The 144179-nt window shown below is 40.2% G+C and overlaps 2 protein-coding genes and 3 long non-coding RNA genes across 6 annotated transcripts; 4 read left to right on the forward strand and 1 right to left on the reverse strand.

Moving 5' to 3' along the window:
• Nucleotides 1-32739: 32739 nt before the first annotated feature.
• On the reverse strand, nucleotides 32740-37762 carry LOC119877426 (serine/arginine repetitive matrix protein 1-like). The gene is made up of 5 exons (XM_038570205.1): nucleotides 37581-37762; nucleotides 36916-37204; nucleotides 36463-36737; nucleotides 35540-35767; nucleotides 32740-34872 (listed from the first exon to the last, which is right to left on the reverse strand). The coding sequence occupies exons 1-5, from the start codon at nucleotides 37760-37762 to the stop codon at nucleotides 34743-34745; spliced, it is 1104 nt and encodes a 367-aa protein (XP_038426133.1). The 3' UTR covers nucleotides 32740-34742.
• A 204-nt stretch (nucleotides 37763-37966) lies between these two features.
• RAP2B (RAP2B, member of RAS oncogene family) lies at nucleotides 37967-38659 on the forward strand. Its single transcript, XM_038570198.1, has 2 exons — nucleotides 37967-38572; nucleotides 38608-38659. The coding sequence occupies exon 1, from the start codon at nucleotides 38017-38019 to the stop codon at nucleotides 38566-38568; it is 552 nt and encodes a 183-aa protein (XP_038426126.1). The 5' UTR covers nucleotides 37967-38016; the 3' UTR covers nucleotides 38569-38572; nucleotides 38608-38659.
• A 68-nt stretch (nucleotides 38660-38727) lies between these two features.
• On the forward strand, nucleotides 38728-84614 carry LOC119865433. The gene is made up of 3 exons (XR_005377227.1): nucleotides 38728-48017; nucleotides 71864-71972; nucleotides 83988-84614. It is a non-coding gene; the product is annotated as an uncharacterized LOC119865433 (long non-coding RNA).
• An 11101-nt stretch (nucleotides 84615-95715) lies between these two features.
• Nucleotides 95716-98892, forward strand: LOC102151713. Its single transcript, XR_005376744.1, has 3 exons — nucleotides 95716-95775; nucleotides 98243-98307; nucleotides 98467-98892. It is a non-coding gene; the product is annotated as an uncharacterized LOC102151713 (long non-coding RNA).
• A 27437-nt stretch (nucleotides 98893-126329) lies between these two features.
• LOC119865316 lies at nucleotides 126330-134188 on the forward strand. 2 transcript variants are annotated; one of them, XR_005376746.1, is made up of 3 exons: nucleotides 126330-126489; nucleotides 132163-133507; nucleotides 133642-134188. It is a non-coding gene; the product is annotated as an uncharacterized LOC119865316 (long non-coding RNA). The 2 variants fall into 2 exon arrangements; XR_005376745.1 differs by having other exon boundaries at nucleotides 132163-134188.
• Nucleotides 134189-144179: the final 9991 nt, after the last annotated feature.

The raw sequence follows: 144179 nt of genomic DNA on the forward strand, positions 1-144179 counted from the left end.
CCAGAGCCAGACTCTCAACCACTGAGCCACCCAGGTGCCCCTTGGCTCTGTCTTTATACCACAAGCAGTCTGGAGAGAAATCTCATCTTCCCATTCATTGGTTGCTGTTGTTGTTTCTTCATTCAGTAGAAAATTTTAAGCTTTTTTAGCATGATTATCATATATAATTTTATGATATTGAGGGATTCTTTTTGCTTATTTTATTTTCTCTCACTGCCACAGACATCTGAATATGGAAACTCTAATACTATTGCCTCTGCTGTTTATAGACTGGTGCGTGAAAATTCAGTTTTGTTTCTGAACTAAGAATAAGACTTTCCTGTGGGTGACTAAAGGCAACTCGAGTGTATAAAGGAATCGGGTTCTAATAGCTTACTCTAAGTTAGCTCTCCAAATCAGAACACATTTCCCTGGGGGTGCTATATTGAGGGCTTAGTTAGACTCTTCAACCAGTTTTAAAACCTACTTAACCCACAGGGTAGTTCAAATCCATGAGTAACAGCACAGGCATGAGTCTTGACTCCTGCAAGTAGGAAGTCATTTGGAATAGAAGAAGGAAGCTTAGCATTTCCTGACTTTCCTAGTCATAGACACTCCTTTCGGTCTCTGCATTTAGGTTCTGTATTTCTAACAAGCTTCTGGGTGACACCACAGTGGGGTCCTCAGACGGCACTTCTAGTGACAAGATCATAGATTACTTAACTAGTCATATAACGTCTGTACTCTCAATCCCTCTACCCAGCCCCCCCCCCCGTTGATTGTTTTCCTAATTTACTGTGACATCCCACTATCTCTCCTCTTAAAATATTTCCTATTCCCAAACTAACAAAAAATTCCCCATCTTTACAAATAAAGGTGATTTCAGCTAATGGATAGGAGAAAGCTACCTAATTTCAATCATTCTACTTTGTCCAACTGTCACCCCTAAAAGGGTAGATTGATTATTTTTTTAAGGAGGGTGGGGGTGCCCTAACCAAATGGAGGCCCCAGGTCGGGGAATCTGGAATGTTGTATAAAAACGAAAACCAAAAAGCTTGCACAGAGGGCTGAAGGAGGGATATCTTTGAGACAAGTCCTGCCATGGAGCCGTGCACAGAGGTGGGCCTCAGGGCCCACTGCCCCAAAGTTGTCCCTGCACCTTAAATGTACTTCCCAGCCTCTATTCTCAGGCTGAGAAGGCCTTTGCGACAGCAAGCTGACTGCTTATTATTATTCGGTTTCAAACCACTAATGTTTGCCAAGCATCTCCTTTGTACAAGGCACTGTAATAAAGTTGCTGAATGTACATAGATAAGCTCTCAGGCGACTTAGGGTTTAATCGGGCTGCACTTTTACCTAATTCTTTCCTTAGAGGAAACTAAATTCTGCATCTGCCCTGGGTGACTCTCCTCTTGCCTGGCTGTGAACTTGGAAAAGTCACTATCTTCGGGGGATTTTGTTTGCAGACCGATAGAACCTTCCAACTCAAGCACCGAGGTTCTAATAATATCACTTCCGTGTAACCTTCTCTGCATCTCTCTCACTCCTTCTCATCTTTCTAATGCCTCCGCCCTCACAGACCCAATCTACAACGCTATTCAGTCTGCCTTCTATTAAACTTGTTACTTTTCAACAAAGTACATCCTTACATCGTCTTGTATCAGTCCTATATCAATATCTGTGAGATCAAGCTCCTTTGGAATTTCAGGCTCAAATTATTTGGGGTCAAATGTAATAACCTGATGTGTTTTTACAAATGTCTTTTTTTTTTTCTTTTGTATTTTACCAGCATAGTATTAACTTATGAAGAATAAGAATAACAAAAATGGGAATGAGGAGGAGGAGGAAGAAGAAGAGGGAAACTACATTAGCTCCAACAATCCTTGTTGACCACACACACCACAGGCCGCACAATTGTCTAGAGTGGTAATTTCCTACCTGCTATGTGCTGGCAACACTACCTGATGATGTTTATGTCTCCCAGCCTCTATACTAACTGCCCTGCAAAATATGAGGGGATAGACCGCCTATTAATTTGTTCCAGTACTTTTTAAAAGAATTTCTGACACTGTCTCACTCTTGCGCCACTAGATATGTCATGTCTATGGTTTTTCAGAATTTGATTTTAGAGCTTCATCTAATGTATTAAGATTCTCCAGAGAAGCCGACGGGGATATGTCCAATAGGACCTGTGCAAATACAGAGAGAGATTTTATTTTCAGAAACTGGCTCACATGATTATGGAGGCTGGCAAGTCCAAGATCTGCAGGACGTGCCCTGAGGCTAGAGAACCAGGCAAGAGCCAATACTGCAAGAAGTCAGGTTTGAAGATCATCTGTGCCAGAATTCCTTTTTGGGCAAAGAAAGTCAGTCTTTTGTTCTATTTAGGCCTTTATCTGATTGAATGAGGCCTACCTATATCATGGAGGGTAATGTGCTCTACTCCACGTCCGCCAATTCAAATGTTAATCTCATTCAGAAACACCCTCACAGAAACACCTGGAATGTTCAATCATATATTTGGGTACCAAGGCCCAACCAAGTTGACACATAAGATTGACCACAGCAGGAACAAATGTCAAAAACAATTATGTTCTATTCAAAATACTGTGGAAAAATGCCTTCATGCATAACAAATATCCTAATGTTTCTCAGGACTGATCTGACCACAGAGATTTTGAACATTTTGTCCAATGTGACTTTTCTACCTAGATCTCACTAGGAATCTGTGCCCATACAACCAGGAATTACCCAGCTCCGTGAGTGGTAAGTGTGTAGGGGATGATGGAGAAAGAGTGGTAATGTGTCATTTTTGTAGAGATTAAGAGATATTTCTTCCTTCCATTATAATTAAAGGATTTTATTCCAGTTTCTTTTTCAGCAGGCTTCACTCTAAAATTACTAGAAGCCTTTAAAAACTCTTTAAACTCATATTTCATGTAATAAAACCATAAAACAAAATTCTTTATCAGAAGCACTTGTTTCCATTTTGCATATATATCTGTATTGAACTCTAAACAATTTCTAATTTCTTCCATGTAAAGAAACTTGTGAGACCTTTGTGCTGACTCTGGGTGGTCCCTTTGTTGTTCCATACTCATTTTATTTGTGATTTTGCCAATTAAAAATTATTTAATCTTTAAACTTGCACAAAGTGGGAGAAATGGCCAAGATGACATCAAAACGCAGATCAAAACTATAGACTCTTTTGCTTCTCTTTAAAACTAAGAATGAGAATTGACAATGAGCTCAAAATAAAATTATCATAGATTGTTCTTTTACATACTCTGGTGGGCTTTTTCTGAATAAGATAATTTAGATATGAAAAATCATTGCTTTGTGCATGTGTCAGTTTATGTGAAATAGTTTATCACAAAGCTAACATTCAGGTTTTAAGTATAGAAGAAGTTATTAGATTATGAACAATGAATGTCTGTGTTTATCATATTTTTAGTAGGGTAAAACTTTGATCCATGAAATAATTAGGAAGTCTGTGCTTCATATACCAGCTTGAAGAGAGATCATTGCCCTGTTCACAATGGCCCTCTTTTATGAAGGTCTTACATGCTGTTTTGGAGTTCCAACCACTTTTCTTTACATCTTCATTGACATGGTTTTGCTCAAAAAAAAATTAATGTTTCTGATGTGATAGATTCATTTGCAGAAACATCAAGTTTACACCCTTTGGCAGGAAAGGGTCATAGGACAGTGGAAGTAGAGAAAAGGCTTTAAAAATCCATAAAGAAGTGAGCATAGCACGTGAAGACATGAGCACCAGTACTTCAAGTTTTACCAAACAAATACCCTGCCTAGGAATAACTGTCCTTCTGTAGACCACATGACACGACCCTCCTATTCTATTCAATCCTTATTTTAGACCTTGATTACTTGCCTGGATCACATATACTTATGGAAACTAGTGATAATGTGCATAGAAATGTGGTGGCTCTCCTGAAGTTTTACGATGACAACAGATGCCATGAAAATCTTTCACATACTCATTGCCAGGAAGAAATGTATGGCTTCCCTTAAACCTTTCCTCTAGCAATAATATATTGACCAGCAATGGCTTGTATACATGTCTGCTTTCCTCCTAGACTGTAAACTCCTTGAGGGCAAGGGCTAGACCTTATTCATCTTTGTTGACAGAGAAGCTAGTTTTAGTCCAGTGCTTGGCACACAAAAAGGGTCTCAATAAGAGCAGTTGAATGAAGCACCAAGACTCTAGCATAAGCAGCTACTGATAGATGGTTGAATAATAAATAATCCTAAGAAATAGTATGCAACTCTCAGGCTCAGTTTTTCTGGGTAGTTTTCATTCGCAAAAGCATGCCTGAGAAGTTGTCCTTTATTCTTTTCTTTTCTTCCCTTTTCATTTGCAAAATAGCTGTTTTAACTTTAAAGGCAAGCCACTCGCTATGGTTGTTATCCCATCCCTCACACCATTCTACCAATCCTGTTTGTTCCCCATTGGGATAAAATTTGAAAACTTCAAAAGACAATTTGAAAAAAAAGTAATTGGCAGTTTTCACAACCATTGTACGTACCATAAACCGCATATCAGACAACATGGTAAGCACGGTAATTAATTAAACCTGATAAATAGGGATGCAGAAATTATACCTATTTTAAAAATAATAATTATATCTTCAAAGCATCCTTTCTTCCTCATGTCTTATAGCTTCAATTTATATCAAGCCCATTAAGTAAAATTATTCTTCCCATATTAAAGATGAGCAGGAAAAATTTTCCTTATTTTCCGATAAGCCAGATGTGTGCTGACTCTTGTGTAAACACAGAAATGGAACATCGATGAATTAATGTATCTGCAATGACAGGTTTAATGGCCAAACTTTAACACATTCCTCATAATAAACTTGTGATTAAAGTTCTCTTTTCTCAATATAACTACCACTCCTTAGATTCCATTGCAGTTTTGTAGATTTTGTAGGGTGAACGCTTTCATTTTGCCTGCTCAGCTACCTCCTTTTAAATAAAGGGGCAATGAAACTCTTCACCCACATATTATCAGAGGTTTTAAAGTACAATAAATAGAAATAATAGTAGTAGTAATAATAATAATAAAATAATAATAATAATAATAATAATAGCTTACACGTAGAAAAGGCTTACCAGATGCCAGCACCGATTTAAGTGCTTTGCAAATATCAACTCTTTTATCTCAACATATTCTACGAAGTAGGCATTATTATTATCCCTTTATTACTTATGAGGTCTCTGAAACATGGAACAGCTTAAATAACTTGTCCAAAGTCACACGCAGTTAATCCCGGGGTTGGAACATAGGAAATTTGTGTCCAAAGCATGCTCTTAACCATTAGGAAATAAAAATTTTAAAGTAAACTGTGTGTTGTAAATATCATTCTTATGTAGGCAGGGATTGTGTCTGTTTGGTTTACTTTTCAATGCACTGGTTGACACAGTGCCAGGCACATAGTTTCATAAATAAATTATTATAAAATGAATGCCAAAGTAATAGAGGTATATTGGAGAACATCCGGAAAATGCAAATAAGAAAATAATTAACCTGTAATCCCAATACACTGCATTTTGGTATATGTCATTTCCATCTTTAATAAACATATACCCTTTTGTGCATACACACATGCATAGTATCATTCTTTATTATTTTTGAAGACTCTCTTCACTTAGAACTTTTCCATATCAAACAGTACTTTTTGGCAACAATAATTCTTCCCTTCTACAACATTACGTATTTGTCCATGATTAATTTTAATTTACATTTTGTGATTAAAGTCCATGTTGATGGGGAAGTTGTGCTCGCTGTATGTAATTGGGATTGTACCACGTTCAAACGTAAACGATCTCAGGTTTCCCTATCTATAAGACAGAATTTGTCATCCATGACTCTAACATTAGTAACATTTGAAAGCAATCTGGTTCTTTGCAGACATAAGAATGAGCAAATTAAATGAGTATATGCTTGAGATTACATTTTGTCAACCAGTAAGGACGTGATATCTCTTCATATGGCTTTATTTAGATGTTATTCAGAGGATCTATCTTCTGTTTTATTTTGATTCTTTGAATCATTTCCTATTAAATATGTTGTTTTCAATTTACAAATTATACCACTTTAGATCTTTCGAGACCTGAATTTAAAAATGCATGTCAAAAGTATGACAGCAAATTTATACTCAACCTAACACCACCTAATTTCAAAGCTTGGCATTTCTATTCTAGAGCCCGTGGACTATTTTGGTTAACAAGAGGGATAAGAAGAAGCCAAAATTGATATGCTTTTTTTGATTAAATGTTCAAACATTCAAGCTTCAGTACACTCTGTTATACGGGGATGATGGGTTTTCAGGTCTTTTTTTAATTTAATTAGCTGAAAATGGAAAAGTTAATTACATATAATTATAACTTTGCTTGAGTATATAGGACTTCCATAATACTGACAGTAGATAAAAAGCAGTTCTTTTACTAATAGGTATGCTGATTTAGTCTATGACATTCCAGGAGGGGCTTTGTGGGTGATGTTTTAGATGGCGTTAACCTGTCTCTATAGACTTGTCAACCAAAGCATGCAAAGAGTCATAAAATATTTTTAACTTAAAATAAACAAATACATTTTCTTTCTGATTTGAGTCTCATTCTGTGAATATATCTTGATAACCCAGAGTTCCTTATATTTCATAGCTTCTATCCTTTATAAGCAAGAATTTCATAGAAACCTTCAAGAGACAATGGGATTATATAGGAACTTTCTTACTACTGCCCACGTAATCAAGAACAAATAAGAAGCATCAAAATGAGATCAGTATTGGGCACATAGAAAGCTTGCTCCCTAAATATACAGGGTATTTCCAAAAGTTGCCCCAAAGAATTCATTAGTAAAGACAAATATGTGAAGTACAAAAGATATTTTCCAAACTCAAATAACACAATAAATCAGGAAAGCCAATGGCTCTTTCCTTTATCCTCACACTTCCTAAACTTTGTTACATTTGACTTATTACCTACTACTCTGTTTTTTGTTTTTTTTTTTTCAATTCCCACATCACAGATACTCAAATACAGTGTACTTTTGGATTCTCTTACTTTCTGCTTCCCTCTTTCCTTCACTGGCTCCTCTTCCCTTAACTGTGGACCATTCCCAGAGCAGTTGCCCTGTCTGCACTCTCTCACATGATTTCTCTTAGACACTTGGCCAAACTCTGTCTTGGCATTACCTGTATGTTAGCTATTTCCACATTTTTCTTTCTTTGATCAGGCCCCTATCACATAATTCAGTCCTTTACCACCTGGCTGTTCAAGTATTACCCAAAATTTTAGCCAGCCTCAAGTGACATGAGTCCAGATCTGAGCAAATCGGGAGAGAGAGACTTCTCGAGAGAGTAAACAAAATTGGTGTTCTGGAAGAAGAGCAAACAGTTCAGTTTGTCTGAAGTGTGGTGAGAGAGGAGAATGGACGGGTATAAGATTGGAACAGTAATACAGGGCTGCATGTGTTATTGGGCATCTGATGGGGTATGGATTTTAGGAAGCCTTTATTCTAAATATTGTACTTCAAGAGGTTTGAGTGGCAAGTTATATTGACACTTTCAATAATCACTCTGATTGCTGGGTGAAAAATAGAGAGCAAGAAAGGCAAAACCAGAAGTAGGGAGGACAACTAAGTTGGACGCTATTATACACTCCCAGGTAAAAGAAGAGCAATCAATGCATAGTAAGAGTCAAGGCTAGCAGACTAATACCTATTTAAACCATACTATGACCAGAGTTGTTGAGCTTACTGAAAAAGAAAGAACTGCTCTTTCTGTAATAGTAATGAAATAAGACAGAAAACAGTATCACTCAATAGGATTTCTTATTAAAAGCTGGCTTTATTAAAAGATTTGGAATTTAGGTAGAGATTTATAGACTGGCTGTTCAGAACTTCTAAATACTTTCAAGAGTTTTCGAAGGCAAAGGGAAAAGTTCTTTGTTACAGCTATTCCTACTTTAAAACCCATGATTCTCCACTGTAAGAGTGTGGGGTATATCCTCCATGATGAACATTACAAAGAGATTACAAAGAGAAGGGGAGAATATCAGAGAGAGAGAGAAAGAGAGAGAGAAAGAGGTTTTTCCTTAGGTAAAAGAGAAAGAGTTGTAATAAAACTGAGGGGGGGGATGGAATTAAAGAGGATGTTGTGTACATAACAAACACCAGCTAAAGTGGAATTCACTGAGCTAGGAAAGGTAGGAGACAGGAAAGTGGAAGACCACAACTTGGGCATGACCCATCGCAGTGGAAAGAAGGAATCAGGAATCAGTGTAAAACAAAACCAAACAAAATAAAACAAAACTTTTTAAATGCTTGGATGATGAGCACCTTGCAGTTTTAGAAATGAAAGGCAGAGACTCATGCAATGAAATATGTAAATGGTAAGTTTAGAACACAGGGTTATTCATTTAGGCAAACCTTACACTGCAAATTAATTAATTGATTATCAGGAGATTGCCCTGTTTTAGAGCTAATAAAGAGTAAAAGATCCTTTCTGAAAGTTTAGGGAACAAAAATTATAAATGTGTTCACTTAAACTTATTTCACTGGTGTCAAGGAATCTACCACTCAAGAATATATTGAGATATTAACTATATATATTCTACAAGGGATGGTTTTCTGAGATCTATTGGCAAAACACTGTCATGCTTTAATTCGTAAGCAGCATTTACTCATATGAAATAGGATGTTAGAGGGTATATAATTCTCAGTTATGTGTTCTTATAGAAGCAGTCCCCTTTATTATTTGAGAATATACTCTAAAGTTTACACCTGCTTGTACGTGTGAGTGAACGTGTGTGTATAAGCAGAAGGGTCATGCCATGTTCTTTCTGGACAATGATATCATAATTTAAACAAGCTCCTATTAATGATTTCACAGAAACTGTACTTCAGGACTCTACATATAAAACTGGGCATAAAACCTGAGCTCAAACACATTGATATAAGGCTATATGCTCTATGAAAACATCATATATATTTTAAATGTCAATTCATTCTCCATTCTACTTGATTATAAAACAGACAAAAAGGAGAAGTACATGCTAAAAGAAAAAATAGACGGATTAGCATTTGTAACAGTAAGAATATCAATCCTTTTTTAAAAAAAATACCAAAAAAATTCTCTTATATTTTTATCTTCCCTGGCCAGAGAAATTGTGTTAACAGCATGCTAGCAAGAATCATCCTAATTTTTGCAAACACGATTTTTGCTGCAGTGTAGGCAGGGCCTTAAATACATTTCTCACTACTGCATCTATTTTTAATTTCTAATTCAACATGGAATTCTTAATTCACTGCCTCTAAATTGCAGGCTATTTACAAAGGCTTAGGTGAAACACTAAGCTTTTACTGGGTATTTTATTTTTAACTTTTCTCTTCCCTAGGAATAACACAAAATGGACCTCTTTTGGAAATGTGATAAGGATATATCTGGTGCATTTTTCTTCTGCAATATTCAAAATAGATTTCCTGCCTCAGCAATGACAGAGTTCTCTCAACCAGGCAAGTATCAACCAAAGTGCGTTCTGAACATAAAGTGCACAGGGTTAATCAACCTCAACATATGAAGGTTAAGCTAAGTGAAGTGGTTTCAAAACAACAACAAAGAATTCTTAATAGTGTTTAGATTTTTAAAAATATATATATATATATCTTGGTGTCTGTCTGTCTGGAAAGTCGGCATGTCCGGATTTTGGATTTCTCGTTAAAAAGAAATGCATGAGTACGTGGTACTGTGCAGTGTACTTCTACTTTTACGCATCATGACTTTGAACAACATGATTCTATCTACTCACAAGGTTTGAGTATCATCCATGTGATAGGGTAAACTTTCTTTTACACCATAAAAATGCGCATTTTCATTCCTCCCTATAGACAAGTATGGACTCTTAATAGTCTCCATTGCTCTCCTTGCATCCTCAGGGATGCGAGCTGCAAAGGAAGCAGCATCCTCCGAGGAGATTTCCAGGTAAACGCTCCCTCTTAAGCTTTATACTGATCACTTCCAATTCATATAAGCCATGAAACAACAAATACATTATTTACAAGGTCCTCATATTTATTTTATCTTAAAAAGTGGCCATGTAAACCTAATCATTGGTGATAACAGCAAGAATAGTTATTACCTGGGGGCGAAGGAGGCTAGTTGTTGGCCAGAAAGGAGCCACGGGAGCTGCTTCTTGTCCTGTTCAGGGTGGTGGCTGCTTGGTGGAATCCAGATATACACTGAGGGCTAGTGCCATAAAGATACAAATATATATATATATACACTTTGTACATTTACTTGCCTGGTTGAGAGAACTCGGTCATTGCTGAGGCAGGAATCTATTTTGAATATTGCAGAAGAAAAATGCACCAGATACATCCTTAGCACATTTCCAAAAGAGGTCCACTTTGTGTTATTCCTAGGGAAGAAAAAAGTTAAAAATAAAACCCTCAGTAACAGCCTAGCGTTTTGCTTAAGCCTGTGTGTGTGTCGGTGTGCATGTATGCACATGCGAGCATGTGTACATGTGTGTGTCTGTGTGTGTGTGTGTAAACCATGATGTGTCATGGTCAAATTTAACCAAAAAATATTCAGGCTTTGGTGAGAATCAGACACAATTGTGTTACAGGGACATAATATTCTGAGTCAATCGTCAATTCTTATTTAACACCAATAAATAATATTTGACAGAGAATCTATGTCGTGTTTGGATAGAAATTTATAGTAAAGTAATGTCTGTTACAGGGAAATCAATTTTCTTTTTTGTTGTTGTTCAACTCTCATTTGGGGAAAAATTAAGCATGAATTCTGTGCAATATCACAGCTTACATTTCTTAGCCTCTTCAACACCCATATTGTCCACACTCACTCTTAAGCAACAGAAAAGCTATTCTCTTCTCTCAGTAAAGGCACCCATTGGCCCATTCTTTTAAAAGGACAAAGCTAGAGCTGAACCACAGTGCAAAACCTCTAGGACTCTAACTCTGTACTAGGAGTACTAGGACAGTCTAGGTTGTACATATTTTAAGTTTAGTAAATCAGTAAATCAAAAGGGTTAGGGCTTAGAAAGAAACCAGTGAGTTATTTGTTTGATTTTTGCTTTTCTGTTTTTTGTTTGTTTGTTTGTTTGTTTGTTTGTTTTTTAAGGCAAAAGAAAGTAAACTAGGCATCAACTTGGAAAAAATTATCACCTATGGGAAATTTTTGGAAATGTCTGGGAAAAAAATCATCATAAATCTTCTTTAAGTATTTCTGGTTGTTTAAAAAAAATTCTCATAACCTTCTGTTTTGATTCATAGACCTTGTTCTTTTTTTTTTTTTTTTTCCACATGGATTTGGGGAATTTACAGTTTCTGAAATGTGTTGAGCATATTTTATGGATTCAATGATCTTTTACCACAAAACAAGATGAATCTTGCCATGCCAATGTCAACGATCTTCCCCGAAAGATTCTAGAACCTTGATCACAGAGACAATAAAGCCTTTTTAAAAGGTATAACAAAAAATAAAAAATAAAAAAATGAGATTTTTTTTTTTTAATTTGTGATTCTAAGGAGAGGATAATGCTCCAAAATTTTATAAATTAGAGTAATGGGAGAGAGGCAAGCACTGAGGAAAAAGCTCATGCTACTTTTTAATTACTGGCTATGCCATAGCACATTTAATTTTGACTCTAAATGTTCTGAAGAAAGGATAGCATTCCTTTAATCATTTCCATTAAAAATAGTAAAAAGAGTAATTTTTGCTCAGAAGTCCCTGAATGAATTTGGTTACAGAAATTACTTCTAATCTCATCACTAGTATGTTCCTATTTGTCACAATTACCATGGGTGAGTTTTGAGTAAGCAGGTAACTGTCATCCTCAAGGCCACCTCAGGAAAAATTGGTGGGGCAAAAAGTAAAGGCAAACCTAAGGACATCTAGGTCCCTAGTGATTTATAGTAGTTCACACACGCACACACACAAACTACATTTGAAATGAATACGCCAACCTGCCATTTTAACTTCCTCAGTCCTAAAATTAATATCTGAAATATAATCTCTAAGATCAGGTAAATGGTTGAGGTAAGCATGTTTCAGTATTCTGCTGTTTCTCTGTAACAAATACCTCCAAAACTCAGCTGCTTAAAACAACAATGAAAAAAAATCATTATCTCATACAGAGTCAGGGATTCAGGAATGGCTTAACTGGATGGTTCTGGCTCAGAGTCTCTCATAAGGTTGCAGTGAGCTGTTGGCTGAGGCTGTGATCATCTGAAGGTTTGCCTGGGCCCGGAGTATGTTTTTCAAAGACGGCTCACTGGCAAATTGGCAGTTGACTGTTGGTGGGAAGCCTCAGTTCGTCCCCATATGGACCTCCACATGCATAGGGTGATTAAGTGTCCTCCTGACATGGCTGCTGGCTTCCTTCCAAGCAAGTAATCCAATAGAAAGCAAAGTGAAAACAACAATGACTTTCATGATCTAGTCTCGAAAGCTACAGTCCTACCATTTGCACAATAAGCTATTGATTTTAGAGGTCAGTGTTATTCACTGTAGAAGTGAACTACAGAAGGACATGAATAACAGGAAGTGAGAATCCCTGACACAATCAACATAGAGGCTGGCTACCACAGGTCTCCTTGGTCCCCAATGATTCATATTCTTCAAATAAGCAAAATACATTTTCTCCTTCCTAAAGCCCCCCAAAAATCTCATCCTAGTACCGTATTAGCTCAAAGTCCAGACTGTCAACTTCTAAGTCAAGTCCAGGTGCTGATGTAGCCTCACAGGTGAAGAGCCACTGAGTACACTTCCTCCATGATTTGAAAGCCTAGAGTCAAGCCATCTGCAGCCTCCCCCACACCTAGCAAACGATGGTGGAACAAGACAACACTCCCTTTGGAAAAGGGGGAGAGAACGAGGCACCAAAGGGGTCACTGGTCAATCACAGTTCTGAAAAGAGGCTAACACTGGAACCAGAAATTTCCATATACGTTGAATTTGAAATGTCCATATACATTGAATACTCCATGATTTCTACAATATCCTATTGGCTACAGAGGTTAGGCCTATTTGGTGTGAGATGCTGGCTACTACCTCTGCAAATGCCAAGGCGTAGGAGACTCTTATGTTACGAGACCTTCCCATTTTCAATCCGGTGTTTTTTATTGAGGGGCTCATAGATTATAAATAAGTAAACTAGTGTTGCTTGAGCACTACTGCATCTGTTCATGATACCTAGGCAGTAGTTTTAGAACTAAAGGGAAGGATATCCAATGCTTAAGAAATAGAATACATCCTCTGTCCTGTATGTGTAATATACCATACATGGACTTGCTGTTCCACTAGCTTTCTATCGACTGGCTGAGTAGTCTCTTGAGAGAAGTTCCTTTTCAATGCTTATTAGCCACTCTGGAAGAAAAAGTTCACAAGTATAAAACAACATGGCAAGTTTGTTAAGGGCATTGGCTTTGGCATCAGAAACTTGGAATCAAGGCCCTATCAGTTACTAATAACATGACCTTGAAGAGGTGCATTGTTACCTGAGCCTCACACCTAACTAATGGGGACACTGAAAAAATTAAATGAGATAATGGATATAAAGCATTTAGCACATTGTCTGGTCCAGAACAGTCTAATTATTATTTGTATTACATAAAATTATGGAAATTATCTGTGTATTTCACTACTCTTTGGGTCAAGGTTTTTCCGTTTGCAAAATTAGGGGGCTAGACTCGATGTCTCGGTTTCCTTGCACCTTTACCAGCCTACAGTTTTTCCAGCTGAGTTGCCTACAGCAGCCTTTTTTTTTGTTTGTTTCTTTTTCATAATAATCACTTGCATTTACACTGCACTTTTAACTTCAAGATCTTTTCATATCTGTTATCTCTCTTGATTTTCATCATCACCCTGTGAGGCAAGTGGGCAGGGTAGGCAATATTATCCTCATTTGACTGATGAAGGAAATGAGATACTGAGAGGTTGTAACTTGCCCAAGTTGGTCGGTTGCAAAGTCAAGACTACAGGAATCTGGCTCCTAAAGTTATCACCCCCAGGCTCTTTCCTCCAGGCAACATGGCCTATTTTAGTGTTTAATCGACTTTACTTCAGTCCAGGAAACATGCAAAGCAGTTAAAGAAGTGCCCAGAAAAGATGGTAGACATTGAGCACAAATAATATGGGTAGTTCTCATCAAACCCAATGGGAGCTAGGATGTGTATTACATCTCATTTGTCCACACCAATCCGAAAAGGTCACCTTACTATGCACCTTGACGCCCTCAAGACACACACTGTGATGCTGCAATATGTATTGATACGGTGCTGCCATTTCCACTAGTTGTGTGTAACTTTCTAACCACAGGATATGAGTAATTACTCAGTTCATCTGCTTTCTTCCTTTTCTGTTGATTGTTTCCAGTTTCAGCCAGGGCTTTTACATTCAAGAGATTAGCTTCTTTACCATTTTAATCAGTAGTCGTATTTGAAAATCAATGACAAAAACATGTCCAGAGGAAGTAAGGGCATGTAGTTGGTAAGCCCAAATTGATAATTAAGGAGTGGAACAGAGGGAAGCCTGAAGTAGATAAAGGAAAGGAGCTGGAGGGAATGTTTTCAGCAGCCTCTCTTCTGTCATGCTCCTTTCCCGAAGTGGGACTCATGCTAACATACTGAGGCATTGAGCCAAAACGTTGGTCAGATGTTGACTTTTCATTGGCAAGACTATCTGGCCACACCCTGGTTCAGAGTAACAAACCACGGAGCACAGTAGGTGAAGCCCCATTGCTCTGGGTTTAATCAATGAATGTATTATTATTTTTTTAATTTCCTGAACCAGAACACCATACCTGTTTTCACAGTATTTATTTGGTATGGTCTTCAATTCCTATGAACCAACTCCTATCAGACAGATAGCTTTCTGTCTCATCTTAGAAATATGGCAAAGAAGATTCCAGCTGAAATATCCTGCTAGCTAGGAGATAGTGAGCTCAATTCCAAAGGAGAACCTAAGAAACTTTCATCAAAAGGCTTTCCCAAGTCGCTTCAACCTTCTGAGTTTTCAGCTCCAGTCTCTGTGGAACGCTGGAGGCATAAGTTTTTTAAAATCACAGCTATGCTATGTATATTATATATGTTGACATGATATATAAAGATATTTTATGTAAATATCATGCAAATGTAGTGTTTATTATGTAAATACAACGTATAAGTCATCCATAAATATAAATACGAATGTTTGTAGGAGAACAATGAGATCTTGCCAGCAACACAGCATTCTTTCAAGGATCCTGTGTCGAGAAATGAAATGTTGTTGAAAGACGGAAAGTTCTTTAACAAGTTATTGAAGCGTCTTGACTAAGAATTTGTTCGAGGTAGTCAACTTCCTTGAAAACATTCGTGTAGAGTGAAATGCCTGTTTATAAGAAGCTGTTGACTCGGTTTTATTATCCCACTGGGAAGTTTGGGGTGGAACAACTCAACCACACTTGCCTGTCCTTGAAGTCTCAAAATCAGTCCCCCCAACTGAAATATGGTAGATTCACTCTGCATACTTCTAGATTCCCCCCCACCCCCGGCCTGGACTGTTTGGACACACACAAAAATGTTGTTGTTCTGTTTAAAAAAAAAAAAAAAAAAAAAAGAGCACTGGGAATAGCAAGATTGGCTCTCATCTTGTTATTTCCATGAGTGTTAGTCCCATGATTTCACAACCTTCTTTCGACACAGTTCTGTTAGTAACTTCAGTGGGAGTGTGCTGCTAAGAACTGCACGGTGTCTTCCTCCTCTTTGATACGGAACAGCCTATGCACCTCAAAATGAGTGCCCACCAGATATTTCGGAGGCTTCCCCCAAACCTTAATTACAAGGAGGTTACAAGAGGCAGGTTTCTAACTCTGCACCTGGGCTCTTTGCCTTATCTGTAAGCTCCTTATGCTTGTGGCTCAAACTGTTTTGACTTCCTTTCTAGGAGTTCCCGTTCCATGGTCCTGGGGTCCACAAAACCCCAGCCCGGTAAACGCTTGCAAAATACAGTCAGTTCCCTAGACTGATGAGAGGGGAAGCCAGAAGAGACCCCTCACCCCAAATCACAGTCTAGAAGTAAGAGAAAGCCTCTGCGCCAGACTAGCCTGTGTTTGCCCTGTGATGTCATTGGTGAATTTTAGGAGACCTAAAGCGGCCACATAGTTAAAAAGGAGCAGATCCTTTTATTTCGGTTTTACCCGAGCTCTGGTTTTTCTGTCATTAAAGACAGCATTGAAGGGTTCTCTTCCCATTTTTTCGGTCTCATATGTAATTCCGTGCTCTTGCATGATCGCAAAGCTCTCTGCATTATTACACTTTAGCTGAGTTATTGATATAACTCAGAATGTTTTATGATAACTTTTGTTTCCTCTTTACATTTGAGACGCAAGTTATAAAATATTAATGATTTTCTTTTGGCCCAGTTGTTATTAGCTTCTCATACACTTTTTCAGAATTATTTTTTTTCCCCAAAAAAGAATAGCAAAGAAGACAGTTTAAATGACAAGTATCTGTTTTTCACGATTGTGGCATATGGCCTTCTCGAGAGGCCATGAAATCTGAGAGAATTATACCCTCAAATCTCTATCACCTCCTTACACATAAATGACTGCCTAGACCACGTATGGCTGAGTGTTTTCCATTTCCTGGGCATGTCAGCATATCATTCAGAAATGAATTTCCCTTTCAGCCAGTCAGCAAATGTGGAAGGAGTATCTATATATAAACTATTTCCTAGGAAGTAAATGACTAGAACACTTTTGACATTTTCTTAAAAATGCTACAGGTCAGTACTGGCCGACAAAATGAATGAAATGGGGCCATTTTATGAGACAGAGATGGAAGAGATCTAAAATATTGTCATTGCTAATAAAAAGCATGTCTGGCAAGTAAACAAAACATGTCAGCAGGAGAGAATGCAATTTTGCATTGATCTTACCAACTGAATAGATTACGATACAGGGATGTTTCAGCAGAAGGATCTTGGGCACTCTCAGCTCTCTTTCTCTCTGTAGGTCTGATTCTGCTGGGATTTGGAATAGATGTAGATCCTTACTTTAAATCATTTCCTGAGACCTCCTATTGGAGGCTTCTTATTTTATTTTATTATTTTATTTTATTTTATTATTTTATTTTATTTTATTTTATTTTATATTTATTTCTTTATTTTTGCTTTGTTTTGTTGTAGGAAGTCTTGTATTATTTTTGGCACTGTATTTGTGCTCAAAATGTAATTTCTCCATTAATTCCATAAACGAAATAATTACAGAAAATTGGTCAGAAGAAATTTTAGAAAAGAAAATATTGACTGAACTCACAGTCAGGTTAAAGACGCTATTTTCAAAATTCCCTTAAAACTGACATCTGGTAACCATTGCATTTTAAACACGTCGAAATGAAGTCCATCTTTACATGTTTCCAGATGCTTTTCTATATATTCCTTTTAATGGGCAACACCAACCTACCAACTGTTGTACAGTAAGTGTTTGGAAACATGTTAGTGTCTTTAGCAATATTGCTTTACAAAGGAAAAAGGTGAATTTAGAGAGTTGCATTTTTTAACGCCAATTTAATTAGTTTTGTCTTTTTCTGCCCCTTATAAGGTTAAAAGATAAGACATTCCATATCATGGGCTTCCCCTCTCGATTCTTCCCAAATCCTCAGCTGGAGGATTTCTACCTGAAGCATTTAAGGTAGGAAGACTAGTAGGACAACGGAACCCTCAGGTTGGTGGAGCCATTATGGGTCCAGGAAATATAGTATCCCAGTTAAGCCAAATCTTTGAAGTGTGCTTCATGAAGTGAGAAACAGACTCAGAAAAATCTGTGCATAGAGCCATTCAGACCCAAAAGAGACATATCTACTAGGAAAGTAACTTATTAGTTTAGAATAAAGGGCTAAGGGCCCCTGGGTGGCTCAGTCAGTTAAGTGACTGCCTTCCGCTCAGGTCATGATCCCAGAGTCTAGGAATCAAGCCCTGCTCGGCAGGGAGTCTGCTTCTCCCTCTGTCTCTCACCTGCTCTTGCTCTCTCTCTTTTTCTTTCTCTTATGTGTGCCCACGCCCCCGAGCATACACTCTCTCTCAAATAAATAAATAAAATCTTTTAAAAAAAGAAACAATAAAGAGGTAAAATGTTGAGTGTACAATTAAAAAAAAAAAAAAGTTCTCTGAACAGAGCTCAGAGACTGTCTCTCTTTTTTCTACTTCTGGTTATCTGGGTCCCTCAGAGACCATCAATCCATCTTAGAAATTGCCTGAGACATGCTCTACAACATTATGGACCTCGGAGTGTTTTTCCAAGATTGTAGGGCATACATTTCTCAGTTACTGGTGTCATTACTATACCAATAATTGCTCTTTCAAAAGGCTGTCACAATTGGTTAGGATTCTGTTTCAAAGCTCATTTTACATCAATTATATTCCACAATTATTTTTTTTTATTTTGATAGAGCTTTTTTATGGCAAAGCACCTGGTTTTCTATGTATAGTTTGGTGGATTTTACATATGTATATGCCCATATAACCATCATCCAGATGAAGACAAAGGACACATCCAGCCCTCAGAAAATTTCAAGCCTCTCCCAAGCAACCCCACCCCCAGAAGGGAATTTCTATCCTGAACTCTATTTCCATAACTGAGATGATCATGTTTTAGTTGGTTTGTCTTGATCTCATCTAGAAAAGTGCTTTAATCTCATTTGAATTCCAATATTATTGCAGAAAAAAATTAATTTAGGGAAATTTTCCTATAAACAAGAGCCCTGACCAGACTTTGTTGGTTCTACCAAAGTAGAAAAAAAAAAAAAAAAAAAAAAGAGCCTGTTTAAAAATTGTCCTTCTACCTTTTTCATGATATCTCTCCCAGTTTTTTTTTTGCCCATTTACCTGCCTCCCCACCCCCTTACCTTATAGTTATAATAAAAATCTCAGGAGGTAAGAATTGGGCCTGGTGGGCAAATCTAGAGAGGGATGAAAATAAGAAGAGATTAGAGAAATGGTAGGGGGGAAGCCTGGTTAGGAAAGTAACTGGTGATAACATGGATTAGGGAGACAGAGGAGCTGATCTATTGGAGAGACAGATTAGTAAAAAGGGAACTATTGTGGGCAGAATTTAATGATTCAAGGATCCATAGGGCTCACTAGTCTCAATGAGCCAATTCATGCATTGGTCAACACTTGCTTCATAGATTTTTATTGAGTGCATCATAGGATTGGCTGAGTGGTATAGTATTATATTAGCGTGAGGAACCATTTACCGTCTTGTCTTCTCAGAACTGTCTTCCATGTTTGTTATCTAAGTGAGCTTTGCCTTTCAATCTGGAACATACTATTTGGAAGTACTACTAGAAACTGTTCTCTGGCTCACCTGCTAGCTGAAGCAGGATCGCTTAATGCCAATTGGTCTACTATGGACAAAGATATTCTAATAAGGAAAGTTTAGGGCACCGTGCTTATAAGCTAATAGGAAAATACAATGACTAGCATTTCGAAATAATGGCTTCAATGATTTTCAAACTGAATATGCATGGGTTAGAGTATTGCAGCAGATTATAGCATCTTTGTATAAATAGTCAAGGTAAAATATTTTGCAAATAAAAGCACAAAGTTTTTTGGTGCTTTCTGGATCAGGTTTTCCTTCGTACTGCTGCTTCTTTACAGTGTTAACATTTCTTCCAAATTCGACTTTTTCAATAAAAACTTGCCCCTAAATTAAAACCAAATTAAAGCAGACTTGATTCTTTGTAATTGCTTCACATGGTAAAACTCTCTAACTTCCGAATTTATCCTTAGGATGATCTAGAAATACTACAGGTCAAACTGATGCCATAAAGTAATGTAATATCTACATCGAGAATGTTTTATTTTTTTTTATTTTTTTTGAGAATGTTTTAATAAGCCGTGCATATCCCAAGCTAATCTTAATGCAGTAAGGGTTTTCAAGTAAATCAATCTGATAATTTCCTCTTTTTAAATTAAAGCCAGGTTCAATGAGCATTTTAAATAACTAGGTTGAACTTGGTTGAACAACTAGGTTAAATTAACATCTTCAAGAACAATCCGGAAGGAAAGAAAATATCACAAAGGCTTAACATGATCATCCAGAGCCTGTACCTGTGTAAAAGGGTAAGAAATTCTTCTATTTCTTTGACTTGGTGATTAGTGTTGACAGGCTCTGCTGAACTTGCAATTCTCTTCCAGTGGTCACCTCTATATTACTGTCCAGCCTGTAAATACCTGAAGCTTATGACAAGCATCCCCTCCCCATTTGCTGTGGGATGAATCTGACGGTAGCAGTCCAACTTCCATCAATATTGCGTAAGGGATTCTCTTTTATAATCACAGAACTAACAGAAGAGTGGTGAGATCCGATACATCCTAGGTGACAAGGGAATGGAGGTCAAAGTCACAGGCGAAAGAAGAAGCACAGAAGGTGCGAAAGGGGAGAGAGAGAAAATGTAACTAAAGCTAACTCTTCTTAAAGGAAAAAAAAAAAACCTTTTAGGGACAGATCCTAGTGCAAACAGGAAGTGATTGAAGAAAGTCAGGGTTAGACACCTTTTGGAAAGAACCTCTGAGGCTCTGAAATCTAACCCCAAAAGCCAGTGGGTACGGGCATGTGAGCAGACCAGGTGATAACCAATTAAGAGCAGCCGTTGAAGGCCCTCCTCCCTTCCCTGAGCCAGGGCACCCCTATGGCTCTCTTGAGATCCTGGAGGCAGTAGCTTTTCCCTCGTAAGTCCTACCCTACTTTGGGGCCAAAATATTTCCCCTCCTTCCTGTGCTGATGGAGGGGCAAGTGAGGGAAGGGATGCCTACAACGTGATGTAACCTTTTGATACCAAGTCATAACTTGTGAGACTGTTGCCCCAAGGTACAATGTATGAAGCTCATTAAAGGAAATGCCTGCAGAGAGCTCAGGTGAAACTGCCCTGCCCACTCGCTGTGACACCCGGAGTGGTGTGGGACAGAAACCCAGGACGGTTCGGGAAAGCATGAGCAAGCATTACCACAGCGGAAGCTGGCAGGGAGGAAGGCCCTCAACGTGTTCTGTCAGGGTCAGCAGTCAGTTTGCCCATAAACAAGCACGATTACAATGTTGTGAGGTAATCCTGGTTTGACTCAGTCCTCTATCAGAAACTCACAGGTCATTTTCATGAATCTTCCGCTGAGCAAATAAAACAAGTTTCACCATGATGCCATAGTTCAGCGTTAGGTCTCTGCTCACCTAATCCCCTACTTCTCCTCTCCTTTATTTAGTTCTCTTGAGAGGGATCCAGCAATAATACAAGGTAACAGAAAAAAAAAAAAAAAAAAAACAATCAAGGGGACTGTGCAGTCCCCCTCTGTTCCTGTCCCACTCATCCCTCTACCCGAGACCCCTTTCTACAGGAGCAGCCATGTTGGGACATCAGATAAGAGAGAGGAGATAAAGCATCTGAAAGCAGAAGCAACCTTCAAAATCACTGCATTTAATTCCCTCAGTCTCTAGATGAGAAGCATGCAGGCCCAGCGAGGAAGGGTGACTGGCCTAAATGACGCAGGAAGTTAGTGGAAGACCCTGAACTACAATTCCAGTCTTTTGACTTCCAGGCCCAGTCTAAACGTGTTTTAAGCTGAAAGGGGCCTCGAAAATTAGGGGGCACAAGGGTTCTCAAATTCTAGTAGTGTCTTTGTTCCAAGAAAGTCTTCTCGTAGAGTGTAAGCTTGCTAATGTGGCATTGTTGCTTTCGAACTGGAGAGGAAGAAGCTGACGTCCATCCTCAATCCCAAAGCTTCTCCCTTGGCAGGAGGCCATTGGGACGCGCCTCCTAAATGATGTGAAAACCACTCATGTTTCCTGATGCTGTCATTTTACTGAAGGATAAAGCTGAGGCCTAGTAAGGCAGAGTGATGGGCTCGGCTCACTCTACAGGATATTCAAGCGGAAAAGTCAGAGCCCAGAGAGATGGCCTCTCAAGTTTTGTTTTTTTTTTTTTTTTTTTTAAGATTTTATTTATTTATTCATGAGAGACACAGAGACACAGGCAGAGGGAGAAGCAGGCTCCATGCAGGGAGCCCGATGTGGGACTCGATCCCGGGACTCCAAGGTGATGCCCTCGGCCAAAGGCAGGCGCCAAACCGCTGAGCCACCCAGGGATCCCCCGGCCTCTCAGGTTTTAAACAAATTTAACAATTCAGTGTTAAAGTGGAGTTTTGAATTTATCTCCTTTAGGCCAAAGGAAAAGGGGAAACGTGATTCACACTGTCCACAAGGAGGAAAGGTACCGACTGCTCAAGGGGAAGTTACAGTGTATAGGGTTGCCAACCCTCTGTCCCTCCCCAAAATCAAACCCAGACTTCTCAGTATTGTACACCTCAAAATTGTACATTTAGCTGAAGATTGAACATCTGAAGTAACGGTACTGAAGTCATTCTATCCCTGAGTACACATTCATGTCTTTCTTATGGGTTTTAGGTCATAAAATTCTAAGGCTATGGAATATATATATATATAAACAAATCAAATATTTTTTTTTTTCTCAGTGATCCATCATTCTAAGATGACTGGCCAGATTTTCTTTTATGAAACTGGGAGAATATATTTGGGATGGTCTGGTTTCTATTACATGCATACATGAAATTCACTTTAGGGGTCCTAAGAATTATTCAAATTTATAGCCAGTCACCTTTTTGGAGAGGCCGTCCGTGAGCCTTCCCCCACTGCTTCCCCACTGAACACTAGAGATAAACATGCTCTTTGCATTAAAATGCTGCTATGCACGGACAAAACAATGCATGGTTCTATGAATATGCAGCAGCGAAGCTCGGTAGAGGCCATAGGCATACATTTTATTAAACCATAGACAATGAGTCACCTAACAGCACCAGGTAGGCCAGCTAATATTCCATAATTTTAAGTGACTATAAATAAATTACTTAGGTATATTAGGCTCTAGCCTTCCTTTAGCATGACCTGCTCCCCAACACAGCTCCAAACCAGAGTCCAACCCTATTAGCCAGATCTCACAGGAGCAGGATCAATTCCATATTCATGCCATTATTTAAGTGAGAGTATAACTTTTTCTCTTCATGGAATTACTTCCCAAAATAGTGAGTCCCGACTGTGATGCTGACACTATTTTATGATTCCTGAATAGCAAGGTTTCCTTGGCATCAAGGTTACTCGATTCTCTAGACTCTCCAGCTTAATAAAGGACATGCAGTGTGCAGCTTGAGTGTGCAAAGGCATCTGAGCACACTCTCATTAGCATGTGGGACAATCTCACCCTCACTTAAAGTTGGAAAAAAAGGGCTCTGGGAACTTAGATCTATGTTGGAAATCTCCTGAATCTTAATCCGAGTTAAAAGGCACATATCTGTACTACTGATTGTAGCTACTTTCTAAGGTTAAGTCGCTAATGCTTAAGAACTCACGACCTCTGACATTGCTAGGAAACAGATGAGCTCCAAATAACAGAGAAGGTGTGGGAGTCAGGCCTCCAAGTGAGCAAAAGGGTGTATCCAGTGAAAGGTACTGGTGGTGGGAAAGGATCTTCTTGGACATGGAAGCTGGGAGGATCTCTGCTCTTCTCCGGGAGCTCGCATCTGATCCACAAGTGAAACCACAGTAGAATCACCCAAGTTCTATATGGGCCTAGTATGGGCCTAGCATGTATCATACTCTGGAAAGCCGTCCAGAAATTAGGGAACTCAAGGTAAACCTTAATGACCATAAATAGCGCTGTTCTCGTTCTATGAGCATGCCTTTGTGTTGCTTTAAAAATATTATTAATGGCAGCTCTCCATTATAGTAAGAAATGGGTCCTGCCCTTCTGCTTCAGCTGGATAGAGCAATACGGAAAATAAGGCAAGGTGCTTCATCCTAGAGGCTGTAGTCCCCTGTATTTTATAGTCATTCAACAAATATTTATTACACTTCTCTTAGCATATCTACTTGCTTACTGAACTGGGCATAATGGAGACAGACCTTTGTCCTCATTAGGCTTATTGGTAAACGAGTGAATTAATAAATAAAACATAATTACGGATTGACTAAGTACAGTGAAACAAGCTGGGTGCTGAACTAGCCTACCTCGGTAGGTGACAAACTTTTCCTGGGAAGAGCCACATAGACTGTGGGTGGGCTATAGGGTTTCTGTGGCATCTATTCTACTCCGTTCTTGTAGCCTAAACATAGCCAATATACCTTATATATATGAACAGCTTGGCTGTGTTCCAATAAAACTTTATTTATAGACCCCAAAATGTGGATTTCTTATAGCTTTCATATATCATGAAGTAGAATTTATTTAACTATAAGGAAAAAGGGTCAGTTTGGGGAGCTATACAAAATCAAGGGGAGGGTCAGATTTGGCCTGTAGACATGCCTTGCTATGGTCTGAATGTTTGTTTCCACCCAGAAATCATGTGTTGAAATCCTAATGTCCAATGGGATGGTATTGGGAAGTAAGACCTTTAGGAGGTACTTAGGTCATGAAGGTGGAGCCCTCATGAATGGGATTAGTGCATTTTTAAAGAGCCCCCCCCCCTCCCCCACCAAGCTCCCTAGCTGATGCTGCCATATGAGGATACAGAGAGAAATCAGAAGTCTATAGCTGGCAACCCTGATGGATTTCTAGCCTCCAGACTAGGAGAGATAAATTTCTGTTGTTTAGAAACCACTCAGTCTGTAGTACTTTGTTATAGCAGCTTAAATGGACTGACATGCCCTTTGGATTATTAACTCCTGGCTACGTGATTCGAGGAGAAGGGAACACAGTTAACTTAGGTAGAGCTTGATATGGCTTCTCTGAAAAGGTGACATCTCAGTGAATGAGAGGAAATCAATTGTGGGTAAACCTGGAAGGACAGCACCCGGGCCAGAAGAAATAGCAAATGAAAAACCCCAAGCAGTGAAAGCCCAGAAACCCCATGTTGTACATTGGGGTTTATTAAGGAATGACACATTTAAGCGAAAAAACCTTTAAAAAATAGATGTCTTATTGCATTTGTGGGTATTGATCTCCGGTCATTAGTTGATAAATGCCGTAAAAGGGATGGCGTAAACATGGCATAAATAATCCTTTAATGAAATTCCACAATCTCTGTTATCATCTCTCGATTGACTAAATGACACATCGATTTTTTTTTCTTTTTTGTGTGCTTACTTGGCAGAGTGAAAAAAGGGATCATTTAAAAATCTCTATGTCAATTAAAGGGAATTATCCTGCAGAAATGGTAGACACTTTTCATTGAGTGTTTTTACAGTATGTCTATGTCATTGAGTCCGTAACCATACGCTTGCCAGCCAAATGTTATAATCCACTTGGGTTAAGCTTTGTGCAATGAGATTATGTGCAAAGATGAATAAAATATACTTAGTTGTATATACATTTAGAAGGTCTATTCATCAGTGTTTTACTTCTATATAAAAGGCTTTTATGTTACCGCAGACTTGTAACCTGGCCATCTGGATAGAACATCCATAAAAGTGAATGATGAAAAGAAATGTCCAAATACCATTTTATATAGTGGTTTTTTTTTGTTTTTTTTTTTCTGAACCCATACTTCATTTGTGATTTCAAAGCTGACATAGAAAAAAAGAAAGAAATAAAGAATAGGAAAAATTACTTGCAGAGACACCTTATGTGGAAGAGAGATGATTATTTCTGTCTATATTTTAAATCTGTCACAGAACGCCAAATCTTACCCAGATGCTGGTAAAGGGGAACATTTTCTTCATTTTACAAATAATACCCAGAGAACACACCCATCTGTCTGTTGTAAGAAAATGTACAAATCACATGTTTATCAAGAGAACCCGAAGTGTTAGTGAGAGCTAAAATATGCCAGGAACAACGACAGCAACAAATATCAAAGAAAATAATGGGCAGCGGTGTTTTAAAATGTGTTTCTGGTGAAAATGATATCTAGGATGTCTGTTATATTTAAGGTACCTCATGATATTAAGTTTATGAGGTTAAAACAGTATTTTAAAAAAAAAGATGGCTAGGAGATTCATCTCAGATGTGAAATAGAAGAATGTTCGATGATAACCATTAAACACTTGGCACCTATTTCAAATTTTCACCTGGTGAAGGAACATATCTTACTTTTCAGAAAAACCTTCACCTTTGTTGACCTGAATCACTGCAGAGTTTAAGGGTGTGGCGTTGTGGAGAAATTCAAGTGTTTTAGGTTTCCTAATGGGTTATGACAATCTTTGGATGGAATTTTAATTAAATTCAACAATCACTTACCTTATTCCTTGTAGGGTCCTAAATATGAAGGTAAGATTGAAACATTTCCCCAAGATTTCACATCCATCAGAAAAAAAAAATAATAATAATCTCAAAGAACTCAAACTTGTGGCAGGGAAGTTAAATGCTATAATAGAGGGAGAAAGTGTGAAGGGAGCAGAGGGAAGGAAATGGTTAATTTTGAAGGAAGAAATTGAGGATGTTTCATAGATGAGCTGGCCTGTGAGCTGGGCCTGCAACAATGAGGATACAGGGGAAAGCATCCGGCCACAGGCATTCTCATCCACGGGAAACCATCCTATAGGTTTTGGAGCAGGAAGTGCTCTGATCAGTTCCCATTTGTTTTTGTTTTTCACGGTTTTTAAAAGTTGTAAAATGGCATAAACTTACGGAGAGGTACATACCTTATAAATGTTTGTTATCTGGCTTTTTCCTCAACAAACTCCTGCAGGAGTGACTCTCCTCCTACCAAGGGAAAAACAAAATATTAGGGCAGATCCCCAGCAGTTCCTGAGCCAGGGCTGGCATCATGGGGGTACAACAGGACTGAGCAGAGGCACTAGGCCTGGCGCCGAGCCAGGCCCCTAGCTTGCATCTAGTGCCTCTCCTGCTGCATCTTGAAATTCTTGCGAATTTTGAGCAAGGGACCCCACTTTGCATTTGGTCCCACAGATGACATAGCCTTTCCTGCCCCCAACCTTCATGCTTGAACACATTCAACCGTGCTATTGTGCTATTTCCTCCATTAGTGCTAACCAGTATTTTTTTTTAATTTTCTTTATATAGCTTATCCCCCCTAATTATACAAGAACGAACAAAATAGGTTTTTTTTGTTTTTTGTTTTTTGTTTTTGTTTTTGTTTTTGTTTTTATAAACATGATGTAAATAGAATCATACAGTATGTACTCGGTCGTGTCTGGCTTTTTCACTCAACATGTCGAGGTGAAGAATCATCATAGTGTGATTCATTCATTTCCTCAGTGACATTGGTGATGGGCTCTATCTACCAGATTACACAGGATGGATTGGTACGAAGGGAAGAGCAAGACTGGGAGCAAGGAGACCAGCAAATGAGAGGCTGGGCTTGTTGATAATTACAATGTGAGAGCCTGGGACCTATAAATACTATCACAGGAAAAGCTCTGCTCTTTAGAAACCAGTATTTCCGAGCCCTCAGACTTTCAGAACTACTGCAGGGCGGAGCAAAGCTACTCCGAGACAACGGCAACGACAACACAACCCTGCTTTGGGGGCAAAGAAGCAGGCCCTGAGCAACTAGCAACAGATGACAGTCAAGTTAGTTCAGCAAACCAAAACTTATCCCCACTGTGCCATATGGGCCAAGAGGAAAAAGTAGGCTAATTGTAGACACACACACACTTATAGGTATGTGCACGTGTGTTTGTGATGTATACATTTTTACATTGCTCACAGACACTTCTTATGGTGCAAATGAACGAGCGTATTGAAGTAGCAGAGACAAGAAACAAGAACATCATTTTTTAAAAGGAAAAGGAAAAACAGTGGAGGTGACCTAAAGCTGTGCAGCACAGTCGGCGGCAGGTGCACTAAGATCCTGGCACCTGGGATTCTAAATGGATGGGGCCGCACAACGGGGCTGGACTGGAGACAAAGCGAAGAAAGGCTGGACGACTCTGATGAGTGTGTGTGTGTGTAGGAGGGGCAGTCGCCTTTGCCACATCCTCCTTATACCCATGATTGGGGTGCATTTCCTGTGAGTGATATTAAAGCCACCAGCAGCAGGCAGTGCCTGGGTGGCTCAGTCTGTTAAGCGACACCCCCCTTGATGTCATCTCAGGCCTTGATCTCTCGGTGGTGAGATCCAGGTTGTGAGGCCTTGTGTTGGGCTCCGTGCTCGGCCAGGAGTCTGCTTGGGAGTCTCTCCCTCTCTGTCCGCTCCCTCCATCCCCGCTCGCACACACTCACCTGTGCCTTCCAAATAAATAAATAAATAAATATATAAATATATAAATAGACAGATAAATAGATAAATAGATAAATAAAATCTTGAAAAAAAAATCCAATCACCAGAAGTCTTCCAGGAGAAGACAGTATCCATTTACAGCAGTATTTTACTCCGTTGGTCGCCCACCGAGGATACTCTATGTTAGCATTCTGGGAGGCATATTCATTATTAAACACATGTGACTTTTTTTGTTTTTTTAACACAAGCGACCCCAACTCACAAAACCATCGCCAGTGCAGTAGAGTGCTAAAGCAACGCCACCCAGCCAGCTGTGTTCCGCAACATGTATTCCACGCCAGCACTAGGGAAAAGCAAAAAGTGGAAGCATTCCTTAGAACTGCGCTCATCTAAAATAGAAAGGAGCTCTGAAAATGGCAAATGTGAAAATGATCACAACCAAATAATATCTGTTCAATTGATTTTTTTTCCATGTCCTTATTATGTTGCAGGAACCTCATGGGGCAGTTTCACGCACAGTTATCATATTATCCTCGTAACAATCATTTATATTCCCAGTTTACAGACGATGACACTGCCGTTTAAAGAAGTTATATTAGTTACCTTTTGCTGTACAACAGATTACCCCCCAGGTATGGACACTTAAAAGAAGGGACTTTTATTATCTTCCAGTTTCTGAGGGTCAGGAGTCTGGGAGCAGCTTTAGCGGAATGGTTTTGGCTCAGGGTTCCTTCATGAGGCTGCAGTCAAGCTGTTGCTGGGGAAGCAGCCATCTCAACGCTGGACGGTGTTGACTTCCAAGTGCACTTTCTGGGTTACTGGCAGGCCTCAGTTACTCATCGCAGTTGAAGTAAAGACCCCAGGTCCTAGCCACATGGGCTTCGCCACACGGTTGCCTGGACGTCCTGAACATGTGGCAGCTGACTTCTTCTAGATTGAGAAATTCAAAAGACAGAGCCCAAGGCAGAGAAGCTACAATCTTTTATAATTTACTCTTAGAAGCAATAAACCCCACTTCTATCATGGTCCATTGGTCATGCAGGTCAACGCTGAAACACCGTGTGACGGGACTATGTAGGGTATGAATGCCAGGAGGTGGGCACCGTGGGAGCCAGCCGGGAGACTGGCCGCCCCAGAGGTGAAATAAGTCATCCGGTTTTACATCTAGGAAGTGACTGAGCCAAAATTGGAAAGTACGTCCGTCAGACCAAAGTTCCATTGGCAGTTTCTGGACATCGAGAATCTGAATTTGTTTTTCAAAAAGTTAATTTTTTTTTTTTTTTTGCAGGTTTTTGTGTAAACCAAAGTTGGGTTGACCAAGACGTTGTATCGCATGCACAACCAGACTTGAAAACAAATAGGGATTTTTAAATGTGGTTTTTCGATGAAAACATAAGAGATGGTACTTTATCTTTCACTCAATGTTTAATGAACAGGCCTGATTAAAAAAAAAAAAAAAGATGTGCAAATCGAATTGCCCGAAAAAATCCCGAGTTCCAGAAGAGTGGTTTGATGTTTGGGGTAAACACCGTGGGCTCACTTACCCAACACCATTCTTTAGGTATTTCTCTCTTGTCTTCCTTCACTGTACAAGGTGGAAAAGTTAAATGGGAATGTTCCCAGGATCCCTCACAGCTAGAAGAGCATTCAGCACTGGCCAAGGAAATTTAACTGCAAGCCTCTTGGTGCTTTTGTTTCTTTTCTTTTCTTTCCTTTTTTTTTTTTTTTTAGATTCTATTTATTTATTCATGAGAGACACAGAGAGAGAGGCAGAGACACAGGCAGAGGGAGAAGCAGGCTCCATGCAGGGATCCCGACGTGGGACTCGATCCCAGGACTCCAGGATCATGTCCTGGGCCAAAGGCAGACGCTCAACTGCTGAGCCACCCAGGGGCTTCTGTTTCTTGATAAAACAGAAGGTCCTCTTGGTACATCCCCCCACCACCACCACCACCATCTCCCTGCTGCAAAGGCAGACTCTGATCTCTGGGTCTCATGTCTCTTCACTATTGAACCACATCCAGAAGAACTCCAATTCCAGACTTCTTGTTATGTGAGAAATAAACTTTTATTTGTTTAGCTCCCCCATCCCTTAGTTGGGTTTCCAGTTAAGTGCAGCCATGAGTATTTCTAATTCTTTCAGTGTGAGGCAACTTTAGAAGATGTTAAAAATAAGATCAGCAAATCCTAAGGGAAGGAGGGGGTGTTAGAAAAGTTTTGTGGCTTGTTAAGAAAACTTATTTCTAAACAATTTGCCATGTAACCTAAATTCCTACATTATGCCGGCCGAGGGGTAAGACAACCACAGTGATGTATCTCATAATTATTATTTTTCCTTAGATTCTAACAACAGCGTGGGAAGTTAATTTTTTTTGCAAACAGTGCTGGAAACTTCTACGGGTGTCTCTCCTGCCTTTTCCCTGACCAGCCTCCCCGACTGCTCTATGGGTTGGACCATTCCCTTTGCTCCTGATCAGCTCATTGTATCGAGGTCTTGGCTGCAGCTACCAATGCCCAAAGTGACTCTTTTTCTGCTGCTACCCACTGAAGAGATAGGCCCTGCTGTAGAGGTCCACCCTGGAACCCTCTGTAGCGGCTGCAGCTGCCCAAAACTGCAGGCCCCGGCATCAGATGTTGCGGAGTTGTGGGCCAAATGCTGCTGGCACCTTACCGTCTCAGTGATCTAGAGACTTTGCTGCTACTGCACTTGCTTTCCACTCGGGAGTCTCATGGGGCAATCCCAAAGGGTAACCTGAGAGGTGGGCACCACATTTGACAGACTTCTCTTTGGTGATTTCTACTGTCCTTGAATCACATTTATGAGCCTCAACCACCTCTTCTCCTACTTCTCAAGTCCCTTACAGAAGAGTGCAGTCAAGTCACTGTCCTGGGCCTTCCTCCCTTGGCGTGCCCACATTGTAGAATGAAACCACCTTAGGCTCCAGCTGTAATTCTGGAAACATAAAAGTCATATAAAGTTGGCCTAATTGCACTTATAGCCTTATACACTAATAAAAGTATATCTGAATCAAACAGAATAAAAATAGGCTGTTTAATATTTGGGAAATTACATGGCATGGTCCCAAAGCATCCTGGAGGTTACTTGTCGCTTACAGAGCACAAATAATGCTTGGAGAGTCAAAGACCGTGTCACTTGCCCAACCCAACCTCCTCCCACCATTTTAATTTACGTTTAATGAAGGATCTTTTCAGAACTACGGGCTTTCCTAGGATAACAAAACTATTCTGTTTTTACAGAATTATTCAGCTTGGCCAGAGGAAATACAGTGGTATCTGTGAATGTTATTTCTCTCTTCCAGCCACCAAATATTAACTTCCTGGGTCACCCTATAGAAAACATGTTATTCAAGATAGGAAATTTCACTGCATATGAGGTTCGATGAGAAAGTAGATTTATCAGACATGTAATTTTCAGAAATTTCCTTTCCCATTATTACAATGAATATACAATTTTAAATGTTGCTTATGCCTGGTATTCTATTCACATCAGACACCGAGAACAGTTGAGAGCAAATTTCAGCCTAAAACCATGTCAGCAAAAGTATCTTTTTTCTTCTTCTTTTGCCTGGTAAAGAATTTGCAGCCTTGAGAATAATTCAGTTCCCAAACACAGTCGGACACACGGAAGGAGTGAGGGGGGCAGATCTCCTATAAGCCCCGGGGAAAACTGAGGGCAAAAGAGATGGGAGGACGCCTGGGTGCAAAGCGACAGAGAAAGCACAAATGTGTTAATGATGCAGAAGTCACAGCGAGGCTTTGAATGGCGCTGACACATCAACGGGCACCGTTTGCCACAAAGAGGAAGATCATTTCTGGAGAGGGACAAAACCATTTGGGAGAATGCAGCTGAAGCCCTCGATTCACTCGCTAATTGTGCAGACAGGCTGCTGTGTTCTGACGCCCGGAGGTCATGACCCTGGACATGCTTCATCCCACCTTCTGGCCAAACACCCCCCAAACCAGGTTGTCCTCGGGGACTTTGCCAAGAAAGGAACTTCCCGGGCAATGTTAGCCTATGAGACACAAATAGTCCCATCGAAAGAAAACCCATTAAATACAAGAGGAAAATTCTTTGATAAAGGAGTACTTAGGATATTTGTCTTATTTGACTTTTAATTTCTTGGCTATAGAATAACTGAACCCTACCTTGAGCTCAAATAGACTCAAATAGTCACAAGAACACTAGAGCTAGTTTTCTACCTTTTAAATAATTCTATAATAAAGACAAGAAAAGTATATAAAAAAAGGTCAGGGTTTATTTTTGGGGGGGGGAGTTGGGTGGTAATTGGTTAGTTTTACTTTATTCTTTCTTTTTTTTTAAACATCCCAAATTCCTTACCATAAACATATGCTACTTATCTAATGAAAATGACATAACTATTTTCCTTATTGTGACAGAAAATCCTGCACAAGTACAACATTTTCTAGACAAATATCCTAGTACTCAAAGTGACTCCTTCTCTGAGCTTAGGTACTCAAGGTCTTATTTTAATTTAGCATGCAACAGAAAGAAAAACTCAAGAGACCGTATAGGTAAGACAGTTTTATTGAGTTCATTTAATTTCCCCTTAGTAATGAAACTTTTAATCACATAAATCAGTGGTTTGTGTGTGTATTTTCACTAAGGTTGACATGTGAGAGAGACATACTTACTTTTATAATTATTTGTTTGTATGTGTTGATACAAAACCCTCAGGGATTTTAACAGAAACCCACCAGACTTAAGAGGAATTATCAAGATCCTTCTTAAAAAAAAAAAAAAGAAAAAGAAAAAGAAAAAGAAAAAAAGAAAGTTGAATTGGCATCTTCACAAATTCACGTAAACCAAATTTAGCAGGTTAGCAACATCATACTGCGTACTGCACAGTCACTGTTAAAAAGCTTCATTTCTACTCGTTCCCAAGCCCACACCTGACCTCCCTTCCTACAGCAGGTGCCTTGCCATTTTTTATTTATGAAGAGAAGGTTGCTTGTAGCTTGAACTTCCTCAACTTCTCACCCTCTCAAGCTCCACTTCAGGTCTCTTGGCTTTTTCTTGACTGTTGGAGAGAAAGTATGTATCTTCAGGCTTCCCACTAGAGTCCTCAGACTCCTCCTTGGTCCTCTCCCCAGAAACTCCCATTCCGCGGACATCCTATTGCTTAGATCTCAATCGCTCCATCTTTACTGATGCTCTCCTTTCAAATGAAAAGCAAAGTGGGGCCATAAAAAAAATAAAAAAAAAAAAAAGCCAAAAAAAAAAGAAAAAGAAACCTTAAAAATGCTCGAAGAAAACACGAAGTGGCATCAGCTAAAGCTACAATCGTGATGAAATAAACCTCTGCTTTCTGTAAACGTGGAGGCAGGTAGGTGGCTTATGCTCTTGAGGACTTAGAAGACCTGGATTCCAACAAACCATCTCATTGCCCGAAGGCCCAATCTCAGTGTCCCAGAAGCTCAGCAGTCCCCGCTGTGGGAGCAAAAGCCAAGGGAGGAGGGTACCCTTGTTTGTGCAACATACATTGTCAACATACATTGTCAGTGCTTAAGCAGTCCTTACCCGGTAACTTTTACATTAGGTTGTTTCCTAGAAATACCTTTTCAGGTTACGTGCAAAAGTCAGTCTTCTTCGGAGAAAGGCTTTATCCACTGGAGGCTTGGTATCTTTCCCCAAGACAGCACCGATTTAGTGCTTCCACCCAAATAAGGATAGACTCTGCTCATCTTAAAAGTCATTTTGATGACTCAGGGAGACGGTAACGTCGGTATACATTTTTCTAAGGATCCAGGAAGTGGTATGTCTCACCATGGATTAATATAATCTTCTACTACAAGTGGAATTTGGAAAAGGAATAAAATGTACTTCCTAGTTTCATCAATAAATATTTATGGAGGGCCTCCCGCGGAGGCACTGTACTAGGTGTTATGAGGGTCAGAGATGGCTCCAAAGATAAGCCAGATATGGCCTCTGCCCTCAAGGCATTCCCAAGGTGCTGGGTGACAAGACATAGACGTGTCAATAATTACAGTAGAGGACAGATAATGATTCATGCCCTAAGTGAGGTAAAGACACCTAACAGATTTCACAGGAGGAAGTGGCCAATCCTAAAAATATATGTGTCATCAGTTTCTTTACTTCATTTTGAATCCCAAAGTCCTAGTGCAAATCTGTCTGTGAGAGAGCACCTGAACATAATAAACACTACTACCGAAGAATCCCTAATAGACAGTGTTCACACTGTGGCATCTTTCTGGTACTGGTACCAAGATTCGGTAATACCGATCCACGTGACGACCTGAGGTCCTGAGGAGGGAATCTTCTAGACCAGGCTGTGAGGCTACCTGGGTCAGAGTAGTAACTGCCATGCATTCATGGGGCTCTGCAGCTTTAAAAGCATGTTTCCATCCATTATCTGTCAATTATTTTCCCTGAGGACAGGCTGGCACCATGTAAAGTGCAGCCAGGACACCAGGGTTCTAATTTTGCTCCCTTCTCTCTGATGCAAAATGAGGGGTTTGGTCACTAGATTCTCTCCAAGGTTCCTCATGTAGCTAGGTACATAGGGCAAATTTTATTATCACCATTTTATAGACGGGGAAACTGGAGTCAAGAGAGCTCAAGGGACTCGCCCAAGGTCTCAGATAATAACTGATATCCAGTTCTTGAGACGAGACACCAGACCTGTAAGGACAAAGTATTTTCTATTATGTCAGACTCAGGACCCTTCCTAGTATTTGTGGGCAAGAGGACAAAGAGAGGCCCACATAGCATTACTCTAAATACTTAAGTTATAAATCAAGATAGCAAACTGTTAACAAAATAGGATCCATGTGTCCTCTCACCCTGACAAATACCTCCTTACAAGGACCTGCATGGTGTGAATCAGGAATTCGGGACTCTTCCAAGGAGGAGGCTGGAAAGGGGAAGGGAAGCAAAGCTGACTCCATGGAGGACCCTTCCTGCACCCACTGGGAGCCCACAGCACCTGGGAGTGCACACCTCAGCCCAACAAACAGCCATCCCTGGACACAGGACTGAGTTCAAAATTCCAAGCAAGTCCTATTTGGGCAGAGGATTCCAGAATTCTGACTCCCTGGAGCCTGGCCTAGAAGCAGGTTCAGCTTCCTTGACCCTGCGGGAGGGTGCATCACCAGGGGAGAACCCCGGGGCGGTGGGCAGAGGTCCCTCTCGCTTGGGGTGGAGACAGTCTGACCTCAGGCCCCAAGGCTGACCCTAAGCAAGAGTACAACCTGGGGACTTCCCCGAGAGGAGGCAGTAGGGCCCCGAGAGGCACACGCCAGCTTCTGCAGCCCAACAGGGAGGCCGGGGTCCTAGCCCGGCCACTCACCCGCTGGGAAATCGCAGGCAAGTCACCCAACATCCCAGGACCTCAGTTGCTTCCTCTTTAAAACAGGTGTAACAAGGCCTGTGAGGCGGCGCGGAGGAGCCGTGCGGGACCTTCTGCAGACATTCAGCGCTGGTCAGTGCTGCGGGGCTTCTCCTCTGCTGCAGGAGGTGGGTGTGCCTCTGACAGGTGGGGTGCTCTTTGCTTTTTTCTTCTTTTTTTTTTTTTTTCCTGGAGGATTACATAAGCACAGAGTTCGAGGCGGGCTCTCTGATAGTCAAGGTTAAAACACGTTGTCTGCGCTCCACCGTGAGGGCGGGGCGGGCACCCCCCGGCACCCCCCAGCACCCCGCTCCCCTCCCCACCCCCCAGGCGGCGGCTGCACCCACGTCCCGCCGGGGCCGGTGGGGACTTGGGGCTGCGCCTCCGCGGCTCGGGGCAGGTCAGCCCGCGAACGTGGCCGGACCCGGGGCCCAAACCCAGCGCTCGCCACGCAGCCGGGCGCGTCTCGTCCGAAGCGCACGCCGAGCGCGAGTAGCCTCGGCTTGCAAAACCAAAAAAAAAAAAAAAAAAAAAGTGCAGACTCGGAGCTGGGGGGGTTGACGCAGCTCGTGCCCCCCTACCCACCCCCGCACCCCCGGCTCCGGGGCTCGTGCACACGCGGGCCCCCCGACAGGTCCCGGGTCCCGGCCCCGGGCGAGGAGGCAGGGAGGCTGGGGCAGGTCGAGGCAGCGCCCCCGCCCCTCCCGCGGCCGCGAGCCCAGCCCGACGTGCAGGCGGCCCGCCCCCAAACCCAGACGTCTGCAGGAGGACAAGCCTGGGCATCCCCGCCCCCGCCCCCGCCCCGGGACCCGGAGCGGGCGGCGCACGCAGTCCGGGCGGCCCCCTTGCACGCCCCCGTCCCCCCACTTCCCGCCCAGCCGCACACTTTGCAAACTCCGCAGGAGCCCGGGCCCAGCGGGGGGAGCAGGGCGCCCGCGGCCTCCGGGCGCTGCGCAGCCAGGCTCGCCCCGCAGCGCCAGCGGGGCACTATATTTAGCGCCGAGCTCTCCGCCTTAATTCCTCTTCTTTTTTTGCACCCCGGGCTCCCAGAACGACTAGGTCGGGGGAAGCGGGAGGGGGGGGCGGGGAGCAGCGGGGAAAGAACAGCTGCGCCTCCGCCCCCCGCTCGAGCTCCGCAGGCGCCAATCGCGAGCCGAGGCTACTTTTCCGCCAATGAAGCGGCCGCAAGTGCGGGAGCCTCGGCGGCAGCCAATGGGGCCCCGGCCGGGGCGGCGAGACGGGCGCGGCGGGGCCAATGGGGCCCGAGGCCGGGAGAGGTAATGTGAGCCGCGCGGTGGCTGCGCGGGCCCCAGCTTCCTATTTCTAAGCCCGAAAACCTGTTCCGCCCACTGAGCATGCCCGGGCTCGCTGCCGGCGCCGCGGCCGTGCGGCTGGGGGTCGGCCCGGCCTCCGCGCTTCCGGGAGGCTCCCCTGTGCCGGCCGGAGCCCCCGCGGGCCCCTTTGTGCGGGACGACGGGAGTGGGGGGCCGGGAGCGTGTCGGGGCCCGCGCCGTGGGAGGGGGCACAGGTGCCCCGCGCGCCGCTCCCACGCCCTCGGGGTCTCCCGGCGCCCGGGACAACGGGAGCGGCCGAGCGCGCAGCCCACGCCGCGGCGCCACCGCCCCGCTGCACCAAGCCGCCCCCGTGCACACCCACGCGCGCTGCTCACCCCGCGCCCGGCCCTGGGCCCCTCGCACGGCCCGGGAGGCCCCGCCCCCGGACACGCCCCCCGCGCGGCCCCGCCCCCGAGCTCCTCGCAGGCCGCTCCCCGGGAGGCCCCGGCCCCGCCCCCCGCGCGAGGCCCCGCCCCTCGCGCCCAGCCCCGAGCCCCTCGCAGGCCGCTCCCGGGGAGGCCCCGCCCTCGCCCCGCCCCCAGCGCGGCCCAAGCCCCGCCCCCGCGCGAGGCCCCGCCCCCCGTGCCGACCCCGAGCCTCTCGCAGGCCGCTCCTGGGGAGGCCCCGCCCCGGCCCCGCCCCCCCCGCGCGCGGCCCCGCCCCCTTGCCCGGCCCCCCGGAAAACCCGGCGCGGCGGCTGGCGCGGGCGAGGCCGTCGGCGCACTGGGCATGCTCGCCGGGGCGGGGAGGGCCGGGCTGCGCGCGGCGAGTAGGAAGCCGTCGCCCCGCGGAGGCTGCGGGGAGAGCGCGCTGGGCCGCGGCGGTGGGCGCACGGTCTGCGGGGCCCCATGCCACGCGCGGCCCGGGCCGGCGCGCACGTAGCAGCAGCCCCCCCGGCAGCCCGCCGCCGCCGCCGCCGCCGCCGCCTCCCGCCGCCCGGGCCGCCGGCATTGTCCTCCCGCGCCGCCGCCGTCGCCGCCGCGCCGCCGCCGCCGCCGCCAGGCTGAGCCCGGGGGCAGGTCGTGCAGCCGACGAGCCCAGGCGCCCCGCGGCGCGCACCCCCGACGGGGCCGCGGCGGGCGCGGCGAGGGCGCCGGCGGAGCCATGAGAGAGTACAAGGTGGTGGTGCTGGGCTCGGGCGGCGTGGGCAAGTCGGCGCTCACCGTGCAGTTCGTGACCGGCTCCTTCATCGAGAAGTACGACCCCACCATCGAGGACTTCTACCGCAAGGAGATCGAGGTGGACTCGTCGCCGTCGGTGCTCGAGATCCTGGACACGGCGGGCACCGAGCAGTTCGCGTCCATGCGGGACCTGTACATCAAGAACGGCCAGGGCTTCATCCTCGTCTACAGCCTGGTCAACCAGCAGAGCTTCCAGGACATCAAGCCCATGCGGGACCAGATCATCCGCGTCAAGCGGTACGAGCGCGTGCCCATGATCCTGGTGGGCAACAAGGTGGACCTGGAGGGCGAGCGCGAGGTGTCGTACGGCGAGGGCAAGGCCCTGGCCGAGGAGTGGAGCTGCCCCTTCATGGAGACGTCGGCCAAAAACAAAGCCTCGGTGGACGAGCTGTTCGCGGAGATCGTGCGGCAGATGAACTACGCGGCGCAGCCCAACGGCGACGAGGGCTGCTGCTCGGCCTGCGTGATCCTCTGAGCCGCCCGCGCGCGGGAGCCCCGCGCCCCCGCGCCCGCCCCCGCGCCCGCCCCCGCGGGGGGGATGCGCTGCGCCCGCGCCGACCTCGGGGGCCGCTGTGCCTCGGCCCCGGGGCGGGGGCGGGGGTGCCGGGGGCCCGGCTGGGCTGCACCGCCCGGCTCCCGACCCCCGCCGACCTCCGCTGACCTCCGCCGACCTCCGCCGACCTCCGCTGACCTCCCCCTCCGAGCCCCGGTGCAGCCCCGGTGCAGCCCCGGTGCAGCCCCGGGGGCGGTGCGGCTCCTGCTGCATGCACGCTGCTCGTGGACCCCGGGAGACGCGGATTTTTCCACCCCACTCCCCGCGTAAGGAGCCGTTAGGGCGCTGTGTGGGCAGCTCGACACGGGCCAAAGTTTCAGCCTGCAAAAAAAAAAAAAAAAGAAAAAGAAAATAAATAAAAATAAATAAATAAATGGGGTGGGGAGGTAGAAAGGGAGGGGGCAATTTTTCCTTTTTTTTTTTTTATTTTTATTTTTTTTCTTTTGCCTCCAACCACCCCTTTTTGTAGTTCCACATGGAAGGAAGTCCGGGAGAACCAAATGAAGGAGCAGGACAGGAGGAAGGGAAGAAACTTTTGTGTTGGCTTTTTTTATTTTTTATTTTTTTATTTTTTTTTCTTTCCTTTTTTTTTTTTTTTTTTTTTTTTCCAGGAGGAGCTGGAAATTAAAGATCGGGTTCCTTTTCTGCCAGCTTGGAAGGGCAACCCTGTGACTGATTGTGATTCTAAGGATGTCTATGCAAAGTTGGATTCTTGTTACAGTGTATCCAATCTGAAGTATGCACATCTGAACTGGGACTGTAAACACTGATGCCAATGCAGTGTGGGGTGCCAGAAAGTGTCTGCTGATATTTGTGGAAAAAAAAAAAATCTATTTTGTTTACCTACTGTATCAAAGGGGAGTCTGGGGGAGAACGGTAGTATTTTTTTTTTTTTTTTATCAGCTGTGAAAAAAAAATGTTACAGATCTGCACATTTTTGTGTGTACTGTGTGTGTGTGTGTGTGTGTGTGTGTGTTTCTTTGGGTTTCTTTTTGTTTTTTGTTTTTTTTTTTTTTAAGTTTAGCTTTTCTTTTTGGTTGGCAGTGACAGGTTTTGATGACTAGCTCTTTAAAATACAGTACAAAGACTTCAAAAATGTGATTCAGGGCCCCAGCACCCCTGTGTCTGCAGAGTGCCTTCAAAACTCAGCTGTTCCAGCCGGTGCCAACCTGTGAACTTCCCACCATAACCCAGAATCTGCTATTCCCCAAACCACTTCCTAGTTTCCTTTCTGTAATCTTCCTGAAGGAGCCAGGACAATAGGGCCTGTTGTTTGGTGAATTTCTTTATTATTTCCAGCCCTTAAAATGTAATTTCCATGTCTTGCAATGGTTTTGGTTGTTTTTTTTTGTTTTGTTTTTTTGTTTTTTTATTTTGTTTTGTTTTGTTTTTTTGTTTTTTTTCTTTTTTTGCCCTTCTTTCTTTCTTTTTTATCTGGCTTCATTTTGTTCAAATGTTCAGGTATTTAGCTCCCCTTTGTATTATTTTTAAAAATTTTTTGGGGTTATCTGTTCTAGGGTGTTCCTCCAGAAGCAAAGAACAAAATTTTCCTGTTGTGATGTACCAAGAGAATTCTCACTAATTGTAATTTTTAATTCCAGACACGCGTTTAATCATTGTCTCTCCATTTTAAGACTTTTAATACAGATGTCATTTTTAAAGAAACAAATCCAAAACTATTGTTTGTGTTTCTGTGTTTCATATTCAGTGATTTAATACAGTATCGAGGCTGAGGTGGATAGGGGCAGCAGGTGCATGATGCTCCCAGCAGAAATACCTCAGTGACAAGTTGGGTGACATTACTTCCAACTCCCGTAAATATGGAAAAAATCTTAAAGGTCTAAGAAGCCCTGAGGGTATGGCCATTACCATTTGACTACAAGATAAGCAGGATTTTGAATCTGTTCTGCTGACAGGGAGCAGTTTACCTCACTGTGGGTAGGGAAGGGGAGAAACCAACTCCTAATACTGCCTTAGATTTGGTGAAGTCACCAGTCACCTGACCAGGCAGGGTAGTGCTTTTAACTTTTCTTTTTCTTTCTTGCTTTCTGTCTTTCTTTCTTCTTCCTCTTTTTTTTTTTTATTAATGTTTTTGTTTAATTACATCACATACAAAGTCAAAAACATGTTTGAGGAACATGATTTCCAATTCTGAAGTCATTCCTAGTAGGGTTTTCTGCAGTGCATTTGTGTGGGTTGCAGACCCTGTCTTAATACTTGAGGTTTTGGTTTGAAAATAGGTCATTATATTAAAAAAAAAGAAGAGAAAGGAAAAAATAAGATAGACCCCTTACTCCCATTAAACTGCAATTTGTGGACCATTTTGACCTCATGAAATTTTCCTTCTAACAGTAGGAGGCAGTGTGAGCTTCGTATTGTATTTTATTTTACTTAAGGGCCACTTTACTAATATAACCTCTGTGTAGAATAAAAGAAACTATATGACTGTATATCAAGAGCACACGATACACCTTAGCTGTGTGAAGTGGAGGTGAAGTCATCTGTGGGGGAAGCCAAAAGAAGTTACAGGCCACAGGCGTCTTTAAAGCTGTATTAACATCTTGCCTTAAAAATGTGTCCTTGGCCCATGTGACCTGTCACTCAATATTCCAGCGTGGTGGAGAAAGAGAGAATTTGCCTGTGATGGTCCTATGGCTTTTTTTTTTTTTTTTCATTCTTGATCTTACATAAGGTTAGAATCACTCATTTGGAAGGCAGTATGTACGTGAGAAATAGAGAAATTAAGAAATAACTCAAATTTATGTCTTTGCAAATATTGCCTTGCATTTGAATGAATTCAGTTCTTTGGTAGATTCAAAGTGTTGAAGATTCTGAAGACCTCTACCAGGTTCTATGTGAAGGACTTTTTTTTTTTTTTTAAGGCATTTGGTGACTGTTGAGTTATGGCTTTGTTGGTTTTTTTTTTTTTTTTTTTAAGCCTTTGACATAAAGTGCTGCCAAAATATCTAACTAACTTAAGACATGTATATACTCCTGAAACGGAGAATTTGAAAACGGCAAATTGGACATGGACTAGGTTGCTGGGTGCATTAATCATCTTCACACAGCATTTAGTCACTTGCATGACTAATACTTTATAGGTGTGAGATGCCAGGGCAGACTTTAATATGCTTTCACTGAGTACTGTAAGATAAATGCTTTCTGGATTCTCCATGAAAAGCAATTTTGCGTGTGTGCCTGGAGCAGGGACGTAGTAGTTCTGGGTTTTGTAGCTTTCTCCATTATTTTCTTGACAAAATTGACAGATATCGGGGGCATTGTTCTTAAAGACTACTCAGTTTATTGGGCTAGTAAGAGCCCCCTGGAGTATGGAGTATGGTGTGAAAAGACAAGCATTTGTTTCCATGAAAAAAGCTGGGTTGACCTGAGAGTGTCCAAGGAAGCGAGGGAATAGGCTGTAAGGCAGGCCTCACCTGCCCCATTGGAAACTGGGTGGGAAAGGAGCCTTGAGCTGGGAGAGCAAAAGCTAACTTTTAAACTTGACCCCTGCTGTTCGTTTAACAGCTTTTCCTTTTGGTCCCTGTTATCCAAGCTTTCGGTCTATTCAAAGGATGATTTTTGTCCTCCTTTGGTAAGAGCCTCAGAAAAATGGAAGGTGTCATTGTTGGAAGTCTTACCATTGTCATGTTTGGGAGTTGCGGTTCTTAAGCAAGAACAATTTCTAGGTCGTTAACTGGAGAAATAGACCTCCCTGAATCCCGTTTTAGGATCAGATCCGTTTTGGGGTTAGAGTTCTTTAGAAGTCTAGAGGCTTCGCTCTTCCCGATTGGTTAACCTTTTCTGCTGGAGGCGGTCCTAAAATGCTTCATTTCTTTGGCCTGTTCTGGTAGTTTCATAAATGATTTCACCAGCATGTAATTGCATCTCTCGAGCCAAAGTCCAGTATTTCTCACAGGTAGGGTGGGAAAGTGAAAGAACCCTGCTCGCGGCAGCTGGCCTTGAGAAATAGATGCAAAATGTCACAAAAAGTACATATTTACTTTCCACGATAGCTGGAATGAGCTGCCTTCTTACAAAGGAGACAAAGATTTAATTTAGAGATCACCACTGTTAGTTAAAATGCTATCAAACACTTGTCACACTGTCCGCTTAATTGGGAAAAGCTTGCTATATGAAATGCTGTCCTTGTGAAAATGTAGCAAATTCCTAACAATGTGGTGTTTCTTATTGTGATCTTTTACTCAGACTACTAGGAATCATTAAGTGCATTTGATTGAACATGGTGCTAGTTCCAGAAGGCATATTTGACTTCGTAACAATGGATTTTGACTGTTTGAGAAGAAGCCTTTAGGAGTATCCTAGCCAGAGGTTTTTAAACTTGACTACCTGTCAGAATCACCTGGAGGTTAAAACAGGTATTGCTGGGCCCTTCTTCTAGTTTCTTATTTAGTGTGTCTCGGCAGGCATAAGCTCCTGTTTTCATTTCCAGCCAGGTTTCCAGATGAGGTTGATCCTGCTGATGCAGGGATCATCACACTTTGAAAGCCAATAAACTAGTCCAAACTCCAATCGAGTGAGTACTAACTGTATCAGGAGCCACCTAGATAGGGAGGGAGGGACTCAGGCCCACGGCACACATTGCAGAGTGCTGCCTACCCCAAAGTCATAAAAGAATCTTGATTGAAATTTATAACTCAAGAGGGCAGAGACCATTGACAATCAGGCTGTTCAAAACTGGCACGTGGCCCACTACAGACACACGGCAGGCAGGTAGAGTGTTGGAGCATTTTCAGTTAATTTATGTGAACAGTTCGCCTGTGGTTTTCGGTGTTAACTTCAGAAGTTGACTAAAATGAGAAGAACAGGGGCACAGCCTAAGTAATCAGGAGTAACTTTTCTTCCCCTCAAAAATTGTAAAAAAGAACGTCTTGATACTTGTCTTCTCTTTGCTTCAAGGTTAAGAAGCAAGGATCTTAACATATCCCAGCAAGGATTCTAAAAAAAAAAAAAAAAAAGGAAAAAAAAAAACTAGAGAATTTAAGTCTGCAGGTCGTGGTAAGCACATGTATGTGTCACATGTATGTATGTAAATACATATGCTCAAGGCTCTTAGCTGGACTTCCCAGGAATCCGTTCACGTTCGGTGTCCTGTGGGCACACTGTTGTTCATTCTGAGACCATGCGCACGATAAACCTGCCACCACGCACCTTGTTCCCTTATGCACCCTGATCTTTCGGAAGGAGTGTTCATCTGCTTTGTAAATTGGAGGGCACAGTAATTTCGTAGCCTTCCTTTGGTTTTAAACAGAAAACTCTGAGGAAATGTTTTCTTAGAAGAGGAAATTATGTGCTTTTTTGATCCACCTGACTAAAACAACATTTTTTTTTTTTTAATGAATTGTCTGACAAAATTATGCGTGGCTAAGTTTATCAGAGATTGGAATATGTTTGGTTGGTTTACCTGTGGTAACTCTGCAAGTGTAACAAACACACTTTTTTTTTTTTTTAATAGAGAAGAGAAGGATTACTGATGCCTTCAGCATACAGGTGGCCCAAAATGGCCCTAGATGATTTCTTGGTCAAGAAGATGTTTGCAGTGGAAGTTCGTAAACGTAGCTGCAACTGATTTATCCCTTATTCAGTAAGCATTTGTTGAGCACCTACTATTGGCTGTGGTGTAAGGACTAAAGCTCAAGTAGGAGGAAGCCAGGCAAAGGAGCAACAGTATTGTCCTTTAATCGCTGTAAACTGTGAAAATAGTATATATTAAACAAAAGGAATATGGAAATGGTCAGCTACATGTGCCATCAATTTTAACATAATACTGCAGGTCTGTCTGGCAGGCAGAAGAGAAGGTAAACTTGCTGAGAATTGGAACTTCACTTTGAACGGTATGTGGATATTGCAAATAAAAATGGATCCCATGAGGTTTGAGTAACTAATAGTTGTTCTGTTTCATGTGAAACTCTGCAATTTTGTGCATCGTTTCCAACTTCCTTTTGGAGGTTAGCTAAAATGGAACATTTAGAAATAGGAGACCAGGTTGCTTCCATACTTTCATGTCAAGGGGAAGAGGGGAAAATGGAGGGAAAGACAGGAGATCTGTAGCCACTGTTTAAAAAAACAACAACAAAGAACTTTAAATGAAGAAACGAAAAAGGAAAATACAATTTAGATACTTTACAAAAAGAAGCAGTTGTTGGCAAACAATCTTTTTGGGGGGGTTCTTCACGTGAAGAAGATTCAGGGTAAGATGTCTCTCTTGTAGGAGATAATCTTCTAAAAAATGAGTGTGCCAAAGAATTAAGCTGACACTTTAAGTTTGTGAAGCTTACAGCAATTTCTACAAAAGCTCTGGTTCTCACGCCTTTCGTACTTATTGGAGGAAGGCTCTGAGAAGGAGGTGTTGGGCAACAAGCTGTACGAGGTAACAATAACAGCGGTTATTGTAAAACCATGGAAACTGAAGGGAGATGTAACTATTAACCTCCTGCAGTTTGCAAGATGATTTCCAGTGACTGTTCTATGTAGACTATCTCCCGAATTACCAACACACTTTTTGAACGTGGAGAGTACGAGAAGTACAGAGATAGCTGAATAGTTCATCTGAAGGTACTTCGCCACCTATTTTTTTAATCTGACGATAGAACCATTTATGAGATGCAAATTTATTACTTATAGTTTTATAGCTAAAGCAAAGGTCTTAATATTTTACATCTATCTGACCGTTTATAAAAAGCATTCAAAATTTGGTTTTAGCCATGAATTCAGAATATTTTCATGTTATTTAATGTTATGCATATTGATATTAATATAATAGTTTTAACATTCTCTTTAAAGACTAACATTATATCTCATTCAAGGAAAGAGCCTCTATGGAGATCTGTACTAGCCCAATTCTATATGAACGTATATGCCAACAAAATATATTTTAAAATATATTTTAGATAGTTTTGCATTCTGCATTGCAAGTGGGTAAGAGGATTGCGAAAGCATATTCTTGAGTTTGATCTCAACGTCATTTATCGTCTAGTAGAGAAAAGGCTTGGGTTTGGAGTTCTTTACTCTGAGTTTGGTTAATTAGCTTTATTTCGTCATAGTACTTGTTAGTTTTCTTTTTGTGTATCATTTCATTCATCCACATATGGTTTACGCAAATGGTTTTCTCTGTTACAAATGTAATTTGTATTAATTGATGAAAAAAATCTAAGAACTGATTACCTAATGACTATATAAAAGTGTTTTCTGTGTAATAGAAACAGATCCAACTAGTTAGAGAGAGCTGCCCACTAAACAGGCATTGTCTTCAGGTTCGCGCATAGTCTCTGTGCTTTATTTTAAAAACTAATGAAGGATGTTTTAAAAAAAAAAATGAGTTCGATCACAGGAATATTCATTTTAAGGTACTTAGGGCTGCCTAAAAATATCTCCAGGCCCTCCCTTCTTCCTCACTACTCTTCAGCAGAGGTCCAAAAATGAGAAATAGCCCACGTGCATTCTCTTTTCTGAAGTGAATCATCTACCTTGAAAGGCAGGGACAACAAACAGGAACCTACTGCAAAGAACAAAACTGTTTTTTTCCTGCATTTTTGTACAAACCAGGACTATTTTGTTATCAAGGAGGCATAAAGAGTGGGAAGGGCAATAAAATATCTTCCTGAGTCATCCAGGTAGCGTTCGGCGGGCTGTTGGGGACCCCGGTTGCTCAGGCAGGAGAGGGCGATGGAGCTGGAGGGGCCCGGAGGGCAGGGCGCCAGGTGGATGGGTCCCTCAGCCCACACCCCTACTCCTGCCTTCCTCCAGCCCGCAGCATTTCCTTGCGTGCAGATTCGTGATTCACTGTGACTCAGGATTAATTGAGGCTTATTTCTGCCACCAGCCAAGGGTGAGGAAGCCTATGGGATGGCGGGATCGTGCTACTGTCACAGAGTTGACTCTAACTCGGGGTTCCTCAGCCTCAGGACTATTACCATTCTGGGCTCGATGATAGCTCTTTGTGGGGGGCTGCTGTCCTGTGCATCGGAGAAGGTTTAGCGGCATCCCTGGCCTCTACCCACTAGATAGATGCCAGTCGAAGAAGCCCCTCAACCCAGACAATCAAAAAGATCTGCAGACGTTGCCAAATCATTCCCTGGGCCAGGGGCCCAACGGCCCCCGGTTGGGAACCATCGCTCTGCACTGGACCACGAAGAGATGGAGGAGGCAGGCTTAAACCCAGAGGAGAGATAGGCTGAACCTATAGTAAACCTGAGACTTTCCTTACTCCAAGAGACTCCTGTAAGGTCCAAGATTTAAACAAACAGATTTCCTTATTCCAGAGCATTACAGCGAATGCTCTTCTATTGCAATAGCAGTGTTCTCTGCCGTGCTTGGGATGAAGCACTCTGATCAGCTCATCAAATCCACACGTAAGAGAAAAGCGCAATATTCAGGGATTGAGAGCTATTGGGGATTTCGGTGACCTTGGAAGGAGGACTATGATTTCAAAGGAAGGTGTGCTCTGGTCGGGGTGAGGAACTTGGCGAGTCATTCGGCCACGGCCACGCTGGTGACTAAGTAGAGGGACCTAGATGTGTGGGAGGGATCCTGAAAGGGAAGTGAAGGGCAACGGTGCTTTAGTTCTGTTTGGGGTCCCTCGAGCCTCCACTGGGAGACATCTGGGAGGTTTTCAGCCTTACTCAGCTTCCTCCACTTCACCTCACAATCTCTTCCCTGTTTATCCAGGCCCCTGTTCGACATCTGGACTCCTCACTTTGGGGGAGAAAGGATGTGTTTTATGCATCCTGTCCCTCTTTATTTTTTGCCTTTTTACAATTCCTCCCTCCCTCCCTCCCTCCCTTTCCTTCCTTCCTTTTTCTTAGCTACCTTCAGAACAAATGGACTGAATTTGTCCAAGGGGGACTCCTGCTGGTTAACTGCACACACCTGCCTGTGCCCAGACCCCTTAGCCGGGCTGGCAAGAAGGGGACTGCAGAGGCGGCGGTGAGGGCTTTGTAATGAAGTGCCTCTGGAATCTGGTATCTCAAGCCAGCACAGATGCTGGCTGCCAACCCCTGAAACACAGCATTAAGTATCTTGTCAGCAAGTTCATTAATGTGGAATTAACTCAGTGACCATGGATATTTGATTTTTTTTTTTTCTGAACCAGACATGGTTGTTTTCGTTCTTAAGTTTTAGATGGAATAGATATTTTAAAACCTGTGCAATACAGTCCCTAAAAACTTTAAGCAACTAGACAATTAGACACCCGAGGGGTGGGACCATGGTGATTCTACATTTCATAGCCAGGCACATTTGGAAATCTAACATTCCTAGTGAAGTAGGAGATATAGCAGTTTTGTAACTGAGCGAGAACAATCTCCAAGCCCATCAAAAGGCTCTAATCAGCCAGAAGAGGCTCTCTAAGAAAGGTAGGCGGTAAATGAAATAATTCTGCACAATAAAAAGTACTGTTTGGTGAGAGTGGATGAGTGATTTGGGTGCTTCTTGAACTGGCTTCTCAAATTTGAGAATAATCTTGTGTTAACAGTGAATGGTGTTAATAGAAATATTTCATTCTCTGTAGTATCTTTGTATTAAATCGAAAATGGTAACATCCCATTTAATTGGCGACGTGGTCATAATTAAGATAGAGAAAACAGATTTGGTTTATCTAAATTTCCTGTTTTCCTTATATTCGTTTTCCTCTTTTATGATCTGTGCTGTTCTGCAACATTTTTTTTTCTTATCTCTAGTGTTGACTGGCTTTGGGGAGCGTTATGTTTTCTTTCTAATTAAAAAGTTTAGAATGAGAGAAATATTCAGTTATGAATCACTGTAGCCATTAGCCAATAAAATATATGTGTTCATAAATTTAAACACATAAATTAATTGTGTAGGATGTTTTTGCAATGTCATTATTTGTGTTTACTTTTCATAGCTGAGAATGATTTTCCAATGCAACGTTTTCCATGGAAATGAAATTCTCCCTTTTCTTTGATTAATTACCATTTGACTAATATTTGAAAAAAGAAACAGGTGGTAATTATTTTCTTAAAGTGCTATCTATCATGAAGGCTCTCTATTTTACATTTTGTAGCAGATTACTAACAATTGTTCTTTTTAACCTTTTCCTCAGAGGAATAGCGTTTATGAATAGAAAAAAAGCATGTATGTGAGTTACCCAAAAGTCATACGGTAGTTGTTTGGATTTATCATGGTGGTGGTGATTTGGGCAAAATATCTGCCCTCTTAATTACAAGTACTAAAATTGATTTGTACTAGCCTATAGGGAAGCATCAAAAACGCATGCACAGTGGGGCTATAGTGCCATTTTGCTGTTAACCATTTTGGATACTGTATAGAGTAATAACACACTAGAAATAAATAAACAAAATGTTGGCCTCCTAGAAAGTTATTTCTGTTTAGTCATTTTAGCATGCAATTTAGAAAAAAAAAAAAAAAAACTATGATGAAAATGTATCAGCGTGGTAACACAGTGCCATACAGTGAGAATCGCCAATCGTCACGTTACAAAAATTTTCTGACCATCTAAATTCTTTTTTTTTTTTTTTGTCCCCTTACTTCCCAAGTCGGTCCCATTTCGACTATTAAAAAAACGCAGTCTTTCATTTGCCAGGGAATACGAAGAGACTTGGCTGTCTGCAATTAATTCCAAATATATTTTAAACTATCACAGATCAGAACCTCAGGAGACGACAGGAAACTGATTTTTACGTGTCTACTATGAGAATACAAACTTTGCGTAGAGTCTGGTGTCACTAAGCAGTAGGAGACCAGGAATACGGTAGAGAAAGTGAGGAATTTTATGACTGTTGTCAATATCAGTGCCACCGAAATTTCATTTCCTTATTCAATTTGTGAAACAAGTATTTTCTTGGCTATTCTTTATGTGCATTTTAGAGCAAAAATAAAATCTCTGTAAGTTTGTTATTTTTAAAAATTGAGCTTTCAGAGTAGTTTCCTCTTGGTATTATTCTTTAAAATATAGTTGACCTGAATAGAGTTAAAGCTTTTGCCCAAAATACTAAATTATGGTTCCTATAGCAACCATAATTTACTCTCTTATATAACTCCCTGCTTCATGCCATGGTTAATATATGCAATATAACTCTAATTAACTTTCATCTTTCTTTAGATTAAGTGTGTGGTTTCCAGGAATAGAAAGTGGAGGAAGGTGGAGATTGATGCTGTGTTTGTAGAATCTGCAGATTGGGAACAGGAGGATTGCTAAGTAATAGAAGAAGGATTTACTTAGGATTTCAATCATAATATTTTATATTTTGAATCAGGAAAAAAATAATTATATCAAAATGCACATTTAAATTCATAATGTAGGGATCCCTGGGTGGCGCAGTGGTTTGGCGCCTGCCTTTGGCCCAGGGCGCAATCCTGGAGACCCAGGATCGAATCCCACGTCGGGCTCCCAGTGCATGGAGCCTGCTTCTCCCTCTGCCTATGTTTCTGCCTCTCTTTCTCTCTCTCTCTCTCTGTGACTATCATAAATAAATAAAAATTAAAAATAAATAAATAAATAAATAAATAAATAAATAAATAAATAAATAAATTCATACTGTATAAAATGCACAGATGAAGTTTCTTAAACTGGTATTACAGATCTTGAATTTGGAGTCTCGAAAAATAATTATCAGACAATGTAGTTGGAAGACTGCATTATAGAAGATGGTGAGGTCAAATATATATTTAAGTTGTTATCCTTATTTTATTTTAGCTATCTGTAAACCATGAAGAATGCGTTCATCATTAACTATTGAGCACCAAGTAAGCATTGTACCAAGAATAAGAATCCAGCTGTGCCTTTAATGTATGTAATAGGTTTATACATTGAATTTTATTACTAGTTCTCTCTATGAGAAGTTAAGTCTATAAGGGCAAGACTCATCCTTTATCCCCACCACCTGGAAGAGAGGCTGGCATGAATCAACACTCCGTTGAATGAATGAACGAATGAATGAATGAACGAACAGCTAGCACAAGGGGAAAGGAAGCAAGTTTGATGAGAACCCTAAAAATAGGTTACAATTACCAGAAGGGTTAGAATATTCCAAAGTTCTGCATCAACTGTAGGCAAACATTATAGAATGAAACCTGTGGCCTGTTCTTTTAATCATTTAATCATAAAAATTTATAGTTTGGAATAGCAATGCTATTATAGTGTTAATGGGACTTAAATTTTCTGAAAAGTTGTCAGGAACAAAATCAAAAGACTTCCAGGCAGAACTTTTGGGAAATTGGCATTTTTTTTTTTTTTTTTTTTATAAACTTGTCCCTGCTTTTCATTGGTTTTCCAAATACAGGTTATGCTTTGGTTTAGGCAATGGATATGATTATGAAAAAAATTACATAAAATGTACTCATGTTTTTTTGAGATTTATTTATTTATCTGAGAGACAGGGAGGGAGAGGGACAAGCAGACTCTGCGCTGAGCACAGAGCCCTACAGGCAGTTTAATCTCACATCCTTGGGACCATGACCTGAGCTGGAACAGAGTCAGATGCTGGGCAGACCCAACCAGGTGCCGCAGATTTAATTACATTTAAAGTAAAATTAAGAAACTCACTTTTTAATGACCCTGTCTCTAACCAGTAGCTAACAATTAGAATTTCTGTTATCACACACTGGATTTTTCTCACCTTAGACATTTGTTTCTTAAATTACTGTATGTTTTTTTAATTTGAGCACCTGGAATTCTGTTTTTCAGAATGGCAGACTCTTATTAAACTTAATAGTATTGGGGCACCTGGGTGGCACAGGTGGCTAAGTGCCAGACTCTTGATTCCGGCTCAGGTCATGATCTCTGAGACCAGGCCCCACATTGGGCTCCATGCTCAGCAGGGAGTTTGCTTGAGATTCTCTCTCTCTCTCTCTCTCTCTCTCTCTCTCTCTCCACCCCCCCTTTCTCTCAAATAAATACATCTTTTTTTTTTTTTTTTAAAGCAACACTTAGTACCCCAGTCACATTTGCCTGGATTGTTCCTAATCTATGACTCGACTTCTCATATCTCTGTCTTCCTAAGCCTATGTGTTGAATGAAACTCAGATCTCTTTGGATTTAGAGTATTTTTCAATAACCGGTACTAAATAGAACTGCTCTCTAAACCATTGTTTCAAAACTTTTTAAGAAACCTGTAAAGTGATTCACTTGAGAGAGAGAGCCTAGAAATATGTAAACTAGCAGAAAACAAATTGAATTTTCATATTACAACGTGTTAAAAAAAATCTCATTTATTACCCTTCAGATTTTCACCATGTTTCTTTGTTTTTGGGTGTCTGTGAAGCTGGGGAGATCTCAGCCCGGTGGAGAACTTCAAATCTCATTGTTCTCCCAGCCCTTTCATCCTCCTCTGAAGCCCCTTAAAACAGTTTACCCCAGCAAAAAATAGTTTCTTTATGGAGAGAAATATGCCGCTTAGAAAAAGAATAATAAAAAAGGATACACTATGTTGTGTCTATCAAAGATGTGGTCGTAAATGCTCCTATTTTAAAAAATAGCTCACGTGTAACTATTATACGTATTATAAACATGTAGGTCTATCAACTCTGTACTTGTCTTAGGCCTCTTGTGAAATTTTTAAAAAGGTTCAAACTTAACAGATTTAATTCCTTGCTTTCAGCAAACACTGTAAGCTTTCTGTTGGCCCCACAAGAGTTCATCCACGTGCCCAATGAGGTTCGCTCTGAGACAGTGTTTCTCAAAGTGAGATCCCTAGACCAGCAGCATCAGCATTACCTTCTTAAAAAATGCAGGTCCCACCTCAGACCTGCTCTATCTGAAACTCTAAGGTTGGGTCTCTCTAATCTGTGTTTTCATGCACCTCCATATGCTTTTATTCATGGTATTCATGGTAAACCACTGCTAAAGTTCGAGAACCACTGCTCTGTGGGAGGGAAAACCTGCTATGCATGGTGCCTGCTTTATAGAAAAGGTAAGACCTACACACAAGTGAAAGTAGTAATAGGGCAGCAATAATAAAAGGATAACTTCCACCATAAAATAGTCATAGGTAAAGTGTAATTGGGATTTTGGGGGAGAGAAGACTACTTTACTATGGAGATAATATCCTCATTCATTCATTCATTCATTCATTCATTCATTCATTTATGGAGGCATTCTAGGTTCCAGGGCTAAGAAAGACCCAATCTTTGACCTGACTCATGGAGTCTTTGATGTAAGCTCATTAATAGGTCATTCTACTCACTAATTACCTCACAGCTAGAAAAATTTTTGAAATCACATGATCTAACAGTCTTCAGACAGATTTGAGTATATCAGAGTCCTTTGGCTGTCTTGTTAAAACACATATTGCTGAAGCCCACACCCAGACTTGCTAATGTAGTCAGGATAGAAGGCCTGGGAAGTAGCGTTTCTAACAAATTCCCAGGCGATTCTGATACTGTTTGTCCAGGTTTTCAACTTGAGAATCACTGTTATAACCAATCACTTTAAGTTAAAGGTGGTGATACTCATGCCCAGAAATGCGATGTGACCAACAAAGTTAGCTAATGGCTAACACGAAAATAAAACCCGGTTGTCACCTGCCAATAATTCGACATAACCTCCACTGCAGACCTTCCAGGACAGCCTGAAAAGAGGATGCCTGGGTGACCTTGCAGTGATTCTTTTTTTTTTTTTTTTTTTTATGATAGTCACAGAGAGAGAGAGAGAGAGAGAGGCAGAGACATAGGCAGAGGGAGAAGCAGGCTCCATGCACCAGGAGCCTGACGTGGGATTCGATCCCGGGTCTCCAGGATCGCGCCCTGGGCCAAAGGCAGGCGCCAAACCTCTGCACCACCCAGGGATCCCACCTTGCAGTGATTCTAAGACAAACTTCAGGAGTGAAGAAGGATGGGTAACTTGGAGCTATTTCATCCAGCTCTTGTTTATATTGTATTTTAATTTTTTTTAACAATAAATTTATTTTTTATTGGTGTTCAGTTTGCCAACATACAGAATAACACCCAGTGCTCATCCCATCAAGCGTCCCGCTCAGTGCCCGCCACCCAGTCACCCGCACCCCGCGCCCTCCTCCCCTTCCACCACCCCTAGTTCGTTTCCCAGAGTTAGGAGTCTTCATGTTCTGTCTCCCTTTCTGATATTTCCTACCCATTTCTTCTCCCTTCCCTTCTATTCCCTTCCACTATTATTTATATTCCCCAAATGAATGAGACCATATAATGTTTGTCCTTCTCTGATTGACTTACTTCACTCAGCATAATACCCCCCAGTTCCATCCATGTCAAAGCAAATGTGGGTATTTGTCATTTCTAATGGCTGAGTTTAATTTCTTATCCCAAATCCAGCATTATATTTACACTTGCGGTCCCAATTTTGACCCACCAACCATTCTGTTTTGTGTATAAAGATCTGATCTGCATACAGGAGCAACATTTCAGTCACAGTGTCATTTTAAAAAAAAGCAATTATAAATAAATAAATAAATAAATAAACAAACAAACAAATAAAGCAATTCTAAAACGTGCTAATATTATCTTCCTAATGATAGGTTCTCAGAGCAAAGATCTTCTATTACAAAAGCACTTTTTTATCGAGTCCTGTATCGGGCTCCCTGCATGGAGCTTGCTTCTCCCTCTGCCTCTGTCTCTGCCTCTCTCTCTTTGTGTGTCTATCATGAATAAATAAATAAAATCTTTAAACGCACACACACACACACACACTTTCCCTGTTAGTACCTCTTTGACAGATGACCAGTTGTGGCGCTGACAAAACTTACCACGTTGGCTGAGAGTGAAGAATTAAAATCTGTACTGGGAGACAATTCATGGAGATCACAGGCTGCGAGTTCTTGGACTGCTGATAATTCACTTCTGTTTCAGAAGTGTGAGTGCTTTATCCATAAATCCGTGATTAAGTTCTCTAATTCTGTAAATTAGAGAAAATTTATTAATCTCCTTTTGAATGGTGATAAGGATAGATTTCCCCCAAATTTAATTAATCTACTTTGCATTCTTGAATGATTACATGAAAAACTCAGACCCCTCAGCACAAATCATGTAATTGCATTGTAAGTGATAATGTGGAAAAAGTGAATGTGGATGAAGAGACCATATTTTGAATTGTAATATAACTTCCTCCGAAAATTTCCAAAATCTATTTTTAATTGCTTGCATTTTAAATGAAGTGTTGGGGCAAAACTGTTTTGATTACCTGGAGGTGAGCACTGAGGAAGGGCTAGAAATGAGGAAGAGGAATAGCAGCCAGATGGTATTTTAGACTCAGTGGATGAATCCTTCGTGGCTATTAGAGGGATGATGTGCTTAATCCCATTGTGATTAATGGCCTATCAACAGATGACAGCATATTTTAGACACTCGTTTCACAAAGACATAAACATGCACACACACTAATTTCCTACCACTGAATCGATATTATCACATAAAGGACACAGGAAATATCTCTGGCTCCATGTCTCTTCTTCCCCGTAGTTAATCTCTCCTATTTTGTCAAATAGGGTATAAAAAATGTTCAGACTCCAACGCAGTTAAATCTTAGACACTTTCACTTGTCACAGTCATCATCCAGTCTCCCAAATTAAAGAACAGCTGTTCAGATTCTCTTGGGTAGGACATGATGAGCCTTATTTCCTACTTCCTGTGGAGCTCAGTTTGAACTATTTCTGATTCTCTAGAACTTCAAGTAATCATCCACTCTTTAAAAGAAGACAAAAATTCAGTATTACTTTTCGTGAGTAATTTGGATGACCATTTATTGCTTTCATGCTGAGAAGAACAACTGGTTTATTTTGTCCCTAAATATAGCATTCTTAGAATCACATGAAAAAGTTTCTTTAGTGTACCTATAGTGTGTGGTTAGAAATAGCGCAAAGTTGTTTCTCCCTCTGTGAAATAAAGCCAAATTATTGAGTGATCTCTTTCTTAAAATAGAGTTTTAATGCCTTCAATAAACCTGCTCCATAGAAAGCTAGCTGTTTTCTAGTGCAATTGACTCGGTTTCCTGAAATTGGTTTCTTGGGCTCCAGAAGAAAAGGAAAGGAAAAAAAAGGAACAGAATGGGACGGTAGATTTGAGAGAGAAGAGGTAGTTTAAACTAAGGATGTAACAGGTCTCTAATTTTTGTTTTGTTTCATTTTTCTCCTACCTGTTTCTCCTAAGGGTGGAGGTTTAGGGGAAATTACAGTTTTAAAGTAACTTTCAGCTCCGATTTCCTAGCACTTAACTATATAAACACTAGATCACTAGATCAACGTAATCTCATTATTGATAAGCCTAAGAATCAGATGTTTCTAATATCAGTGGACCAAACTGTTTTAACCATTGTGGCTCAAAGTTTCATACGCATGCAGATCACTCTTCCCACCATCGGATTTTATGAACAAGCAGAATCTAATTGAGTAGGTCTGAGATTCTGTGATTCTGACAAATTCCGTGATGATGCTTATGCTCCTGGCATGAACCTCACTGAGCATCTGGAGTGTGTACAGTGCGGTGTACAAGAGAGTTTTATAACTAGGTATCTTATTTCCCATCTCTTTTGATTCACATACAAACAATTTCTCAAGATAAAATAATGTCTCTGGAGGTCAAGGGTTTTTCTGTAGTGAAACAGATTATGAGAAAAAGCATTAAAGAGAATTGTTTTTCACAGTAAAGAATTTGGACTTAGAGGGACATATATACCTTTTCTCAATAATGGGAACAAGATACTGAAATTGAAAACCTGGCATCTCTTTTAAATTAAGAAGTTTGAAAATGTGTCTAATTCCTAATGATTCATTTTGACTATCCTGAATTCTTCAGTTCTCATTTAGAAATGAATGTCAGTACTTAGAAATTTAGTGTCACTCAAAATCAGGTTCCATTTTATGAATATTAGCAAGTGATTTTCAGGCTAAATTTAATTTTAGAATGTTATGTTTTAAGTGTCTGGATATCAAATAAATACACCATGATTCAATGCCAGTTGAATTGTTACAATACTCTTGTTTTTCCTTAATAAAATATACATTTGAAGAAATATTAGCAGCTCAGGAAATTTGGCACACCAGTGAAGGAATGGTATATTCTCTATCCAGTTTCATAATTAAATTCTTGGCCCAAAACCTTATAGATGAGATTAAGTCATTTAGGTTGATATATGAATCACTCTTCATATATTATGGTGATTTACACAAAGATAATAGGCACCAATGAAATGTTATAGTTCTTTTAAAATTGCAGATAGAATTTTGATCATTACTAATATAATTTAAGCCAGTAGAGCTGTGGTGGTTTTCATTAATAATTTACATAAACTTCAAATTTAGAGTCTAAGTTTGAAATGCTATGTAATTAAGGAAGTTATATTAAGAAATAACTATTTTCCATAACAGTTTAATCTTGCATAGTAATATGTAAGTAACACACTGCTCATTATATTCCCATGGAAAGAGGTTTCCTTTTTGGTACAATACTAAAAAAAAAAAAAAAAAAAAAAAAAAAATCTCATTAGTGTATAACATAGGTTTTGCATTCAAATGGAAGATACATATTAAAAGCTTTTGATTGTTTCATTATTTAGAGTCTAATTACTTGAATGTTTATGGTTGAATTAAACCTCTCCTAACATAGGTATATGTATATTTAAATGTTATGTAAATCTATTTCATTTCTCCTGATATACATAATTCTCAGCTTTTTATTGAATGGAAAGTTATTTTGCAGGCTATTTACATTTTGAGCAGCCCCTGTGCTGCCTTTCCTAACATCTAGGTCATGGATTTCTGGCTGATTTACAGACATGTTTATTTCTCAACTGCAATGATCAGCTGCAGTGGTTTATTTAGCAACCACTATGTGCCAGGCATTTTACATATATAATCTTCTGTAAGCCTCAGAATAATCCTACTTGTGGATAACATTCTTCTTTTTCAAACCCAGAGAAGTTAAGTAACTTATGAGGCTGTCCGGGTAAAAAGACACTGAGCTGGTTTTCTAAGTATCTGTTCTCTGTCTTCAAAGATTATGTTCTTAATCTCTTGTGCCTCCCATACTGCTGCCCCTGAAACGCCAACTCATTTTAAATATTTACCTACAAAGAATACAAATGTGATTCATATTATTACTTCTGCAGGAAAAAAAAATAGGTTCTATTACATTCTAATATCAGATTGTTGGTATGTTAGGATTATTGTACTTTTGAATTTACCATTTATTGTTTTATTCTGTTAATTAAGGATATTTCCTTTCCCCTCCCCCTATTATAAGATCATCATAATAATTGTTTTAAAACTTCTATTCCCCTCCCCAGAAAATTCTAATCCCGTGTTGGTAGTTCATTTGAGGCAACATGAGTACTGCCTCTGAGTTTCTGCCCTGGATATAATTACTAACATTTCTTCATGATTTTTGTTATAAGAGTAATGAATGTTCAGTGTAAAAATAATTCATTCCAACTGTAATTTATAAGTAAATAGATTCACTGGAAGTCTAATTTCTCCAAGGAAACTATTAGGTTACAACTAACTTTTCTTTTCTTTTCTTTTCTTTTCTTTTCTTTTCTTTTCTTTTCTTTTCTTTTCTTTTCTTTTCTTCTTTTCTTTTCTTTCTTTTTTTTTTTTTTTACAACTAACCTTTTCATATTTGTTCCCATAGCTTCCTCTTCAATACCTTCTAAGGAGAAGTGCATTGTCTTGTTCATTTATATAAAACCAAGTGTGGGCACAGAGTGGCAAGGAAAAATGATATGGATTATATCTGATTTTACATAATATTTTCCTGTTGATTCTTCCATTCTGTTCATCTCCATTTAAAATCTAACTCTAACTTGTCACACAATACCCCAATGAACAAAGCCTTTTGTAAAACCCTGCCATCATGTTTGGGTAATAGTTGAAAAATGGTGAATCAATTAATTTACTTATAAATGAATCTACAAATAAATTAGTTTTAAGTAAATTTCTAAATAAATTAGTTTTAACTCTAACATATATTTTGAAGCAAACAAATCACTTGTCCAGGAAGGCATTTCTCTAATTTTTTTTTTCCCCCAAGAAACTTTTCCCCACACTCCAGAAACTCTTATTCAAGTAATTGTGGCTAATAGTGAGGCTAGAATATTTCCCTGGAAGTTCTGTCTGCTTTGCAGAAATAAAACAACCACTTATCCTCGTGTGGCTGTGAAGGAGAAAAAGGGGAATGCAATCTAGTAAACCGTGTTCAGCCAATTACATTTGTTTACTCACTATCAAACACGTTACTCTGATACGCTTTTGTTCTTTATTCCCCTATTAGTTTCTTAAACAATTGGTGTCATCTTCCTCATTGAAGGAAAATAATATTTGTCCTATGTTCACTTAGGCAAGATGCCGAAATTCTGGCTCTTTGTTTAAGGTTGCTTCACTCTTTAGGGATTTCTTTTGCATTTATTAGAAGGATTTTTAGTTTTAAGAACTTTTTGACCCGTAGGATCAATGGAGTCACTGTTAGTTTGCAACAATTATTTCAGGGTGACAGAAGTATCCAATTGTAAAGGCTTCAAGCACAAACTTTTTCCAAGAATGAGATTTTGGGTGCCTATCTGTCGTTAACAAGAGTACTTCTTTGGCCAGAGTCAAAAGGTAAAAGTCCAATTTTTTTTTTTTTTATTTAAATATCCTGGGTGGGTGTTTGTAAATGTGATTGGGACTCTAAATTTTATTAAAGGAAGCTTTTCGCTTATTCTTCTGTTGAATCAAACTGTAATGTGTGTATTTTAATTAGTGCATAGCATCAGTTTATGCTTTAGGTTTAAAAGAGTAACAGGAAGTGGCTTATAAAATATTGATACTAAGAACTCAATCCACTCAAGCATTTCAGATTTTTAAATAATAGCTGCCAAAGTCAGATAATTTTTAAAGATTGCTGTGCAAATGGTAGACAGAATCTGAAACAGGACGATGAGATGAGATGTATGTTGCAATCCCAAATACTGGGAAGCACAACTGAATGTATTTTCTTAGTTTGCATGAAAACATTGTTTTTAACAGCTTTCAACTACAAGTCTGAAGTGCAGGTGTATTTAACACCAATAGTGGGGTCTAGCGTTTAGAACTGAATAATCACAGGAAAATCTTATTTTACAAAATCTAAACTACGATTCTCCACTGAAGTGTTCTAATACATGAATGTATCCTACGTAATTATTTACCATTAGTAATTGCATTATGAAAGTTTGAGGAATGGTTAACCTTGTTTTCCTTACAAAGCTGGTAATAGTCAAAGCTCGCCTTTCTTATTCTCATTCACTTGCTATTCTGATGGACTCTCTTGGGAGGAATGGAGTTAGAAGGAGCATTCCAGAAACTGAGCTTGGGGGAGTGTGTCAGCTGGGGGAGCCTCATTACTCCGCAGAGTTTCTGCAGAAAAAGGGCAGAGGACTAAGACCACAGTAAAAGTTGCTTTTTAATTCAAAATATCCTATTGTGCAGAAAACAATGGGAAGTGGGATAAATCTTACACAGCGAAAAGAAATGCTTACCTTTCCTTTTAATTTCATTACCAAAAATAGACTTGAGCCATCCATATGTGGCTCAGATGAATAAAGGATTGACCTTGAGTAAAAAGAAAAGCCTCAATTTTTTATATATTTTAGGCAAAAATCAACAAAATTTCAGAAGGATGAAGGTGATTTTTAGATGTGCTTGAAGCGTGCTGCTAAAGATAACAAGAAATAGTATCCTTAAGTTCTGAATTCCTTCCTTTCAAATATAGAATTTGAAAATTTGGGGGGAATTGCATTACAGAAATAGAAAAAAAAATGGTCTGGAGCAAAAGACAAAGAAATGGGGCTTTTTATTGTGTGCTTGTGAGGATACGTGTCCATGAACCCACAAGTACAGCAACTGAATTAGATTTCTGGAAAAATGGAATGTATGGTAAGGTGTTAAAATAGTATAGTGACATGACCTGTTGCTTTCTTTTGTGAGAAATGAAATGTAATTCCAGGCTAATTGAGGGGGTTTAGAGCATTATCTTGAACTGTTTTACTGCTGGAGTCTTTATTAGCTTCTCCTCCTTTTGTTTCTCAAATACTCAGATTCAGCAAGTGCCAAAGGGCACAGCACCTCACTTTGACTCCACAGGGAGCGCCCCAGCAGATAGATGTCAAATGGGGAAAACACAAACCGATCCTAACAACTGGTAGTAGGGTTTTCAGAAAAGAAGCACGCGTTATTTAATTACAGAAGATGATTTATTCATAAGCATTAGGAATATGAAATAAATTCAATTTATGAAGATTGGTTTCCTTCTCTGTGCTGTTATGTGCAATAAGATATAAGGTTAAGTGGCTTATCCTCAGTGACTTGACCTTTCTCTTTATTTTCATTATCTTAACGATTTGATTTCATTAAAGAAACATTAAACAAGGCATTTTATGGTGAATAACTCAGGCCTGGCACTTCAGAATTCATCTCTGTGGCTATTAGTTGCAAATATATTAAGCTGTACGTCAATAACTCCTACAGCATTTAAAATTTTCGTTCAAAAATTCTTAAAGGATTGCTTCCTAGCAGAGTCATTTGTGCTTTACAAATTACAGAATTTTATCAATACATTTTATTTTTGTAGTGCCAGAGGGTAAAGGGTTTAGGAAATCTGATTAATTATCTATATCTTGTATTAATCTCTAAGAGCAAGAAAACTCATAACAGATGATCTTTGTCTTCTAATGCTATGAAACAAAAGATGTATTAGGAGAGCAGGTGGTATTACAGTCTGTTTTTGTTTTAAAATGATTTCCTACCTAATAATTTATTTGAGCCTCGCTCCTAAGGAAATTTATTTAACCTGGATATACGCTAAAGTTTATAATACCCACTTTGATTCATTTTTTTTTCTCTGAATATTTCCTTTTAAAAAATTTACATATTAAAAGAATAAAATCTGGCTAGAATCTAGGACTGAAATATATAACCGTTAACATTTTATTAATTACTTACGTTGTATTACTTCCCAGGTTTGCATAGATTCAGGGACCAATCCATCTGCAAATTGGCAGATGATAGTAACAAGAAGAAAAGGTTGATTTGGAACTTACAAAGCTGTGATGTTAATTAAAAAAAAAAAACTAAAATATTAATGAAACTAATCTAATTTTAAAAATTGAATCAGTGTCTGTAGTACCATCAAGTTTATGTATTGCATTTTCAAGTTTCATTAATTTTTAAGCCCCTGCTATTTAAATTAGCCTTGAAAAAATAATTTGACTGCATAATTTTTGTTTATTTACTTGTTTGGCCTTGGCCATATCTGCACTGACAGTTTGCAAATGACCTCTCTTTTTAAAATACGTAATTTTACCAACATGGAATAAGGAAACAATTACAGAGGATTCACTTATCTATACTATTTAAATGTTCTACTATAACATTTCAGCTGTGACTTGATGATGTTCTGTTGTATTTAATTTGAAGAGAAACTTTTACCACATGGATTTAAGATTTAATAGTTGTGTTTTTCCAAAATTTTTCATTCATTGGACTATGACTCATGATCATGAAAGAGTTCATATATTTAAGTATCAATACTTTATGTCAGCTCTGCAGAAAAGAAATTAGGGATTGGGTTTGTTCTGAGCTGAACTGTATCCCCTAAAATTCATATGTTGAAGCTCTAATTCCCAGTACCTCCAAATATGACTGTATTTGGAGATAAAGCCTCGAGAAGGGTAATTTAGTTAAAATGAGGTCATTAGGATGGGCCTTAACATAACTTGACTGGTGTCCTTAGGAAAAGAGGAAATGAGGACCCAGGGACTCATAGAGGGAAGAGCCTGTGAAGACAGAGATGACTAACTACATGCCAAGGAGAGAGGTCTCCAAGAAACCAATGCTGCTGACACCTTGATCTGGGACTTCTAGCCTCCAGAAATGGGAGAAAATAAATCTCTGTTATTTAAGCCCCACACCCCCCCACCCAGTCCATGGTATTTTGTTGTGGCAGCCCAAAGAAACTCATGCAGAATTTTAAGACCATCTTTAAGAACCCGCCTTCCCCCCCGCCCCGCAAAAAAAAATATGAGTCGCAATTGGAGCTGGAGTTACCAAGTTTAAACCATATAATTTCCATGTGTGGCTTTCACCTACACAACCATCCAATATGAAAGTACAAGATTTAGGTAAGAAGCATCGAGGAGGAATGTGAACTTACTGAAAATGTATCTAGTGTAACCGAGTCACAACACATATATAAATTGAAAGCTGAGACTGGTGTGATAATAATAAAATAATCACCAATGCATATAGCCTTTGCCGGATACCAGGTACTCCTCTGAACAGTTCACCTTTATCAAGTCTTGAACCATCACAAGTCTATGAGACTTGATATGATAATGATCCTCGTTTTACGGATGAAGGAGCCGAAGCCAAACAAAGAATTTAAATGACTTGCCAAGGCCATTTAAATAGTAAAGAGCAAACAGGATTTATCCCAAATATGCTAGTTCTAGGGCCTGTGTCTTAGGTTTCTGTTAGCTGCTCTTATAATGACCTCTGGGAGCTGCAATTAGGTGCCGTGACCCAGACCAAGTGACTTGCAAAGAGGGACACGTGCACCGTAGCTGTGTGTGCACTTGTGTCAGAGAAGTTCTCAGCAGGCCTGTGTCTCCAAGGAAAAGCGTGAGCAATGGGTGCGGCAAGTGACAAGTGTCCGGTGCTACGGGGCACTTGGGAAAGATTTCATTTATGAGTGATACAGCCCCATTTACTTCTTAGTGTGGAGGGGGAGTTCGAGTGGGTCACGCTAGAGGTAGGGAGATGAATTACAAGTCGCTGAAGGTGGCCTGAACTGGTGATCGAGTCACCAAAAATAGAAGCAATGATGCTGAGAATTGCTGAGGATGGCTCTCAAGCTGGCCAGAGAAAAAGCATTGACTGAATCCTTCCCAGTCCCACTACGACATGTGCAAAACCAAGAGTGATCCCTAATGTAAATTAGGGACTTTGGATGCTAATGATGGGTCCACGTACATTCATAGGTTGCAGCAAATGTACCACTTTGGGCCCAGATGTTCACAGCGGGGGAGGCGGCCTATGTAGCCACCGGCAGGGGATACATATGGGAACCCCCTGCACCTGCTGCTCAGTTTTGCTATAAACCTAAAACCTCCCTAAACATTTTTTATATATGACCAAATCATTGTTTTCTTATTGATTCACTGATTCAATGGTTCCACAGATATTTAATGACTGCCTACTAGGTGCCAGGTACTGTTCTAAAGCTGGAAGATAAAGCAGGAAATAAAACCCATCCAGTCCCCATCTGCAGGGAGATTATAAGGAAAGCAGACACCAGCAGATGCATATGTGGCGTCGACAGCACTAAGTACCAAGAAGAAAAATTAAGCATCTTTAAGGGATGGAAAGTGATGTGGGTGGTGAGGAATGTTTTAGAGGATTTTCAGGTATCTTGTCCTTTAGATATCTTTAATAAAACAGGTTTCCAGGGAAGGCCTCTCTGAGGAGGTGAACTTTGACAGACATTGGGAAGAAAAGTATGAGAGGCCGAGCCACGCAGAGATCTGAGGACAGAGAGATTTAGGCAGGAGAGCAAAGGCCCTGAGGCGAGGACAGGCTTGCTGCCCGTGAAGAACAGCAGGGAGGCTCATGAGCCTGCAGCTCTGTGAGTCACCAGAGAGCATGGCCATGAGAGGAAGTTCAGATCACATGGACCCTGGTCAGAGGGATGAAGATATTGATTTCATTTTGATTGTGATAGGAAACCACTGGATTATGAGTGGTTATGAGCTCAGAAGAAAAAAAAAAAAAGATGTGACCTCATTTAGACAACAGGGGACAAGAATAAAAGCAGGCTGGCTCTTGGATCCTGATGAAGCATCCAAAGTTTCTCTGGCCAGCTTGAGAATAAATTGAATAAATTGGAATAAATTGAAGGTGATGGGAAGTGAGTTGAGCCCAAGAAGTACCTTTAAGGTAGAGCCAAAGGGATTTGCTGATGAAATGGACGAGGGACAATAAAGTCTGGGTGCAAAACTTTAGAGTTTGGTTCTAACTCTAAGGTCAAGATGCTTATTTAGACATTCAAATGGAGATGGAGATGTTGAGGAGGAAGTTGGCTATCTGGAGTTCAGGGAAAAAGAGGTCAGGCCTGGACACAGAGAGTTGAGAGTCACATTTGCATCGATCACCCAGGCTGGGTATGTGTGTGAAGAGCTGAGGCCTGAACTCTGGGTGTCTCCAACATTTAGGGGAGGACACGTCCAACAAAAGAGGCTCAGATGGAGGCAAGAGGAGGTAAGAGGAAACCCACGTTATGTATACAAATCATATAGCAGATCGCCTACTGAAAAAAAAAAAACACATTAAAATTATTAAAACAAGAGACTGGGATATGCCAGGTTTTGGTGCGTCAGGGAATTACTTTATACCTGAAAATATGCTCCCAAACCTTCCTTCTCTCCCTTGTTCTATTCTAGGGTTTATTTAAATTGCCGGTTTTTGTTTTTTGTTTTTTTTTCCTCTGCTACCAGAGAAATTATCAAAACCTGAACTGTTTGGGGGCACCTGGGTGGCCTCTGTTGGTTAAGCATCTGCCTTCGGCTCAGGTTATGATCTCAGGGTCCTGGGATAAAGCCCTGCATGGGGTCCCCTGCTCAAAAGGGAGCCTGATTCTCTCTCTTCCCCACTCCTCCTTCTCCCCCTTCTCCCCGCTGCTCGTGCTCTCTCTCACTTATCTCTCTCTCTCCCAAATAAATACAATCTTAAATAAAATATAAAATAAAATAAAATAAAATAATAAAATAATAAAATGAAATGAAATGAAATGAAATGAAATGAAATGAAATGAAATAAAATAAACCACCTTAAAAAAAAAAGACAAAAACAAAAAGCTGAACTGTGTGGAAGTTTAACGGGTGGGAAATGCCAACCCAAAGAATTTATGCCTATGTGAATATGCCAAGTTGTGAATAAGTAATTGTATAAAAATGAAATGTGTCTTGACTCATTGGGCGCGACTTACCATTCATTTTTTTTTCCTATTCTGAAACTTTTATGAATGGTTGCACATCAGAATCACTTAGAGAGCTTCAGAAAAATACCAGTGACCACCCCAAACCAATTAAATCAGAATTTCTGAAGCACCAACATTTTCTACATTTTTATCAAACTCCCCCAGGAGATTCTCATCTGCAACAAGGATTGAGAATCGCTCGTCTCCATCTATGCATATTTTATATAGCTGTCATTATTATAATAAGTACAATGCTTTCTGATCCTTTTTGCCTAATAAAATATCACAAATATTTCGTGTTTCCATAATCTTTAAATTTAAGACTTGTATAATATAATATTGATACACTATTATATACTTATTCATTGTCCTATGGTTAAGACTTAGGGTGTTGCATTTAATATTTTGAGGCCATATGTAAGACTGTAATTTACAATTATTTACCTGCCATACTGTATTCTTAAGCAAAATACTAGGACATAGTATGAAGGTCCTTATATACATATTGCTTTACAAGCCTTTAAAATAATTTACAATCCCCTGAAGTATTTGGGGAATCAGGTTCATCACAATCTCATCTAAATTGAGTATAAAGCTTTTTTTCTCTAAGTTGCTAGAGTAAGGGACAGTGTTAATGCGGGTGCCCTTCCTTGCAAGCACAAGAAGCCAACTTGAAGCTCCTTAAAACAAAAAGAGAATTGTTTTCTTGCGTGACCAAGCAAGTTCAGAGGTCACTTGAATTTGAGCAGGTCCTCAAATCATGGTACAGGATTCAATTTCTCCTTCTCCAGAGAATCATCATTGTGTGCTTATCGATTGGCTTAACTCTTGGGTAGGGTCATATATCCTGCTACTATATAGATTTGTTCATAATTCCAGCCAGTGATTGGGATTCCTTCTGATAGGCTCAGTCTGAACGAGTCATTATGGCTACTGCTACTAGAATTTGGAATTCTCACATGCCTCTCTGGGATTCAGAGGTTACCACACCAGAAGGACATGGAACCCGAGTGGCAGGGAAGAGGAGCTCTCTCTAGAGAGACTCCAGGCAATCAACAAACATGTCTGCAACATAGATTCAATACGATGTTTAACTTTTCTTTTAATGTGCACTCGTGTTGATGGTCATACCCTCTTTTAACACAATGTTTAGGATGTTGATACAGCAATACCTACATCATTATTTTTAAATATTCACTTATGTAAATAGAATGCTATGGAATATTTATTAAAAATATTAAAATTAATAATTAAAAAGAAGTGATTTGAAGAATAAGACCTTTGATTTTTAAGAAATATATATGTATTTCTTAATATATATATTCCTTTGCTTGACATCTGTAGGTCAGGGCTTGGCTCAAATGCTTATTTGTGAAATTCCAAGCGGGAGACTATCCTCCTGTTGTTGTATGTGACAGTTATTCAGAACATACTGTGCTTCCACTAGTCATGTCTCTGTTGAATTTTTTTTGGGGGGGGGGAATATTCAGCAGCTCCCCAGAATGCTCCTTTTTAATTTTTTGGTGGTTTATTACAAAGATAAGCCATAACTTTTAACAGCTTACCACCATAATTGTAAAGTTTGCAAACCAAGCCTGCAGTCATATATAACTGAAGTTTGCCTTAGGATTGCTAAGAGTTATTAATCATTTACTCAAAGTGATAGAGTATAACACTCAGGCCTAAAATATTCTCATCTGAAGGAAGAATGAGAAAGCAATATAACAATTTCCCTCCAGAACCCGCTTATCACTTATATGATTTAAGGTAGAGAAGCAAAAAAAGATGGAGTTTATGTTCATTTCTGAAAGCAGCACTGATATATTAGAATCCAAAACGTGATAAGGTAAAGATTATGTCAAATTTTATCCATCGTGATACTGAAACATTTGGTTACGTTAAAAAACATTGTATACTGTTTTATATTTGCTTCTTTTTGTTTTCATCTATTAAAATTAATGTGATCTCTAATAGCAGCATGTCACATTCCTATGATACATAAGGTGCATTTTAATGTGCTATATTAACAAGAATACTGCCTAGGAAAGGTTTTTTGGGTTTTTTTTTTTGATGTTTTTCTTTAGTGTTAACAAATTGAAGTCACTGGATAAGAGAAATGGTGGAAACATAGCAAGGTAGAAAAACATTTATAATTATGACAATGTATGATATTTTGGGATAATGAATCTATATTAATTTTTTATATAGGCAAAAAGAAACTGATAAAATGTATCTGCGACAGATAAACATACAACAAAATAAAATGTATAGATGTATATTCTTAAAAATAGGTGTTCTGCCACTTGGTTGGCTCAATTGGAAGAGTGCATAACTCTTGATCTCAGGGTTGTGAGTTAGAGCCCCACCATTGGTGTAGAGATCATAAAAAAATAAATTTATAAAAAATAGATGTTCCTAGTAATTTGGAGTTTAATTTTATTCTGACTCATAAAGTTTACTTTTAATTCATTATATATTAAAAGTAGTCCAGAGACTAAAAGAAATATTAATTTACCTAATGAAGACATTCTTCACACTTAGAATTTGGAAAAATGTTTTTGCAACAATCAATAGTTGTATTGATTAGACACAAACTTCTCATTACATGCCAATTTCTGGAATTTCAAATCATTAGGCCTTTTCACACAACTCATCCTTGCAAATGTCCCAACAGTAGATGATTTCTACATTTCTATAATTTTTTCTTTGATTTTATTTTTAAGTAAAATCTACACCCAACATGGGGCTCAAACTCACAACCCTGAGATCAAGAGTCACATGCTCCATCGACTGAGCCCACCAGGCACCCCTATATTTCCATAATTCTAATATGGGTTCAATCTTGCAAATTGAATTTTCCTTAATTTATTCCTAAAATAAGAGCTAATACTTACTATTTCTGTATGCCACTATTCTTCTAAACAATTTGGCACTGTATCAAATTACAGATAAGGAAACCATGTCAAGGGATGTTAAATGTCTTGCCTACAAACACACGGGTAGTAAAGGAAGGCATTCTGGCTAGGGGTGCAACATTACACAGCTTCTCATGATGCTTCACATACCCCGAAGAGCAGAACTTCTCTCTCCTTTGAAAGAGTTAACGTGTCCACCTACAGTGATATCACAGAGGTAAAAGAGCTATAGGGGTAGATGAAGCTTTTTTCTAGGACACGAAACAAAGAACTTAGAAGGAGATGCCAGGAACCAGTGAAATTTTGGCTGAATTTTCCCATAAAACAGGACAAACCTTAGAGATTCGTCAATGACTGTGTCTTTCAGAAAGTCAACATTAAAATTAATTTTGGTTATTTTTTAGTGACTCAGTGATGGGAAACCTTACAAAAGACTTCAAAAACTTCTCCTATAATGGCTCTTACTGTGTTGAAGAATCCCACGGATGTTATCAAATTAAAAATTGATATTCTCTCTCTCTCTCTTTCTGTCTCTCTCTGGTGGTCTGAAGTACAATGACTACCAATAAGCCAATCTGGTATCATTGCTTTGATTTGTGCTAAGGCATGAAATTTTTCCCAATTTTTTTTTTTTTTTTGCATCTTCAGTTTAAATGTTGACATAATGAAAAGACATATAATGTTTTAGTATTATTATATTATGAAAATAGTTTTGGGGGGGTGTGGTCCATTGAACGTCCACTCTTGATTTCAGCTCATGTCATGATCTTGCAATGGTGAAATTGGGCCCCACATTGGGCTCTATGTGCTCAGCACACAGTCTGCTTCTCTCCCTCTCTCTTTTTCTGCCCCTCCTCCCTCAACCTCTCTCAAATAAGTCAATTAACATTTTCTTTTAGATTTACTTTTGACTTCATGGGGACCGTAAAAGGGTCTCAGAGACCTCCAAGGCTTTGCAGATTCACTTTGAGAACCACTGACCTAAGGGAATATTGTTTATAATGTATACATCACAGATATTTAATATTAATCATTTTAAGACAACATTATAATGTGCCTACTTTTGCTCACCGCCATAGAGGTCACTATCTATGTTCAAAACCATATGCATCTCTGGAAAAAGCACTTCAAATCACTATCCACTTATGCATCAGAAGTCTTTTCTTCATATGAAGTAAAGTTTTAAAAAATATTCCTTATCTGTATGATCTTGGGCCAGTTGACCATCACTCTGTGGTTTAGTGAGGCAGTTGGCCTAAATTAGTGATTGGCCATCAGGGAAACACTGCATCCCAAGGGGCTGTGGAAACATGGATGGTGGTGTTCCGTTCTGCTGCATCTGTTGTTGCAGTTGGGAAGGGGCTTCACTGGCATCCGGGACACCCGGCAGGGTCAGGGTTGCTAAATGATATCCCAGCCAGTAAGTCCTACTCCAAATGTCAATAACGATAGTACCATCTTTGTAGTTTTCTATACTCAGATGACAAATGCCATCTTCCTCCAGAAAGGAGTACATGTCAAGGAACAGTAAGCGCTCTGTTAAAGGAGAAGGGAAAGAAAACATAGTGCTAGAGGGGTATTGGCTGGAGGGCCCGGGAGGTCTGTCCTTGACTGTAGAAGAGTTAAGAATGGAGGGAGGAGAGACCGACAGCATCTGTGAGAACACCAGGTCTTCCCTGTCACTCACCTTCTCTATCTCCTACCCCAAGCTCTGGTTAGTATATCATTACGACAAAATCCATTTTTAAATTTTTATTTATAATGTGACATTATAACTGTATAAGATACTGTACGTATCTTTTTTTTAAGACTTTTTTTATCCATTCATGAGAGATACATACACAGAGAGGCAGACACACAGGCAGAGGGAGAAGGAGGCTCCCTGTGGGGAGCAGATGTGGGATCCGATCCTGGGACCCCGGGGTCACGCCCTGAGCCCAAGGCAGAGACACTCAACCGCTGAGCCACCCAGGGGCCCTGTACTTATATTTCTTTATCATGCAATAGGACGCAGTGTGAACAAAGTTCTGAAACAGTTAAATTTTTTTTTGTTTTTTTTCCATACACTGAGAGAGCAAATCAGAATGAGAGAGATTTCCTGTTTTCAGATTTATTGAATATTAAGCTACCTAATCCTGATTGTTTTAAAATAGGAAACTGATACTCCAAAAACTGGAATAGATTTAGTCACAGGCACATACTTAGTGGCCAAATGAAAGGAGATAACTGGAGTTTAAAGGAGTATGGCTGGACCAGGTAGTTGGAATTTATTTGCATTTTAGGATTTGAGTCACATAATACTTTTTAATTATTGCAAACTTGTATAAGTGAAGCTCATGTTTTGTTGCTGTTGTTTTTTAGTTTCAGTATCTTATAAAGCCCAGCTTTATAAGCCGAAGTGACTATCAGAAGGAATTACTAAGTAAAACAAGAGGTGTTAATATTTTTTGCAGTTTTATCATTTAACTCTTAGATCTTTTTCTTTCTTCCTTCCTTCCTTCCTTTTGTTTCGTCTTTGTGAGTGCTGTAGGGAGGCGTGAGGGCTTAGAGATGGGGGAGTCATCGAGGGACGGATGGATATTCTGTCGTTTCTTTCTTTTTGTTCGTTGCTTTCTTTCTTTTTTTCATTTTTTTCTTCGTTTCGTTTCTTTCTTCTTTTTTTCCTTTCTTCTCTCTCTTTCATGAGTTAGTTGGGAGCATAAACTCCTGCCTCTTTCCTGCTCCAATATTTTGTGTTTTGAGACTCCTAAGACACTACCTACCATACTAATTACCCACTTTATTTCTATTTCTTGGGCACCTGGGTGGCTCAGTGACTGAGTATCTGCCTTTGGCTCAGGGCATGATCCCAAGGTCCTGGGATGAAGCCCTACATCAGCCTTCCTGCATGGGGCCTGCTTCTCCCTCTGCTTGTGTCTCTGCCTCTCTGTGTCTCTCATGAATAAATAAATAAAATCTTAAAAAATTCTATTTCTTTGGTTGCCTTAGTAAAATAAGTGATTGAGGAAAAAGAGTATTCAAGAAGAAACTTTTGCCTAATTATCATTTCTATGTATCTAGTATTTGCTACTTTATCATGCCCCTTTTACTCCTCACTTTATTAGTTATGAGAAATTAATAAATTCAGTTTGTTTTTGAAATCAGAACAAGTAGATTCTAATCCTAACTCTGCTTTCAGCAGGTGGGTGACATGGGCAACTGTCTTAAGCTCCCTAGGACTCTGTTTTTTCATTTGCAAAATAAGGAATGATGTATATTAGACAATTATTGTGAGGGTTATTTTCAACTTGTAAATTGCAATGCTTTATGACTGGCAGAAAGTGGACACTTAATACAAATTGTTCTCCTTTCTTTAGCTCTTCTTTAAAAAAAATAAAACTAATGAAGAAATACAATACTAATGAAGAGAGATCCCAGAGTTTTAAAAAAAAGAAAGAAAGAAAGAAGACAACACTTATGGGATATGTAAGTACTTATTTTAGATTCTTTTTACTTTGCTTCACCCTAGTTCTGATTCAGGGTTCAAGTCCTAGTGAGGTCTTATTTTAAATTTTGGTATAGGCCCTCATAGATTTGAAGTCTGGGTCTGGGTAATAATTAACGATGTTGTTCCTCTTCTGAAGGGGAAAAACTGCGGATAGAGAGTTTTATTGAAAGAGGAGATGGAGTTAAGGAAGCTCCGTAACTATCTGGGACTTAACACAGCATCTGACATACAGCAGGACTCTTGGGAAATACACCTGCTGAACGATGTGTGTGTTCCGCCCCTGCTGTTCATTGCACAGGCCCCTCTGGCTGTGTTCAGGGGCAGGTGAGAGCCTCTTTTTAGGGTTTGGCTCAGCACTGGACATTTATTAATGTATTTTTATGTGACTATAAAAATTATAAACATTGTATAACGATTAGAACACACAAGCAAGCGAGAACAAATAAGAGTTAAAAAAAATAATCCACAGTCACAGTTCTCAGCATTATAACTGCTTTAACATAGGCATGTTTTATAAATAAAAATAGGACCTGAAGTTTAACATCATGTCCCTGACTACTTTGAGGACAAATATATGAGAGCTGGCTACATTAAATCAACACTTTGAAAATCAGGTTTTAGCATTAGTGAGGCAAAATGAAGTTTTTTGTTGTTGTTGTTGTTGTTTTTAAAGATTTTATTTATTCATGAGAGACACAGAGAGAGGCAGAGACACAGGCAGAGGGAGAAGCAGGGTCCCCACAAGGAGCCCAATGTGGGACTCGATCCTGGGACCCCGGGATCACGCCCCGAGCCAAAGGAAGATGCTCAACCACTGAGCCACCCAGGCATCCCTAAAATGAAGTTTAACAAAAAATTGAAAATGAAAACTTGGGGCAATTTTAAGGCATATAGAATTCTTAAGAGTCCTAAGTTTTCAAAGGATTTCCTATTGTTTTTAATAAATGGTAACATCTAGGGACACCTGGGTGGCTTAGCGGTTGAACGTCTGCTCAGGGTGTGACCCTGGAGACTCAGGATCGAGTCCTGCATCGGGCTCCCCGCAAGGAGCCTCCCTCTCCCTCTGCCTGTGTCTCTGCCTCTCTCTCTGTGTCTCTCATGAATAAAGTCTTAAAAAAAAAAAACAAAACCGTAACATCTAACAGTATCTTATTTATAATTTCTTCAAATCCATATTAATGCTTTCTATTAAACTATTATCATCATGAATTATGAAGCTGCTAATATTTCAAGCCTATTTATCTGGAGGTTTCAGCTTTCCATCATTTCAAAGCCTGAATTGAAGGCTAGAATTCCTCCACCATAGAAAGGAAACAAAAGGCAGCAGAAGGGACAGCGGGCCTTCCCTTGCTTGGCTCCCAGCTCTTAGCACAAACCTGCTGTCTACACGAGTGGCGTCAACTCCTCCTTTCACCTGCTTGCAAATGTGGAGACAGGCAGGACCACAACAGGTGGACTTGGTGTTGACTCCAGGCATCTCACTTCAAAGGTGATTGGGATCCACCAGCTGTCTCAGGGATGTGTGAAGGCTTGGCTTTGCTCAAGAACCCTGTGGCCAATAATAGGTTGAATGTGGGAGCACTGATTTGAAAGGTGGTGAGGATTTCCCAGGGCAGTGAGAGTTTGAGCTCGGAATCCAGCTCCTCTCAACCTGCATCTGTAACCATCCTTTTAAACCCTATTGTCAAGTTTTCAGTATCGCATAGAGGTTTTCTAACAATAGTTAATTATGAGAAGGAAAATTCTTACCTCTGACCTTTGAGCAACGAGCATTTACCTTTAAAATGTGGTTCCGCTGTGGTAAAGTCCATCTGGTTGAATCAACTAAATACTTGCACCTCTTCACAGATGACTTCTGGAACAGGTTGGACGTTTGTTGGCGTTCAGTGCCTATAGACATGCAAGGTTCAAAGAAGAGGGAGAAGCTGAGTTAGCCCTTATTGCACCAATTTGGTGATTTAAAATTCGCTTGGAGGGTCTCTAAAAATTTCCATGCAGTTCGGTAGCTCAGTCTATCTAAGACTCTAACTCAGCACGAACCTTCACGTTAAATTTTCATTTTTTTTTCCTGACACCAATGTTTATTATCTTTATAATTAAATCCAGCTTTGATTTACCATCTAAACCAGGCAATCGAGCCAGACAACATAGGAACCTTTCTCTTCCCTTATTCTGAAAAGCGTCTATGGTGACTCCTCACTTTGCTCCGTCTGTTCAAACGCCACGACTGACTCATCCTGTCCCTTATCCCACGAGAATATATCCAAAGTGATTAACGGCAGAAGGAGTTGAGGTTCACGATGAGAGAGAGGATTGACCCTTGGAATAGCACTTCTTAAAAATGATCATATTTCTAGGTTTCTTTTTAAAATTAAAGACTCAAGTAAAGCACGAGAATTCTGGCCTTGCTTTTTGGTTCATCTGCACAAAGACGTTACGAAGAGTTGTTGTGTACTCATCCTGTGTGTGAAACAGCCCTCCCAAAGGAACTCCAGACTATTATTGTTCTCCCCTGTTTCTCCAGTAATTGATTCAGGAAGCTTTCTTGAAGAATGGGGTTTTCCACTTTATTATCACTACTGCCGACTGTGTTACACATGGATTGTCAAAAATTTGAATGCAATAAAATGAATAGTGATACATCTACAATGAATATAATTTAGTCCTTCACGATGTAGGATTTACAGTCGTGCAGACCTCCATTAGGAACGTCAGTGATAATTAGGTTGTAGCTATAAAAAACATAGGAAATGGACTGAAACAGCCTTCATTTTTTTTTTCCAAAAAAAGATTGTATTTATTTATTTGAGATAGAGTGTGGGAGAGAGAGCATGATCAGGGGTCTCTGGGATCCCAGGACTCTGGGATCATGATCTGGGCCACCCAGGCACCCCCAGCCTTCACCCTTTAATCATCTGCAAGTGGTTTGAAAAAAGGAACGCTTTTATTGCTTGTTTACTTGCCCCTTATATAAGGGAAGGCAGTAAGGAAGTGGGGAGTTGGGAGACGTGATTTGAGAGCAATGAGTGTGGGGGGGGGTGTAGCTTTTTCTTTTGTGAACGTATTATGAATATATAAGAAACAGTGATACGAGCCAGCCTCCACAAGGCCCCACTATAAATGTGATCAAAGGCAGGGCCAGAGAGCAGGACACCGAGTCATGTTATAGGGTCTCAGAGGTGAGACAGTGCCAATTTGTTCTCTCCTCTCCTAGGGACCTTAGGTCCAACGTGAGTGGGAGGTTCTCAATCTTTGTCACCAGGTCATGACATGACCGGTCAACTTGATCTCTCTGGTCACTTCCTTCCACCCCACAGGGATTCCCTGCATCCCTTGGAATGCCGTGCCTGCGAGACTATGGAAAGACAGACACATTGCAGGGCTACAGTGTGCAGGGCCCCATGTCCTCTTGAGTCACCCCAACTTCCCTCTCTCTCGCTCTCCTCTTGGCAATGTCATGGCTGGCAGTGAGCCCGCGGGGTAGGGTTCTCTTCTGCAGACCACCGGGCATAGAGGGCAGGTGGGGGCAGGGGGAGCCAACCTTATAGCTTCTGGGCCTGCTTTCCTCTGGTTTAATTCCTCCTCATTTCGGTTTCAAAATGCAGTTGGGGTGTATCCACTGTGTTCCCGGAGTCACCAATTTTTTTTTTTGAGCAGGTAAATCAGGTAATTCTCTTCAGGAGCTGCAGCTCCCCACCAATCGAGTCCTCTGGAAGGCTCCATTTCCTCCCGAAAGCCCAATGAAAGGTGCTGCTCACAGTGAGTCCGGTTAATAAATAGCTCCTCCAGCTGAGACCATTTGTCTGAGGTCTAGTTCCATCCATTACAATTGGATTCTGAAATATTTTCCTGCAATCTCCTTGAGCACTGGAAGAAAAAAAAAAAAAAAAGCTCTGTAGTTTCACCAAGAGGAGGAAGCCTCCCTCCAAATGAGCAAGACTCAGCAGGTCTGGCACAGCTAACCTTGATCCGTCCTAGCTGGTGTCTTGTTGCTGCTTCTTGCCCAGCCTCCTTTCTGTTTTTTAACCTGGTCTCCTCTTTTATGTTCACTTATTTCGTTACTTGAAAGAAAATAGCAGGACCTGGAAACTCCAGTCCAGTCATGCTCTTGGACTCCTGTCTTGCCCTGCGGTCTCTTTTGATCTAAATTTCCTTCTCACTATTACGAATGTGGTATCTGAGAAGCCTGGGGACTCTGAAATAAACCTGGAGACTGTAGGAAGAGGTGTTTGTAAGTGTGTGAAGCCAGGTAGGCCTTCCCTATCGCAGGTTGGCCACAACTGCAGATGTCGCAGCCTCTGTCCCCAAAGAGAGGTGTTAGGGCCACGCAGAAAAGTGCGAGTTCCTACATTGCATTGCCACATATGGTGACTTACAACATGCTCAGCGCTGATTTCACACTTGCAAAGCAATTGGAGGATTGTCCATTCTTGGATATTTAATTGCCTCACGGCTGGAGAAGAGGGATTGCCACAAGCTGGTTTCACAATGAAAAGGCCACTGCCGGGATGCTCTGGGTTCGGCTGGCTTGCTTTTCTTGGGCAAAGACAACACGCCGTCGGGCCTGCCTCTGTAACACTATGTTTGGCAGACTGCTCTTTCATCTGTATTTTTTGCTTTCCCCACTGGCTCTTAAAACAAAAAACCCTCAGATATTAAAAGAGATGGTACTTAAATTGTCAATTGACCACACAGTGTTCAGGTAAGGAGGGCATATGTAGCATTCTACTTCATACACTTACGCAATTGTATACGTTTCATATGTGTGCTGTTAGTTGAATTTTTGTAAGATGGGTGGCTATCTTTTCCTTAAATCTCTTTAATTCATTCAGTAAAAACATTAGCACCTGTAATACTATGCCAGACGCTAGAGTTTTAAATTTCATATCTTATGATTGTATTTTTTCATATTGTTGATTTCATCCTGCGTATTTCAAATCATTGAGTTTGTGTTTAAATATTATTTTCAAGCTAGACAAGTTTGACTTTCTTGAAGAATTCCAAAACAGAATTTATATTCTTTATTTGCAGTGTTCCATGGAATCATGATTTTCAGCCCACTTAAAATACTGTTTCTAATCAAATTGATTTGTTTTGCAGAATTTGATGTGGCAATTAAAACGTTTCTTTGATACAAACTTCAGTACATTTTGTTGCTATGGATTCATTTCTCACATTTACTTCCTAAGCCTAAAAAAAAAAAAAAAAAAAAAAAATCAAGCCGAGAGTATTTCCACTCTAATGAAACCTAATGCTTTTCAAGTTCGGATTCTTTTTCCTACTTAAACCAGGAGATGAGTTGTAAAAGGACATGATTGACCTCTATGATGTCAACTTCAAAAATCAGTCAGGCCAAACACTTCCCCACTAAAAGGAACAAGGACTTCTGGAGAATGGCTTATTTCTGGACTGCAGCAGTAAAAGTACATGATGAGCAGGAAATTTTTTTTTTTTTTTTTATTGACAGAAATAGAGAATTTCTTGAAAAAATGATGAGAACATGTCGAAAGTACACAAAGGCAGTTTGAATGAGTTCCCACAGGCCACATCTAGGACAATCTGGACATGAAAAAGAGAGAAGGGAAGAGGTGCATTAAGGGAATATAATTGAATAAAATGAGAATTCATGAGTCCAAACTGATAATAAGTAAATAAGGAATTTTTAAAAAGCTGTTCCTTATTGCCTGGTAAACAGAGACTAATAGACAAAACGTAGTTTAGGGAGCCCTGGGTGGACTCAGTGGTTTGGCACCGGCCTTCAGCTCAGGCCGTGACCCTGGGGTCCCAGGATTGAGTCTCACATCGGGCTCCCTGCATGGAGCCTGCTTCTCCCTCTGCCTGTGTCTCTGCCTCTCTCTGTGTCTCTCATGAATAAATAAATAAATAAAATCTTTAAAAAAAAACATAGTTTAAAAATTGCCATTTTGCAACCATCCCAGTAAAATTTACTCAAGCTAAGATGATAAATGAGTTATGTCTAGGGGAAGGAAGTTTGATGAGGAACAACATATTTACATAGTCTCAAAATATCTCTTCACAAGTTATTTAATAATTAAAAAAGAAAAAATAGTGTAGAGTGGAAAAACAGGATAATAATCTTAAGCTGATTGACATTCACATGACCGATAGGAGGCAAAGTTATATCCAGCGCCTCCAAAATGAAACCATGAGAAAGACACATAACTCTTGTGCCAATCCAACCAAAAATGGCTAGTCTGATTCAATCATGAGGAAGCCAAATCTTAATCACATATTCAATGACAGAGCTGGCCTGTGTTCATCAGAAATGCCAATGGCATGAAAGACAAAGGAAGACTGAGGAACATTTCCAAATAATATGAGAATAAAGAGGCATGACAACTAAACTCAGTGTATTATTCTAGACAATATCCTGAGTCAGAAGAAAAGAAAAAAAAAAAACTCATATTCAGGATATTATTGAAACAATTGATGAAATTGAAATGTGGACTTTCAAATATCATATCAATGTCGAGAGGCTTAAATATGATAATTGTACTATGATTCTATTAAAAAATATAGGAAATATATGTTCTTAGGAAATACAAACTCAAGTATTGAGAGATAAAAGGCCATGACGTGTGTGACCTACTCTCACATGGGTCAGAAAAAATATGTATATTTTTTAAAGTGTGTAATGTATATAATGTAGATAGATGAGAGAGATTAAGAAAATGTTAAAAGTTGGTAAAGTTTGGTAATGAGTAATCTGGGGTTTTCGGTACTATTTTTGTGACTCTTCTGTAAGTTTGAAATAATTTCTAACACAAAAGGGAAAAGCACAAGAGAGAGACAATGAACCAACTCATTTTTATAGAATGCTTACTATAGTCCCATTACTCCAAAAAACAGAGGAACTGTGAAACATCAAACTCCCCATTGGAATTTTTTTAAATGTATGTGAGAAAAGTACATTACATTAGCACAGAAACTATTAAACAAGTGAATCTTATATAATAAAATAGTTATGATTGTACACAAGGCACATTTATTTACACCATGGACATTCTCTGATCGTAGGAAACTACAGGGTTCTAAGTTCTTCCTAGAGTCATGTGGAATAAAATTTATTATCTGGATTTATATTGTTGTTGTTGGGCCATTTATCCATCTCTGTAGCAGAAAAGCATTGCCCTAGGACTCAGGACGCTTAATTTTGGGGCCAGTTCTGTTATTTAAGAGCTGTTTGGCTTTATCAAGTCAATCGTGCGTGGGCTCAGTTTCCTCACCTGTGAGAGGAGGAAGGCGAACTCCAGGTTCTCTGAGCCCCTTTCTCCTTTAAAGGCCTATGATTCTAACAGGATGGAAACTACGAGAGCTGCACAGAGCGGAGAGCTGATGACAGTAGCGGGATATATTGAATATCCTTTGATAATTTGCAGTTAGAATGCATAAGCAAGTGGTCAGACTTCTAGAGAAGCTACACAATTTGATGATTAAAAACATTTTTATGTCCCCAAGTGCTCCCATACCCTTTATTTCCTACGATATTCATGGCAAAGCTGTTGTGAGATACACGGGGCGTGTTTCATCGATCTAATTTTTCAGAAAACAAAACAGGCCCTCAGAGGTGACCTTTAGATCAGTAAATAATATTAATATTTCTTTCTTGGTCTATCAACTTCAGAAATTTGGATTCACAACCACATAAAATGAGAAAATTAATGCCCCCAGATGCTTCCTTTCATCTCTGCTCCGTTTACATGGCCCATCGTTTCACATCGTCAATGTTTGTATCACTGAATCCCTCCAACTGGCTGATTATTCCCTGCTTTGCCAATAGGTTGAGTCAAAACAATTTTTTTAAGTAAAAAGCTTTTGCACTTTTATAATAGCATGTATATTATTACCCAAGGCAGACAGTAGCCCGATTGGCCATATAAAGAAGGAGATCTGGAGAAATGGGTGTTTTTTTGTTGTTGTTGTTGTTTTGGTTTTTTTTTAGTTTAAATAAATTGAATTATTTAAAAAAACAAGTAAGACAATTACAAGCCAATCTTAAGAGCAAGCACGTTGCATTACTGTTAGAATGTGTACCCCAACATGATCGAGAACATGTTTGGATTAATATTTGAGGGTTATGTAATTAAAATCATATTATTCCAAAATTCTCCAGAGAAATTACAGACTACTGAGAATATATTCATACCTTTGTGCCACTTTGGAAAAAAAAAACTGTCCTAAATTATCCGTTTTTGATTTACAAAGCATGAGTATGCTTTGTAAAATTCCTTAGCATAAATCTCCAATTCCCAAAATATATTCTATAGAATTAACATTAACAGGTAATTTGAGGTCGGGGGAGAGATGGGGTTTTATGCTCATATTTAGTAACACTGTATTAAAAAAATAGTTTTTTTTCAGTATGGGAATTCTAAGATCCTCTAATATGCCAGGGCACAATTTGTCTCATCTGTTTTTGGAACATTTGGTTTTTTTTCACCCCTTCAGAGTAGCTCACAGGGCTAGTAGTTTATATATTGTCAAATAAACATTCCTATCTAATATACTTGGGAGGGGGAGACAAGGTCAATATACAAAATAAATCACATTTCTAAATGCCAGCAATGAGCATTTGGAATAAAAAAATGTTTAAAAACAATCACAAGCATAGTGGATATATCTGGCGTATAGAGGATGCTCAATATTTATTGAATACATAAGTCTGCAATTTGTCTTTCAAATGTATTCTATTTTTGTTTTTTGATAAATTTACATTTCAAAATAAAAAAAAACTGGAAGAAGCTCTAACCCTGTCTTAATAAATCTGTACTCCTTGATGAAGAATATTCCCAGTGTTAAGGTTAAATTGAGTCTTCTTTTTCAATTTATTAAATATCACATAATATTATAGTTTGTTTTATATTTAGACCATGATTTCTTCATACATCTTGTTAGTTGTCTGAAATTTCTAATTAACTTTCTTTTTCTTGTGGACAGAATTCTAATATGTTTCATCTTGTTAATGATCATCTACTTTATTAATAAGAATATTTCCTACAGGAATATTTTCTACTTGAGGACTTACTCTTCGGTACCTTCTGATTTCCTGTTACTATTTGGACTGTTGATTTTCTAAGCTTGCTGAACAGCTTTCATCTAATAATCATTTTTCATAAATTTCCAAGTTAAGTCCACTTTTTTTTCTTGCTTGCCATGACCTTATTTTCCTTAGATCGCTTTTTCTTTTGCTCTAGTATACATCGCCTGATATTTTTTCCTCCAGAAAGTATGCATGGGAGATAAAATTTTCTAAGCTCTTGCATGTCAGAAAATGTCTTTTGGGCTGGAAAAATAATTTAGATAGGTATGTAATTCTAGTTTCAAAAGAATTTTTCCTCAGAACTTTTAAAGCACTTTCTATTATCGTCCAGCAACTGATTTTTCTGGGGAGGAAGGAGGACTGACACCAGTCTGATTCTCATTTCTTTGTAGATAACTTGTTTCTTCGCTCTGGAGGTTTTTGGCTCTTACTTCTTGACATGGTTAAGTTTTAGCAAAGGCGCCAACATGTGGATGCCTGATTTTTCATGTGTCATTTGGCGATCCTTTTAAGTGAAATCATTCATTTAGTCACCAAAATAGGGAGGCGATCTGGTCTATCCCAGGCACCCACAACAGAACCCCAGCCCTTCACAGGCAAGTTATCCAACTCCTTTAGAGAAAACGGTTTTGGTTTGGGTTTACTTGGGGGTACACATCGCCCCTGCGTGTGGATGTGCGAAGAGAGAATGGTGTGAAGATGGACTCGATAGTTTTTCTGTAGACATTAAGCCAATACCCTTGATTCCTGCTCCACTTTCTTCTGGAATTCTTGCCAATTCCCAGCTTGAACTTCCAACTTTCTTCCGTGTCATTTCTTAGTTGTAAATTCCTTGGCTTCGATTTATGATGAAATCGAACTTATCGAGCCGTGTTTCTGGAAGTGCTGGAGGTGCTTCTCACCACTTGGCCAATCTGCACAGCAACCTCATGAAGGGAGTCCTATCATTATCTACATTTTACAATGAGGAAACAGATTTGTTCAAAATCATACAGATCATGATTGACAGAGCTGATGTTTAAATCCAGATAATCTGTGATTCCATCCCCCACACATCTTGGAGAAATATACAGATATCCTTGATTCCCTGATCCTGGGATTTCTTACAAAAGTATTTCCTTTCACATATATATATATTTTTTAATAGGTATTTCAGTGGAATGTGAGATGTGAAGGCCCAGGAGGAAAGGCTGGTGTTTCGCCTGCAACTTTTAACTGAATTCTCTCCATGCCTTCTGAATTCTGAATATACAAACACTGCTGGCCAATCTGGGTCAATCTCCCAGTTGCTTCTGCTGGGAGCGTACGAAGCGCCACCATGGTGGACAATGAGTAGCCGGACGTTCACTTTGAGAGGTTAACACTGCTGTGGTCACTCTTTCCCGGTGCTCCACCTACCCTCCACTGCCACCACTGGAACACTCTCTTGTTGATGGAACCTAAAGATGCTGATGGATTTCCTCACTCTTGGCCCTGCTCCTTGCCCTGACTGGCCTGGCCTAGGGCTGGTAGGAGGAAGGAGGCTGGCCACCCAGGGCAAGTGGCACTGGGGCTGAAGGGAGGACCCAGGGAGGGATGGCATTTGTGTGGGAAACTAGGCTTGGCTCCTGCTCCCTGCTTATCACCGAATGTCCCTAATGGGTTATGCGTTGTTCTAGGTATTTGATGTCTCTCATTCTATCTCATTTTGATAATGACCCTGCAGCAAAGGTGTGATTATGCCTGCTTTAGAGATGAGGACACTAAGGCTGAGAGAGAGGAAGAAATTTGCACAAGGTTACACAGGTAGTATGCTCATCTGGCTTTAAAGCCCTTAGCAATTCCATCTGCTGTGCTTTCTTTCAACTCCCGAGTATTTGGACTGAAACTGGTGTTTGTGCATGCTCACCCTTCCTGCTTCTCTCTCAGTACACTCACACACACAGACACACACACACACATTAACTAATTCAACCAATACTGATTGAGCATTTATGTACCGGGTGTTTGGTAGAGTCAAGCGATTGATATGCTCCCTTCCAAGAGTCACATCACACATCTCAAGCACACCATGATGTAACTGTTCAAGGGATGGCGGCAACTGGTGTGGGACCTATGCTCAGTAGGGTGGCTGTTTGTAGATCAGGCCTGGAAATGCTAGAGAAGAGTCTGTCTCCTCGGCTACTGGGTCTGCAATTCTTCTTTTTTAATTTTTTAACTTATTTTTAAAATATTTATTCACAAGAGACACAGAGAGATAGAGGTAGAGACATAGGAAGAGAGAGAAGCAGGGTCCATGCAGGGAGTCCGATGTGGGACTCGATCCCGAGACTCCAAGATCATGCCCTGGGCCGAAGGCAGACACTTAACTGCTGAGCCACCCAGGCATTCCTGGGTCTGCAATTCTGACCCAAGGTTAATCTCCTCAAGGTGAGATATTTTGCCAAATTAAGAAGCACATCACCTTGTTAGGAGTCCAACTCACCTTAGTGTGAGTTAAATTACGGGATCTCTTCAAAATGATAGCACGATGGATCACAGACCTGTCACGAACTACCTCTATTCCTGTAGGTATGTCCCTTTACATGCGGGGTTTGGCCTCCCATCAAAATGACGAGTTTATTTCTCTAAACTTTGAAACTGGACTTGGTCAGGTCATCTCTTTGACCAAGAGGACATTAAAAAACGTGGTACAGGGGCACCCAGGTGGCTCACTGGGTGAAGCATCTGCCTTCAGCTCAGGTCATGGTCTCAGGGTCCTGGGATTGAGTCCCATGATGGGCTCTCTGCATAGTGGGGAGTCTGTTTCTCCCCCTCCATCTGCCTCTCCCTCACCCTCAGCTTGTGCTTCTGCCGCTGCTCGCTCTCTCTCAAATAAATAAATAAATAAATAAATAAATAAATAAATAAATCATATATATATATATATATATATTTTTTTTTTTTTTTAAAGGAAAACCAGGTGCAGAGGACTGAAAAGTACTGCCATCAGGGTCTGCCTCCTGCTACCATGCAAACCAGCCTCTTGAGGATGAGACCCCTTATGAAGAAAGGCCTTTGGCATCCCGGCTGTTTTTGCTGTAGCCCCAGAGCCTCGGGCATAGAGGGAGGCCTTTTCTCCTCACTGAGCCCCAGATGAACTGGCTTAGTGCGGAAGAACTAGCCAGATCATTTATAGATAGAATTGGGACAGAAATGGTCGTTGTTTCAAGTCACTAAGCTTTGTGCTGTTTCTCTGTGAAGCAACGGCTAATATATATTATATATAGTTGTATATCGTACTGCATATATAGTCATATATTATAGTTATGTATAGTCACACACACACATATAATATATATATTAGTTGAGGTGGTTGTGGAAGGGGGTGAAACAGTAGGAGAAAGAGGGCAAAAGGCCCTGATTATATTTTTGCAACCTGAGGATACAGGCAGAATGGATAGAGGCAGAGGAGCTCTTGAGGACGGTGATGTACAAAAAAGGAAGAAGGGAATAACATTAAAAACAAACTTCAGGGGCGCCTGGGTGGCTCAGTGGTTGACCGTCTGTCTACCTTTGGCTCAGGGCATGACCCCACGGTCCTGGGATCGAGTCCCGCATCGGGGTCCCCGCAGGGAGCCTGCTTCTCCCTCTGCCTGTGTCTTGGCCTCTGTGTCTCTCATGAATAAATAAATAAAATCTAAAAAAGCCAACCAAACCAACTTCACTCTTCCTCACGATTGATCTCTTTATAGCTCCAAGAAGAGACATGAAGAATGTCAGCACTTTTCTTCGGTGTTAGGGTTTTGCTGTAATTTGAACAATCCAAAAGTAACGGGACACTTTTGTTTGCTTCTTATTTAATAGTCCAGCAGAGATAAATAATTTCTCAATAGATTCATTGAGTTTCATCTTGACCCAGAACTCGGAGTCTAAACACAGCCTTTATCTGACACTGAAACACCAGAAGGGGAAGCCGACTGGATTTGTTCTCCATCAGACTTAGGCCACCTTGTTTTAGGATCCCACCATGTTAAAGAACACCAGGCCCTAACGTTCTGATGCAGTAGGACACTCCCGTTTGGGTGACATGCTTTTTCTTTCTTCTGCCCTTGAATAGGATTCATCCTTTCTCTTCTGCAGTGAACGTAAATAATCTGCTTTGCATTCTGGTCATACCTTGTTTCATTAACTTATTCTTTAATTTATTATTTTTGTGTAGTGACAGTTCGTCCGTGCTTTCAGGGATCTTACTGTCTATGTAGAAGAGAAGGGAGGCCGGGGGGCTCAGTGGTTGAGCGTCTGCCTTCAGCCCAGGGCGTGATCCTGGAGACCCGGGATCGAGTCATGCATCGGGCTCCCTGCATGGAGCCTGCTTCTCCCTCTGCCTACGTCTCTGCCTCTCTCTCTCTCTCTCTCTCTCTCTGTGTCTCTCATGAATTAATAAAATCTTTAAAAATTGCACTAAGTAGAAGAGAAAAAAATATTCATTCATTTTTAAAGTACATGTAACATGGAGTATTTACAAAACGTGGTGTGAGCTCCAAGAAAGGGGAGAGAGAACTGCTTCGACTCATGCACCCGTATCCTCCCTGGTCTTCCTGCTTCTACACTTGACTCCCTAAAATCTAATGTGCTCTCAACAGCCACAAGGATCTATTAAAATGCATTAGATCAAATAAACTCTCGGCTTTAAATTTTCACTTTAAACTACTGACTGGTCACACAAAGCCAGTGGCTCTGGTGGCTGCCTTTCTCTCTGACTATGCCTCAGTCCTGCTGGCTCCTTGCAGCATCTTGGGAGCCCAGGCTTGCTCTGGAGCTTAGTGTCCATCTCTGCCTGACTGGCTCCTTCTTGTCATTCAGAGCTCAGCCTAGCTGGCTGCATCCCTGACACCTGATATAAGTGACCACCCTGTCACCTGACGTCATAGGACTGCATAACGCTAACTGGTATGTAGGTGCCTCCCTCCTGCCCTCTCCCCTCCTCCTCCTTTCCTTCCTTCCCTTCCTTCCCTTGTTCTTTTCCTTTTTTTTTTTTTTTTAATATTTTATTTATTTGAGAGAGAAAGAGAGAACAAGAGCAGGGGAGAGGGGCAGAGGGAGAGGGAGAAGCAAACTTTGGTGTGGCTGGAGGACAGGGAGTGAACTGAGCTTGGACAGAGTAGGAATATAAAAGGAGGTAAATTGAGAGGTTTTAGGTATATACCCACATCCCAATAAATGTTTTGTTGTTGTTGTTGTTGTTGTTTTTTCCAACCCGAGATCTAGCTTCTTCATGGACACATGGCAATGAAATACTTCTGGCACTTTCTGACATTGCTGCCCCACAGGAAAAGAGGGAAGTGGTCTTGAAAAAGATAACGGACAAATTTGCTCTGCTGTAACGACTCATTGCAGAGTTTTGACATTGGACTTTTGGGAGGATATTTTTTTTTTTAACGGCTTAATGAATGAGTTGGAAATAGATTCCTGAACGTGGCCAAATATGGGAAACATGTAGAGTATCATTTTGTTGTCATTTATCCATTGGCCTCTTACAACAAATCACGGTTGTGAAGCAGCAGTTTTGTGTGCAACATCGTGATAGTTTTCGTTCACTTATGATATCGTAGGTGTGAGTTTTATTTATTATTTATTTATTATTATTTATTTTATTATTTATTTATTTATAATTTTGGGAGACAGGGAGGGGTTTTCATCGACTGTGACAGTCACCTCGTCTGTAAGTCGGGAATAACGAAAATGCTTATCTCAAAGGGTGGTTGTGAGCCTAAGATGACTCTAAAGGAATCAGGTGCTCAGAGCCGTGCCGGGCGTCAGCTGCTGGCCTGTCCCAATCCTCATCATGATTATTGGTGGCCCTCGTGAGGCGAGACACGGTGTGACTTTATTGCAAGACTTTTACACGGGGTTCAAAAATCTACCGTAAATGCGTGTACATTTGATTTGGCTGGAGAGACACATTCTGCTATTTTGCCGTCGTGGAGATTGCTTGTAACGATGATGAATGTCGCTTTCTGCCTTTATTTATGGTATTTCTTTATGTATTTATGCATTTATTTTAAAGATTTGTTGATTTATTTTAGAGGGGGAGGGGCGGCCGGAGAGGGAGAGAAAGGATCTCAAACACACTCCCCACTGAGCAAGGGGAGCAGGGCCTGGGGCTCCACCTCTGTGACCTTGGGATCCGGACCCTGAGATCCTGACCTGAGAGGAGATCAAGAGTCTGAGGCTGAGCCACCCAGGAACCCCTGTCACGAGCTTTTGAAACACGGGGTACATGAAACCCACTCAGGTGAACCGTGCCAAACTCTTGTTTTTTATCTTTGAAAACAATACAGAGGCAAGGGCGCACAAGGAGACGCAGGGCATCCCAACAAACAGCAGCCTGGGCAGCCCGGCCTTCACCCAGGGCCTGATCCTGGAGACCCGGGATCGAGTCCCACCTCAGGCTCCCTGCATGGGGCCTGCTTCTCCCTCTGCTTGTGTCTGCCTCTTACTCTCTCTCTCTCTCTGTGTCTCTCATCAGTAAATAAATAAAATCTTTATTTAAAAAAAAAAAAGGAAACAGCAGCCTGGGGGGTGGAGAGAGCAGGCCTTCCCTGCAGCGGGGGTGCCAGGGCCCCACCTCTGGGATCCATCAGGGGCACCCACTGCGGGGCCCGGTCTCCGCCCTCCCCAGCCCTTCTCGCCGAGGCCCCAGGCTGGCTGCGGCCTGTGGTTCTGCAACCCAGCTGGTCGGGAGGGCAGGAAGGAAGGGTGGACCTGCCTGAGATTTCCTGTCTCGCTGTGAGTCACTGATACCGAGCACTTCTTGCACTTCGCTGCCTACTATCCGCAGAGCAGGAATGCACCCAAGAGGCAAACCCCAACCCTCTCTCCAGTCCTGGTGATAACTGCCCTCCCCACCACAAGCAGGCAAGCTCCGCACAGCCTGGGGCTGGCTCTCCTGGGGGAGGCGAGCAACCAAAGGGGGGCTCTTCACCACCCCTTGTAGGAAGGAGATAGTGAAGCCTGCAAGAAGGAACATCCTTCTGTATCCCTTAGGTGCAACGAAAAAGGCCACTCAGGTTTGGAACCCGGAGGCGTAAGTTCCCATTCTGACTTGGCTGGCAAAGCTCGTAAGCCTGTCTCACACTTACTTCCCTTCCATCCCCTGCCTGCCAGCGTTGCAAACAAACTGAAGTTGAATACGGGGGTTCTGAAATTCCTGGACGTACATGCCTTGTAAATAAAAATTGAACCATGATTTTTGCTTGCGAAGCATGTTGAAAGGGCTTAGTCTTGGTGGAGAAAGTCTATCAAGAGGGAGCGGAAATGGTTGTGCTTATACAACTTCTAAAGCCAGCCGGGAGGATTAATAATGATAATAACAATAATGATAATAAATCATAGCTACTAAGCACTTGTTTTACGCTGATATTATGTATTGCACATGATTACTAATCCTCACAACTCCCCCTCTAAACGCCCCCCGCCCCAGTCTACCAGCTGTCTTGAAATGGGATGATGTATGCCACAGTGCTTTGAAAATATTAGTCATTAAATCAAATTATTTTTTTATAGAAGTGTAACTGTAATTAGCATTAATAAACATTCCAGGAACAGTATTTTCCTTAGTTTACGAAGAGCATGAGCTTTGGAGTTACACGCAGCAAGATGCAAACACCATTTTTGTCGCATCGTATCTGTAGGACTATTTGCGAAGTGTCTCTGAGCCTCCATCTCCTCCCTTGTAGAATAAGTGCAAGTAACGACTACCTCAAGAATTATTTTAAAAATTCCACAACTCTGTGTTTGACACGTAGTAGGTTCACCCCAAATATGGACTCCCCTTTCTTGCCCACTTTTCCTAAAAATGACAGAACCAAGACAAAGAGCTTTAGAATCATTAGTTAAGTATTTCATCATTTTTCCAAGGGCCTGTAGAAAATACGGAGGAGGAAGCACAGGTTGAAGAATGAGGAGGCACATAATATTATAGATGGAGGAGTCCGCTGCCTGTGAGGAAGAGTCTGCTTCTTCTCATAAAATGTTTGTATCAGAGACTTCAGAAAGAGTTGTGACGGGGGACGCCTGGGTGGCTTAGTGGTTGTGCGTCTGCCTTTGACTCAGGGCGTGATCCCAGGGTTGGGGATCAAGTCCCACATCAGGCTCCTGCATGGAGCCTGCTTCTCCCTCTGCCTGTGTCTCTGCCTCTCTCTCTGTCTCTCATGAATAAATAAATAAAATCTTAAAAAAAAAAAAAGAGTTGTGACGGAAAAGCACTCATTAAAAATGCATTTTCTTGGCTGGGTGACTCAGTCAGTTAGGGGTCTGCCCTCAGCTCAGATCATGATCCTCGGGTCCTGCTCAGTGGGGAGCCCGCTTTTCCCTCTCCCTCTGATGCTCCTCCTGCTTGTGCTCACTCCCTCGACCTCTTCTGCTCTCTGTCTTCCTCAAGTAAATAAATAAAATCTTTAAAAAATAAAGGGGATCCCTGGGTGGCCCGGTGGGTTAGTGCCTGCCTTCAGCCGAGGGTGTGATCCTGGAGACCCAGGATTGAGTCCCACGTCGGGCTCCCTGCATGGAGCCTGCTTCTCCCGTGGCCTCTCGCTCTCTCTGTGTCTCTCATGAATAAATAAACAAAATCTTAATAAATAAATAAATAAATAAATAAATAAATAAATAAATAAATAAATAAAATAAAATAAAAATGTGTTTTCTTTTCCCATACATTGTCCGATCATAACACCATAACTTGATTCTAGGGCTTGGGTTGGGAGGTTGCAATGAACTCAGTGGTGATACCAATGAATCTGAATTGCTAGTCATCAAGTGGCCAGAAACCTGGCCTCTCGTACTGGGACTTCATTAGAGCAGAGAGATTAAGTTATCCAGTGGTCACCACGGTGCATTAGAGAATTAGATACTCGCAGAATTTTCCTTTGCTCACACCATCAAAGCTTTTCTTTCAGCCATGAAAGCTGGGTCAGCTCTCAAAGTGCTAATTATTTCGTTAAATAAAACAGCCCCCTTTCTCAATCTCTCCCTACTTAGGCTTGAGAGCAGGAAATGAGAGCAGTACCTTTTTTTTTTTTCCTTTTTTCTTTTCTTTTTCTTTTTTTTTTTTTTTTTTGGTATCAGTGCTGGTTAACTTTCAATACACTTGACGACACTCTCTGCTTTTCGTGGGAAATTTTATGAATGTTGAGTTTGTTGGTGGGCTTAGAAGACTTGACGACTGTCTCAGCAAACGTAGCGGCACCACCTGGTACCCTGAAGCTTTCAGGTGAGCCCCGTGTAGACTGGAGCCCTGGGCTGTTGTGTTGGGCCTGAAGTCCTAGTGAGTAGCATTCTTTCCCACCGCTTTGGGAGCTTGAAATACTGGGTTCGATTCATACCCTCAACAACTAAAAACAACCTACACTTTTGCAAAGGAAAGCCACAAAGACTAGAGCAAACATTCTTAAGTAATAATAAACTTCCTGCTATAAGGTCTTTTTATTTCACTGCGTCTCCTAACAAAATATTCTCTGTACCCACAACCTCTGCCCCTGATGTGGCTCCAAATGTGGGCGCTAAATGGAACCTTGTCTGACAAATCGAGTACGTGGTCCTGATAATTATCTTGTATTTTATGGTTTCAGGGGCTGAGAGAGTTGCATCCTCTTATGGGAGTTGACATTTATTGAGTGAATATTTGATAAAGAGTTTAAAAGGCCACATCCAGGAGTATGAGTCCACATCTCTGGAAAAGATAGAGGAGGGTACAGTAAAATGAGTGAAATGTAGTGTCTTCCTCTTCAAGGAGCAGCTTATAAGATCTTAACTAATGACAACAGTGTTGGGTGTAGCTTTTATTATTCATGGATATCCTGAGGATAGAGCACAGAAGTATTTTAATGCTACTGATATTGCTGAGCTTAACGTGAGTTTTCAATCACGGAAAGGGGATTTTTGACTTGGTCAGCTCCTTACGGCAGAATTATTCCGAGACTAAAAAACAAGCTGTGCATTTTTAAAAATATATCTTGGTTATTTGATATCCCTGATCCACACAATGTAAGACCCACATCTAAGGAATAGAAATTTGGGGAGTGAGTCACATGGAAAAACACTTGAGCGTTCTTAAGGGTGAAGGAATTTAACAGTGAGGATGTAAAATGTGCAAACTCAACCTTGCCTCACCTCTAAGAAATACTCCTTTCCCCCTCTTCCTCTTAATCTTTTTTTTAAAGATTATATTTATCTATGAGAGAGAGAGAATGTGCAGGGAGCAGCAGGCAGAGGCAGAGGGAGAAGCAGACCCCCTGCTCAGCAGGGAGCTGGATGCGGGACTCGATCCCTTGACCCCAGGATCATGACCTGAGCCAAAGGCAGACGCTTAACCGACGGAGCCACCCAGGCGCCCCTTCCTCTTAATCTTCTATGTGTTATAAAAACTAAATCTAGACAGGTTTGTCATTTTTGAAATAACTACATTTTGCCCAAGAAGCCACAAAGGGTGATTATGGAGAGTAAAACCGTCTTCTTCTTTCAGGTTCCAGATACACAGAGCTGGCACTTCTCCTGAAGGAGTTCAGGTGGCAGCAGGGCCTGCGCCATCAAAGGCCTGGTGGCAGTTAGAGAGCTGGAGCTCCCTCTTCGACCCTGAACCCGCCGTCTCTCTCTCCTACTATTAACCCTCTACTTCTACCATTGAATCCAAAAGCCCATCGCCCCTGTCAGAGTGAGCCTGCACTCTGCTTACCAGCAACGCTCCAGCTTGGAGCTTGGCTTCCTGACCCCACAGGTATAGTGTGGGTCCAAGCCAGCCATCTAGGACAGAGCCACGTGGCAGTGCAGGGGTTCTCACACTTCTGTGTGCATCAGGACCACCTAGAGAGCTCGTGCAAGCAGCCTATGGGGCCGCAGCCATGGGGTTTCTGACCCATTAGGTCTGGGGTGGGGCCTGACCAGTGGCACCTCTAACAAGGTCTCAGGTGATGCCGATGCTGCCCATCTGGGGAGCACCCTTGAGAACCACTGCTATGGAGCAAAGAGGCTGCGATCAAACGCTCTGGAGCCTTGCCTTCACCTCATTTCATAACATCCCTCCACTAAAACACTCCTGTGTGGCCTCCGTGCCTTATTTCTTCACTTGTAAAACAAAAAGCATTGAGCTGCTAAATTCTTGCTCCGTATTTCTCGATTTTTCTGGCCACCTCACCTGGAGATTTATGGCACTGTCCCATTAGTAAAAAAAAAAAAAAAAAAAAAAAAAACAGACTCATCCCACTAGTCATTTCAAATTGTGAACCTTTCATCTGACAACCTATCCTAGTTCTGCTGGAAGTGTTGGGTGGAGGGAGAGTATAGGAAAAGCACCTCAGTTCTTTCTGAATATGAAAAAAAAAACAAAAAAACACTTCACAATTAAATTCTTAAATCAGAGCCTCTCAAATGATGCACGTGAAAGGTCACAGGCGTACTGAGATCCTGGCTTCCTGGGACCTGAGGCATCAGAGCCCCACGAGGGGGGCCCATCCTTTACCCTATACAAATATTGTGACTTTTCTGTGTGCCGTGGTAGGACAGGGTTTGGGAAGCACGTTAGGGTAAGTAAAATGACTTTGCTCCTTCTTCTGTTCTGTTAGATCTGACATTCTTCATATCAAATGAATCAAGGAGTAAGGGTAGCTTTTATGAAAAAGCCTGGTCGTAGTTTGCTAATTAAAAAAAAAAAAAAAAAAAAAAGGTTAGCTGAGACACTGCCATCATTCTTGATGCATTTTACCTTGATATAGGAAGTTGACAGGGTATGGAAGAGATGATGTGATTTCCCAGAAGCCACCGGGGCTGGAGCTCTCCAGTCCGGGGCTGCATCTTTTTTGTTACATCCTCCAGCTACACACTGGGCTTTGCATGGATACGTAACAAAAACTCAAAACGGCATGATGAACAAGAAGTAGAGGCTCCTGGACAAGTGTGTGCATGCGCAGTGGCTGTAATTTAAGGATGGAGAGTGTGTGTGTGGGGGGGGGGGGGTGGCACCTGGGTGGCTCAGTTGGTTAAGTGTCTGCCTTGGGCTCAGGTCATGATCCTGGGGTCCTGGGATGAGCCCTGCATGGGGCTCCTTCCTCCGGGGGAGTCTGCTTCTCACTCTCCCTATGCCCCTCCCTGCTGCTCATGTGCTCTCTCTCTCTCTCTCTCAATAAATGGATAAAATCTTTTTAAAAAATTATAAATAAAAAAAAAAAAGATGGAGAGTAGGGAAGAATGGTGAAAAGTCTTTGAGCGGGTATTTCAAATTTCCTGCAAGTGTAGGCAAACCTACCACCTGGATCTGCATCTTTCCTGGAAGGAACTCTCAGAGAACTCTAGAAGCTAGATATATTCCATCGTATCCTCAGGGACTAGAGTAGTGCTTGGAGCAAGACGGGTGCGAAGAACACGGCTTTGAACGGCTTGGTAAAGGCTTGACAAGGAAGCTCTGCTGTCTGGAAACCTGTATTATTTACACACCCCAGAGAAGGACCCCTAGAGTGCGAAATGGCATGGAGTAGAAGGAAGTATTTTACTCTATAAACCGAGCCAACTTATTATTCCAACCAGTTCTCCTACCTCATCAACTTGTTACAACTCCTCTTCTAGGTGGTTTAATTCCTGATTATTTTTCAAGAAACAGTGTTCTGTTATCTTGACTGCTAATTAGTCCTTAGATGTTTGCCACTCTCCTTTTATAAAGTGAATTTCCACAGCCTTTCTGCTGGCTTTAGCAAGTATCGTCCAGCTTATGGCTTACAAAAGTTTAGGCTGCCCCATGAGCTCCTAAGAGAGCTGTTCTCCATCACCCATTGCCTCCTCCATCACGAAAACTATGCCAAAGCTCTATAATATTTCATGGGCGGCCCGGGTGGCTCAGCGGTTTAGCGCCACCTTCGGCCCAGGGTATGATCCTGGAGACCCGGGATCGAGTCCCACGTCGGGCTCCCTGCATGGGGCCTGCTTCTCCCTCTGCCTGTGTCTTTGCCTCTCTCTCTCTCTTTGTGTGTCCCTCATGAATAAATAAAAAAAAATCTTTAAAAAATATATTTCATATCAGAGCCAAAATGTCTCTCACACACCACGAATAAAATTAATTCATAGAAAACTTACCATTCTGCTGGTAGTGCCAAGCTGATTTTCACCTCTCGTTAGTCAGTCCATCACTCTGAGCAGAGGAAAAGGAGGTGACAACATTTTGCTTTTCCTTAGTCCTTGCAAAAAAAAAAAAGACAAAAATCCAGAAGAGACTGAAGGCTGCTTGAGCTCTGACTTGAAGGGGAAAAAAAAAAAAATTGCTTGCCTGGAACTCAATTCCGTTTTATACTTTTTCCTTCAAATTTGATTTCTCGGGTTATTACTCATTGCTGACAATTCTAATGGTTGACACCGGTTGGGCAAGATTTTGAATTGGCCAACCATGTATTCTTTTCATTTACAGTTGCTTCAGGCTCAAAAGGAAGAGATCACTGTTGTTTAATAGGTGGATCCCCCAGATGCACTTTCTAACAGACAGGGGGTTCCTTTCCTCTATTGTCCACGTCTGCTTTCCGTAAGCTGGGCCCCTCCTAGCACTGAGAGAGACGACCGTCAACTCATAATTTGGGAGTTTCTACGCTGCAGATCCTGCTTCTCTCAGGAGGGTCCCCAATGTCACTCTCTTGGGTATTAAAAACAAGTGTAATGCACACCAGACTGCTCGTAGCTAAGGGACAGCACCCCTGTCGGCACCATCACCCCCAAAGCTTCACCTGGGGGTCCTCCTCTTCCAACTGCTTCATGTCCATCCACACCTGTTAACAGGACGTCCAGCTCCGAGAGGGCAGCGCTCCCGGGAGGCAGCTTCTGCATCCTCCCCAGTGTCCCACGGAGTATCATGTGGATATTCAATAAGCAGTTGTTGCGTGACGTTGAATGGCATCGAATATCTGCATTTTCCTGGCACTAATCAAGGAAGCCTCTGAACTTAGCCTGCTCCCCACAGTGGGAGGATTATCCTCAGCAAAGATACACAAACATTACCGGGAGGGAGAAGCGAAGGCCACGGCAAAGGAGTGCAATGAAGGGTTAGGGCAGAAATAACTCCCCTTTAATCCAGTCCTGCCTCTGCTGCAGACAGGCGATGTTTGGTAGATGTTTGGTACCAGTTACAACACTCACGTGGTGTGATGTGACCCGCACATGTACCCACAGGAGACACAACAGGGTGTTGTTGCTGTTGACCTGGAAGTTGCAATAAAAAGTTCTGTGGGTATTTCCATATTCTTTCTTGGACTTTTGGATCCGGAAGCCTGTGGATAGATGCTGAAAAGTATTTCAGAGACAAGTATTTCTCCAAGCCCATGGCCAGTTCCTAATATCGACCCCGACACTAGTTTTTACGCATATTCTTCCCCTATTGTAAACCCTGTGAGTGTCAGGTGCAGGGAGTGAGCACCCAGAGGTTTTCTGTCCACTTCGGCCTACCAGGGGCCTTCCTGGAGTACTGGGTGCTTGCTCCAGTTCCCCCTTGTGATGCCTTGACGGGCTGCTGGTCTCTAGTTTTTATTTATTTATTTTTTTATAAAGGTTGAGAATCTTCCCTGTAGTAGTTTTTGTTTGTTTGTTTGTTTTTCTAAGATTCTATTTATTTATTTGACAGAGAGCAAGGCAGCATTAGAGGAGGGAGAGGGAGAAGCAGGCTCCCCGCCGAGCATGGAGCCCCACTTGGGGGCTTGATCCCAGGACCCCCGGGACCATGACTGGAGCTGAAGGTAAATGCTTAACCGACTGCCCCACCGAGGTGCCGGTTTTTAAAAGCTAATTTTGAGCCTCTTGTTTTTTTCTATCTATTATATTATCTTTCACTTTATACATTTTTTTCCCCCATCCCTCCCAGGGTATTAGTGGAAAAAATGAGCAAATTGTGGATTTTCAATATAAGATTGCTGAATCATGTTAAAGTGAGTTTAAAATTTAAAAGAAATTTGAAACTGCTACACTTCATTTCTAGCATGCCAGCTTTGCATGGTATTTGTGGAATAACAGGACAACTGAATCATTATCATAAAATAAATATTATAAAATATCATAGAAACTGTTAAGCAAAATAGCAGTTGAACCCAAAGTGACCATTGCATACAGACACAGCCAGGCCCTGCTGTTTCCTCTAACATATTTGTCTTACACTTTTTACGTAAAGATACATCTGTAAAAGCATCAGCCACATTTAAAAGGAGAGTGTCTGGAATTTTTTTGTCGTCTAAAAGTGCTTAAGTAGCGCCATAGGGGGTCCTTTATTTCTGTTACCTTGGTTTTTGGAAAAGTAACCTCAATTCTTTAAATAAGTTTATGGAAATTACATGGTGTGCACTATACATGGGCCCCAGAGATAACCTTACTTATCAACATACACAGTCTGCTGTGTGATCCCACCTGTAGAATTGGTCTAGTAACACGCTCATGTTCCTCGCACCACCCCGTCTCCATTTGAAGGGGTCCTCTAGAATAGTGAATTTTTATTCTTTTTTTTTTAAGATTTTATTTATTTATTCACGAGAGACACACAGAGGGAGAGAGAGGCAGAGACACAGGCAGAGGGAAAAGTAGGCTCCCTACAGGGATCCGGGGGATCCGGTCCCCAGGATCAGGCCCCTAGGCCGAAGGTGACACTAAACCACTGAGCCACCCGGGCTGCCCGTGAATTTTTATTCTTTATTTCAAAGGCCACCACTCATCATTGGCAAAACCAGAATATTTTATGATTGTGACTAGAAATTTGGGACTATTTAGCAAAACTGAGCAGGGAGAATTTTGCTGTGTTCCCAGATCTGATTAACTCCCATTTTTCATATAGGGTAACACTTAACACAGTGTTTCCCAAAGCGTAATCTAAGAATCATCGAAGATATGTGTCAATTATGCAGATTCCCAGGCCTTACACAGGCCAACAGGATCAGAGCCTCTGGTTGCAGGACATGGACACCTACCTTGAGACAAGTACCCCAAATGGTTATCACACTCACCAAATTTTAAAACCACTTAGGCTCACGCTTAATAATTTAAGAATATATGACTCATATTTTGAAAAAAAAGTAAATTTCAATAAGCCTCTCATTACTCTTCTTTGTCATTTCCTACTCTCTCTTCCCTGTCCTCCTGATAAGTCTCATAGAATTTTAGGCTACGAGTGATTAGAATTCTTTGGTTATGAACAATAGGATCTAATTCTGAATGAGGGAGGCTAAAACAAAATTTACCGCACTTTATAGAGGTAACTCATAAATCTAAAGACCCGCTGTTTGGAACAGATAGGTCCTAGAGTGGCCCTGGATATGTAGAGCTTGGCCTAGCATGGCCATCTGTCCCTATCTCGGCCAGAGGTGAGTGCGTGACTTAGGGACAACCTCCAGAACTCCATCCAGTGGCCAAGGGGTAGATCTCCAAAACAAAATGGCAGTACCATTGCAAGAAGAGTAGAGGAAGATTTCTATGTCGTCAAAAACAACGGGTTCGACGCTAAAGCCATAAAGCTTTAGAATGCTGAACGCAACGTCCTCATTTTATTCTGGAGTCAACCAATTCCTGAGTGTTAATCAGCGAATACTTATACACCTGGTATTCTGTGTCTGGTGCTATGTTGGGTTTTAGAGAATTAACAGAGGAGTTACTAGAGGGCCGAGGGCACCAAATGAACAGTATATGGGCTCATTGAGGTAGAATATGTTTATAACAGAACTTCTCTAATCAGAAGAGCCTGTGGAAATGGACTATTACTTCCATTAACTAAGGACAATCTGGTAAATGGTGCTTGTGGGGTGTTCATATGGGGACCTGTCTTGGGGGATGGTTCTGGAGGCTTGCAATTTATATAGCGATTGGACTAGATCGCTACTGAGTAAATAAAATGACCTGATTATAAGGTTTTCTCCCACTCGAGTAGGCAAGAAGTGTCTTCAAAATTATGTTAAATTATATTACATTAGATTATTTCTTGGAATAGACTCTAGCATTTCAAGCTACTTTTTTTTTTTTTTTTTTTTTTTTAGCACATAATAGGTGCTACCTACCAGAGATTAAAAAAAAAAAAAAAAAAAAAAAGTTCCTGCATTCAGGGAACTCATACTCATTTTCGGGGAGTTCCTTTCTTCAGAGGTAATGGAGAAGCAAACTATTAGCCTGGTTTTATATTAACTTATCAGAGATTCCATGATCTCTCCTTTTCTGCTTGTCTTTGCACAGGTTGTCCTGCCAGGAATGCTCCATCCCCTGTTGAGCCACCGAATAAACATCAACTCATCCTTCAGGTTTGAGATCAAAAGATTGAGATTTCCCAAGCTTGCCTCGGAAACTTAAAACTTCCCTGTGACATTTTATGCCAATACTTCCATCCTGCAATTGCTTACCTGCCTTGCTCCCATTAGACTCTTACTAACTCTTACTACCCTATCTGTTGTATCTTCCAGGAACCTGGAACCTTCTTAGACACGTGGCTTCAATCACCATGTATATTCTGAGAATGCTCAAAGCTAGGTCTCCACCTCAGAAGTGTTTATTGATTCCTAGATTTATACAGTCTGCTGCACACAAGGAATTTCCACATCTGATCTCACCAATTACTCCTTCACCTGTTTCCTCCTCTTGGAATTCTCAATCTGGGTGAAAGGCTCTTCCTTCTACCTAGTTTTCCAAGACAGAAACCTGGAATCTCCTGGACTCCCCCGTTTTTTCCTCCTTTTTCCATGTAAAGGCAGAATTCAAGCTTTGTACTTATTTCCACCCAAATTTCTTTCTACTCTGCCTGCCTGCCTGTCTGCATTCCCCCTGCCACTGCCTTAGCTCAGGCCAGCATTTCTTTCTTCTTTCTTTCTTTCTTTCTTTCTTTCTTTCTTTCTTTCTTTCTTTCTTTCTTTCTTCTTTCTTTCTTTCTTTCTTTTTTCTTTCTTTCTTTCTTTCAGATTTTACCTATTTATTCATGGGAGACACACAGAGAGAGGCAGAGACTCAGGCAGAGGGAGAAGCAGGCTCCCCATGGGGAGCCTGACATGGGACTCAATCCTGGGACTCCAGGATCAGGCCCTGAGCTGAAGGCAGATGCTCAACTGTTGAGCTACCCAGGCATCCCAGGCCAGCATGATTTTTGTCAGGACCACAGCAGCTTCTAGATCAGAGTCACTTAGCCCTACTGTAGCCTCTTCAAATCCATCTTCCAAAAGGATAGTTCGAGTTGACTTTACAAAACAGCCTATTTCTCTTACCTCTTAAAAAAAAATATTTCTAAAGTTCTTGGAACGTTAAGGATAAAGCTCAAGTTCTGTTTTATAACATCCTCTCTGTTATCCACTCCTGCCTTTCAGAGTCTGGCTTCCAGGTACACCCAATACAGTAAGGACTGTTGATGTCCCTAACCCGCACCCACCCCTGGGGCCTTCCTATGGCAGTGAGACCCACTTTTGGCTGCCTCAGGTCTGTCTCTAGCCATTCTCCACCAGTAAGTATCAAAAGTTGATGCATAAATGAGCACCTCACCTCTGCATAACTCAGGTCTGGGTCTTGCATAACTCCCAGACATCCCCAGCGTAGCTGATTTCTATTTTTCCACAGTGGGAACAGGCTTGATAAGGTAGACTGAGTGGCTGCCTCTCTTTCCCTAGCTTGCTTTCCCATAACCACCCCATCGCCCCCAGTGTTCCCTGGGGTCCCCTCACTCATGCCCCGAATCTCTGGCCCTGCATCTGATTTGAGGGAGCGAAATAAGACACCCAATGTATATTCTTTGTTCCAGCTAAGAAAATGAATAGGACTTGTTTATTTGTTTGTTTGGTTTATAAAGTGTTATGCTTTTCCCATGTTTCCTCTACATGGGATGATTCTGGCTCCCACCTCCCTTACCTTGCTAAATTTTACTGATTTCGTAAAATTATGCCCAGGCAAAGCTTTCCTTAACCCTGACTTGTGGACTGGCCATTCCACCTCACTGTACCCGGGCAGACCTATGTCGTGGCCCTTGCCTCGATCCCTGATCTGTTGGTCTGACTCCTCGTAGACCGTGATCTCCTCGAGGGCAGAGAACAGTGTATCTTTAAATGTTCAGTCCAGCCCTCCAAATATGAGGGAAGACAGCATCGGTTAAGCTCACGAAATGTTTGTTTCAATGAACGGTTTCTATTGAACACATTTGTGAATAAATGTGCACGTGAAAAACCAAGCAGGGCAGATTGAATTCGAGGAGCAAAACCCTGTTGCTGAATGAAAATGTATACAATTAATCCCAAATAGTTTTGGCTTATTTATACCATTGTTCTTCCCAGTAAGTGTGGATAACAATAGCAATAAAACACACACTGAGCAATTGTTGTCTCCAACACTGTGGGGTCAACGTTAAAAAACATTAAAAACGTTATGCGTCTAATCGTCCCGTTGTCTATGATGGATGCTATGATATACTGTATTACATTACACCTATCATCATATTAGGTATGGTTTTTATTATTATGACTTTCGTTATTGCTATTTCCATTTTACAGAGAGTAAATAATGCTCATGCTGGATATTTTAAAGCAATTTCTTTCTACAAGCCCGAGAGTCTCAGAAAGTTCTATTACGCCTACCAAGGAGGTGCAGAATAAATTCAACTGATGGGCTGGGTTGGGAACTTCCATCTTCTTGCCCTGCTCAATACAGAGAATTAATAATTGCCGGGGGCAAGCTTCTTGCCTCACACTATTTTGTAATTCAATGTAGCCCAAGTACTATTATTTTGACTATGGGGCTAGAATTTCTTAAAACCTGTTTCAGTTATATTTTTTGAACACATTCAAAACTTGGGCTCACCAAAAAGTAGTGAAATTCATTCATTCAACAAACCCATATTGAGCCCTCTCTATCTATACCTCATGGTCTTAACTTTGGAGGATACAGATTTAACCAAGTCAGGATTCTGATCATTGGCATCCTATCCTCAATAACAATTGCCTTTTCAACTTTAGGATGGACCAACATGTACCATCTAGGTCTCTTCCCTTTTGCTATATTGAAACTAAAAATAGAGATTGACTTCATCTTTGATAATTCTGTATTTGTTTGGGGTTTTTCTGGAAAGAAACTCCAGATGCTTTATAGATATTAACATATTTATCTTGAAATGACTATTCCCTTTGTGTCAAAAACTGAGCTAAACAATTCTTTCACATAAGAATTCTTTATTGCCTTATTATTGTTAGATTTTATTTACTCTTCCAGTTTTCTCTCTGTAAGTTTTTTTGAGGAAAGGAACGGTATCTTATTTTTGTATCACCCAAACCTGACATGGCTCCATACACCTCATAAGCACTCCCCGTCTCTGCCACGGATGGAAAAAAAAAAAAAAAATCTCGTATAAAATATTTAACTTAGTGCTTTTAATTGTGAAAAACTAGAACCGATTTTGCAGAATGGTTATATCTGAATTTTATCAATAAAGGCATTTTGGTTTAAGTCCTATGAACTATTCTGTACCTTCTTGAATCCCTGCCCCAGTATCTTTTCTTCCAGACATAATTTGAAGTCAGTGATAAATTCCAATTCATAAAACTAATCTCTAGTGTTACATCCTGTCTGCCTCACTCACTAGCTTTCCAACAATAATCTGAAGTAGTCAGCGTGTAGTCATCAGGAAACCTTTGCTGGCATGCTTCCAAGCCCTAGTCATCTTTTATGAGCCTTAACACTGTTAAGTCACAACAATTTAGGCTCAACCACATGAATGAAAATTCCACCATTCTTTCAGCCACTATATGCAGGTCTGCAATTCACACAGAGGTTGTATGTATTTAGAAGTCTGTTTTCACGTCAGGGTTGACCATTTGGAGAGCATTTCCTTAGGTTCCTAAATCAGCCCTCCAAGTCCTTCTTAAAACTTCATTAAAAAGTAGCTGAATCATAATGCTAATAGTTACAGTCAGGGTTACGGGCTATGGGTTGTGGGCCCTGGTGCAGGAAACCGGGGATCAGTGACAGGGTGGTCGGAGGAGGGGACACATGTCCCTGAGTGCCTGAATAGCCCAGTGTAGCGAAGCCTCCAGGCTGCAAATGTTGTGTAGCACCATATGGAGCAAAACATCTGCACCGCTTCCAGGTCACATCTACCTTCGCCCACCCAATGGCAGGATGAAGGAAGAGAGTCGGTTTCCCTACTTCTAGACTTCCAGCTTGCTTTAGATAGACATCCCTGCCAACTTTTCCTATAAAGGGCTGGAGAGGAAATATTTTAGGCTTTTCAGGCCACACAGTCTCTGTCACGAGGACCCAACTGTGCTGGTATAGTGTGAAAGTAGCCATAGGGAATACATAAAACAAATGAGCGTAACTGTGTTACAAATAAAACTTTATCAGCAGATATTGAAATTTGAGTTTTATGTAATTTTCACATGTCAAAAATATTATCCTTCTTTGGATTTTTTTTTCAACTGTTTAAAACTGTAGAAACAGTCTCAGCTGGGCTGGAGTTGGCCACAGTTTGCCAACCCTCTGCAAAACAAACCTTACTAACTTCAAATTCACTAAGTCTCTGTCTGCCTCCCAGCCCATCTCCTTCAGGTGCGCTGGACTCATAGTTTGCTCCAAGTCCCCTATAGGATGATGTTTTACCAAAGTAGCTCATGCTCCGATAGGTCTGACCTTTCCTTCTGGCCTTTCTCTTTTCCCGGGTAGAGCTTCCCAGCTAATTCTCAAGAAAAAATTCAGCAGCCACAGAAGCGCTGCTACTATAATTATCTTTGGAAAATACAAATCTGGACCTGTCATCCACGTTCCAGCATTTCCATATCTTTCCTTTGAGTTAAAAGGCATCATTTAATGTTTTTAATTCATTAGCCCTTTGCAATCTGGCTGCCATCTAGACATCAGAGCTTGTTCCTTAAAAGTTCCACATCCCCTTGCGCGCAGTCCCATCCACAGCGATGCCTTGGTGTATACCTCAGGAAATCACTTTTCAAAAACTTGTACCATACTTTTTATTCCATCCTACTAGACAATGTCGTAGAACTCCCTGTTCATCCACCATTTCTTCCTAACATCGTGGTTTTGGGTGGACAGAGATTATGTTTTCTATTTCTTCACAAACATCTCCATTCTACCTGCAGGCCTTAGCACAGTGTTGGCACTTTATTCCTATTAAAGACACTGCATATAACTTTCCCGGAGGTGACTTCACTTTTAGAAGTGTATATTTGTTAATGCAAGTGAATTTCTAATTGACAGAATTTTAGGCTATGATAAAATAAAGTGAATGGATTTGGGCAGAAAATCATAGATGCCATTTTAGAATACAAGGGCCATCAAGACAGTGGGGCAGCTGCCCCCCATGTGTCCTCAGGGTCAACTTTGCCAAGGGGATCCCATGGTGTACAGCTCTTGCTTCTTTCTGGACCCACAGGCTCACTATCACATCCAACATTTTCGTGGCCACCATGGGTAAGGCTTCGGGTCTGAGGATGGAAGCAGGTGCAAAAGACACTGCCATTTGAACTACAAGTCAGCTGTAAGTTGTGTGAAAGCCAGTAGTAAGAGGCAGTACCTGGTCTAACCATCACATCTGAGGAGCAGAGAAGGGTTTAAATGAGAGTGACACAGACTCTGAAATGTGTCTCACAGGTTTAAACAACTCAATTGAATGCAAAAGACCTGCAGAGATAAACAGACAGCTTTTAGCTGCCCCCCACCCCGTCTCCCACCCCAAAACACTAGTGACTCAGAGAAGGTCCTATGAGGAAGATAAAATCGTAAAAAAATCTCTGATTTGTCCCTGGAAATTTCTCAGTCTGAGTTTGAAAGAAAAATAAATAAATAAAACTAAGACAACAACAGAAAATCTCATTAGATATTTTTAAGAAGATTATTCAATTAAGAATAATTCATGATTTTGTATGTTTTTCTTTTAAATTCTGGTTAGCAATGCAATTTCACTTTCTTTCTTTTTTTTTTTTTTTTCACTTTATTTTCATTTGGACAGAAATCTTTGACATTGAGAAAGAGAGATTTGATTATTTACGGATTATAGCAACTTTCCAAACCTGGTTTTATTTCAACAGAAACAATTTACTGAAGAGGACATTGTGGACTCATTTCATCTTCTATTGCAGGGATTACAAATTAATTTTTAAATGGGCCTAAACAGGTGTTTCTGAGATGGGAAGCGTGGCAACCCTAGGAAGCCAAAAAGACAATCCGATGTGGTCCTTGCTAGGGAAACATTCCCCTTTATTCCTCTGCATTATTTATACTGTGATCTATTTGGATATAATTTCTGTATTATTCAGCTCTCAACACTTTTCATTAAGTTTGATTCTCAATAAATGTTGGTTGAATATTAAGTAGACGAAGGAGACCAAGCGTTTTAATAAAATGCTGGGGAGAAAGAGAAATCTTAAATGTCAGGTGGTCTTCAGTGAACTAAAACTAAAACCAGTGAACATATTGATTCCCACGGACCACCAATATGGGAAGTTCTTATTTGAGGAAAGAGGCAGATCCGATAGCGCAGGGGAGAAGTATTAAGTTTAGAAAAAACGAGGTGAATTCTTACTTATTGAGGCCCCTTCACCTATCAGTGTGGATTTATTTATTATGCTAGTTTGATGTCCCAAGTCAAGGGAGCACAGATACGATGAAGGAAGGGAGAAGCAGGACAGTAACGGAGCAGGATACTTAGCAGGCAAGAGCAAAATGTGGAGAAGAAAAATTGCTGAAAATAATTCTGCACTTGGTAAACTTGCCTGAGGGTAAAAACACTCAAATCCCAGCCATTCTGGGTCTTTGGAACATAGGAACAAAACCTTCCCTTTTTTTTTACTATCTCTTTCCTCAATGACAATAAATGCTAGTAAGCTAATAAAATTTTTGAGAACACTTCTTGCGTTATGCAGTACATTTAAAAAACTTGGGGGGAGAAAAATCCCAAACAAATTTTGATTAGTTTAAAGTTAAAATATCCGTTTAACTTCAGATTGTCTTGGTTCTCCTTTGAGTTGACTTCTCTTAAAAGCCAAACCTAGTTTGTGTCATGTTGGGTTAGAAACTGCGTTAACACCTCCTATTTAAAAGAATCCAGAGCCTGAATGAAATTAGGACTGTAATGGGATCTAGGGCATTATCAGTAACGTTTGAATAGCTTTTCTTCAGCAGACCTGCCACATAGTTTAAATAAATTCCTGCAGAAGGTATGGCAGGGTCTTTCTGGTTAAGTGCACTGAAATCCAGTTAAGTATTCCATGCTGAGCCTTTTTTTTTTAAAAAACAAATAGAAGCAGAGAGGCCAGATTCCAGCACTAGCGCCATGGCCCACTTTTGAATTCCTGGCAACTGAAGATTGTGTGATAAGCATCTTCAGCCCAAGTTACAAATTCAAAGTTTTCTTCAATGAGAGTGAAAAACAGGCACAAGGGTTTATCTTCTATCAGATGGCACAGCTGCTATCTTCAGGGCTGCTGGAGTCCATGGAGATTAGGAGAAAGGCAGGTATTTAGATAAAGAAGAGTTTATCAGAGGGGGAGCCTTACCATTGGATATTCAATCTAGCTCTTAAAAATCCCCCAAGAACCAGTTTAATCGGCCTTTCCCGGGATTACTCTGTGGTCTGGTGAGGGCGCTGCATGTGGTAATGACGTACTGCAATATTCTGTAGGTCAAGATCAAAGGGAAAACTTTGAAATTGATTAATTAAGGCAATGAAATTTCCTTTGATCGGTATCTCCCATTTTTCTGTCTATATTAAATAAATTCTTTTTCCTAATCTTTTTTTTTTTTTTTTTTTTTTTTTTTTTTTTTTTATGGTGATGGCTTCTCCTGTCATGTAACTCTACATAGGGTTTTGGTTCTCCTTCGAGTTGACTTCTCAAAAGCCAAACCTATTTGTGTCATGTTGGTTTAGAAACTGCGTTAACACCTACTATTGAAAAGAATCCAGAGCCTGAATGAAATTAGAACTGTAATGGGATCTAGGGCAAGATGACATGCCTATTTTCAGTCATATTTTTTTTTAAAAAAGGACATATTACAAGGACTATTGTAAAAAAAACTCTAGATCCCCATACCTAAAAAGACGGGTGACTTAATGCATTTCCTTTGCTCTTTCTTTTCCTTAACAATTTAATTCCTATATAATTTTTCCATTACAGTTGATATGTCAGTTTTATTTTTATTTATAGAACACTACTTCATATATCTAAAGTGTGCATATTTTAATTGTTTAAAGTTACATTGTAATCCAGAGAAATAATATGATATAATTTGTTAAGATGTTTCTAATTGCAGAAATGGGCAGATAGAACAATAAGGATAATTCTGTGTACGTTAAATTATCAAGGAGTCTGTATAACCTGACACAATCATAGGAAATATTATTTTTTTCTTTGTAAAAAAGTAACTCAGAAGCACAAGATATGGTGCAATTATGCTATTGTAGTTTCGATTAATTTTCTTCACTCCTGTGCTAATTAACCCAGCTTGTAAATTTTAAGAGTATACAAAGAAAACACAGGAAGATATAACTCATCACACATCTTTAATTTGTTAACAATTATAAGTAGGCCACTGGAGACAAGTTATGATGGAACTTCACCTCATCTTTTTCAAGAAACTGGGTTTGGCAGGATGCTCTGACCCTATGCCCACTGCCAACTTTTTTTTTTCCCTTATGACCAAAAAACAACTTATTCTGTAACAATGTTTGCTCACTCTGTATCTAAGTCAGGTGGCTGGCATCTTCTAACTACTACTATGAGGGTCATACATATTTATTAGGTTGAAAGGACTGTCTCATACAAAAAACTAATTATATATATTTGTTGTATGGGAGGAAAAAGTACTGAGACATTTCGTAGCAACTAATGGAGTTTTCTGAAGTCTTCATTTTTAAATCTCCTCTGACTATCCAGCAGTAATGATTCCCCTAGGGATCCGGGCCTGCTACTTCCTCGTTCCTGTACATACAGAATAACAAACAGTTAAATAGCAAGTTGTACAGCAAAGTGCTGTGGTAGGCACTTTATGCATATTAATAATTTAATCTTTCCAACAACACTGAGGCAAGGGTACTATGAATAGCTCCATCTTATAGTAATGAAAATGAGGTGTAGAGAGGTTAGATAACTTGGTCAAGGTTACTGCTGATCATGTTGAGTCCAGGGTTCCTGCATGGGTGGTCTTGCTCCAGAGCCCGTGGTCTGCACCATTGTGTTTTTTCCTAGATGCCAGGCATCTTCCAGGCCAAGGAAGGAAGTGGTAATGCACAATGCAACATGCTCTCTTTCAGTATTAAGTAAGAGAGAGAAGATTAATAAAAGATTAACATTCATCATCTTGAAATGAGAAAGTGAACAAAAAATTGGGGAGACAAATTAGTCCTATGTGATCACTTACTCATTCAAGAGTCAGTAGTTGGGCTCTTTCCTCTTGCAATTACAGCTTGCGCTGGCTCTGCATGGAATCTCACTATCTCATCTTTAAAAATTTCTCTGAGAATATGCCTTCTTCCTGTTAGGGATAGTATGAATACCTTAGACTTGGACGTTTGCAGACTTGTTTACGGACTATATAGTTTTGCAATTCCTTAGACCATGTTTAGCCTTTGGAGGAGGGGGGTCATAAGTCTGAAGGTCACTTCAAAAGCAGCCAGCTGTCAAATGTTGGAATATGACAGATTATCTACTGCAAGGAAGGGCGGATGAGGAGAGAGATCTGGAGCTAGAGGGCCCCAGGGGGCTGATATGAGCTGGAAAAAAGTTCCATCTAACCAGTAGATTCCGGGAACACAGGAGCATGCAATGTTGTGAAGTGAAGAGAGCATGGGATTCAGAGCCAGGAGGCCTGGGTCTAAGCGCTGGTATAACAAATGCTAACTCTATGAGCTCATGTGAGTTATCTAACGTCTCAGATTTCTGGATTTTTTTGAGGCTCTTCGGATTAAATAAGAGAATAGATGTAAATATACTCTGTGAACTACTCATTACTAAATATACTTGAGCTAATTAAAAAAGAGAGAGAGAGTGACATGGATAGTGGGCACTATGTTAGGCAAACAAGCTGAGTCTGAATCCCTGATGTGGTATGGTGGTGTACTAGCTAGTGGTCAAGCTCCAGGGTGAATAACCCAGATCCAAGCAAGAGTTGGAATCTCAGGTCTCAAGAACATCTGTGAGCAGTTACGAGAACTCTAGCCACTGGGCTAGGATTCAGGCAGAAAGCCTCAGTTTTAAATGTTAAGATGCTAGGCAAAACTTTGGTTATTTACATAAGAAGAAACAAGGCCAGTGGCCAGATACTGGGTCATAATATTATCTGGGAGAACAGCAAAGATTCTTGAGTCTGCATCCCAATATTTGGGCTACAGGGTCTAAATAAACCCTTTTTGACTAAAAGGTAGAGTTGAGTCCATAGACAGGGCACTGGCCATGGGATATAACAGCTGCCAAGGCCAGGAACCTGATACTAGTCTCTGAAACTAATGGGCCACGCATGATTCTTACAAATTACATTCTCTCCATTACAAAAATGGAGATGGCTTCAAGGGGTTGGAAAATGAGGACTCAAAGGTGACTTTGTAGTTTTCAGCCAGAGTTGCTGGGGCCACAGATATCTCATTTACAAAGTTGCAAGGTAGGGGCCAAAGGTAAGAAAGAAGGGACATGGGAGAAGAGTAATATTCTGAAAAGGCAGGATCATGGTTGGGGAGTCATGAGGTGCTATTGATATGGTAGGCCTAGAACACAGAAGGAAAATTAGGACCAGAGATAGGAGTTTGAGAAACTGTTCACAGAATGCTTGTCTCTAAGCCCTTGGAAAGTGTTTAGTTTCCTGGGGCTGCTAGAACAAAGTACCACAAATTGGGTGGCTTAAACAAGAGAAATTTATTGTCTACAAGTTGTGGAGACTAGACATCTGAAATTAAGGTATCAGCAGGGTAGGTTTCTTTTTGAGAGCTTTAAGGGAGAATCTATTACATTCCTCTCTTCTGGCTTCTGGTAACTTCAGGTGTTCTTTGGCTTCTAGATTGCATTCTCTTTGTGTGTTCACATGGTATTCCCTCGTCATGTCTGTGTGTGTATCTAAATTTCTCCCTTTTATAAGGACATAGCTATACTGGATTAGGACCTGCCCAACTGACCTCACCTTAACTGGATTATTTGCAAATAAGCTCACATTCACAGATACAGGGGTTTAAGACTTTAACATGTTTTGGGAGGACACAATTCAGCCCAGAAGAGAGAAGAAAGATGGTATTCGAAGTCTGTAGAACAAGCAAAGACAGAGGCTAAAGTAATACCTTTGAAGGTGAGAGCATGAAGAGAGGCACAGAAGACTGAAGAAAGAGCTGCAACCATCTCTTGGAAATAAGAAGAGAACCAAGAAAAATGTAGTAGCCAAGGGAAGAAGAGTTTCTCAGAGAAAGAATATGAACTGAAATACTAGATAAAAAGTTAGGCAATAGAATGAGGACTGAGAAAAGATAACTGGATTTGGTAATCAGGAAGCCACAGATGTCCATGATCAGAGGTGTCCATGATATAATGTTTCTGGGACAACCCCATGGGCTCTGTCTTAGTCGTTTTAGGCTGCTGTAACAAAGCACCATAGATTGGGTGGCTTATAAACAACAGAAATTTATTTCTCAAATTCTGGAAGCTGGAAGTTCAAGATCAGTGTGCCAGCACCATAGGGTTCTGGTGAGAGCCCTATTCCAGGTCATAGATTGTTAAATTCACATTATAGCCTCGCGTTGTAGAGAGCAGAGAGATCGGGATGCAAGCTCTCTTATAACTCTTATAAGGGCATTAATCCCATTCATGAGGGCCCCACCCTCATGATTTTATCTAATCCTAACTGCTTCCCAAAGGCCCCTTTCCTAAAACCATCACAATAAGGGGTAGACTTGTAAACATATGAATTTGGTGGGGGTGGGGGTGGGGACAAAAGCATTCAGTACATCAGAGACTCAAATCTAAGCTCATTCAGGGGCGCCTGGGTGGTTCCTTTGGTTAAGCATCTGCCTTTGACTCAAATCATGATCTCAGGGTCCTGGGATGCAGCTCTACGTTGGGGTCTCCGCTTAGTGAGGAAGCCTGCTTTTCTCTCTCTCCCCCTGTGTGCGCTCTCTCTCTCTCTCTCTCTCTCTCTCTCTCAAATAAATAAATAAAATCTTTTAAAAAAATCTAAGCTTAGTCATTACCATGGGATGTTGGTACATTACTTAAATCTCCTATGTCTCAATATCCTTACATGCAAAATGTGGATAATAATAATAGTACCTATCTCATAGAATTATGAGGATTAAATAAGTTGTGATTAAAATAGTATCATGTTACTTTTATACACCAAAGGGCACTATCAACAGAATGAAAGGCAACCCATGGGAGAAAATATTTACAATCATATATATGCTGAGAACATTTATAAAGAACACATATATAAAGAGCTCCTACAACTCAACATCAACTTGACTAAATGACTTGATTAAATGACTCGATTAAAAAATGGGCAAAAGGCTTGAATAGACATTTCTTCAAAGAAGACAACTGAATGGCCAATAAGCACATAAAAAGATACTCAATATCATTAAATCAAAACCAGGATGAAATACCACTCATACTCATTAGGGTGGCTATTATAAAAAAAAAAAAATAACAAGTGCTGGTGAGGATGTGGAGAAATTGGAATCCTTGCATAATGGTGGTGGGTATGTAAAATGAGTAGCTGCTGTAGGAAACACTAGGGTGATTACTCAAAAATGAAAAATTGAATTACCTTAATGAGCCAGCAATTCAACTTCTGACCATATACCCAAAGGAAGTGAAAACAAGGACCTGAATGGATATTTGTACACCCATGTTCATAGTAGCATTGTTTGTAATAGCCAAAAAGTAGAAGCGACAGATGAATGAATCAACAAATTACGGTACATACATACAGTAGAATATCGTTCAGCCTTAAAAAGTAAGTAGATTCTGACACATGGTGCAACATGGATAAAACTCAAAAACACTAAACCAGACACAAAAGGACACATATTGTATGATTTCACTGACGTGAAGTACCCAGATTAGTCAAATTGATAGAGCCAAATTCATAGAAAGTAGATGCGTGGATTCGAGGGGTTGGGGGTGTGTGTGGGGGGGTGCGGGAAATAGAGAAGATGGGGAATTACCATTTCATGGGTACAAAGTTTCAGTTGAAGGAGATGAAAAAGTTCCAGGGATGGATGGTAGTGATGGTTGCACAGCAATAAGAATGTACTTAATGCCACAAAACTGTACGTGTAAAATTGTTTTCTTCTTTTAAAAGATATATTTATTTTATTATTTTTATTTTATTTCATTTTAAGATTTTTTTTAATTTATCATGAGAGACACAGAGAGAGAAAGAGAGAGGCAGAGACACAGGCAGAGGGAGAAGCAGGCTCCATTCAGGGAGCCCGATGTGGGACTCGACCCTGGTATTCCAGGATCACACCCTGAGCTGGAAGGTAGATGCTTAACTGCTGCGCCACCCAGGCGTCCCAAAGATATATTTATTTTAGAGGGATGAGGGTTCCATCTCATGATCCATGAGATCACGACCTGAGCAAAACCAAAAGTTGGTCCTCAACTGACTGAGCCACCCAGGCAGCCCTAAAATTTTCATGTTATATATATTTTACCACAGTGAAAAAATATACCAAACTGATGAAAAAACAGTGTCATGGAGGTATTATCTCATGTAAAGTCTATTACAGAGGGTTTAAAGAATAAATGGGGGGTGTCTGCATGGCTCAGTTACTTAGGCTCCTGCCTTCAGCTCAGGTCATGATCCCAGGGTCCTGGGCTGGAGCCCCGGGTGGGTATCCCAGCTCAGCAGGGAGTCTGCTTCTCCCTCTCCCACCCTCCATGCTCATGCTCTCTGCCATATACATAAACAAAATCTTTTTAAAAAGAAGAAGAAGAAATGAGAGACATGGAAAATCAAGTAGCGACTGAAACTACCACTCAGCAAGTGCTTGGGGACAGAACATTGGATGTAGTCCTCTAAGAAAGGGGCTTGGAGACAGGAAGAAGGAGTTTAGGTACAGACATGTATTAACTTTTATAGTCTCTTACTACTTAGGGGATCTGAAAGACAGTTTTTGAAACTTCCAATTCTTGAAACTTTATTTCAAGGAGAGCAAATACTAAAGATATCATTAAAAAAATGCATCATTTAAGTTATTTCTCTTTTCCTGAAAGAGATAAAAGACATGAACCTAGCTTCACATGAACACTATTTTGTGCCAAGGTTTTTTTTTTTTTTCTTTTCCTTTTACATGGTATACTAACAGTCTTGTCTTGCCTTGCCTTTTCTTTTCTTTTCTTTTCTTTTCTTTTCTTTTCTTTTCTTTTCTTTCTTTCTTTTTTCTTTTCTTTTCTTTTCTTTTTTAAAGATTTATTTATTTGAGAGAGAGAGAGCACAAGTGGGGACAGGGAGGGGCAGAGTGAGAGGGAGAGCCACACGGGGCTCCACCCCAGGACCCTGAGATCACCACCTGAGTCAAAGTTTGATGCTTAACTGACTGAGCCACCCAGAGGCCACTGCATACTCACAGTCTCAACTGTAATAAAGTTAGATCATGGGTTGCCTAACTTAGGTGGTAACTCTATTCATTTATTTAGATTTTAGCAAGTTGCTTCCTTAATATTGACTTTGGAAATAACTGGAGTAGGTTTTACTAATTGCATCCAAATGAGTAGCATTAAAGGCTCTTAAACTCCAATATCAAAAATATTCCAAGTAATAAGGAAATTAATGTTTAAATTTAGAAATATTCCTGGCTGAAAACAGAAATATAAAAACAGTTATCATATGTAATTACTTCCAAATTTAAGCCTTTGACAGAGTTATTTTGAAATTGAATCTAAAGAATTAAAATAACCAAATGGGGAAAAGAAATAAAAGATCTAGAGCTTTAATTATTTGCACACTCTCATAATTTTGCTAAAATATCTTTTAATTGGAGAGTTAAAGATATATTCAGCTTCTTAGCCAACTCAAGCTAAGTAAGTACAGTCCTGCCTTTTTCATCATTTCAGTCTTATGTTTACTGAACTGTAATGTTAAGGTTAAACCCTCAAATTAGTTTTCAGAACACTTCACAGTTGTGGAAATAGGGTGAAACAATGTTAAGCATTGTATTTTTAGGTATAATGGGCCATCATGTATTTAAATGTTGATACAGGTGAAACAAATTTTATTGGTTGATTCCTATTTAAAAGAAAACATTTTACATTGATGTGTTTAAAAAATTAGTTTCCCTAAAATTTATCGTCTCGTGATTTTTTTCATTTAGTAGGAAAATCATGTTCCTTACTTACTCTCTCATTCTACCCTTCCTAGGATTAAAATCCTGGACGACCATGCCAGATTTTAAGTCCTAGCTCGTATAGATGGAAATTCAGATTTTCAGATGAGATTCGCAATTAGACTTATATTTTCTTTATATAACACGCTAGTAGCTTGAATAATGGCTTCCAAAGATATCACAATCTAATCTCTGGAACTTTTTATTTAGAAAAAGGGCCTTTAAACATGTAATTATGTTAGCAATTTTGAGCCGGAGAGATTATCCTGTATCGTCTATATGAGCCCTACATGCCATCACATGTATCTTTCTAGAAAAAATTCAGAGGAAGCTGAAAAACAGAGGAGAAAAATATCAGGAGATAGAGGCAGAGATGGGATTGAAGGGGGCACAAGCCAAAGAAAGTCTGCAGGCACTGGAAGCTGAAGAGGCAAGGATTTCTCCCTAAGTTCTCCAAGGGAGGGCAGACCCTGATGACACCTTAATTTTTTTTTTTTGACACCTTAATTTTAGCTCAGTGATTTTTGCTTTGGACTTCTGGCCTTCCAGAACTGTAAGAGAATACATTTTTGTTGTTTTAAGCCACCCACGTGTGGTAATATGTTTCAGCAGCCATAGGAATCTAAAACAAATATAAGCTTTTCCAGGGACAAATTTTCACACAATCACTTTAATGTTGTAGGTAATTCTGATGCTTTCACAAAACTCTGGGGTCGGGGGGGGTGGGGGTAGTCCTATGAATTAAACTCCATTGATTCCATATTTAGGGAGCCATAAAGAACATTCTAGAAAAAGAATGTTGCTGACATGCTGAATCACTGTAAATGATACTCAACTGCATAAAATATTTCATTACACTGCATAGTGTTACTATGTAAGCCTAGGAAGAAATTTCACAAATGTCAGCGAAATCAACATTATTTGAGTATTTTAATCTTTCCTCCTACTCATTTACTTAAAAAATTATTTTTCAAATTATAAAAATAGCATATTCACATTGAATAACTTTTGCAAAACAGAAGAAGAAATTCAAAATCCTCAATATAGCTATTATATTATTTTGCTATAATCACATTCACTTTCTTTTTATAATGGAAGTAATCACTCAACACCTACACATTTGCATATTGATTTTTTCACTTAATAAACATGCAACTCTTGCTATTGTTATTTAGTCTTTATGACTATTATATTAAAAGGTAGCTTAAATCACTATCAAGCAGGTACACTGTAATTCAAGTATTCTCTTGTCAGACGTTGTACAGACTACCTTCCATTTTTTAAGGAACCCATAGATGTCATCTTTGAAAAACCCCCTTATTTAACATTAAAGAACTCAAGACCTACTGACTAGAGTTTCTGAATCTCAGCACTATTAACATTTTGGGCCAGATAATTCTTTGTTGTTGGGGACTGTCTTATACATTGTAGAATATTTGGCAACATCTCTGGTTTCTACCCAACTAGATGGTAGTACCTTCCCTCTCGTGCAGGTGTGGCAACCAAAAATGTTTCCAGACATTGCCAAACATCACCTGGCAGGCAAAAGAGCTCCTCGTTGATAATCATTGCCATAGAAGCTAAGTTCAAGTTCAGTAAATGGACAATCCAATATTAAAATCCAATTTCAGCGCTTTTTAGTCCACCTTCAATGGTCTTACTCCACCATTTCAATAAGAACTTTAGGACTCCTGGTGGTAAGCTGGTCCCTGCATCCCAGGTACCACATATACATTCCTGGCAGGATGATGAGAGGCTGACGGGTAATGATATGCAAGAACACTATTCTTGAAGAGGTTGTCTTTCTATCGAGAAGGAATGTTGTCACCAGTAATTGTACCTACGCATTATAACCCCCAAAAGTGTGTTACATGGCTGCCTCTAGTCACAAAGGGAGGGAGGAGTTCAAATTCTTAGCTTTCACAGCCTCTATAATGAAGTCAGGGAGAAGGGTTATTCTGAATGGTTTTTGAATAGTCCATTCACTACATTGGCTAAAATTTCCCATCCTAGTTTAGCCACTTTCCTGCGGCGGATGAGATGGGCAGGAATTTGGAAGCTCCTAAAAATGTTGTCTCATATACGTGTGAAGGTTTAGTGTGCTATGATTTATTATCTACAAAGTACTTCATAAAATCCTTTCTAGCTGATGGATTTGGTGATTTCTTTATTCTGTTTTCTCTAAAGCAGGAGAGTGTATTCACGTACAAGTAGGGTCATTGAAAAGACTCAATTAATTTCAGCGAGAAAGGTCACTACTTAAACCAGCAGTGCTTTTACCAGTGGTAATAAATGTGCCTATCAATTCATATCATTCTCAGGCTAAAGTTTAGAAGACTCGAGCTTGATTTCATTTCCCACCCAGCAATATTCAGCAGCGATCCAAAGAGCTAGGAGCATCTGAAGATGTAAAGGACATGGACACATCAGACATACATTAAAGGCACGACGAGCAGCAGCATGATTCACTAGCTAAAATTCTTTGTTCCCTTATTTACTAAGTCACCGAGAAATTTTATTTAATTATGCACTTTTTTTGTTTTTCTATTCAAAGAAATGTTCCCTTCCCCAAGTGTTTGGATTAAATTGTCTCTCTCAAAAAGAAATATTGAAGTCCTAATCCTAGGTACCAGTGACCTGATCTGGAAATAGGGTCTTTGTGGATGAAACTAGTAAAAAGGAGGTCACTAGGGTGGGCTCTCCATTATGGCTGGTGCCCCCCTAAGAGACCTAGAGACATGCAAGCTGAACACCATGTGACTACAGAGGCAGGGATTGTACTGATGCATTGATAAGCCAAGAAACACCAAGGGTTTCTGCAACATGAAAAGCTAAGAGAAAAGCATGAAACTTCAGAGAGAGGACGGCTCCCCCAACACCTTGATTCCAGACTTCTAGCCTCCAGAACTATCATAGAATAAATTTGTCATTCAACACCACTCCTTTGCAGTGCTTTGTCACACAGCCCTAGGACTCTAATACACTAAGTATGGGAAAATAACTACTTGCCGATTGGAAAAATCAGTAGTACCTTTTATTAGGCTTTTCAAGAGATAGTTTTAGACAAGTTCTTCTATTCTGCGTGTAAATCCTCTTTCCTTCTATTTGAGCAATTCCCTTTCCTTTGCATTTATCAAACAAGATCCTTTCTTTTCTTCTTTTAAAGATTGTATTTATTTATTTGAAAGATGGAGCAAAGCAAGAGAGAGAGAGAGAGCATGAGTCTGGGAGAAGGGTGGAGGGAGAGGGAGAAGCAGGCTCCCCACTGAGCAGTAAGCCTGATGAGCTCTACTGGGATCGGGACCTGAGCTGCAGATAGACACTTAATTGACGCAGCCAACCAGGGACGCCAAACAAGATGCTTTCCAAATCAAGTCTCCCTCAGGAGGAAGGGAAGACTTAGCCCTGGCATTCAGTACCAAGAGAGTGGTACTGCTGGGGGATGGAGAATCTTTCCTTCATTGTGTGATTGTGGAGGGTTTGGATGCTTGTGAGAAAGACTTCACCCAGCAGCTCAATGGAATGGAATCTCAGAATGGTGTTGTAGTTGGCTGTGTTAGTTGGGGTCCTCTGAGCAGACACCAAGTCAGGACTGGATGTGCAAGAAATGTTTCAGGAGATATGCCAGAGAAAGATAAAGGGAAGGATAAAGAGAAAGATCTGGAGAAGGCAAGGAAGACCTCCAGATCACAATGCCGGTCTGACTCCTGAGAAGGAGACAGAAAAGGAAAGAAGTGGATATGAAGAGTTTCAGACTTCAGCCCACTTCCATGAAATAAACATTGAGCCAGGTCAATGATAGGATAGAGAGGAGGATCAATTGATATTTTTGAATCCAAGATTAAATTGGTATAAAATACACCATATTTGTTCGGAAAGTCTCATAAGAGTTCTAAACACCAGGCACTTTCAATAAGCAGAACCAAGTTATCCAATGTTTATGCAACAAATATTTACAAAATCCCTATGTGGCAGGCATTGTGCTAAGAGCTGGGCGTACAATAACTGATAAAAACAGAAGTGAGCCTTATTCCCATGGAATTTTCCAGTCCAGTCTAATTCATTCAATTATTTAATCAATTCCTAAATACAAAGTACACTGGCTCAGTTTTTTGCTTTGTGCTTGATATTCAAGGGAAAGAAAAAAAAGAGAGAGAGAGAGAGAGAGAGAGAGAGGTCACTACCTAGTAAAAAAAGAGAGAAATGCAATCATTAACAAAGATGAGATATAAATTAAGTGCTATCAAAATATTAGTGGGTGATTCATTCAGCCTAAGTCAGCCTGAAGGCTTCACAGATATTTGACCTGAGGTCAAGTATCTTAACTCCTCAGAAGCCCTGACACTATGTGTAAAGTGTTGTGTGTATATATGCAGATATGTTCATTAGTTTCCCATGTGGGACCTGTGTTATTTTTCTAATGACGGATATGGTAAATTCTTAAATGTATGGGCCACGATATATAGACTATTCTATGCATCAAAAACATTTAGAAAATACACTGATGCTGATGATGAGTTGATATTACAGTATTCTAGATGCTAACAAGTATTCCAAATTATTTTCTCTACAAAATATGTTAGCAAATACTAGATTAAGCCATTATGATTTTTTTTCCTTTGCCGTATATTTTGGTCTTTATTTAATATGTTCCTTGGTTTTATGAATCCTGAAGAGTTAACAAAGCATGGAGCTTTTACCAAATTCCTTGACCACAGAGTTTTTGGGGTATTTTTGTCTGTTTGTTTGTTTATCATGACACATTTTGAAGGACTAGAAATATATATATATATGAAATGAAAATATTATATATTCAATATATAAATATATTCAATATATATGAAATATAAATATAAATATAAATATATATATATGAAATGTTGGAGAAAATATCTACTCTTCCCAGGAGTGGTTTTCATTTCTATGGGAAATTCTAGAAGACCCAAAAGGGCTTCATGACCTAAACAGGTGACACTCTAATGGTAGCTTTTCAGGCATTGAGACAGTCAATGAAGCCAGGAACAGGAGGAGAGACTATTTTGGCAGGAGTCTGATGTATCCTCCCACTGACCTCATGGAAGCTCACACGAAGAGCGCCAGTTCTGCAGCACGCTGTTCTGATTTGGATTCAAACCGAATTGTCCTATTATTCATAGACTGCATGTTATCACTTGTCCCTCCTCTCCCCCTCTTCAGAACTGAGCTCCTTTCTTGTGAAACTTCTTGTTGAGCCTCGAAAAGCAGTCAGAGAAATTGCAAGCCTCCTGCATCCTCAGAAATGACATCCTTTGTTTTTAGCCTAAATTCAGGATCTTCTCTCAAGAGATGTGACATTGCCTGTCTGGTTGGGAACACTTCAAGGTTATCGAATCAATATCCATTGAGCAACCAAAATGTGCAAAGTCCTATGCTTTATATTTGCCTAATGTCCTGTTTTCTCTGCCCATTAGAGGCAGTCCAAATCAATGGAATGAAGCTAATCTTGGTAGTCTGATTATTTAACATTTAACCAAATGCCATGGAATTATTTTGAATGCAAATGGAATTATTTTGAATGCAAATAGGAAGCCAAGAAAGATCTTTGTTAAGGTTTCCACCAGAACTATTTTCTCTTTGAGTCGTGGGTATAATTGTGTCGTGATCTGTCCCTAAAACCTTTCTGCTTCAGAAGATTATTATGTAGTCAGTTATTAAAAACTCTCTTCAAAGATGTGAGAGTTTCTCATCGAACATACACACTTAACTATTAGACTGTGGTCATTAGTTTTTTATGGATTACCCACAGTCAGTAAATGTTAATAAATGTGACTGATACATTCTTTTTAAATAATCAATATTAAAGAAATTTCATGGATGGCTATTCCTTATCTCAACTTTTCTTTTGAAGACATTATTATTACTATTAATGCAATTCCCCCTTTCCCAGGGCTCAGTAATGCTGTATAGACATTATTTCACTAATATTGCTTTGTTGTACATTTTTCCAGATACAGGGCAGATGCAATTATCAATATTTAATGACAAACAGAAGAGGAATAATTAAGATTTCTTTCTATACATTCATAACAGGCAAACTTATTAATTGGGCCTTGGCAAAAAAAAGCTTATTGTCTTTTTATTTTTTCCTTAGCGTAGTAAGTTGATAGCACTGAGCTGAGATTGGACTTACCACACTGCAGTGCCTTTTAAAATTTATTTTGAGGGGGCCCCTGGGAGACTCAGTTCATTAAGCCCTGACTCTTGGTTCTGGCTCAGCTCATGATCTCATGGGTCCTGGGATGGGCTCCACATGCAGTAGGGAGTCTGCTTGTTTCTCTCTCCCTCTGCCCCACCCTCCCCAAATGCCTGGGTACTCTCTCTCTCTCTTTCTCTTTCCCCCCCTCTCTCTCAAAATAAATAAATCTTTTAAAAAAATAAAATTTATCTTGAGTATCTTGGCTTAGGTGTGTCTTGGGGAAGGAGGACCTGTGAAGTAGAGGTCAACGTGTGGGCAGCTGGAGTGGGGCTGGTGAACGTTGGAGAGGACAGTATGGTGTCATTCTCTACCGAGCTGGGGACTATGTCTGAGGCCTGTGGAAAGAAAGGAAGCAGCTGAAGCTGCTGTCCTAACCCAAGACCTGGTGAGGGACTAGGAAGCGGTTCCATGGCTTGTAAGTTCTGGGTGAAAAAGGAACCATATATCTGTTGACTCTTGGTCCTGGTTTGCCTGGGACAGGCCCAGTTTAGTCTGTCTTGGGGTAACTTATTCATTAGAGGCCCATTCCATTCTTAAAGCTATTCAAGTTAAAGTAAATGATCTATTCATCTTTAACCTACAGGGAGGTAGGAGAGATTCGCTCCTCAGTGAATGGGGAAGGTACTGAGCACCTCTGAGTTTAGAGGGCTGATCAGAAAGCAGAGACATTTGGGCACCTCATAGATGGTGCTCACTGGTGCTCAGTGTCCTCCAAATGGCTTTCTGAATGGCAGGCATCATGAAGAGACCGCCATGGAAGAAAATGAGTTGGTTTTGTATGTGTGTGTGTGTGTGTTAGGGGCGGGGGTGGGGATGGACACATGGACAGTTGCCCCGAGGACTACCCGAAATATTGGGGAGAGGCCTCTGTTAGCAGGGAATTTTTGTTATGAGACCTCACTATCTCCAGGCTGGTGGGGCAGGAGGAACTTAATACATGGGCTGGCAGGAATTATATGTGGAAAATGAGAGCACATATTAGTTCTAAGAATTTGTTTAATGGATTCAGCAAGTTTTTTGAAATGGGTGAGACTCAGTCATACAGTTCATCTTATGTAGTTTCCCCAAGTTAAATGGATCAAAATAATGCCAAACTCTTTATCAAATAGTAGAGTTTAGCCATTTATCAGTCTGAATCTTGGTATTTTGAAATCCTGTGGCTCCTGTCTTCAGTCACTCAAAGATTCTCATAGTGATGACAAGATGGGGGTGATGACTAAGTTTGCTTCCAGGTGCAGAGCCAGTTTGAAAATAACTATAGTGCATTTTTGACTGATTAGCTCATGCTCTCACTTTAATATTATCATGTCTGTCTGATTTATTTTTATTATGTTATATAACCAAAACCTTTTCCAACACAGAAATAAAAATAGAAAGAACTGCCATAAGTAGTTATGCATTATTTGTTCTATGGATGGTTTCACATTTTGTTAGTGCTCAGAGAAATGCCTTAAATTTACCTGTGCTTCATCAGAAGGGTTAAAGACAAACTACTCTCTTCATTTTTTGTTTTGATGACTTGACTTTTGGATTGAAAAGCGCCTTTGCAGGAGTGCCCTGAATAAGTTAAATTCCAGAAAAACTCAACTGATCCCAAAGAAATGATGCACCTCCCCGGGGTGAATAATGGATTCCCTTTCCTCCCCCATCCTTCAACGTTATATTGGTATGGATAGGCTGTTTCCTTATAAAACATTAAGTGTGCTTAATTCTGCCTTTTTGCATTTGTGTGTGTGTGCGCGTGTGCACATAGCGCGCTCGTATGCGTGCATAGGATTCACTCTCCTAAACAAAGGCACTGAGTTATTTTAGATGTTTTATTCTCCACAGCACAATAACAAATACAGATGACTATGAATGACCTTTGTACTGATATATTATAATTTTATATTGTAATTTTGTTTCTGGGGGCACTGACTCTGAATATTCTGAATTATTCTACTTCTGAATAATCTGCTTGTTTTATTTTCCTAATATTTTAATAGGTTTAGTTTTCCATATATGTGCATTTTATATTTATATTACCCTTTTCATTTCATTATGTCCTAATTGGAAGGAACTATTTTTATTATTGGACTTTTCCATTGTAATCTGAGCCTACCCCCACCCCCTCAGTTTTATTGAGAAATAATTGGCATTCATCACTGTGTGAGTTTAGGGCATGCAGCATGATGGGCTGATTCACATATATTGTGAAAGGATTACCACAACAGGTTCAGCTAATATCCATCATCTCATAAAAATACAGTAAAAGGTAAAGAAATACGAAAAAAGAAGAAAAGTTTCCTTGTGACGAGAACTCTCAGGATCAGTATACTCTCTTGAAACTTTCCTACATATCCTCCAGCAGCGTTAGCTGTAGTCACCGTGCTGCACATTATATCCCTAGTACTTATTTATCTTACAACTGGAAATTTGTACCTTTTAAAAATATATTTTATTTTTAAATAATCTCTACACCCAACACAGGGCTCAAACTTACAACCCCAAGGTCAAGAGTTGCATGCTCTACCAACTGAGATAGCCAGGCACCCTGGAAGCTTGCCTCTGACCACCTTCCTCTAGTTTCCTTGCCTTCCACCCTCTACCGTTTGAAAGCATAAGTCTGATATGAGGTCTTCTGTTTTTTAGATTCCACATATAAGCGACATCATACAGAATTTGTCTTTTTCTGAGATTATTTTGCTTAGCATAATGCCTTCAAAGTCCATCTATGTGGTCACAAAAGGTGGTATTTTCTCATTTTTAATAGATGAATATTTCATCTCATATATACATATGTATGTGTATGTGTATGTGTGGGTGTGTATATATCTCACAAATTCTTTATGCATTTATCCATCAATGGACACTTAGGCTGTTTCCATATCTTGGCCATTGTAAATAATGCTGCTATGATGGGGAATGTGAGTATCTTTTCAAGTTCATGCTCTGGTTTTCTTTGAATATATTCCCAGAACTGGGATTGCTGGATTGTATGGTAATTCTAGTTTTAAGTTTTTGAGTATCCTCCATACTGTCTTCCAGAGCGGCTGTACCAATTTACAAGCCCACCGATAGAGCACAAGGGTTCTCTTTTCTCCACGTCCTTACCAACATTTACTGTCTTTTGTCTTTTTGATCATAGCTATTCTAACAGGTATGAGGTGCTATCTCATTGTGGTTTTAACTTGATTTTCCCTAATGATTAGTGACGTTGAGCATTTGTCCATGTGTCTATTAGCCTTTTACATATCTTTATTTTTTTAAACATTTATTTATTTATATTAGATATAGAGAGCATGGGGGTGTGAGGGGCAGAAGGAGAAGGAGAGAGAGAATCTCCAGTAGATTCTCCACTGAACATAGAGCCCCACCTGGGGCTCCATCCCATGACCCTGAGATCACGACCTGAGCCGAAATCAAGAGTCAGTAACTTAACTGACTGAGCCCCCCAGGTGCCCCTAGCCTTTTATATATATATATATATATATATATATATTTTTTTTTTTTTTTTAAGAAATGTCTATTCAGGTCCTTTGTCTATTTTAATGTTATTAAAATGTGGTATAATAAAAATGGGACAGGATTTTCTGCTTTTGAACACTTTCACTTCATAGTTCCTAAAAGTTAAGTTGAAGTCAGCAAGGTTTCTGGCTTTGCAGGTGGTACCTCGGGCCCCAAGTCCCTAACGCCTCACAGACTTGAACATTTAGTACACAGCGGCAGAGCTGTGCTATAGGGACATGGTTCATTTTAATCCTCCCCTGAGCATCCTCACTGTTATTAAAAAGAGAGATGCTAAGATTTAAATGAAGCCTCTCTATGACTGGTGTCAGCTGAGCAATAAAGCAGTGCATCCTCAGAAACATTTTCAAAGTGATTTAAAGGTTAAGAGCTACTTATTCTTAATAGTTCTGATCCTCTCCACATTGTCTGGCATCAAGCAACCCCTGCACTCACACACGCTGATGTGCTTCAGAACTTATGTCAGCACAGCCTATCCTCTTTTCTCTTCTCTTCCTAGATGTTTATTTACATTCTTTTATTGCATATGTATTCAAGCAGCAGTTATTGAATGCCTGTTATGGGTGTACTGGTCACTGAGTATATAAAGATTAATCAGACATGATCTTTATTCTAGCATGTAGTCCATTAGGGGAGACAGACATGTAATTGAATATTCATAAAATACATACAGTGACATTTCCGTCTGAACAGTGAATGTGCCTTTGAGAAACAATTCCTCCATCGCTCCATGTTTACTTCTTGAAACTTATAGACTGATTCGAGGGTAAGAACGTGAGCTGACCCATTCCAATCAGGGCCCTTTTATAAAATTTGACATATGGATATCAGCAGATCTCTCCTTCCAAAGAAGGATTGCGAATATGGGACAACCCGCAGCCTCCCACATAGAGAGGGTCAGTCTGAGGATGAGAACAATAGACAGAAGGAACTATATAGATAACACACGGAAAGAGACTAGATTATCATGACATCATTTGATCACTTATATCCAATCATTCCTACCCTTGCTTCCTTGAGCCTCCAGGAGTGCAGGCTCACACAATAATATAATATGGGAGAGAGCACAGATGAGCATTATAGAAACACAGATGTGGAGGCCTAACCTAGAAGGATGAGGCTAGGCTGGATGGAATCAGCAAAGTTTTTTTCTGAAAGAAGTAAGTAGCATTCTTTAAATAGAATCTGAGACCCTCCGAATGCAATGTCCAGAAGCACCAACACCCCCTCCCCAATACCAGTTCCTGTTGCTACACACTCAAAAACTGCATTAACTTAATCATCACATGAAATTTAAATATTCTGATTAGTGAATAATTTGAAAAGTTTATGTCATCAGAAGTAGTGAGACTTGAAGTTTCATGAATCACAGGTACTAATGTTTACTAAATGCCTAAAACCAAGGAGATTTGTCATGGGGTTCTCTGGCCCCAAACAAATCTCCCTGTGGTCTGACACATGGCAGGGCTTACATTTTGCTTCATGCTCCCCTTTGTTTCCTGCACTTCACCTTCTCAGAACCCAACACACTGAAAATGAATCATTTCCCGAGAGAATGCACTCTCTGAGGGTAGGGATGGCATCTATCCATCTTGTGTTTCATCATATCCCACGCAATGGCTCAGTGCCTGACACACTGTGGGCGTTCAACACATTTGCTGTATGGAATTGTCTTAAAAGGAGGGATATCACACATGGCAGGTCTGCAGTGGGGAATCTTTCTGGATACTGAGGTAGATGGTAGAAGGAGAGAACAAAAATGCGGGAAGAAGAAATGTCCCTTCCTGGTTGGTGGCAGAGAGGACAGACAGCAGTTCTGCTGGACTGTCTGAAAACATCTTCCTACTTTTTCTCCCATACACAACGTATACTGTTTGTAAGACCAGTTTAGACGGAGGAGTTAGCTACCGCAGTGGAAGTGTAACCAATAGAAGTCCTGTATTGTAATAGTCATTGTATCACTATTTTTGTGAAATTTACTTGTATGACTTACGGTTTTATTCAGTAACTGGACTTTGCTAACAAAGTTAATTTTTCATTTAGAATAGTAGATCTTGATTGGTCTTGTTTTCATAAAGGGATGGGTCACTTGAAATTGGTAATTTGTTTCATCATTCAGGACAAACAAATGATAAAAATTGATTCCTCTAAGAAGAAACAGGGCTTCAAGGGTCTCTTTAATGGCATTAATTTGTTCAGGACATCCTTACCTGTTATTAATGGGAAAAAAAAGGACAGCCATCCTGTATTTCTCAAGTCTGATGGGGAGAGAATTCATGTCAGTAGTATCATATGATAATGTTCATTCATTCTAGAGCTTTTGGGTTTTTTTTTTTTTGTATTTTGCAATCTAAAATATTTTTAAATGATTATTTTATTCTTTAAAGTAATCCTATAAATTGGTTATTAGATTTGTCTCCATTTTAAAGAAGAGGAACCAAAGCTCAGAGAAGGGAAAGAAATTGTGAGGTCTGAATCATTCACCAAAAACCCTGGTTCCATTTCACCTAATCACCTTGGTTTCCTATGAAACCTTCCACTATTCCTGTCTGCAAAGATGTCCACATTTTACATTACTAGCTTGTAGTGCCAGCCTAGTAATATTACCAGGGTCAGAAGGTGGATCAAATAAACACCTTTCCTCTCTGCATCTTGTTCAATATAAAATTACCTTCCTTCAACTTTGACTAATATATTTCTAAGTATCTATAGGAGATAAAATTTGCTAAAACAAAGTAACTTGATTTTTTAGAAAATTGTAACCTTTCCTGCTGCTTATTTTTCTCTTTCTACCATACTGATAAAGCGTATTCCTGTGAGAATTTATTTTCAGCATTTCTGCTTTTAATGACAGTTCTGTATTGTATTATTGTTGATGAATATAAGGAGACTTGATTCACATTATGAATTCAGAATTGATTAGTGGAACACTTAGAAACAGTGCAAATTGAGATTATGACATTTCTCAAAAGCAGTATTGCTCTTAATCAAATTAGCACTTGGAACATGGTTGTTACAAGAAGAAAACATAATTTTTTAACATTGAAGAAGGGGACAATTGACCATCTGAGAGCAGCTTGAAATTAATATGCTAAGTATTGCAATTTAGTGATCATTATCATTACTTGTTTTGTCTGGCTCTTCTTTTGGGAAGAGTATTGCTATCTCCTCCTCCAGTGTGGCCCAAGCCCATGGAATTGTAATGAGAACCTCATTCTAATCATCTCCTTGACTACAGTGATGGGCCTGGCTCAGGCTGGTCGAATCACAGCACCTCCACATGCCCCAGCACACACAGTGACTGTCTAGGGGTGGGCCTGTGACTCAATCCCGCCAGGAAAATCCTTCCAGGAAATGTCTGTAGCTGGGATTGTGGACAAGTATTTCCTCTTTGGACACAGGCAGGTAAAGTATAAATCAGGAGCCTCTGGGAGCCAGATCTATTTCTCAGAAAAGTCTGTCTGAGCAAATACAGCCCGCTTGCAGAGAGAGGTGAAAAAGGAACCTAAAGAGGGGAATGCCCAGCAGCGTAAGAGCCCCCAGTACTGCTGACCCTGCAACTCTCCCCGTTCCTTTCCCACATTTTGAATATGTAGCTAGTAATCACTTCCCTCCTGCTCTTTTTGCTTATGCTGGTTCAGGTTTTTGCAAAATCTCATTGGCAGATTAGACAACTGTGTCTTTAGTACCATAGACCATACTTTATTTCTAACACAGACACAGATTAGAATTCCTGTCATGTCACTTACTAGCAATCTATCCTTGGCTAAATTACTTAAACTCTCTAAACTGGTTTGTCATGTATCGCAATGTGAAGATTTATTCACAATTATTCGTTTATGGGACGGTTGCATGAGTTAAATAAGATGCGGTACGTAAAATGCATTACTCTGAGTCTCTAAATTGTATCTGCTCTTATTGTTATCTGTGGCATACTTTGTTGACTCTAATTGCAGCTCTAACTCACAATTAGAGTTAGAAAGTGAGGTAAATTAAGTTATTGGGCTCAATTCTAAATCGTTTCCTGTATTCTTCTCCTTAGTCTATAGCTTTGCAGTTTTTCTCTCTCTTTCTCTGTCCCCGCCCCTGACCTCCTCTGACTTTGAACTTGGCCACATGACTTATTTTGGCCATGGGTTGTTAATAGACTCGACACAAGCAGAGGCTTGAATAGGACTTGCATGAGGGTTTTCTCTCTTAAACTCTGCCGTTGCCCCAAGAAGAGCACATCCTAGCTAGTCCCAGGAGGATATGAGACATGCAGAGCTGAACTGCCCCAGGGGACTCACAGGCTCTTGAGTAAAATATATACTCCCTGTTATTCTGAGCCTTTGAGATTTTGTGGTTATTATATAGCAATGACTGAGCGATATAGTAGTTAATAGCCATGTTTCAATAGGTTTTAATTCAAACTGATTTAATTAGAACAGAAAAAAATCGATACAAGTGCATACAGTCTCCCACAGAAAAAAAATATTCATTAAAAATAGCTAGGATGAATAGGTTTGATGCTCATAAATGTGATAGAAAATGACCAATGATACTGGTTCTTAATCTACTGGGGTCATGGACTCTTAAGAATATGAGCAGAGCCCTGAACTCTCTCAAGTATATTACAAACACAATATTTTGCATACAGTTACATGGAGCTTACAGATGCCTAATGCCAATTGAGTTTGGAGTCAATTCAGTTGGGATTTAGCATATATCATCTTGTATATAAGATTTTTTTCCCATTTTATATGTATATAATATGTGTCTATACATCAATGCTAAAAGAATTCACTAGAAAAAAGAATGAGCAAAGGTTGGGTTGGGTGTGGCCAAGATTTTCAAGAAATATGGAGTCATAAGCTTCACTTTGAAAGAAGTATGACTCTGAAGTAAAAATAGTGGAAAACACCATTTCATGTGTATATGAATTTGAGTCATTATCATGATGGCTAATTTTATGTGTCAACTTGACTGGGCTACAAGATGCCCTGATTTTTGGTCACACGTTATTCTAGGTGTGTCTGTGAGGGTGTTTCTTGATGAGATTAGCATACACATTGGTAGAATGAATAGAGCAGATTGCCCTCCCCAATGTAGATAGGCTTCATTCATTGAAGGCCTGAATAGAACAAAAAGACTGAGTACGAAGAAATTGCTCTGTCCTTGATCTAGGACATCTGTCTCAGCGTTAGACTTGGGCTGGGATTTACATGACTGGTTCCCCTGGTCGTCAGGGCTTTCAGAATCCCCATGTCTCTGTCTTGCTAACTTCAGCATCTATAACTGGCTTGTGAGTCAATTCCTTATAATAGATTTCTCTATATACACAAGCATATGCATAAATAAAAATTATATTACACATTGCATATATTACATGTTATATATAAGGGCAAATATATATATTATCTATCATCTATCTATCTATCTATCTATCTATCTATCTATCTATCTATCTAATTTTTTCCTATTGATTTTGTTTCTATGGAAAACCCAGACTTACACATGCATTCATGGGATCTTATCATAATATGAATCTATTGCATAAGGTGAGATGAAAGATGTCCAGTTTAGCTAGTAGAGATAGAGAAGTTAATAGATTTAGAAAAAAAACTGCCCAGAGGTCAGACAGACTTTGTGAGAAGGGAGAGACCAAACAATGGAATAAACATGTAGAACTCCATTCTATTTGCGTTTTTTTAACTGGAAGAGTGAGTATAGCCTATAGACAGTGGGCTTTGTATGTGGTCTAGTTAAATCTTTGTCAGAACTGCTTTGTATGTTCTCCTTTTTGCCCCACCAATAGGATCTCTGCCATATGCCATGTCATTAAAAGAAAATAAGTAAATAAGACATGAGGCAAAGAAGAGAGAACTTCCAGGCATTGTTGACCCTATGTTTCTGTTGCTGACTTTAGCTGGTGTCATTGTTGGGTAAAGAAAATTGGAATATTTTATCTATATTGTCTTGTCTACTCTTCTCTGGTTTTGATATTTATATAGAAGTCCTAGAATTCCAAAACTCAGGACTGGGCAAAGGTGAAAAGCTACTTTCCTTGTGCCTGCTGCTGGGATTGTTCATCTGTATAGAGATATATAGAGATGAGATCAGAGAAATCCACAAGGGACTGATTCTGGAGAACCTTGATTTTAAGAAAAATCACCCCCAAAAAATTTGTGTTTGGGTGTGTGTGTTGTTTCATATTGGAGGAGTTGTATGTAAAATAAGATTTAATGATAATCACATGAGAACATGGATTGATGCATTAGAGGCCAAAAATCACATGAATTAGCAGTAGCAGGTGCGCACCACACTATCACTCAACATAAGTTTATTATGTTCAGAATCACTATTTTGGGGGATTTGGAAGATATAAAATCAACAGTTCTTTCCTAGCATGGTATTGACAGACAGAACATTACCTCTACTATAACCGCATCAGTATATTTAATACAGTATTAAGACATCTCTAATACACTCAGAATAAAGTGACAAAGATAGAGAAACAAATGAGCATTTTCATTGTCAGTATTGTGTTTCCAGAAAGTGACAATAAGAAGCAGTCTGAGACTAAATGACAAAGAGTTAGTGCTACCGATTCTCAGGGAAGAGTAAATACTGTAAAAAGTCAACTGAGTCTGAATACACTGAGGGGCTATGGTTTTGCTTCTTATTCGCTGAGGAACATTAATATGAAAATGTAGTATTTTTTTTTCAAAAATATAAAAAGTGAAAGTATTCATAATTTTAGTTTTCTTTGAGAAATTACAGTGGTGCATCCCTATTGAGCAGGGGGAGGGCAACTGTGTGGGAGTGGGCAGTGTGTGTGAAAAGAATTCACCCAGGGCAGAACAAAGGAGATGGAAGTTTCCTGAATCTACAGCAAGGGAGCAACAGGATAGCAAAGAATAGACTGTCTTGCCAGGAGGCGGTGGTGAGGGGCTATAGTAACAGGATGGGGTGAGGAGGTATGGGAATGTTTGGGATTTTCCCTTTTCTGGTACCAGTGTCTAGTTGTAAGTAGCCCATTGGTTAGTTAGGCTTATGGCCATTTCGAGGTGGGTTGCTTAGTGAGCCTGTTTGCATTCAGCTCAGTGGTCACTGTGGGCCCTTTCGCCTTACTCAGGTTGCCACTGCGCAAGCCTGTTGCCTGCAATTATGTTTTGATTTAACATTGGACAAGAACATCTGGTCGAGCATACTTTCATTATCTAGCAACTCACAAGGCAGTTCTTAACTTGTGCCCTCCTGAACTTCATTTTGGGTTGCTTCACCCCTGCTGGTTTCTGAGAAGGGTAGTGCAACTAACAGTTAAAAATGTTGTTTCTCTAGTTGTTCCTCCATTCGGAGAGCTGAGTATTCACTCTTTGTGGCAGTGCATATGAGTTTACCATTATCAGCAACCGGTATCTCATGTTTTGCTTTGGTTCCCAGTGTGATCTGAGAATATGTAGAGGACCATGGGGGAGAGGAAATACTGCTGATGAGACAGCAATGAAGCCTTGGTCCCTTCTGTATGCGGGCCTGTGTCTGCCTCACACTGTAACCCATGGGCCCCTGATGGCCAGCCTCCTGTTTGAGAGACTGGAGTAGCAGAACTTCCATTGGAGAAGCAGGGTGAGAGGACGCACTGGTGGATGGGAAGAATGGAAGATCTTAAGTGAGGCCTATGGATCTGGTTTACTGGAAAACCGAAGGGAAATGAGGTTTCGTTTGCAGAGTGGGGGGCTAATGCTTGCAGGACTACTGCAGACAGCAGGGGATGGCTGAGCGGGTGAGGCACGGGGCTGAGAGGACATGGAGTGTGTGGGTAAGGATTTCTGATTTGGCTTCTTGAAAACGGAGTCATTTCAGGGACTACTGCAAATGTCATGTGAGGATGACTGCATGGGAGAAGGGTGACTGGCCGAGGAAGTGCAGCACACTCATTTAGTTTGAATAGAGTTGGTGGTGGAAGAAGAGTTAGCTGCAGATTGCTGTGATGTGTTCTCTTGCTTGGAGATGAGCAAAGAGGGAGAGAGGAGATCCATTTTAAATTGTAGAGATCAAAGCATTTCCACCCCCCCCCCCCTTTGGAGATGGTGTTAACCGACAAGCGTTTGGGGTACTTCATTATAAAAGATTTATTCAGATAGAGACATAATAAGACAAGTTTCCTGCTCTGAGGAGAAACACAATGGAAAGGAAGAGTAGTACAAGAGATCATTTTTTTTTATTATTTAAAAATTGAAAAGCCTATATTATGCTATAAACATCAGGTGCTGAATAAGCCAAGGCAACAACGTTCTATGACAACTTTTAAGTACAGCGTTCTTTCCAGAATATTTAAAAGATTTTGAAGGTCTCTTATCAATATTGACAATATAATGAATGCGTCCAAAGGGTGCAGTATTTTATTGATCCACATTTAAAGTCTCAACCTGTATCACCCTTAAGGTGATATAGTATGATGGCGTTTTGAATTAATAAATAATTCACAAAATTAATGTGCACATAAATGTTGTATAACCAACTTATTCGTTACTATGTGAAAAACTGAGTTTGTGAAATCTGCACCTTTCAGTTATAAATGTTTTTTTTTTTTTTTCCTCCTTAGGTTATTTTTAAAGTCGGATTTATGATCTACTATTACAGATTAATTTGTGAGCAGGCTAGGAAGTCACAGAAATTTTAAAAAACCTTCATTTGGCTTCACCTCTTAAAGACTACTGACATCTAGGAAAGCGTGAAGAAACATTCTATCACGTGAAATACCTTTTAGCTGGAAGAAAGTTTCATGTAGGAGGCAACTCCCCCTGCTGTGATGTCTAGGAACAAAGGAAAACACAGCCTATGGTTGAGAGATGTTAAAATGTGGAGGTTTTCATAGAATTAATGGTGCTGAGATTACTTTCTTTTTATATCCAGGACCAGATGAATAAACACTTTCATTGTCAAATCGTGTGGCTCAAAAGAAAAGAGAAGCAATCTTTCAGTCTATGAATATGCAGTTTTTTCCCGTTACTTTCAAGAGTTCCTTGCATAGAATATTGCTTTTTATTTTATCCAGCCACATAATCCTTTTTTTCTTCTTTTCTTCACCTTTAGGCACGTTTAATTGTACGAAAACTCTCCCACCTGGCTGGCAGTACTTCAGGATAAACCACATTTTCAAAAGAACATCTGCTTTTGACTACCGAGGAGATTGAATTGTTTCAAAGTGTCACCTGTTCTGTGGCAAGCAAGTGGACCTGTTTTAATGATTTTAAGGAGATATTGTTTACGGACCATATAAACAGTCACTAAAGCCCCCATAACGTACTCAGAGTAAAATGATGCAGAGAAATAATGGGCTGGAGAGGACTGAATGGGCCCAGTGTCTCTGGTGTTCAGCTTATAGGAATGTTTGGTTTCTAAACCATAGGCAATGCAGACATCTGTGTTCTTCAAATGCCTTAAACATGTTTACCTTGGGTAACACCACACTTGGATAACATACAGAAAAAAATTCCTTCTTTTGATTTTTCTTCCTAATTACACGGGGCTGATGAATCTAATCTGGTTTCTTTGTTGGCCCCCTTTTCGAGTCAGTAGAGGGAGCCAGAGTGACCGAGCCGGCCGTCCTGACCTGGCAGGCTTCAATCAGGCAATCAGGCCAGAAAATTGTAGCCGGAGAGTTTCCCTTGGGCTCCAAACAAGCAGAAAAGGGGCAGTGAGGGGAGCAGGAGCTTTCTGAATCAGGTAGGGCAAGGCTCTCATGAAGTGTTGCAGTGTTGCATCAAGAAAAGACCATTTACAAAGGGGATCTTTGTGATGCCCCATGATAAAGAGCAAAATTCGTTTTATGCAAATTAGGCATTACGTAATCTCCTTCTACACAGTTGGCCTTGGAAATACACTGCAAGTTTGTGGAGACGGTCCTTGCCGTATGAGGCCCTGGTGTGTGTTAGCACAGAATTAGCAAATTGCTAGATTCTTGTCATAGTTCTCATTAAATTTCCTATCCACCACTATTTTCTCTTTTCCGGGTGCCTGCATTGGTCTCCTGACAGGTCTCTATGCTTTCACTTTTACTCATCTATACCCTGTTTGTGATGTGGGAGCCAGAGTGATCCTTTACAAATAAGTCACTCTGTTCAATGACCCTCTGAAGCCTTCCCAACGTAGAGGAAAAGCCGGGGCCCTTGCAACGGCCTCCAAAGTCCCCCACCCTTTGGTGCTTCATCATTCTCTGTCCTCATCCCCCACTGTTCTCCCTCTGCTCCAGGTGGCTGGCCCCTTGCAGCTCCTGGACACTCAAGTTCATCCCTACCTTAGAAGGCTTTGCAGTGGCTGTTCCTCCACTGAACGCTTTTCCCACAGGCAAACTCCAAGCTCTTCAGCCTTTACTCAAATATCATCTTCACAATCCACCTAGGATACTGCTGGTTCCCCGTCTCTTGACATATATTTGGTAACATTTAATAACTTTCTAACCTACTACACAATTCACTTATTTACTATATTTGCTACTTTTTGTCTGTCTTCAGCTACTAGAATTTAAGCTCTGAGGGTAAGAAATTTTTTTTTTTTAATTTTCATTTTCAGAGGATTGTGGATTCACATGCAAATTGGAAGAAATGGTACAAACAGATCTTGTATACCAGTTACTCAGTTTCCTCCAGTGGGAACGTCTTCCAAAACAACAGTACAACATCACAGTCAGAAAATTGACATTGATACACTTTATCCACCTTATTCAGATTTTATTATTTTATGTGAATTGATTTCTGTGTGTATTTAGTTCCAACCAATTGTATCGCGCATTTAGATCTGTGTGACCATCATGTGTGTGACAATCAAGATACTGAACAGTTAGCTCCCTTACAAGGTTCAGGGTAAGAATTTTTATTTAATTCATTGATATATTCCGAGGATCTGGCACATAGGAAGTGCTCTATGCATATTTATTTAATAAATCAAGTTATTTTTTGTAATGGAACTTATGTAAAAATATTATCAGCATCGGGTTACCAAATATTTTTTTGGGGGGGGGGGTAACCAAATAATTTAAAGCCATATTCAGGTTGGGTTTTCTCTTTTGGTTATTGTTCATTTAAAATGTATCTAATAAATGTAATTCTTTTAGAGTACATACATATTCATCTCTTGTTTCTGAAGTGCTGGTGGTTACGATATAGTCACTGGAAATGTGATTTACTATAAATCCTAGGAAGTATTGTTGTTCGAGGGCTCAGAAAAGTTCCTTAGTGTCCTTGATTTTCAAACTCTCATTTTAATGGGGTAGTTTTTAAAGTAAAACAGTCATTCTACGGATGAGCTAACCGTATTTCAAATACATGCCACAAAAGCGGTCTGAGACTGAATCGTGGTAGAACTGCGAGCTCGCTTATCGCCTTAGTATCCTACCCTGAGGGGATTCATCAACAGAGCAAAACTAGAATCAGACCAAGGCTTCTTCCCAGGGACAATATTCCAATCATTATTATCTGCCTATTTGTTGTTGTTGTTGTTGTTATTAGGTGGATTCACTTTATAGCAATTTCATTTTATTGTGAGTTTATGAAATGTCTGACTTGGTTGCTTAGTCTGGGTATAAGGAAAATTTTCCTTTCTGTCAAGTTTCTTGGCTCAGTTAGCCACCAAACTAAAATGTTTTGCTGTATTAACACCACAACATGATCACAGTCGGTGGCTGGAGTAAATAATCCTGAAGAGGCCTTCTGAGTTCAAGGATTCCTATCAAGATGATTGTCCTACCAATGGAATAAATGAACCTTATTGCTTATCAAATTTTTTTTTTAAATAAACCAGCCCTCTTCTCATTTCTTATATCTAAGAGTCAAAGATTAATAATCTAAAAACAGCCTAACTTCTCCCTGTTTTCCCAGGATTTCATGTCGGTTGTAGTTTTGGGAGACTTTAGTTGATCAGGAAAAAATAAACAAAGCAAACAAAAAACACAGCCAAACTAATCTTGAAATGCAGCTAAATTACTTCTGAAGTATTTTTTGTTTTGAGCTAGACACACAGCAAATTTTGATTAGGTCTAAACTAATCTTAATAACTTTGATTTTCATCCAGATCATAAGATTCATTAGCATACGTAGAATGTTAAAGAAAAATGTTGTTAAATCATGTGGGATTATAAATAACTTCAAGTCTATGGTTTAAGCTATTAAATGGGGAAATCGAAGAAAAAATTAATTATCTATCTGGGGGAGGATTTCATTAGATGAAAAGTATTAAAGGAAATTATAAACAAAAGGATCAATAGATGTGATTAAAATGTAAAGTTTTACATTTAAAAAGAGACCACAGGGCAGCCCTGGTGGCTCAGCAGTTTAGCGCTGACTTCAGCCCAGGGCCTGATCCTGGAGACCCCGGATCGAGTCCCACGTCCGGCTCCCTGTATGGAGCCTGCTTCTCCCTCTGCCTGTGTCTCTGCCTCTCTCTGTCTCTCTCTGTCTCTCATGAATAAATAAAATAAAATCTTTAAAAAGAAAAAAAGAGAGAGACCATATATATATATATATAATTATATATATATATTTAAAAGACAAACCATCAGCAGGAAAATGTTTAAAACAAATAAATAGATAAAAATATCCTTACCACATGAAGCATTCTTCTATCCCGTCAGCTCTATTTCAAATACTTTAAATGGCTTATCACATGGCAATTTGCAAATATATATCAAAACCCTTAAAACATCAAATCGTTTTTAACCAAGTAATTGTGTTTGTGGGGCTCTAAATAAATAATTACAAATGAAGAAAAGGATTTACGCTAAAAAGATATCACACAGAAAGAGGAATAGTTAGATATGAGAGCATATTTAAAGAATGAGATTTTATATAGCTATTAAAATCATATTTAAGATATTGAATAGTGTGGAAAATTTACATAATGTAATGTAAAACATCATATCATTTGATCACAACTATGAAAAATAAAGCATAGAAAGGCTTTGGAAAGAAAAATACAATCTTAAAAATAGCTACCTTGAAGTTGTTTTGGGGGGACATTCTTGGAAAACTATATAATTTAGCTAATTACATAAACTATAATTATATAGTTTCCCTAAGTTATACAATGTCTGCATTCTTTTTATAACAAAAATCCACAAAAAATACTTTGTTAGCTCAATGACTTCACTTAAAGCCTTTAATTCAATCTTTGTGGGACTATGAACACAAAATTCCATTTTCAAATGTTTCCTAACTTGTTATAAAAAAGGAACAGCAGGGATCCCTGGGTGGCGCAGCGGTTTGGCGCCTGCCTTTGGCCCAGGGCGCGATCCTGGAGACCCGGGATCGAATCCCACGTCGGGCTCTCGGTGCATGGGGCCTGCTTCTCTCTGCCTGTGTCTCTGCCTCTCTCTCTCCCTCTGTTACTATCATAAATAAATAAATTAAAAAAAAAAAAAAAAGGAACAGCAGCTGTAACAAAAAAAATCCATGACACTGGGGCGTTTTAATCCTCATTTGATAGAAGAATAAATGATGAAGCTAAGTCACAGGTTAAGCAACTCTTCCGAGGTCACACAGGCAGTAAATGGTAGCGTTGGGATCCCCACTAACGCCTGTGTTCTCTCCATCGTGCTATGTACTGTAAAAACTGGGTTGAAAAATATCAAAACCTGGAAAGTAAACAGGATTTGGCTATTAGAGGACTTGTCTTCATACACCAGCTCGTATGCTACTTAACTGCTTGACCCCGGTTAACTTACTTATGTAAAATATCAATTTCCCAATCTAAACGATAGGCATAATGATGCTTATTGCAGAGAAATCTGGTCAATATTATAGGTGAAGGATCCTAATTATGATGGAAATCTGCTAAATAGTAGTCGAATATAATTCTACTTGACCATTTCACTGAAGGAGATATAAAATTATTTTTTAAGCTGGATATTTGATATTTGTGTTTCCCCTGGTGATAAATGTCTACGATAGAACTTAATCACCTTTACGTGATATTTTGGATGAGGGACTCAGATAGGTTTACTCTCTCTCCCCTTTCCCCTCTTACTTTCAGCTATTACTGTTTGATAATTTCTGTATTTAATTCTATCTTATATCCTCTAATCCCCTTGTTTTGGTGTTTATTTTGGTTTATCGATTGATAAAAGGAATTAATGTTCATTTCCAGTCAGTTCGCCACAGGTGTTTCCAGCCATCTCTTCACTGGTGTGAATTAGTCCTCTGTCAGCTTTTTTAAAAACTGTTTTCATTTTATTGAGATATAATAGATATATGACTTTATGTAAGTTCAGGGTGTACAATGTGATGATCTAATGCACATATCTTGTGATCTAACAGTCTTGAAGAAGGATAGACAGCTTCTCACATACTCAGAATTTTTTTTTTTTTTTTTTTTTTTTTTTACTCAAATTTTTTCAGTGACCTTTACCCTTGCACAATGGTTTGGCTAAGAATGCAGTGTGTGGATCACACTCTCTTTGTGGCCTTTCAGGGCGCGGCTCCAGTGTTATTTAGAGTTGTCTGCAAAGGATTCTTCATATTAGAATTCCAAACCCCTAGAATGTATCTCAAAGTTTACTATTATCTATTTTGGGTTTTTGTTTGTTTGGGCTGCAATATATTCTTTTCAACAATAGATTCAATTCTTTTCCTCCTAGAAAATTTTCTTGAGGTTCGCTCTCATGTTTTGGTGTCTTCATTATTTTAGTTCTCTTTATTATGGGCACCCATTATATACATATTGCCTGTCTTTTGCCTACCTCAAAGATCCATTATTTTTCTTTCAAAAATCGTTTAAAAGATGTTTTGTTCATTCACATTTCATGTTATTTGCCTTTCTTGGTTCTATTCTTTATATGACTTGCTGCATTTTCTTTTACCTGATTTCTAGATCTTCTTGGCCTTCATTTATATATAATGTTTAATGATTTCTTTTTTGAGCTCGGCCAGCTCATGTTTTATCTCATTTTGTTGTCTCACCATCCCGAGCTCTGATAGATCACTTACTACTCTTTTTCACTTTTTACAAAAGATTGCACCAATGAGTTTGATTGTATTTTAATCTGTTTCCTGGCAACTATTTTCTAGCTTCCTTTACCACCTATTTTTTGCAATTCTTGCTCTCCCTTCTTTTCTTTTCACATTATCCTGTGTAATGTCTGTGTTGGTTCCTTTTTTATTTTTATTCATCTTTAAATTAGCTATGTTCTCTCTAGATCAGCTACTTGCGGATCTAGACGTTCAGTACAGGAGGGGCCAAGCCATTATTTTATAGCAGTAGAAATTTGTTGTATGCCTCAAGATTGGCTCATGTGAATTCTTTCCCCCCACCCTAAAGATTTTATCTATTTATTTGATGAGAGGAGAGAGAGAGAGACTGAGAGAGAGACTGAGAGAGAGACTGAAAGAGAGAGAGAGTAAGCACATGCAGGGGAAGTGGCAGGCAGAGGGAGGGGGAGAAGCAGGCTCCCTGCTGAGCAGAAACTGTGATGCATGACTCAGTCCCAGGACCCTGAGATTATGACCTGAGCTGGAGGCAGATGCTTAACCCACAGGAGCCACCCAGGTGCTCTGGCACAGGTAAATTCTTTTAGCCACCCTCCCCACCCCCTGCCCAGAAGACCAACTGGGACTAGCACTGCAGGGCTGATAATGAGGAAGAGCATCCCTGCTCCCCTTGTCTCATCCTTCCTGCACATCTGGTGTTAAGCGGCTTCTTATCTAGCCCTGCTGCCTCCACTCCTACACCGAGGGGACACATGCTCCCACCACCAGAGTTCTCAACTTTTTCCTGATGTCATGATCAAGAAGTTGCTTGTTTTGAAATCTTTTTGTCCTGTCCTTTCCCTTCTTTCCCCCCCTCCCCCTTTTCTTGGAAGAGTGAGCTCTGTCCTTATTTTCTGAGAATGTGTAGCTGTAGAAATGTCCTTTCACATTCTTTCTACATGCCTACCTCTTTGACCTTTGTTGTTTTTAGTAGCTCTTTTGCTTATGTCCCTGATGGAGAGTTTATTTTCTAGAATCACCAAGCACGAGTTTGTGTTTTGTGTCTTGTTCTCCTTGTGGGTTTTGGGTGATTTCTGAGAGGGAAATGGGAAAAATCCAAATTTACTGAAATCAGAAGTCTGGCTATAAACACAAGTGATTGCTTTTTGTTTGCATTCAGAAAACCATTGGGGTCAATTATAAAATATCCTGAAGATTTTTTTTTTTTTTTGAGTTTTGGCTTATTCTTGAACTGCCCCAAAAAGAACTAGCTATACTTAGCATCTATCTGCTTTTCACTTTTCACTAGTCCCTTCTACTTGTTCTTTGGATAGCAATTTCCTGGTTTGCTATTCATTTATTTTCTGTCTTCTCTCATTTTGCCCCATTCTATAGTAAGTTTAGATATAGTGCTGATTTTATAATAGTGAACCCAAGGGGAACAATTTAGAATGAAGATAAAATGGATTGGGGAAAGCTATTGAGAATGAGGCACAAAGGAAGCAGGTGGCCTTGATCTTCCAAACAAAGGCAGAAGAAAAAAGAAGTGTGATAAACAAACCTGAATTGTTTTCAATGAGAGCCTTGGAGATTTGTGCTCAGGTAAACTGTATGTGAATGTTCACGACCCAATTCCAAACTGGCAAGCACGGAAACAAAACCTCAACATGGAGATTTTATTTTTACAAAACTGTTAAACTAGTCACTGGACATCGGACTTTGAAATATTTCACATACACCTGCTATCTGGATACTTTTGGATGGGCACTACATAATGTGATCTTATCCGAATGATTGGCCTAAATCAAAACCCCCCAAAATGAAGGTATTTTTCTGAGTGAACATGTTTTTAATATAAAATAAAAATCACACCTTATTATTATTATTATTTTTGAAATAATTATCTGAACTCCTTTATTCATCTTGAAGTTAACTGTTAGGCTCCCCTAGGATGGAGGTGATTTAGGGAAGGTCATCCTTTGAAGCTGGGGCAAACCCAGAGGAGCCTAAAGGCTGCTGCTGATCTCCCCCTGCTGGGCAGCAAGCTCTTCCACGGGAGCACCTCTGGGCAGCACACCTCTGTGGCTACCACAGGAAGAAACCTGAACCAGCCTCTCTGTCTTCTCGCAAGGACCCTGGCAAAGTGGCAGGCTCTTAGCTGACCTTTGAAACCTTGTGATTTATCTTGGGTATAGCTTGTTGCATAATCACACTCTGGCCACTTGCTTGACTCATTCAGAGCTCACTGAGCTCCATTCCACCAGCATGGAATAAGGCCCTGGCTGCCTTTTCTAAATTGTACGCATTCTTTGGCAAGGAGTCACATTTCCTTACAGGTCCAGTTGTTCTTGCTGTTACTGACGGCTCCTGATACACCCAGTACCGTAATTCTTATCTCATGTTGTTACTGCTTACTTAATTCTTGCTGGGATTAGGTATGGGGCCTTCCTTGTCCCCCGAAATCCCTAACACCTCAGAGAGTGAAACAGAATAACCATTGATGGCGTGAGTAAATTATAGTCTTGGTTAATAAAAACTCCTTAACTTCCTAGAGTCATGATCAAGAGGCAATATGGACTCATGTTTAAGAACATAGCTGTGTAACTGGGTGACAGGCATTGAGGAGGGCACTTGATGGGATGAGCACTGGGTGTTAAACTATATGTTGGCAAATTGAATTTAGATGTTTTTTAAATGGAAAAAAAAAAAGAAAAGAAAAGAAAAGAATGTAACTATGATCGGGGGCAAATTTCTTATCTCTCTGCAAGTCAATTACCTGGCCTATAAAAATAGAATACTAAACAGTATCCACTTCACAAATCTGACATGAGGATTAAATAAATTAAATATGATGTCTTTAGGACAGTACTTGGCATGATATGTGCTGCTGCTGCTCTTTTTATTATTGATGTTGTTGCTCTTATCATTATTTTGGCAGAATGGAAGGAGAAATGGAAAAGGCAAGTTTGGCGAGTCTTATGGATGTAAAATATAAATTAATATACTACTGGTTCCTAGAAAATAAGAGATGGGTGGCCCTAAGTATGTGGCAGCCAGTAACATTGAAGAATTGGTTTGGTCATAGATGAGTGAAAAAGCTTTATAAATGAGTGAAAATAATTTTGTAGGCTATGTGATAAACTTTTCCCCAATCATCTATTAACTAACACAACTAACAAGTCAATATGACAAGTTCCAATAACTGGAACTTAGCTTTCAAGCTCTTTAATCCTACAATTTACTGTCTCCTTCAATCTACCTCATGATTTCTCTTTTAACCTTAAAAATTATTTTAATTATGAAATATTTCAAAAGTACATAAATTAGCAAAAATAACATAACTCCCCTCTTTTAATATCTACTATTCTTGGGGTACCTGGCTTAGTTGGTTTAGTGTCTGCCTTCAGCTCAGGTCATGATCCCAGGGTTTTGGGATTGAGCCCTGAGTCTGGTCCAACTCCCTACTCAGTGGGGAGGCTGCTTCTCCCTCTGCCTCTTCCCCCCTGCCCCCCACCCTGCTCATGCTCTCTTTTTCAATATAAATAAATAAAATCTTTAAAAAATAAATCTGTCATTCTCATATTAACTTTTGCCATATTGTCTTTAGGTCTCTATCTCTGTCATTCTCTCTCTCTTTCTTGTAATTCTGCCAAATAAAGAACTTTGGTCTTATTTCAATTGGCTGAACTTTTTAGGACTTGTATGGATCCATTGGTAATCTTCCACTTTCCTAAGGTTTTATGGCATCATTTTAGAGGTTAAGATTGAATATCATAATTGCTTTTCTTCCCAAGCTAGTTGAAAGTTTTAATTGGCAAGCAATATTTTAAGTCTTGTTTATAACCCTTTTGCCTCTAGTAGAGCTATTAATTCCTTCATTTGGGGGAAGGGAAGAGTCCTGTGCGGGGGTCTAATGGTAGTTGTGTCTACTTCTGCCTTAAATATCTTCACTTTACCTGAATGCTAGTACATGCTTTTTACTTCTGTGATACACTGAAATAATACTATAGCGAAATGTTAATCACCTTTGGTCACTTGAAAGTTGGAAAGAAGAACTTCATGTTACTATGGATACCAAAGTCTTGCTGGCTTTCTCTCATCATTAAAACACCAATATTATAACATTCTAGTCTAAACTTCCCATGCTACAATAAATTAATTAAAGATATAATTATTTTAAAGCTTTGAGACAGGAAAATGTCACGGTTTCTGCAAATCATCACATATTTGATATAAAAGCTCCATCGTCAAAGTGAAAATATTAACTTTGGATTCAATAATTTGCAAATATGCTTACAGCTGCCTTGAAGATAAACACAAAGAATTTACTAATCTATCTTTCTGAAAGTTAAATGTGCCTCTCCCAAAATACTCTTCATGTGGAAGAAATGGATTAGACGTTCACAGGTTGAGTCAATGAAATGTTGCATAAATTATGAGCACCTATGTTTTATTTATTCGTTCAGCAAATATTAAGTACTTACTGCATTCAAAGCACTTTTCTAGGTTCTAGGGATGTATTAGTGAACCAAACAGGAAATAAAATAAAACAAAACACCAAACCTGTGCACATGGAGCTTACATTCTCATAGGGAAGGTCAATGATTAATATATTAGATAACTGTATGCTTTCCACTAGCTCCCATTAACTGCATCAAAGCAGCTGTGAGTCAGGCAACACATTAAATGTAACCACAGTAGGAGTTTTGCACTGTGAGTACAAAGAAGAGAAAGGTAAGAGAGTTCAGGGTGCATGCAAGGGAGTACCATGAGACTTGATCATAGAATTGAATCTTCTCAAGTAAGAAGTAAATAATTTTAAAAGGGAAGAATGCCAGGGGGGGAAAAAAAATGTTTGGATCAATGGGTTGTAGATCCCAGTGCAGTTGAAGAACTGAGGGAGTAAGATGCTTGAATGGGTACTTGGAATTAGGATTTTAGGGGGATTGCTTTATTTGTAGTGACAAGGTCTACAATTCAACAATGGGAGCAAGTGGCTGAGGTATTATAGAGGACATGATCACTGGAGCAGAGGAATTCTGAGAATTAAGTGATAAAGATGTTGGAAAGGTAATACAAACAGGGTGAAGCACTAAGGATAGTATTTATTTGAGTGCCATTGAGCTGGGACCTAAAATCTTCTAAGAATGAAGGGAAATAATATAAAGTCAGTGAAAGAAGGCAACAAAGAAGTATAGGATTAGCTAATATTTTATACATGAGGGAACTGAAGTCCAGAATTGTGAATTGACCTACACAGGGTTATATTAAGCCATACAACTCAAACTCAAGCAACCTGTCTCCAAGCTAAATGTTTTTACCACAGCATTACACCATCAAACACTATCATTTCTGTGAATTGAACACTGAATGAAGAAAAGGAAATGCCAGGAAATTTGTTGAGTGATGGGCAGAGAAGTGATGAATTAAATTAAATTTTCTGCAATCTGAGTTCGAAGTGCTTATGGACACCATGGTGAAGAGGGCTACTGACTAATTGGAGGTCACACCTTCAAGTGGAGAGGTTTTGTGGCAATCAGAGATCTACAAGATCTTTGAGATAAAGCTTTGTAAGCCATTAGACTATCATGGCATTTGGAACAAGAAGTATGGATGAGGTACGATAAAGAGAGAGTGTAAAGAGAGAAAAGGAAGCTAGCAAAAAATTGAGAACAACGTATAAGGAATAAACAGAAAATGGAATCATGCAGAAAATTGAGAGAGGACAAAGAGGTAGAAGAACTAAGAATTCAAGAATTTCAAGTAATAGTGAGTGATCGATTACATCACGTGTCCCAAAGATATTAAATGCGGTAAGGGATGGAAAGAGTCCTTTGGATTTCTCACTAAGAAGGCTAAAAGACTATGGTGTTGAATAATCATTCAGTAATGAATAATATTTAATAATTAATAATAAACACTCAGCATTGGAATTTCAAGGATCAAGCAGAAAGGAGAGGTTATGATTACTACCGTTCTGCTGAAATCTCTGGCCACGAAATCAATGGGAAAGCTCTCCAAGCCTTACCCTCAGAGAAGGGTCACAATAAAGTGTTTAATGTTTGCTGAAAATGAAGTACAGAAGTATTTTCTAGATTATATGCCCAAAACACATGCCTTAAAATAATGGTCAGATAACTTAGAAAACTGATA

Source organism: Canis lupus, chromosome 23 (genome assembly GCF_011100685.1).
Source record: "Canis lupus familiaris isolate Mischka breed German Shepherd chromosome 23, alternate assembly UU_Cfam_GSD_1.0, whole genome shotgun sequence".
Taxonomy (NCBI): Eukaryota; Metazoa; Chordata; class Mammalia; order Carnivora; family Canidae; genus Canis; species Canis lupus.

Coding starts and splice junctions, on each gene's coding strand:
- LOC119877426 (XM_038570205.1), bottom strand. CDS start 37,762: ATGGGGCCCCGCAGACCGTGCGCCCACCGCCGCGGCCCAGCGCGCTCT. Junction 37,205..37,580: donor CGGGTTTTCCGGGGGGCCGG/GCAAGGGGGCGG, acceptor GGCTTGGTGCAG/CGGGGCGGTGGCGCCGCGGC. Junction 36,738..36,915: donor ATGCTCAGTGGGCGGAACAG/GTTTTCGGGCTT, acceptor GCGGAAAAGTAG/CCTCGGCTCGCGATTGGCGC.
- RAP2B (XM_038570198.1), top strand. CDS start 38,017: ATGAGAGAGTACAAGGTGGTGGTGCTGGGCTCGGGCGGCGTGGGCAAG.